General features: G+C 55.6%; 3 protein-coding genes across 4 annotated transcripts; 1 reads left to right on the forward strand and 2 right to left on the reverse strand.

Moving 5' to 3' along the window:
- Positions 1-27,348: 27,348 nt before the first annotated feature.
- Positions 27,349-34,561, reverse strand: RWDD3 (RWD domain containing 3). Its single transcript, XM_037051366.1, has 4 exons — positions 34,468-34,561; positions 29,558-30,036; positions 27,897-28,012; positions 27,349-27,804 (listed from the first exon to the last, which is right to left on the reverse strand). Exons 1-4 carry the CDS (start codon positions 34,550-34,552, stop codon positions 27,690-27,692), a joined length of 795 nt encoding a protein of 264 aa, XP_036907261.1. The 5' UTR covers positions 34,553-34,561; the 3' UTR covers positions 27,349-27,689.
- On the reverse strand, positions 28,621-73,521 carry TLCD4 (TLC domain containing 4). 2 transcript variants are annotated; one of them, XM_037051369.1, is made up of 9 exons: positions 73,079-73,521; positions 62,727-62,904; positions 61,200-61,365; positions 57,749-57,838; positions 56,066-56,124; positions 53,985-54,079; positions 52,577-52,650; positions 48,474-48,800; positions 28,621-28,665 (listed from the first exon to the last, which is right to left on the reverse strand). In XM_037051369.1, the coding sequence occupies exons 3-8, from the start codon at positions 61,352-61,354 to the stop codon at positions 48,482-48,484; spliced, it is 792 nt and encodes a 263-aa protein (XP_036907264.1). In that variant the 5' UTR covers positions 61,355-61,365; positions 62,727-62,904; positions 73,079-73,521; the 3' UTR covers positions 28,621-28,665; positions 48,474-48,481. The 2 variants fall into 2 exon arrangements, with proteins under 2 accessions (XP_036907264.1, XP_036907262.1); XM_037051367.1 differs by lacking the exon at positions 28,621-28,665 and having other exon boundaries at positions 48,464-48,800.
- Positions 73,522-96,997: 23,476 nt separating this feature from the next.
- ALG14 (ALG14 UDP-N-acetylglucosaminyltransferase subunit) lies at positions 96,998-121,122 on the forward strand. The gene is made up of 4 exons (XM_037051370.1): positions 96,998-97,241; positions 98,797-98,948; positions 106,701-106,832; positions 120,662-121,122. The coding sequence occupies exons 1-4, from the start codon at positions 97,106-97,108 to the stop codon at positions 120,890-120,892; spliced, it is 651 nt and encodes a 216-aa protein (XP_036907265.1). The 5' UTR covers positions 96,998-97,105; the 3' UTR covers positions 120,893-121,122.
- Positions 121,123-121,896: the final 774 nt, after the last annotated feature.

Consider the following 121,896-nt stretch of genomic DNA (forward strand, 5'->3'; position numbering starts at 1 on the left):
ACCTGACCCCACACAGGTGGCTCACGGGGCCGGTTCTTACACTTTGCGGAAAAGAGTCAGCTCAGGAGCATCGACCGGCCCGAAGTCTGTTCCCTGGGAAACACGTTTCAAAACAAGGTTATATAATTAGCACTTGCAGTTAAACACCATCTTTCTAAAATAAGAAAGATACTTCTAATCCTAAGGAAGTCTCCTTATATCAAAAGTAACCAAGCACCCTGACTTAGAAAGTCCAGACATCACACGGCTAACGGGTTTTTCTAACCAACACAAAACCCCGGGAAACGTGAGTCCAAGTCACCATCCAGTTTCTTTCAAGTTCAAGGTTGTCCTTAGAGCAGCAGCCACCAGGTGAGAAGCCACTGAATCCCCTGCAGTTAAGAGCCACTCGTTCTGAAAAGCCCGCGCCACTCGGCGGCGGTCGAAATTTGTGCTGCGGTTCTCCGAGCACACTCCTGCCCCCCGCCTGGATGCACTGCAGGCAGGTGGGCCTGGGTCCCCGAGGTGGCCAGCGAGGGGGAGTCAGGTGTCAGCCGAGGGGCTGCGGGGCTGGAGCTCGGGACCAGTGAAAAGAGGGTCCTTCGCCACTCGGCGCGTTTTAAAAGTATTACTTAAATTACATCGAAGCCATCAGGTAATTATGAGCTCTCTTCTCTTTTGTATTTATACGGCCTATTTATTGAATCGCACAGTGTGCTTTCGCAATAAAGTGCTTTTTGCGTTGCCGCCTTTGTTCATCCAAAATAAAACTGACAGTTATCCTTTTAGAAGCTATTCCGAGAACATTTTCTCTTCTTTGAAGCTGATTGATGGCCCACTTTAAATGCTCCTGCAGACATCTTTGCAATTCGAGTTTTTGCATAATGTAATAAGACGATAAAAGAGTTCTATACTTCAACAAGAGACATTACAAAGCAAGTGGAGACGTAATCGAGGGCATTAACATGCTCCTAATAGCAACGAAATCTTTTAACTGTCTGGGGCAGAGCAAACTCCTAGAGACCACCACGTCTCATGGAAATGGGCCCCAGTTTCTGAATCTGCCGCGGTCAAGGTCCGCGGTGGAGGCAGATTTGGGAAGCAAGTCCAGAACCCCCGCTTGTCCATGTCACCCCTGAAAGGGCCCCTTCAACCTCGGAGAGGTGCTGGTCGGCTCCGTCACCCACGCTCTCCGCACCATGTCACTTTTATTCCTACTGACTGCTATGAATACATATCTTTTCTCCAAATAACTTTTTTCTATCTCTAAAATGTCCCAGTAGCACAAACAGCCTTCCCCCCCCCCGAATTCCCATGGTGCACACGGGACCCCTGTGCACACCCAGGGCATGTGTCCCTTGCTGTCCGTGTTGCCTCTCCCCGGGAAGCTACCATGGGGACAAACGTCCAGGAAAATGCTCTGATTTACAACGGGGCCAACAGGAAATGTGATCTCAAGCCGAAGTCCAGCCTGGATTGCAGTCAGTTAAATGGCAGCGGTGCCACGGAGCCACAGGGTGCAGGGCACAGGGCGCAGCTGTCCTGCCCAGACCACGCATCACCATGCCACGCACACCCTGATCCCAGGACTGGGCGCAGCCTGTCTCCTTCCAGAAAAGCTCACCCTATCAGGACCGGGAGTCGGGCTCCAAGAAAACTGTCATTTCACGTCTCTGAAACAGCCTCTGATGTCATGTACAAGATGTCAAGAAGTAAAGGACAATAAAATAAAAGCCAGAAAGGAGAACGGTTTCAATTAAGACCCGTGTCTGTGCCAATGCTGAGAAATCACGGGAAATAAAAACTGTCAGAACCCATCTGGGCTTAAAAGGGTGATCTTTGTGGCGCTTACATGCAACCTCAAAGACAGACGAACAGGACACACAAATGACTAGCAGAGCAACTGAACCTTCAACACTCCCTCCTCACGGGATGGGTATTTGGTACAAAACTCTCCTCTCGGGCCTGGGGCAAAAGGCATAGGAGTGGGGGGGTGCAGAGTTGGGAGAAAAAACAGAAGACAGAAACCCTCACACAGGGGGGTGGGGGGGGAAGTCACAGATGTCAGCTCCAGTCCTGCAAGAAGACAGAGTTTTGTGTGTTTCCAAGACTGTCGTATTTGGTTGCCCATAATTAAAAGCCTCCTGCAAGATGCTAAGAATTTGCCTCTTATCGCCACAACTTTCAAGTGGTGTTTGCACAGCCTTCCCAGAGAAAGGTAAATATTTCTTCCGTGATGGCCCTATCACCCCCGTGATCAAGTATTTTAAAGGTGAATTGGGAAAAGACATCTTTATGAAATTTGAGGGAGCTTTTTAGCTAAGGGTAATAATAATACCAAATAAAAGCCTAAGCACAGCCTAAAATAAATAAAATCCCTCCAAATGTGACTTCTTACGATGGGAGACACAGCTTTCCTTGTTATGCTGTTTGAAAACCAGACGTTGTAACCACAACTTACTCCTGTCTTGGACTTCTTACGAGGCTCTGCTTTTAGTCCCAACACTCTCTATTAAGAGAGAGGTCAGACAGGGAAAGAAGAGACCAACTCCCCCACTGTCCCCAACTGGTCTGTATATTTCAGGGAAGTGCCCCTCCTTTCTTCCTTATCAGAAGAACAAAAATGGAGTTTATCAGATGGGGATACTTCAGAGAAGGAAACTCACTTCCTCGTCGCCAAAACCGGAGAGAAACAGACAAGGAACTGCCTCCGGTCGGGAGAAAGCAAAAACAAGATCAGCTCGCTCCGGATTTCCTTACTAGACTTACAAGGGGCAAAATCCCTCTGACCCCGACGGGTGTGTCGCTTATCGGTGACCCTGAACACCATCAGGGCCTTCCGTGACTTTCAACCAAACGCCTGCCTCTGAACGGAGGTTTAAATCATCCTATTACTATATTAGGGGGGAAATTATCATGGGAGACACTTGGAAATTAATTAAACACCCTGCACTCGGTTTGTTTGTGAGGGAAGATAAATATCGCATGTGGGGAAAGACGCCCTGGGTTTCAGATCCAAAATCAGACCCTGACAGCCGTGCCCCGGTTGGGGCGACTCCCCCCCGGGGTGGGGAGTGCAGAGACGCAGAATCTGAAGATTTCCGATACGAGTCTTTATTCCTGATGTTCCGTGCGTGGCAACAGCAATAGCATGCTCCACCTCAGACAGAAATGTCAGGTTTTCTTCCAAGACGTTTTTTTTCCCTATTCCTCTTCCCCCTTTCCCAACCCTCCCTCCCCGTCCACCCCCTTCTCCTCCAAAATATTATTTTTTTAGAAGATCAACAGCAGCCNTCCGTGCGTGGCAACAGCAATAGCATGCTCCACCTCAGACAGAAATGTCAGGTTTTCTTCCAAGACGTTTTTTTTTCCCTATTCCTCTTCCCCCTTTCCCATCCCTCCCTCCCCGTCCACCCCCTTCTCCTCCAAAATATTATTTTTTTAGAAGATCAACAGCAGCCCCTGGTGGAACTCCGCAGTTGCTTCAGCCTGAGCACTACCGTTGGAGAAACTCCACCCAGCCCAGCAATAAAAAGAAAATTGACTATGGCCAGGTGGGTTAGCGCACCTGCTGGCTCTTCCCACAGGTCAGAGGGCAGAAGGCAACCCGCACGGACAAAGGCTGGGCTTTGGGGTGGGAACTCAGGCCAGTCCCAGTGGCTGGAGTTTTGAAAAATACACATACATTATGTATGTCACAAACAATGAACACCTGTCTCAAATGTCACATTCGCTTTATGCATGAAGACCGTTCATTAACTGTTTTCAAAAGATGCTGGCCACAGAGTGTGTCCAAGTACACACACGCCGGCCACCCCCATTTTGTTTGACTCCTGTTGTGATGGATTCAACTGTGTCACTTCACAAAATGAGCTCTGCAGAGTGACAATTCTATGCAAAAATGCCCCTGTCTGGCCCCATCGAGATGGCAAGTGTGGCCTCCCAAGAAAGCCCACCACGTGTCCCCTGGCGGAGTGGGGCTCGTCCCCGTCCTGCTCAGCGGGCAGCGCCAGTGAGCGTCGGGGGGGCGAGAGGTCCCCGTGTGGCTCTGCACCAGGCAGGGTAGGTCTGCTTCTCCAAGGTGCCCCACAGAAAGGCCCCAGCCCAGCTCCCCGTCCTGTGAGGCTGCCTGCCTAGGGACGGTCCCCTTTCCCTTAGCACAGGGGCGCGTCTCCGCAGCCAAGCCCCGGGCCTTCAGGCCACCTCACCGCAGACAGCGTGCTCTCCTGTGTGACTCATGGAACTGAGCGGCCACGCTGGCAAGGGGAGGGCGGGAGAACAACCCACGGAAGACGCTTGCTTTCCCGACTGAGGGTCTCAAGGGCGCGGCTCAGGGGACACAGCGGCTCTCGCCCACCCTGAAGCTCATGTTAGGACTAAGGAACGGGCAACAGTTTGCTCAGAAGACCCAAAGGTGGACTTGAGTAAATTTGCCAAACATCCTCGACTTGTGTATTTTAGCTTTTCTCTTCTTAATTGATGCCGTTGATTAAGAGGGAAAGCGGAGAGCGCTGGTAAATACTGGAATCGATGAATATGGATTTACAGTGAAAAAGTGGTTTTCACATTTTGGAAGGGTCGTACTTCTCGTCAGGCCTTCGCTCACCGCCTCGGTCACTGGGATCCCGGGACGGGCGTCACAGGAAGGTGGATGAATAAGTGAGTTCCCGTGTGAAGACCAGAGACGACCCCACAGTGGGTCACTTCCTGAGCCCCTCGTGGGCGCCAAGCACTGTGTGTGACACGGGGGAGGAAGACGAGTGAAAAGAAACAAGGCTCGGTCTCCAAGGCGTTGCGACCTAGTGGGAGAGGCAGATCCATGGATGTAACTCTGACAGAGATGGCGCCGTGCAGAGACTTGGGAGAAGCGGCGGGACACTTGGCTGGCTTTCTACGGGGACGGGAGACAGTAAAGGGTGAGGAATTCGCTACAGAAGACGGGGGAGGGCGGCACAGGACAATCCGGAGGCTCACCCCAAGGAGCTCGTGGGTGCAACGCTGCCCTCGCAGGAAGGGCACGCTGGTGAGCGAGGGGCAGCAGAGAACCTGGGCGTGGGCAGCCTGTGCCGCCTCCTGAGGGGTCCGGGCTTGTCCTACAGGCACAGGGACAGTCAGAAGACTTACATGAAGCAGTGACACAGCCGGGGACGGAAGGGGACTAAAGGTCAGGCTTGTGGGCTTGTCCAAGAGAAAGAGGTGAGGACCTGAATGTGGTGGTGGACGTGGGGCGGGTGAGGAAAGGGTGGGTTCCAGAGTGACAATGAGCTCTGGAGAGCTCTGGCGTCACAGGAAGGTGGATGAATAAGTGAGAGCACCTGAGAGCACCTGGTGACTTCCTGCCGATGGGACTCCCAGGCGCAGGTGTAGGAGACAGCAGGGGCCAGGTAGGCGTGACGGGAGATGACACCCTTAAGAAGTGTCACCTCCCGTCACGCCTACCTTCACTAGATTGTCCGTAGGAATTCAAGAAGTCCGGTTACGAACCCTGATTACGAACCCTGATTACGAACCCTGATTACGGACACTGATTACAAACCCTGCCTGTCCACACATCTGGGACTGTCCCACCCCATGGTCCCTACACGGTGGCGTTTCTAATGTAGGAGACAAGGAAGCACACTAAGAAGTTTTGAAGACCAAGAAAGCCCAATCGGCTGCCTGGGTCCCCCTTTGCCCCAGTGGCCTTCACACTGTACACTGAGCACGTCCATGCTGACTCCGTAGGCACCGGCCTCGGTTACCACTGGTCCCCCGGGCCCCTTGCACTGCCCTCCCCGTCTGCGCAAGTAAAGCTGGAGTTTGTGTTCTTTTGAGGTAGTCATGTTTTGGGGTCGTTTGGCCGAATGTGCTGTATAAAAAAATTGCAGCAATTTCTTTCATTCTTTTTCTCACTTGCATATCTATTCACAACTCAGTTGCCATGAGGTCAGGAGGCAGGAACTGTGTGCCTTCCCTGAGTCCAGTGAGTTGATCAGCTTTTTCAGACAAAGAGGCTCGGGATGGTTTAGACATCCCTCACGCTCATCCTCGGTGTGGCACCAGCGGATTACCTCCTTGTCCCCCCCCTTGGGTGCCATCCTAGCTTCCCTCTTCCTGGGAGCCCCTCTGGCTGCCCTCCGGACTGGACCCTGCAAAGACCCTGAGTCCCAAATTAATGGAATCCCACGTCACCCATGGAGGCTCATGGGGAGCATTCAACAGAGTGAAGTGAGCTCCTGAAACCCCTCGGAGTCCAAGGACGGAAGACAGCAGGGAATGGAGGGCCGGGCGCCACTGGGAAACACGAGGTGGGTGGCCCAGAGCTTGCTGGCAGGTCCTCGGAAGCCTCGGATGAAACGCTGTTAAAAGACCCCAAACCCACCCTGACGGTGGAAATTAGCACAATCCCACATATCTAGGTCTGGAAGAAATTAAGCCGGGCCTACCATACCACTGCTGGTTGCTTTGTGAGAAAGCAAATTGTTAAAGAAGAAAATGGAAAACATGACCAGGCTCCGGCAGGCAATATTCCTAGAGGTTAAGAATATGGCTCATCTAAGGATTCAATAAATATTAGCTATTATTCCTATTTCCCTTCTGAGCATTTCAACTTACGGCTTATTACTATGATTTAAAATATTACACCGTGCCTCCAATAAGTCTGTGAAAATTTGCTTTATAATGTTAGGTATAATTTTCTCTTTGGAAATAATAAAGCACAGTATATAAAAAAAAATTTTAAATCTTGTTCTTGCCTCCGCTGCTTCCCAGCCCTTTCATTACATTCAGTTCATTTGGGGTCAGAAGCCAAAGAAAACCTCGCAGATTGCTCTGAGAGCCGTGGGGACGTCCCCTCCCTGCTGACCCTGCCCTCAGAGCTCCCTGTCCTGCAGACCAGTCTGTGTCCTTCTCCCCCACCCCCACCCCCCAGTGCACCCCACATTTATCCCAGACTCTTCTGAGTGGAGACGAGGAAAACCCAGAATTCTCTGAGCTGCCAGGAACCCTTCCTCGACTGTCTTACACCACAGCGCAAAGAATATATTTTCCTTCACGCGAGTTGAGAGGTGAGGATACGAATCGTTAAATTATTGGGGAAAGTACGCCTGTCATCGAGCACGGGGGGAGCCGCTCAAAATCCCTTCACGCTCTCCGCCAGGGGTAGGCGTGGGCTCCCACGCGGCGTTCTGAGTCCTTCCCCAGCTTTCCGCTGGAATTTTAATTAGTCAGACCCCTCTAAGCAGTTTTAAAGCTGCTTAATTTAAATACAGGAAGCGTTTCCTTGGGCTGTCTAATACGGTGGCAGAGCCAACCCTATTTCCCAAGATTAAATAGAAGAAAATTCGTTCCTCGGGAGACCAAACCGCACACAATACCTTCATTCACTAGATTGTCCGTAGGAATTCAAGACGTCCGGTCGGGGAGAGCGGAGCCCTCCTCCCAGCAGGCAGCGCCCCTGTGGGTGCTGAGCGGGCAGGACCTGTTTACTCTCGAGATTTGGCCTCTGTGGGACACGAGTTCTCCAGGGAGAATTGAGGAAAAAAGTGGTGACTCAAACCCGGTGCGAGGCAACTAAAAAAATAAAAACAAGAATACGTGAACTATATCCTTTTTCTTAAACAAAAAGCATCTGCTTACACTATTTTCTTCTTCCCAGTTTTGCCTCCATTCATGAAAATAAAGCCGTACCTTCTCTAATTTAGTTCTTATCCTCATTGACTTATTTCACTTAAGACCTACCAACAGGAACATCTCGGAAGCCGAGGACCGAGGCTGCTACTCGGACAGATGATGGGTACGGGGGGGTCGAGGAGCAGCTGCCTCCAAAACTATCCCATTGTCCAAGGAAACAGAGGGGGCAGCTTCAATCCCCCGCCACCTCCCGAAGGTTTACATCACCTCGCTCAGTTTGGAGACAGGCATCAGATTCAGCACTGTTGCCGGGCAGGCTTACTTTGACGGCGAGATTCTAGAAACCGATTTCCCTGCTAAACAGATGTATTATGGAGTGATGGATAACGGAGATTCAAAGGATTACAGCGAGAGACCAAGGAGCTCACCTGTAATATCTGTCGCGTTGACAGCCGACTTTATTGAAGTCCCACAATATTAACTGCCTTGCCGGAGGCTGGCTTAGCCAGCGAGGTGATTATCAATTTATCAACAGTCGGAACACAGACCGGGTTGAGTACAGTGTGGCGGCGTGATCACGCGCGCTGAGTCCAGTCGGAGGGACAGGATCCTACTAGGGGGAACCTCGGATGAGCGGGGAAGAAGAGTTCCTTCATCGGGAAGCTCTCTCCTGAAATGGCATCTGACTCAGGGTTTGCTAGAACGTCATTCCGGGAGCCTGGATGCAGGAGGAAGGAGAGATTCAGCCCGAGGAACCCTCCTCCTCCCGAGGCTGGCTTCCTCTGGCCGCTCCTCACTCGGANTATCTGTCGCGTTGACAGCCGACTTTATTGAAGTCCCACAATATTAACTGCCTTGCCAGAGGCTGGCTTAGCCAGCGAGGTGATTATCAATTTATCACCAGTCGGAACACAGACCGGGTTGAGTACAGTGTGGCGGCGTGATCACGCGCGCCGAGTCCAGTCGGAGGGACAGGATCCTACTAGGGGGAACCTCGGATGAGCAGGGAAGAAGCGTTCCTTCATCGGGAAGCTCTCTCCTGAAATGGCATCTGACTCAGGGTTTGCTAGAACGTCATTCCGGGAGCCTGGATGCAGGAGGAAGGAGAGATTCAGCCCGAGGAACCCTCCTCCTCCCGAGGCTGGCTTCCTCTGGCCGCTCCTCACTCGGATCCAGTGGCGGCATATGTGTGGGAAACCGACCTTGAAATCACCTTGGGGCTCCTGCAGGCATTCTGGGAATGGGCCAGATTACGTGGAGGAAAGTATCTGGGGTAACCAGGGGCCAGCACTGGGGCGCTTACCGCCCGCCTTAGACTCATGACCAACACACCAACAGTGGCTGAGCGCAGACAAGCCCGCCCTGTCTCCTGACCCTCAAACAAAGCCTCATCTTTCTCCCCTGGAGCCGCACCAGCAGCCGCTCCAACCAACACGTAGAAACTCAGGAGGGGAGGGAGGACATTCTGGCCCTAGGTTTTGTCTGATCAAGGCAAGAATTAATGGTTAGTTACACGAGCAAATACTTCCTGACCACGTACCTCGTGTCAGGCACTGGTCTACGCACTTCTACGGTAACTCGTTAATCTTGACCACCAGTGAGGGAAGTGGGGTTCTTCTCCATAGGCTCTCAACGGGAAAATGGATGAAGGGGAACATTAACTAACTCGCTGAGGGGGCCCTGCCCGCAAGCCGGACCCCAGAAGGTGACTCCAGAAGCACCCACATCCGGAAAGCAGGCTGCCACCTGTCACGCCCTCGCTGGACCGAGAGGCTCGGCCACACCCAGGCTGCCGCGACCGCAGGAAGTGAACCCTCCCCGGAGAAAAAGAGGGTCACCGAGCCCTACAATTTTCATGCAAAAATGTCTGGCACTCAATTAAAAATGACCAGATACACCAAGAAATCAAACAAAAAATAAGCCATAGAAACAGGGACACGGGTGGCCCGGGGAGTGGAGTTCTCACACATGAACCCGAATGTGCAAGAACAGTCGTCAAGGCAGCTCCACCGGAGAAAAGGAATCCAGAAGAGAGAGAACCGCGTGGAAACTTCATAACCAAAAAATACATTCATTAAAATTAAGAACCCAACAGCTGAGTTTAATAGCAAATTAAACAGGTAAAAAGAGAATTCGTCTTGTAAGATGGTTCAGGAGAAACTATTCAGATAGAAGAACAAAGGAAAAACGGAATGAAAATACAGAAAAGTGTGCAAGAGACAGGGGAGACGTCAAAATTCTAACATACGTGTAACACGGAGCTTCAGACGTGAATCAGAGAGGAAGTGGGCCCAAAGGGCGTGTGAAGAGACACCAGCTGAGAATGTCCCCAAACAGGTGACAGGTAAACTCTGAACAGAATCAGCACGTGACTGGTCACGCCGCAGTAACACCGCCCAGTGCCAAAGACAGCCCAAAGCACAGCCACGTCCAGCAGCACATGACCTGCCAAGGGGCACGGGGACAGCGAGGGTCCCGAGAGAAACCACGGGAACCACAGGAGAAGGGGACGGTGTCACGAGGAAACTGCCGGAGAGGCGATGGTCTCTGCACAGGGTCAACGCCCTGCAGACACAAAGCGGCCAAAAATAAATACTAATAGAGCGGGTGCTGTCTGCAGACCCACACCAACCCTGATACAGAGGGACGGAGTTGCGCCCTCCCTGCGGGTCTCAGCCTAAACTCCACCTCCGTCCCTGCCCTTTGTCATCGCCACACCCTCCACCCGCAACTGCCAATCCCTCCTCAGTTCAACTCGTCAGAGAGTCACCCGGGGCCAAGAGCTGCCTGCTGCTGTCCCCGGTGGTGGGGACCCATCGGGGCACATAACAGACCAAGGTTCCTGGCGCACTGGGCCCGCCCCCCAGTGCGGGAGACCCCACAGGCAGAGCGGCCACAAACACATGCACCGTAATTACCATACCCACCTCCACTTGAACCTGCCCTTCTGATAAGAGAAGACCTCCCAAATCCTCTTTAATTCTATCATTTCTTAGATATAACTAACTTCAATACATTATAACTATTAGACTCGGTTAGCCAATTATACAATAATAGAAATACACAACATGGAAATCTCTAAGTTATGAGAACAGCTTGAAACACTGCCCTCCACTCTGACCCCAATACTCAGTAAAACCAGGGCCTAAGTCATGTACACTTACTATGAGAATCCCAGGCAACGCTGAGTGAAAGACCACCAACCACACACAGTGCCCGCCACAGCGCCAGTCTCCCGCAAAACCTAGTTCACCTACGGGACGTTGAATCCAGACTTGCAGTCGCCGACGAGGGAAAAGTTCCTGCAGCTACCACAGCCGGAGGCGCCAACAGACCCTGTCCCCTGGTGGGGCAAACACCCTCTAGATTCCGTCCTCTTGGCTGGGAAAAGGAAGGGGATTCGGTGAATTTACGGGCAAAACAATGAGAAGGAAGAATACACAGCCATAGAAGGTAAACGGACTACGGTACCAACACCTTCCCTGAGGGGCCCAGCACTTCACACCCCAAGTCACCCCCTGGCGTTTCAAACCACTGGGGTGACTGAGACCCTCCCCCCGAGTCCAAAATCCACAGGGCCACCTGTGCGCTGGGCGGCTGGGCTTTCCTTTAGGCGATTGTTCACGAAATCACTCTTGCTCGATCTATAGCATGCAAATGCCAAATTTATCCTGTTGATCATCAAAATAAAAGGAACCTTGAGAATCAAGTTGCAGTTCTTAATCAAGATGAACTTCCTAATGACTTTCCTCTGACAAGACAGGAATACTGCAAACACTTCACTGACGGAAGAACCTGCCCCCACCCCCCACCCCCCACCCCCCACCCCCGCACCGACACCAGGAGAACACTTCGTTTCCCTGTGATCCTGCCTAGGACTCCTCGGCAGTGTGACCAGTGCGCCTCTTCGGCCGGCTTTCTAAACGATCGAATACTCTCCACCCAGCTGAACGGACGTCTTCCGAGCTGCGCTGTGCATGCGAAACATTCTCTCCACGCAGAAGCCTCGGCTCGAGATCAACGAGGGAAGAGATCGCGGTGACGGTGCGTCCATCGCGTCTTTATAAAGCTGGACTTTTCCACCGGGCGCCACGCGGCCGAAAACGAGGCTTGGTTTAATGGCAAAGCAAGCTTTCCTTGCACAACAAAAAGTACACATTTTTAATGTTTAATCCGTTCCTTAATTACGGAAAACTCTGCAAAGAATAACATCCTTGAAATGCACTATGCAAATGGCCTTAATTTATGACAAATTGCTCCTTAAACACAAGGATTAAATCTCTATTAGATTTGTTGAGGTAATGCACTAATAGGCATCACTAACGCCTTAAAGGTCTGAGCAGCAATGCTGTTTTGTTAGACGCAAATAAGTGTCACCTTAATTAAAGCACACGGTCCCCAGTCTCTCCACAGACTTAGCTCCGTCTTCGTGTCGGACGGGTTCATTATGTACCTCAGGTTAATAAAAGTATGACCTACTGTGGCTCTTTCTTTTACCTTTTAATTTTAATTACTATTTTGTTCATGGAAATAAAGCACTCAACAATTGGGAAGACGGTCCAAAAGCCATTTTGAAAACTTAATTAAAATCCTTCCTGGACGCTTCAAAAGGAGTTTGGCATTTACACGCTTGCGTGGCTGGTGGCCTCGCAAAGATAGATCTTGATACCGACTCTTCGAAAAAAGTCACAGGAGGAAACACGCTGGAACTACAGCGAGTCCCCTGAGTTTCGAGCTAACGGTCCCACTGACCAGGTGTAAACGTAAAACTGATAATTCGAAATTTTAACACTAGACAAAGGTTCTGAACACAGGAATGGAGTGAAGAACCGTTCCACATTGCCTTTGCAACGCATCAGCCTTAAATGCATTCACAGATTTTGCATAAACCGCGGTGGTTTAATCCAGATAATTGCAGATATGTTCAGCTCGGCTTCTGGTCCTTTGGGACCGGAATATGAAATTCAAAGGCTGGTAAGATGCATAAAATTCAGCACCAGAGTGTTAGTAGGCGGCTTCCCCTCCAATCTAAATTTCAAAGGTTTACACATATATTATTGATCTTATCTGTGACAATATTGGTTCAGTAAGAAGCCTTTAAACATAATACAGCCCACAGATTTTACTGAGATTCACTACTCGTGCAAAAGATAAGAATGTGAGAAGCAGGATATAACAAAGCATGTGCTCCGGGCGAGAAATACAGTCCTTCTGATATTAAAATATATTTAGCTCCTCTTCTGTCATAAACCTCGCACGGTTATGGCCGATAAGGGAATGTGCATTTTTGCACCAGACTCCCTTGCTACTCTCAGAAAGGGCGGTCCCGGGGCTCATTAGCAAAAATACATTTTTCTTCTTCTAGGTCTGTTTGATGGAAAAGGCCCTTTGCCAGACATCACCGCTCACCTTGCCCAAGAAAAGAAAATATCCAGTGTGTTATTACATTTAACATAGGGTCATGGGTCTAGTCTTTCAAGCATCGAGACTCTAATTTCAGAAATTAAAGAAATTTGATGAAAAATGAAAAGTAAACAGATGACTACAATAATGAATAACAATTCAGTTGAGGTACCAATAAATTTTCGTTATTCTCTGTTAACCTAGAAATGTAATTTAAATCAGCACCCAGAAATCTGACCTAACGGAACTAACAGGAGAAATTCTGTGAACACCTGAGAGTCTGTCTTTTGTTTCCTGTTTTGCTTTAATTCGCCACACCGGAGGGTACCGATTTATACATGAGTTATTTTCTGAGTGTTTATCTGCAATCAGTGTTTCAAAATTTAAGATGACTATCACCCCAGAAACAATAAATGGGGATTCATTTTGTCTTTTAAAAAATCTATAAAGTCTTAAGCAGCCTTACAATACAGCTGACTTGCAATAAACTGGGGTGGAATGCAAACTGTTCCAATACCAGTAATTAAAGAAAAAGAAAAGTGAGGTTGGATACAGGGTGGTTTCTCATTCGCAAAGGCTCTGGGAAGAATGGGTGGCAGCGGAAGGGAGGCGGGAGTCTCTGTGAGGACACGGAGGACACGGAGGGCCTTCCGAGGGGGCAGAGGGCAGTCCTGTCTCGGGGCTCCCGCCAGGCGAGTATTCACTTAGCACTGGGAGCACCTTCTCTCCCCTTGGGCCAAGTATTCTCTATATTAACCTGGCTTTTACCAACAAGGAAGAGTCATTTTAACCAAGAATGGGAATGGGAAAAGAGCAAAGCTAGAGAACGATTTTTCTGGAGACAACTAAACATCCCCGGAGAGAAAGGGAAGGAGGAAGAAAGAAACAGGGGGAGGGAGGGGCGGGGGCGGGAGGCACCAGCCGGTCAAGAACGTGATGGCTACCTGGAGATTGCAGTTCCTGGAGTTTTTTGTTTGTTTGTTCGGTTGTGTGTGTGCGTGCACATGTATGGTGTAAAACGGAAAAGAAAGGGAAAAAGAGCAATATGATTTCCTGACACCCATCCTTCCATTGAAGTGAGTTTTTAAAATCTCAGTTGTTGCTTTGGAGAGCAAAATGTGTCAACACCGTGGATGAGTCAGACAATCCCTTAAATACAAAATACCGGCTTATGTTTGTACACTCGGAAGCCTGGAGAGGAGGCATAGTAAATAAGCCTCAGAATAATTCAGGGCTTTTGCATAAAACCGCTGTGGTTTAGCTACCGAATTACAAAACATTCTTGCGGTTCAGCCCTGCAGGGGCCGCGCAAATCACCGAGCAGATAATGTACTACATAAAATTCAGCACCCGAGCTGCATTAGGCGAGGACCAAAAGAGACAACCACCTGGGAGCCTGCACACGCTCCTGGGCCTTGGGAATGCAGGGCAGACGCTGCCTCCCCTGGGTGTCTGAACCTTTCTCAAGGGGCGCCTGTGGGTGTCAGCGTAAAATGCACCTGGGAAAGCAGAATCGGCCTAAGGAAAGGACTAAGGTCCCACGAACGCCCCTGTTGCCCAGCAGTTTGGGAAGAGCCAGCCAGTGTAGTCAGTCAGGACAGAGAAATGGGACAGAAAGAAGGAAGTAATAGCCCTGGTTGGTGTAGCTCAGTGGATTGAGTGCTGACCTGCATACCCAAGGGTCATAGGTTCAATTCCTAGTCAGGGCACATGCCTGTGTTGCAGGCCAGATCTCCAGGCGGGGTGTATAAGAGGCAACCACATATTGATGCTTCTCTCCCTCTCTTTTTCCTTCCTTTCCCCTCTCTCTAAAAATAAATAAAATCATTTTTAAAAGAAAGAAAAAGAAAGAGACAAGATAGCTTTGTCATCCTGGGCAGAAAATACTAGAAAATCTGAGACATCAGCTAAGATCTATTAAAACTAACAGAATGGTTCAGAAGAAGAACAAAATATGAAAGCAGTAATTTTCACTTATACTAACCATCTGTTGGAAAATATAAAAGGAAAAAATAGTCCATTCTTAATAGGAATTGAAAAGAGAGAGAAATCACCCAAAAGAAAAATGGGCAAAGAGGATTCACAAGCAATTAAGAGAAAGATGCAAATAGCCAATTAACATATGAACAGATGTTCAAGCTCAGTAATAATCAAAAAAGTATAAATTAAAACAAGACACCATTTTCCCCTTATGGGCAGGGAAAAAGATTAAAAATGTGGACAACACCCTATCTCGGCGTGAAAGGTGGGAAATGGCTCCCATACGACTAGAATTGTAAGCGGGATTTCTCAGGGTCCAGACAGAAAACAAAGAGCACACTCAAAACAGGCCATTTGAAGAGCATTTAACCAAAGGAATATTCATCAGGGTGGGCAAGGTGGAGGGACCCACGTGGGAGAGCCTGCGGCCCACAGACCAGACACCAAGGGGAAGAGCTGAAAGGAGAGGCTCACCTGTCCAAACTGGGACCCTGGGAATGACCCTGGGGAGGCAGCCGGCCCTCAGGGACCCCACTGGGACAGCCAGGAGAAGCAGCCCCTCGACTTAGCCCTTTCCTTCTCACGTCCCACTGGTGCCTCGACCAACTCAGCTTGACCACCAGCCAGAAGGCAAGGGGCCTGTCCTCCAGGCCCGCCCCCCGGAGCACAAGACAGGGTGGGAGAGACTAGGGACACCCACAAGGCCAACAGGAGATACCCAGCAGGTGTTAGGGAAAGTCTAAACTGGTAATATATGCAAGGTCTGTCTGGAAACAGTCCGGCCACTGTTAATATGACAAGAACAGCCTGTGCAACACGGATGTAACCCGGCGGCCAAGGAGAGTAGACTGGAATGCACATGCGTGAGCAATGACGACTTCACTCTACCCGTCCGTGGTGGTGGTAGACACGGTTTAGTGAGCGTGTGCACGGCGTGGCCCCCACATTCAACATGACTGAGTGGGTAGAGCAACGAATCTGCATCGGATTCGGCATTAGCTCGAACGTTCCTCCACCGAAACTGTTCAGATGACTCAGAAGGGTTTCGGGGAGGAGGCAATGAGTGCGGCACAAGTACAAGGACAGCAAAAATGGGGCAAAGACGGCTGAGAATCCGTCGGAAGTGGTCCACGTGCTGGAAGGCCTGCAATGAGCAGAACGCCCGAGAACACTGAACATTCACAGGCTGCCGTCACCGAAGATCGGCCTCCGACAGTGTGAGAACCAGAAGCCGATCTGGGGATTCGGAGAACTGCCGCGTCCAAGATTTCGATGCAGGATCTCGGCATGAAACATGTCGTGGTTAAATCTGTTCCACAGTGTCTACATTTTTGATCAGTGGAAGAGATGGTGGGAGAAGTATATGAGGTCCCAAGGTGCCTACTTTGAAGGGGACTGAGGTGACCTGGTCCTGTGTACCATGGTTCTTGTACCTCTTCTCTTCTTCAGTGGATGTCCCTATACGTCACAGCACAGGGCTGCACGCTTTCTGGACAGACCTCGTATTCTGGCTCTGTATATAAAATACATCAACTATAAATATGATATATCATAACATAGCATAATATAAATTGGCAATCCATGTCACACATTTAGATATTCCCATGTACTGTGGAATTTCTTTAATTATTATTTTAAAAAAGAAAGACAGTGAGAAGATGCCAGCCGTGAGCAGGAGCCCCCTCCGAGAAGGCCTGGGAAGGGGGCCCAAGACTCGGGGGCCAGCTGGGTCCGGGCACCCCCGGGGACAGAGTTGGCCTCGTCACCCCGGGGCTACATCACTACCTTCCGCACAGGAAACTCCCCTCCTCCTTGCTCAAAACTCACTTAAGACGGTACAAGCAGGCGTTCACACAGTCTTTTCTCATAACCCTGACACTGCGCGATGCTTCTGGAACTGAGAAGTTCCAGTGCAGTCGGCACTGAGAATGGTTTTTCACCAGAGGGACGGAGGAGCAAGCCCGTGACCTCCTTCCAGGTCACCCTGCTTCACCGTGTGGCGCAGACAGGCATGGCTCTCATCTAGGCTCCAAGGTCTTTAAGCTGATGTGGGCTGGTTTAAGAATCCGGCTTAGGGCCCCCGCCAGGTCGGGTGTCTCAGTGGGTTGGAGCATCATCACGTACAACAAAAGGTTGCAGGTTCGATTCCCAGTCAGGGCACATGCCTGGGTTGCCTGTTCAGTCCCCAGCCTGGGCCCATACGGGAGGCAACTGATTGATGTTTCTCTCTCACATGGATGTTTCTCTCTCTCTCTCTCTCTTCAACATACTTTTGAGTGAGAAGTAAAGAAAAAAAGAATCGGGCTGAGAAACGCTGTGAATTCCCTATGGTCTCTGGCAATAGTCTGTAATGTTAAGCAAGAAGAAGCCCTGAATCTGGTAGGACCAGATTCTACTCCTCAAAGCTATACTATGAGCCCCCCGAGGGGACCGGAGACGCCACGTAGCACTGGAGCTGCACTAGACTGACAACAGACGCAAGTTCACCCCCACTCGCTCCCACGTAAATTGAGCAATTGATTCACTCTTTCCGCCTGTGTCTTTTCTACGTGCGAGCAGCTGTGTCTACCATGTAGACGAAAACGGCCAAGTACTGTAACAAACGTGAGTCTGGATTATTCTCCTCCAGTGCTGTCCTTAGAACCTCAAAGGTGACTGACTGACTGAGAAACACACTCCTAGACAGAGCCAGTCCCTTCAGGAGCAAGGTTCTGGGGACTACTGCACCCAGAAGCCGCGCACCTGCCGCCCGGGCTGAGTCCCAGTGAGGTCGGTGCAGCCAGGGGCCGGGGGTGGGAGGGAGCGGAGGGTGGGTGCTCCGACTCAGTCACCCTGCTGTCTCCCGGACCCGGAGAAAACCCCTGTGGGATTTGACTGCACACGACCCTTCCACACTATGCGACTGGGGGTCAAATGCTCACGCTGAGACCCCCGTGTGTGGGAGCTCCGCGCTCTGCAGTTCTGCCCCAGGACTGGCTTCTGCAGTGCTGCCTGGTCACCAGCCCCGAGTCCCATCACGGCAGCTGACCCAGGATGAGATCCCTGCGGCCGGCCCACCTGGTCCAGGGTGGGCTCTGAGTGGGCTAGGAGAGGGCTCCTGGCCACTGGGACCCTCCCAGTCCCGGCCGAACAAAAGGCAGATGGCACCGCCCTGCCCAGATCCACCAGAGGAGGCCAGTGCGCACCCCGAACTCAAACGAGAGCGAACGGCCTGGCGCCAGGTGCTCGTGTTACCACCACGGGGCCCTGCCGAATGTCCGAGAGCCCCGGATGCCTTCCTGGGCGGAGAGAGATAAGCACTTGCCCCTGGTGTCTTTCTCCTCGGGTTCGCGGGTTAGGCCACGACAGCAGAGATCAACAACTTCTATTCGGGAGTTAGTTTAGTGCGAGACGAGGATCTGGCTGGCATGTCCAAAACTGGCTCCAGGGAGAGACCTCCTCCATTTCCACGACCTATGAAATTAAATCGAGGAAGCAATTTTTAAAAGAGAAATATTGCTTTTAGCATAAAGCCCGAAATGTTGAGTTTCTGCCTGCAGTGGTCTTTTCTCAATTAAATTACCGACCGTGGGTAATAGAGATTTATCACCGGAGCTCCGACACGATCTGAATGCTGGGAAGCCACCGCCACGTGCTGCGCAGGCGGGGGGATTATCTGCATTAAATTGTCTTTAGGAAATGCAAACAGCGCAAAGAAAAATGTAAAGCTTGTTGCATTATGAGCATAAAATTAAAGCCCTTGAATGCATAATTGTTCCATACCCAAAGCATTAGCGGATTTTTACTCTTAGAGTTCGAAGACCTCCTAATTAATATGCAAAATGGCCTCATTTTATAAGCAAGTTTTTTTTCCCCTCAGTAAAGAGACAGTTCTTTGCTGGAGGAAAATACCATGAAATGTAGAAAACACTAACTAATATTGGTATAAAAGCCGACACATCCATGGAGCCCAAAACATCAACAACTAAGTGCTGTAAGAATATTTATATTTATTCAGTAAACTGCATGTTTAACCAGATAATGCCAAGCTTAGGAATATTAAGTTTATAAAATATTAAGAGAAAGCACAGTCTTTCTCTAGAAAATTTAACCTACTTGTACAGTGATGGTTTTAACTATGAAAGAAAATCCAATAAGAAGAGAAATCCTGGACCTAGTAGTATAAACGTAAATTATGAGACTCCAAATCTAATTTTTTTGTTTTTTTATTTTATTTATTTATCTGTAGAAGGGAAGGGAAGAAGAGAGGGAGAGAAATATCAGTGTATGGTCGCCTCTCCTGTGTCCTTTGCTGGGAACTGGACTGCAACCCAGGCAGGTGCCCTGACTGGGAATCGAACTGCAATCTTTTGGCAAATCTAATTTTTTAAAAGCAGAATCCTTCCAACTTATATGGCCCCAGTCATCAAGACCTGTGACAAGGAAAATGATAACAACATTTAAATTGAACAATTAAAAACAGTGCACCAACAACTGAATGACTCACCAGAATTCTCAAGTTTCTAAATAAATATCAGGATACTCTAATGCTAACACGTAATTTCCTGGGTTATTTTTTTAAAATAAGTTTCTTTTCAGTGTGGACAGCACAGAATGACTGAGTTTTCTTCTGAATATTTATGTATTTTTATATCACCCTCGAGAGTATTTGACACATTGAAATCAAACTGTAACAACCACGTCATCATGTTTTAGAAAGTGTAGTAATTTCTTTTGAGCAAGAAGTAATGCTCCTATTAGAGAGATGAGGTCTTAAAACGCAGTGTAGCCCTGGCCAGGCAGCTCGGTGGGTTGGAACAATGTCCTGTACAGCAGAAATCCCAGGTCTGATTTCCAGTCAGGGCACATACAGAAGACAGCCAATCAATGTTTCTCTCTCCCTCAGATCAATAAACATATTTTTTAAAAATTTAGCTCTGGCTGGTATAGCTCAGTGGATTGAGCACCAGCCTGTACACCAAAGGATCACCAGTTCGAGTCCTAGTCACAGCACATGCCTGGGTTGCAGGTCAGGTCTCCAGTAGGGGGCGCTCAAGAGGCAACTACACACTGATGTTTCTTTCCCTCTCTCCCTCCCTTCTCCTCTCTAAAAGTAAATACATAAAATCTTTAAAAAACAATAAACACACACACGCACAGTACCATCCAAGTACGTGTCAGTCACATGGGCAGCGGCACATCCGCCCTCGAACCTGCCCTCCGTTATAACTCCACGGTCAGTCAGGCCTGCTGAGGAAATACACACACAGCATTCACTCAGCAAACAGTGACGGAGACACTGTCATGCACGGGGAGTGTGTGAAGCTCCCATCATTACAGTCACCCCACCTGGGCCGCATCTTTATATTTCGCATTTATATGGACACATATTTTCACACTCGCCAGCAACAACCTGTTGCAGCCAGTTCTTCGATTGTTCCACCCAGACGGGCCCGGATCCTCGGTCAGAATGTTCAGGGTGTAAACTGAGGCCGAGCACAGAAGATAAAAAGATACTCTTTCAAACACTCTTCTAGAGATCGGAGAAAGAAGATAAACAATGTTAGCGCTCTTCTCAAGGCCCGAACGCGTAATCAGCACTCAACGAGCAATTGAGAACAAATGGTGAGATGACAATACTGAATCATATTCCCGTTCCACTCAAAATTAATTTGAGTCAGAAATGTTTAAAAGTGAGGTTTAAAATGAAAGGAATGCAGATTGCTTTATTTAAAATTCTACTTTGAATGTGCAAATGGTTCTGCTCAGTAAAAATGTCACTAGGAGACCCTGCTATTCTCTTATTGAATAAGTAGGCACAGATAAAATGACACTTATGATAGGCATCCAAAAAAGCACGCTCCCAAAATGACTAGATCGTTTAAAACTTGTTCAGCTCAGGGAGGGCCCAGGACCCCACGATGATGGCTGGGATTTAAGGATGGTTTTTATAGTTTTGCCAAGGAAAACAAGACAAGCCTTTTTGCTCAATCTGAACGGTTTGTTCCCCTAAAGGTTGAAATTGGCATTGTTATTGATAGGAAAAAGAAAAAAGTAATGGTTTTGGATTTGTTTTAATATTTTTAAAGTCTTAAAATGGCATATAACAAAGTATTTCACTCATAAGGTAATTTATGGTTTACCAGGTGTTTTTAAACAAACCACCTTTTAAAAGGGACATCGGAGGCGTCCCTGAGAAAGCGCTCCCCATGGGCCAGCCCCCCGCCCCGGGACATGGCCATTGCACTTCAGTTGAACCCTATTTCCGACACAGAGCTCCGGCCTGGCTGCCCAACTTTACGGGGGACACTGACCAGTCCCGGCTCATGAATGGGGTGAAAGGGAATGCCTAGGTGAGCAGGGGCAGCGGTAATTTTTGATAAATTCCTCAACCAACTAGGGAAATGAAGAGCAGAGACCAGCTACGCGCTGGCACACATCTGCAGGAATGTCACCGAGAGAAGCATGTGGCCCGGTGACAAAAAACTTTGCTCCCGGAGGGCACCAGTCTCTGGGGGTTTCCGGGCGGAAGCAGGAGCCGGTCCGGGCAGTGGGTTGAACTGAGCGTCTCTATGGGGCTCCGTGAGCCCCAGAGCCCACTCTTCTGGACAAAACGAAACGCTCAGAGCGGTGCGAAAAGAGCCTGTATTGGGATGTCCGTGTCTCAGACAGCAAAACATTTCGGTGACTTTCTTGGAGTGCGAGTAAGACTCTGTGACCCACAGGATGCTCAGTCCCAAACACAGGGTCGTCCGCGCTCACGACGCCCAACGGACCTAAAGGAAGGACGGCGACTTTGTGGCCCCAGGCCCCGTGCATTCTTGTCTCTGGGCTGGGGGCCCACAGCGGCTCCAGAGGTGGTGTCTCCAGAACCGGATGGAGAGTGGAGCCTGGGGGTAGGAAAGGGACCGGCAGACAGAAACAGAGGTGGGGTTCAGAGACCCCCCCCCAGTGAGCTCAGGGACACGCCAGCAAGCCGCTGGGAGAATGTGGGACTGGCTGGTACCCTCACACTCTCTGAGTCCCACACGCAGTGTGCCCCCTATGTCACCAGTGCCAACCCCCTGCCAGGCCCCTGTCCCTGCTCTCTGGGGAGGGCCCACTCCGCCAACAGCACAGGGGCCTGTTAGTGCCCCAAGAGAGCCCGTGCCCCTCTGGCCCCAAGACCCACCGTGGTCTGGGAGGGCAGCCTCCCTCACAGTGGACTCGTGCATTCAGAAGGCTGCTGGACCCGCAGCAACGCACTCAGCACCGAGATGGGCCCCGGGACCGTCGGCTCGGTTTGGCTTTGGGTTTTTTACTGGACGTCCTGTATGCACAGCCCAGTCTTTCCCAAAGGCCGAGGAGTGGGAACTTGTCTGGTCCCACCTCCGCGTCCACTTCATGTAACTCGGTATTCACAGGATTCACTGTGGTTCCCACCAGCAAGCCTCCCACCCCCAAACTCCTACGTAGCAGGGGAGGTGGAAGTAATTGGAAACTATAACCGAGTACGGGAGATACAAAGAAAAGGGGGGAAGGAGGAGGGGAGAGGGGAGAACTCACCTCAGCGACGTCCCCGCTGTGACCTCACACTGGCCGGTGGGCCTTCCTGTGTCAGCCATTCGGGTGACAAGTCCCGGAGGAGGTGAGCGGGCGGTGGGACCGTCACCTGACATGCAGGGAATCGGAAGCTGGCAGCACAAACTCGGGCTTGAGCCTAGAGTGGGCATCAAACTGTTGATAGTGGACAATGTTCTGGAAACATAGAAAAAAAATATTGTTGACTTGTTTTTGGTCAACAGAGAGTTGGCCCAACAACAGGCAAGAGGAAAGGCCACTTTAGGAAGAGGGACACACCTGAGTGTGCGGAGGAGAAAACACAAGGAGCGCTCAGCCCGAGAAGCAGGAGGGCGGGCGGAGGACGGTGGGTGGAGGGGAAGACCAGGAAACGGGGGCGCGTGGTCAGATCCAGGAGGCATTTCAAGACAGCGGCGTGGAGAGCTCACCCCAAATCCAGCGGGGAATGGTGGGGGTACGGTTATTTGAGGAAGTTCTCTAGCTCAGGTCTGCCAACCCTTTCCACAATTCTAAAACCCAAAAGTTCTAAAAATCAGAATTGTAGGTGGTTTTTTTGTATCTATATAATTTACTTGGAGACAAAAGGCAACTGATCTGAACTCACTTGGCATGAAAGTTTAACACGAAAAACCGCAATTGGACATCTTTTTTAAAAAAAAGAAAAACTGCGAGGCCGTCTGTACTCTTCCTCTCACTTGGTGGGAGTGTTGCCGCATTTCCATCGTAAAACAGCGACGTGAATTACAGAATGTGCTGCCCCCCCATGGGGGGCGGGTAACGTACAGTGTTTTCTCCTTATTGCCTTCCTAAAACTCCAAGAATTCAACAGAAAAACCTGCATTTTAAAACACATCTGACCCCACGAGTTCTACTCGAGAGATTGTGGACCGTGTGTCCACGTACAAGATAAAATGGGGCGGGGACCAGAGGGGACAAGTTTGGAGACTTCCCATCGTCCTGGCCAGAAAAAAAATAAGAACCTAATGTATAGTGGCAGTCCTGAAAATGGGGAAAAAAGGAAATATAAGAACCACTGGGTCTTGGACTTGGACTTGGCAGCTACTGGATGCAGCAGCGTGAGGAAGAAGTCTGAGCGAGGAGCAGCCCAGGCCGACCCCAGGAGCCCGGGGACAGCTGCAGCAGCAACAGCAACCCCGAGGACGCGGGAGGCGTCATCGCACCTGCTGTGCCCGCACTGGATCCACGGGTGGGCGGGCCAACCCAGCCGTGGTCTCAGGCAGAGAGCGAGCGCGGGTGGTGAGGGCTGGACGGCAGTCAGCACCTGCGCTGTAGAAATGAGGCCCCACCGCACACAGGGGCCCTGAGAGCTATGGAAACGAATGACCTTCCCAAGGGGGAAAGAAGGGGACATGCGAATCTGGGGGAATCAGCAGCCCTGTACCCGGGAACTTTCTTACTTGCACGGAAGCTGGGAGGAGCAGAGGCCAGGAACCCCTCAGTGGAGGGGCAACAGGGCACGGACCCCTCCAAAGGCATCGGTCCGGGGCCCCCCGGGAGGAGGCCGCAGTGGAACTCCCCGATGCCACGTCAGGGTGTCCATTGCCAACAACGAACCAGAAAAAACCATTTAGAGCTCTGGAAAAATGCCCCAAAGCAAGTGGGTTCACTTTTAAAAAGAAAATCAGTACGTACCTGGAGTTCTTATTTTTCACCCTCTAGGCCAGTGGAAGAACAGCTTCCCTGCGTCTCTCCCTGTGGCCGGTTCTGACCCAAGAGACGCCACTCGGGCCAGAGTAAACTCCAGTCAGTCGAGCTGCTAACTTGCTTCGTAAACGGTATCTTTCTTGCCCCGGCTATGGACATTCCTACCGGCAGTGGCTGCTCTGTAGCGGAGAAAGTACAGTGGGAAGAGGCTACGGGGTTCGGAAGGTACGACCTGCAAGGCATGTGCCCCTCCTTCTTCTGACAGGGAACCTACAGGGGCGATGTTCCTTGAGAGGCGTGACGGCGGATTCTACGAGTCGGCCCAGATACGTGGTCACACCTCATTCTGGATGTTCCCGATCTGCAGTGAGTTCACGTCTAAATCAGCCAACGTCGTGGGGATGGCCGGGGTCGGGGGAGTGGTGTGGGGGAAATGGAGACAACCGTACTTGAACAACAATTTTTAAAAAAGTGTAAAATAAATAAATAAATAAAGCAGCCAACTTCCAGGAAAGCAGATTGCCCTCCCTGAGGGGTGGGCCTCGTCCAATCAGGCCAAGCCATGGAGAGGACCAAAGACGGACCTCCCCAAAGAACAGGAATTCTGCCAGCAGACGGCCTGCAGACTGCGGCTGCCACCTCCGCCCATCCCCGTCTCCGGCCCCCCAGGCCTCTGGGAGTCTGGGATTTGCCAGCCTCCATCATCACTAAAGCCAGTTCGTTCAGATAAATAAATACAGGCTCTGGCCCACATAGCGCCCCCTTTTTATTATAAAATCACAAGCAGGTATTTCCGTAACATAACAATGTCCCACTCCAGCAAAGCGCATACCATTTTAGGTGAAACGTTCCAATCACTGCCCATCTCCTGTGAGAGATCCATGTGCCCACGCGTGGCTCATGACCCTGCACACCGGATTCTGTTGGCGGCTGCCCGGAGAGCCCCGTCTAACACCAGAGGGAAGGAAGGAGTACAGCAGCCCGACTTGGGGGGGCCTGAGGAAATCAAAACACATGATCTAGACTGCTTGGAGGGCGGGAGCAATTTGGCCAAAAACCGAACGGTGGAAAGCAACCCGAAGCTTTCAAATCGAAGAGGTGACATGGCAGACTGATCAATAAATAATAGTCCATGCCTCCACCCTTTTCGCTTCTTGGTCATTTTTACTCGCCACTGGCAGTTCTGCGATCTTTAGATAGACACGTCGCTCTGTTACTCACGACAGGAGGAAACTGCTCCTACTTTTAATCCGGGTGTTCCAGATGTGTTCTCTGCTACAAAACTGCACACACAGCTTCTTCCCACAGACCGGCTCCGTCTTACCCACCGTTCCTCTTTACTCGGGCGAGTGTTAATCGTGAGACAAAGAACAAAATTAAGAACACGCGCCTCTGCCCCCGCAAGGCAAAGGCAAAGGGACATTTCCTCCGCAGGCGGGCGCTCAGGGCTCCTCCCCCCTTGCAGGTCCAGCCTGGAAACCCCTGGGATCTTCCCACCCCCCCAAACCCCCGCCGAGCCTGCTAGGAGAGCAGTCTGAGGTTTTGTCTCCAGTTCGGTGACAAGGGGGCCGGCCGCTGCTGAATCGGAAGTCCTAACTGGCTTTGCTGAGTACCTCAAGTTCAAAGGAAAGCGCCAGGTTTGAGGCAAAAATACCCAGGGAAACTGTTATGATTCTTCTGCCCTAACACAAAAATGAAAGAGACCAAAGAGACTCAGCCTTTTGGCCTCCAACCGTAGATTTTCTTTCACCCAGAGGCCAAATTAAATTTAAACTGAACACTCCTGGGGTTTAACTATGCTTTCGGATGTGCATGTCCTCATATTTGTGAAGGACAGATGTCCACCTCCGAGAAAGTGGTAATAATCCATCGTGTTTTAACCCGACTTCAGCAGGTAGAAATGCAATTACGTGGGAGGGTGCCATCCCTGACGCTCTCTTTTACCTGACTTGAGCTCTTCCCTTGGGGTAGAGGGTCCAGCTCGGAGGTAAGACTTGGAGGGGACAGCGGCCCCGTATGGGCGGCCCCTGAGCGGAGAGAGGCGAGGCCGGCAGACAGTCCCAACACCAAGACCCCGCCTCCTGCTCTGACCCCTCCTCCAGTCTGGATGGCGACCACCCCCAATGCTTCCCAACCCCTTGGCCAATCACTATTCTCAACTCTATTCTTCGTCACTGCCAGCTTCCCCAAAACTTCAGTAATTCAAACTAAGGGGTGACGATGAGGCCCTCATTTTCGAGCCTCTGTTCTCGGTGTTGGAAGCTGGTCACAAAGCTTCCCCTTGTCACCTGATCAGCCTGCCGAGCGATCTAACTCCTTCTCTGGGAAACAGTCATAAAGGCCATGGAATAACAATAAACAAGCTGAAAAACCCTTGTGAACAGACCCCCAGAAACGGATCCACAGGTAGGCCCGCCTTTACGAGAAGGGGCTGCAAGTGAGACAATGCGACAGACGGCCATGGTTCCCCCGCAGCGCGGTCTGGGGGCACGGCCCCCGGCAACACAAGGTTTTGCCACCTGTCCCCCCGTCCATTCTGAGTGCACAGGACACCATGGGGCTTCCCGGACCGAGGCAAGCGGACTGCGTGGCCCTTCTGCGTTGCCAGGCCCTGCGCCTGAAAACCAGCAGTGGCCTCCTGGTGCTCCCAGCTCCGCCTGCTCCCAACACAGTGGCTGCTGACTCTCTGACTGTGTCAGCTCGAGCCTGGGTTTCTATGGCGTCTCTGCTCCACAGGCCTTAAATCATAAATGTGATTTAAGGTGACCGCACCGTAACATCTTTCACTAAAAAGGGGGTCTCTCTAGAACTCCCTCCACCCGGCCAGTCATGTTCACTTTGCGGGAAGCGGGTCCCCTCTTCTAAAACCAGAAGGTAAATTTTTCCAAGAAAGTTTCATTTCAGCGACTCTCCGGTCCCATGGTGAGTTAGCAAGTGTGCCGACTCGGGGCCCCCGAAGGAAGCAACTGAAACTTAGACTGCATAGACCTTCTTGGGATGGTATTTAATCTAAGATGTGTGCATTTCTACAAGGGAACCTGTTTTTCTTCACATTCAACTTAAAATGGCAGACCTAATAACGTAAATGGGGAAAATCATGATGAGAGGCTAAAAGTGTAGGTGTGGAAAAAGTAAACATGGAAACGAATCTCTTTTGAAAAAACATTTTATTATAAAAAGACAAATGAGCCAGAAAATTGCACAGCTCCAAGCAAATCCACGGTGTGAACGCCCGAGGGCCTGTTCCCACCGCCCTCTTCTTACCTTTCAGGGAACGCCCGCCCACTGAGCCCGCAGCCAAAAGTCAGGGCCCCCGGCACTTAGCAGCTAAGATTCCACCAACAGAATCGGCGTTTGTTCCTGAAATTGGGTTGGTATCTACCATCTTGCTTCATGAAAACCTCAAAACCATCCCTTTATGAGTCATTTCGGTTATCCAGCCCCAAAATCCAACCCAAACGACAGCAAAAAAGTGAACAGGGCTGTGTCCCAGAAACGCGCCGTCTCCCCGTTCACTTGGCCAGCTCGGGGACAAACCCGGAGAGCAGCCCCTGAAGTCCGGCGGCCTCGAACTCCCTCCGCAGCTCGTCCACGCCCGGGTACTCTCTGACTCCGAACTCCGGGAACCTGCCCAGCACAGAAGGGACGCAGATAAGCCCAGGCGCGCCCAGCGCCACCTCCGACCAGCTGCCCCGCCCCCGCGCGCGGTGCAGCGACACCTTGCGTGTTGCGGCTGCGCCGGGCCCTCGAACAGCACGCTGAGCATCTTCTCGCGGCACTTCTTCCCACTCGCGTCCACGTCCACGCGGCAGGTTTTCTGAAGCACCAGGTACTCCTAAACGACAAAGCAGGACGTTAAGGGCTCGCGGGGCCTACTTCTCAAGGAGCCGCGCATGCGCCTGCAGGCTGAGCCTCCTGCTTCCAGGGCTCTCTCCTTCTGGACCAGGCAGGCGGGGAGTCAGCGTGCTTTTACCCGCTGGGCAGCGGGACGTACCGGGAACGCGGAAGGGAAGGGTGGTGCCATCTGCTGACTCAGGCTTAATCCTGGACGGGCAGCCGGCCAGCCCGGCCCTGGGGCGGCTCGCCTGGCCCTCCGTGCCTGGGAAAGCTGCTTCGAACCTGTGGGCAGGGGACGCCCGGGACTCGGTGCACAGACACACGCAGAGCGCTGCTGGCACTGGCCACTGTCACTGTCACATTCCTTCCTGGGAACGGCACTGACAGGCACGCAGCACCTGCCTTTCTGAGTGGACGGTGCCTGAACACGGGCACCTCTGCCCATTGGTCCTCACCTGCGACCCTACAAAAACGCAGCGGAACCATGTACATGCAATGGCATTTCAGGGACAGCTAATCAAAAAGAAAGCCTTCCCGACAAGTGCAGTCTCTCTGCCTCAGCCGAGTTCCGGCCAGGTGCACAGTGTCTGCGGGGCAGCCCCACCGCGCTGACCCGAACATCAGGACCTGCGGGGCGGTGCGAGCAGGCAGAGCATGTCGCATCCACTTCTCCAGACAGTTATCTCACTCAAAAGGATCCAGGTTATGGATGGTACTATGAGCCACCTTAATGTACAGGGTTCCGAGGTCAGACCCCATGCCAGGACCCCTGCTGAAGCGGAGTTACCCGCTGGGGTGCCTGCTGCAGCCGGCACCCATCCGCCCGGCCAGGCGCAGACGAGCCCTGTGGGGAGCCCCCTTCCTGAAGAAGCTTGGTAGTTATTCCACGAATCTTCACTACGGCAGCCTGTGCAAGCTCCACCTGCTCCAGTAAAGTGCATTGACATGACTCTTGACCCCACCCACCCGAAGGCGTAACGTTTAATAGGTGACTTGCGGTTCTTTTAAGATCTAAGATTTAACAAGCACTTTCCTCATCTGGTCCCACAGAAGACAGGTTAGAGGCGCCAGGACCAGAGCCCCAGACACCGGAAGACGGTGACAGGAAAGCCGTGGCTGAGACAAGTCAGGTGGCCAGTGAACCTTAGGAGGGAGGTGACGGCCCCTAGAACGCCCCACGCTCACACTGCAGGGCAGTTAGGAAGGCTGGCTCCTCTTCCCAGCATGGCATGTGGGGAACTAAAGTATCAGACCACACCTCTCACTGCCACAAAGGAACATTTTTGCAGGCTGCCCACGAAGACAGCCCTTCCTGGGCCCCTCCCAGGGCAAACTCGGAGCCACGTGCATCAGGCTGAGGCTGAGGCCCCTTCCAGAAACAAACAGGCCACAGAGGTTTCTTACGACCTCTCGCCCACGGTAACTGTGTTTTAAAACACAACTTTCTACTCGGTCTTCAAGTTCTTCCAGTCTGCAGCTGTCACTAGAGGTTAAAGTCACTCTGAAAGCGGCGAAGGCACTTGAGCCACTGAGCGCACCTCACCTTGACGTCGTCCCTGCGCCCCTGCAGCAAGAGCAGGATGGCCCTGCCCAGGAACGCCAGCCTTCCCGTCAGCCCCAAGTCGGTGGCCCACTGCCGCACGGCCTTCACGTATCTGGCCCGCGCTCGCATGTGATCCAGGCGCAGAAGAACCATCCACAGCCCCTCGTCCCGGGTCGAGCTCTTGGCGGAAGGACTCGGGCCCGGGCCCGTCCCGGCGAGGATGCGCCCGAGGTGCTGCTGGACCCAGAGCACCAGCTCGTGCACCATCGGCTCCGCAGGGAGGCTCTGTGCCCGCTCCAGCAGCTTCTCCCTCACGGCCGCACGCTGGGCCCGGGTCAGGCGCTCGGAGTGGACGGAGATGCCGGGTGCACACGAGGGGTAGCCGGCTGGTAAGTGGAACACCAACTCCAGGGGCACGGCCGCGTCCTCCGTCAGCCCCTCGGCTTCTGTGAGAATCCTGAACACCACGCCATCGGTCTCTGGAAGGCATCCAAAAACAGCCGTGAGCCGCACATCACTCAACCGGAATCAAGCCCCAACCAGTGGAACCTTTGTTTCTCGTGTCGACTTACTTTTCACATGAAAACTGAGTCAAGTTTGGAGACCCCCACCAGTGGGAAAGCCCCAGGTTACAGGCTACTTTCGTGGACCTACACATGCATTCCTGCATCCGGCCCACCAGCCCGGGGGCTTTGCGGGCCCGTTTTTATCAGGTGACCAGAAAGGACTCCAATGATGATTCCAGAACCCCCTGCTGAACTCACAGGAGCCTGCAAAGGCACCGGAGCGCATGTCTATAAATCGGGACAGGACGGTGCAGAGGGCCCGCGGGGACGCTGACCTGCCTCCCAGCTGCTCGCCAGAGGCCCTCCCCACTCTCCCGGTTCACCCTCCCTCCAAGAGGCAGCCACAGCTTGCTCCTTCCCCCCCGGACTGCTGCCCCACGGCGTCAGCCATGCACACGGCAAGGCCCCCCATGTTTACGAACCTAACAGGACACCATCTGGCTGCTCTCCCCCCACGCACAGGCTACCAACTAAAATGCCACAAATAGTGCCATCCTGTAAGACAACAAAAAGCCCAATTGCACAGCCCATTCTGCTGCTGTTTAGTGTGGTGATAAATGTGCGTATTCTTTTAAAAACTCATTTTTCTCCCTAAAACTCCATGTATGTACATTACCCTTCCATTTCTCATCCGCCTAAGTTTGCAACGCAGTTACAATGCCTTCCTTCCACCCTAGAATTTGTCACATAACCACGTGTGTTTCCCATAAAAAAGGAAAACAAAGTTGCCCTTATTTGCTTTAAGATTATTACCAGCTTAGAAACAGTGATTAACAGGAAAAAAACTGTGCTCCAGACCTAGTGCTAATCCCCGCCCCTACCCGGCTCTCCCGCCTCGTTGGTAAGTTTGACTCAGGAAGTCGTCGCTCTGAGCAGACCTCTACGCCCCGGCACACTCACGCCTGCCCTCAAAGCCCCCCATCTACAGAAGTTCCCGCACAATTTCCATCTATTCTAGCGCCCTCACCAGAGTACGGAGTCCCTGCCTGTGGCTGAAGTTCGAGTGCCAAGTCCCTAGATGTTGGGGGAAGGGGGCTTTTTTAATAAGTCCCCCGGCCTTACACCAGTGCACCTATGAGCCAAACCCCCTTCTTCCCGACAAGGGCAGCAAAGACCCTGCGCTGCTACTGCTACCGTGTGCCGAACAACAGAGATTCAGACGAGAGAAAGGGAAGGAGGTCGCCCCGGATTCCACATGCAGTGTTTTCAAGGGTTCGCTGTGCTTCACAACCAGCCGCAGAAACTCAGTAAATGCCGCCCAGTGGCCAAAAACCCTGGAAAACGCAAGCAAAATCTGAGACAGCGAGGTCTTCCATTCGTTCAGAGCCACGGAGAACTGACTTTCCCAAGACATGTGTGTGTGTGTGTGTTGCCATCTGTCTGTGTCCTCAGATCAGATGGGTTCGGGAAAGCCGGAGAAGCTGGACTGCCCAGGGCACCGCACGGCCCAAACCTCCCGTCCCCCTGCCCCAGGCGGGCGTCCCCAAGTGTTCCCACTCCACTGCCAGTCTTCACGTCGTAGCTGGATTTTTTCCGACATTTAAAATGTGGTCACGGGAAAGGAAAAGCTAAAAGTAAGTGACGCTCAGCCGTCCTTCAGAAGCGGAGTTCACAGTGGAGCTGCTCTCCCAGGGGTGAGCTCGGCGCTACCCGTCCACCAGAGAGAGCGGAGCGGAGTGGGCATGGCCCGTGGGTGACGGTCACCATCTGAGCATCCGTGTCATCAGCACTGATGGGGCGCAAACTCCCTCTGGAGGCACCACGGGGAACCCACCGCATGCTGCCAGGGCTCAGCTGCCTCCCCCCATCACACCTTTTCCTTCTGTAAACTCGTTTGCAGAAATGCAACCCCACGCACAGTGAGCGCCGACTCTGGCCATGGAGTCTCCGCCATGCCCTGTGACATCACCGGGACACAAGCTTCAAAACAGCGCCAGTCCCCGTCTCACGGGTGTGCGCGCACACATGCATGTCAGGGGGCGGCGCCCGCGCCTTTCCCAGGGTGCTCACGCTTGCTCTCCCCACCCCGTCTCTTCAAGAGCATGACTCAGTGCGAGGGTCCCCACACCCTGGAGGCTGGCGGTAGCCTCTCCGGCCTCAGCACCTGTTACCTCCCCTGGAAAATGAAGCTAAGGAACTCTCGCCAAGTGCGATGCATTTCAAGTGTCCTGCACCCAGTAGGTGACCGTGTGAAACCTGGCCCCTGGCCCAACTATGCTGCACAGGCGTTGCAGGGACCCGGGCTGCCCGCAGACTGCCTAGCACGGTGGGGGCTTCTGTAACTTGTAGCCCTAAGAGACTGTGACCATCGGAAAGAGGCCAAAATGCACAGAAGTCCTCAGCGCTAACTGGCCCAGCTAAACTGAACCTGGTGACTCAGCCTCTTCAGTCGCACGACCTTCACAGTTGACCTTGGATGGGAGTCTGGGCCTGCCTGGGCCTCCTTGGGCCACAGGCACCACAGCCCCGGGTTCTCCTGTTGCCTGGGGCAGCAGGAGACGCTTACCTGGAGGAGGCCAGCTTGCATCCTCCAAGCCCGGCAGCCAGCGTTCATGACTGGCACCAGCAGCCCTAAGCAGGTCTGCCAGGGTCGGGTGAAGAAGTCCTGGCATGCCCTGACCCCCAGCCTCAACCAGCACACGGCCCCTCCTCGTCCCGGAATCGCTCTGTTCTCCCGTGAGCCTCTCGGCAACAAAACGTCCTAAGCTGTTATACTGAATTCCTTTATAACTCAATTACTTATTGACGCCAGAACACCGAGTTAAATCAATTAGGAGGCACGGCTTGAAAGTCATGCTTAATTAAACAGCAGATAAAATGTCACTGCTTTCTACAGATGAAGGAACCGCGCTCTCTCCACACTCATTTTTTGGGTTTGATGCTCAGTGGTGGAGCCCTGACCCAGGCTCCTGCCACTCAGCCTCTCTTGGGAAACCATGGCTTCATTGTCCCAGGGCGTTCCCACCTGAGCCAGAGCAAAGGAATTCAGGGGTCTGATGACCTCTGCAGAGGGGCTGCCTTGGGCCCAAGTATTAACAATGACCAACGAGAGAAGGCTGTGGAGACAGTGAGGCAATGGATTAGGGACACCACCCAGCCGGAAGGGCAGTGCCAAGGGCACAGAACGAGGGAGCAGACCCTTCTGTGCGGGTTGTAAACAACCGGAGAAAGACACGGGACAGGTGAGGATCTAAACCAAAAGCCCTAACTGGGCCACAGTGTCGAGATGCCTGGCACAGGGCAGAGCTTCCGGGACCTGCACAGATGGGGGACCAGGGAGCCCATCGGGGAGAAGAACCAGCATCTCCACACGAGACAGGAAATCGTCTGGTCCCCGATGGCCTCCTCACCACACCCAGCATGTAGTTCATGGCCTTTGTGACGGTCAGCGAGCTTGTGGTCAGAAAGCCAACTTTAACAGGGGCCAGTGGACACGTAAGAGCTGGCACACTCCCTTGCCGAAACATTTCCACACCGTAACATTTCCACACCGTAGCCAAAAGCCCAGTGAAAATGCACAATTGGCACCACTGCCCTTTCCCATAAACTGTAGTGTTGGGTTTTTACTTAACAGAAGCCATAGACAGGGACAGAGTGAGTTTTAGGAGTCGCCAAAAACATCCTTGGAAACTGCATATGTTCGCAGGGAATAAGTGTGCGCTCCACAATCCACGCGCCCCCAGGAGCCTGCAGCGGACGCTTTCAGGGGCCTCGAAAAAGTATTAAGAGAAGCAACCAACTCGGAAACACAACCGAGAAAGGGCTCAGACTGAGCGGTGTGCGGATTCCAAACTCGGGCGTTTACTGACCACGTACTGCGCGCCTGGCACTGTCCTTGGGACCGACCCGGAGCTTTGTGACCGCAAGGCAGACCCTGCCCTCCTGCCACCTGACACCACCAAGCTCCCGAGAGAGGACACAAGGCACGGTGCCCACAGGACCGCCGGTAAGGCAACCTGGGGAAGCGGGTCTAGACTAGGGGTCGGGAGAGGCCCCTCTGTAAGGTGAGAAAGGGCACGGGACGGCCGGGAGGGCGCAGGGGGGCGCACACGGGCCGGGCGCTCCGCGAGTTTGGGGGGCAGGACGGGCACGTGGGCCACAGGGGGGCGCGCGGGGAGCCGGCGGGCACGGTGTGTGGGGGAGGGGCGGCCCGGACCCGCCGGACGGGGGCGCCCGAGCCTCGGCCTCAGGATGCGGGCTCCCGGCGGCGGCGCGAGCAGGGGCGTGGCACTGTCGTGCGTAGGGGACCGCCCCCCACTCCCGCCTGCCCCCACGCGGCTCCGGCCGCCGGAGCGCCTCACTCCCTCGTCCCTAGCGAGTCCCCGGCACGCGGGGGACGGTCACCTGAGCGGCTGAGCACCTCCCACTCGCCAGGCCCGCAGAAGATCGCAGCCAGCGCCCCCAGCTCCTCCTCCGCCGGCCCGGCCATCAGCGCCGCCCGGCTCCGCACCGCCCCTTCCGCCGCCGGCCCCGCCCCCGAGCCTGCACCGCCGCCCCGCGGCCACCGGGGGGAGCCCGAGTCCCCGCAGCACGGGGGCAGGCTAGGCCCGGGGGTTGGCCCGGAGAATCTGCTTCCTAGCGCCCCAGGGAGGCTGCGTCTCTGGGGACTTCTCTGGGGGTCAGACGTCGGGGGGCCACCGGGCAGCGTCGCGCCCCTGGCTGTCCTTCCGGAGGGCGTCCCCGCAACAGAGCCTTCCCACTCTCAGCCCTGACCTTGAACACGCGCCCGCCCTGCCCGTGGGTGAAGGGACCCGGATTAGGAAGAAAAGCCAGCGGGGAGGTGGCCAGAGGCGGCGGTGGGCCCTGGTCCGGCTGGGCGAGGCGGTGCAGACTGGGACCTCCTAGTGACCCAGGTCGCGGGCACTCACCGCCCCGGAGGCTGAGTCTACGTGGAGCGGCCCCTGCCCAGGACCCCTTCCCCTTATCCGGTGCAAGAGGAGAGGCCGGACCTCCCGGGCCGGGCATCTCAGGATGTCACCGCCGTGGCCCGGACCTTGCGGGCAGTTCTGCACCAAGGTGCCCATTTGTCCCCCTGCCTTCCCAAGGGACAGCCCTGCTGACTGGCCCAGGGGCACAGTCAAGTGCGAGTAAACGCAGCAGTCGCTAGCTCTTAAATGTTGTTTAATTTGTGAAATTCGGCCCATTTGGGACTCTCAATGCTTAATCAATGAAATGATGGTCCTTGAGCTCAGCAGTCAAGTTGAAGGATTTGAGCAATAGTGACAGGGTGACAATTATCCATTTGGCTGTGAATTCCCTAGCGAAGTCACAGTGAACCTCTGCAGTACTTCTGTTCATCGGCCTGTTGGACTTGACCAGAAATTTTTGTCGTTTCTTTTTAAAAAAATTTTTAGTAACACATTGAAAGTTTTACAGCCCCCTCCCCCTAGAAGTAGGTGGCCTGGCTCAAGGCGGGGCCCCACAGTTTCTGTTTGTATCAGAAATAACAGTTGGAGCCCAAGGGCCAAGGCTCAGTGGGTTGGGCATCTTCCCGAAAATCCAAAGGGCATAGGTTGGATTCCCCACGAAAGCACCTGCCTGGGTTATGGGGGTTCAGGCTCAGTCCAGTCCACACGTGGGAGAGGCACCCGGGCGGTTTGTCTCTCCCTCTCTTTTTCCCTCCCTCCCCTAAGAGAGACAGAGAACGTGTTGAGTGACAAGACAGGGACTTTGGAAGGCTGAGGTGGCTCCCGTCACTGCCCGGCAGAAGTCCGACCCACAGGGCAGGTTGTGAGGCTGAGTCCGCTCCCCCTGTGGCGAAAGAGGGATTTTACACTCGAGGTAACATTGGCTTCCCAGAACAGACAGGCGCCTGGCCAGCTAGGCTGTGAGACAGATGCCCTCAGAGGACCCGAGGGAGTTCAGGGACCCCGAGTTAATGAGAGCACCCCTGTGCTCGCATCTGGGATGACAAAGCTCTGTTTCAACTCAGTCATCTCTGCTGTGGCCAGTTTGTTTAACAGCAAGTTTCGTTTAAACTCCTTTGAGTCATTTCCAAAACAGCAGCCAAGAATCCTCCAAGAGGTTCCTGATTAGCTGCTGAAGAGTTTTGGTGAACACGAGAACACATTTTCTATTTAAAATAGCACCAGGTCGTTTCGCTTGAGTTTGAAGCCCGATGTTAGTATTAAAGTGGTAGGAAAATACAAATTTAGTAACTTGACTGATTTATGAAATGTAGTCTGTAAAGAATTGGGTTGTTCATACCTTAGTTTTAATTCCCCAAGTTCAGCAGACGTGATAGGCGAGAAACAGCACGAACAGGAAGAGCAAGGCTGTCAGCGAGGTGTCCCGGAAAGGGATACAATGCACCCACCTATTTCAGATTTCCCGTCAGGAGGCTGCTTCTCCGAGCTCCCTTTGTCCACGGATTCCCTCCCCTGCTTCTCACACTCCGTGCGGCATGTTCAAGGAAAAGACATCAATGCCCGTGTCTTCTCGGCCGGCACGAGCCCAGGGCCCCGAAGTCCCCGGACCGAGGCTCCCCTCCCTGGCCTGTGGAGGTGTGACCATGTGGCCGGGGCGGAGACAAGCACAGAGTCAGCCTGACGTTTCTCCCCGTGTATTTGACAGTAGCCACATGTCAAAACCCTTCCTGTAATGTACTTTCTTGTATCCACGGGTGACCGGAAACCCTAAGTGTTTAAATGCAGAACGAATGTCTAAACACGGTGAATTCTACACAGAACACGCCCCCTCCGGCTCCCTCCCCGCCCCGTCCGCACGACTCCCCACCGGCAACAGTGTGTGCTCCGCCGGAACAATATTATGGATGCTCACAGCTTTTCCAAACGGCTGCTTCCCCAGGGCCCTAAGGAAGAGACGTCTTTAAATCTCTCCCCCGAGGTTACAACCACTCAGCCCAGAAGACAGCTTTTTTTACACGTCTCCTCGCTTTAGCGAGGGCAGGATGTAGAATTAAACTCTCAATTCTGTTCTGAAATTCGAGGCCCAACCCCCCACCCCTGAGCGAAGCATCGAGAACACAGGACCGACGTCGTAAGAGTGTTAGGAGGTCAAGCGCATCCTGCCAGGAAAAGCCCGGAAGCCCAATACTGAGCAGCGTGGGTGCGGTAGGGACAACGATCATATAGAGACCACAAGAAAAGTGAACACGCCTTCGAGTGCCATTAAGAGCAGAGAACAGAAGAGGCACTGGATGCCAACTTGCTCACTGAACCTGAACTCCAAGAAGCGGGCCGCGGGTCTCGTCTGAAGGGTTTTCGTGTTGACCTTGGCGTGGCTCTGGCAGCTGAGTGGGAGACCCGGGTCTTTGGTCTGCACGGCTGAGAACGCAGACCGCGTGAAGGCGCGGTTCTGGCAGCAGTCNAAAAGCCCGGAAGCCCAATACTGAGCAGCGTGGGTGCGGTAGGGACAATGATCATATAGAGACCACAAGAAAAGTAAACACGCCTTTGAGTGCCATTAAGAGCAGAGAACAGAAGAGGCACTGGATGCCAACTTGCTCACTGAACCTGAACTCCAAGAAGCGGGCCGCGGGTCTCGTCTGAAGGGTTTTCGTGTTGACCTTGGCGTGGCTCTGGCAGCTGAGTGGGAGACCCGGGTCTTTGGTCTGCACGGCTGAGAACGCAGACCGCGTGAAGGCGCGGTTCTGGCAGCAGTCTGTGCTCCCTTTCCCCCGGTTCCCGCCGGCTTTGTGACCCCAGGGCGTGTTGGTGCACGTCAGCATGGAGCAACCAGATTATCCCCTGAAGCACATCCAGGCTGATGAAGACAAAGGTGAATGAGCAAAGGGAACATTGAATCGCTCCCACAGTTTCATCGGGAGAGCCCAAGGGGTGTAATGCACAAATGTACACTGAATAATGTAACCACCATGTAACACATAGTATGTCCTGTCGTCACCTCTACAGGAACCTGTTATGTTGGAGCAATAGCTACCCATTGTTACCACTGTACCCAACTCTATTGCACACAAAGAAAACCGGATTCTAAAATGCAAGAGCTGACACACACAGTCTGTCCAGTGAGGGGCGTAGAGCTCACACAGCCACGTGGGGGTCAGTCCCCACAGCGCTTACGTCCCAAGCTGAAATGGGACCCCACTCAGGGCCTGACCCGGCCTGGTTAGAAGTATATCATGTTTCCGCCGGAATGTGTGACTAGGGTATTATGTTGAATTTACTATTCAGGTCAATATGAATGATTTTAAAAAATGACAAAGTCACCCGAAAGAAGAGTAGTGATATATATCAATGTAGCCACAGCACTTCAAATGAGGAAATTACGACACTTAGATTTTTCCGTGTGACTGTGTGATCCGTGATCACTTAAGAAGTGTTTCTTTCCTTTTTCTCTCATTTTCCTGATACTTCGATGGGTTGGGGACTTGGGACTTACACTAAAAGACCAGACTGTGTTGAGGAGGGCAGGGGTAGTTTCGGGCTGGGGGGTGGGGTCTGGGGCTTGGGTCACAGAGACACTCTTTTTCCTGGCTGGCGTGGCGGCCACATGAGTTGATACTGCTGGACGGATCCGTGAGGACCTGGGCGTGCGCGTCACGCCCAGTCCATCTCGCTGTGTTTCTTAAGGGGAGTTGGGGGAAAAGCAGGTTAGTGCATTCAGCACAACTTTGTATGCGTCCTTCTTCTTCTGAATTTGCGCTGCGTGTGCCCTCAGCTTGGAAGCTGAAGCCAAAAATCTGCTAGCCTTGCTACTGCTGGATTTTTATGTCGTAACAACACATCTTGGCAAGAAAAGGCTGCAGGTTTCAAGTATCGTCAGATGGCACCGACGGCTCTCCGCGAGGGGACATTAATAGGACCAAAGAAAACCGCCCCATCCTTCCCGTAGGTGAGTTGTTTGTGGCCTGGAAGCTCGGCCTACCATTGTCTGCTGCTGCAAAAAATAAAAAGTAAAAGAACGTGGTCCATATAAGTACACCTCGTTGTATGCAGACCAGAGTGGTTATTCAAATATTTTTAACGCACTAAACGAGCTCCCTAAGATAATTTTATGATTGGTTTCCTAAGTGAGGGCCCGATGAAGACCATCCGCCATCCGCAGGTCGGTTCTTAGATGCACGTATTTTTCATGATCTTGCACCTCAGAGGTTGAGACGCTGTCCGCCGTCGGCCGGACACGACTGACGTGGCTTCCCCGGGGCATCGTTGGGGGTTGCAGCGCTTGCGACAGAGAGCAGACCACCGTCGTCACTCAGAGCCTGAGCACACGCGGACTGGTCACGACGATAAAACACTGCTTCTGGCACGGCTGCAGCTCTAGCCGGCTGACTCCCTCGGGGGCACAGGGGCCTCTCGGGGGGGCGAGCAGGGGTCTCTGTCCAAATCTAGGCCCAGAGCCAAAACTGGTGGGAAAGTGTGGGATCCCAGGCACAGACTGTTAAAGCAGGAGACAGAGGGCTGGACAGTGGGGGCCCCCATTAAAACCGTCTTCTCGTCGCAGAAGTGCAGCTGCCCGGCGGGCATCAGGGACCACAGCCGGCACTGCTTCCGAGTCCACCGATTCTCTCCGAACTGCTGCCAGGACGCCCGTCCCAAACGGTCACTGTCTTACGAGCTTAGGCGAGGGCCAAACAACCGCGCAGAAAAAGTTGCTATAGGGAAACATTAAAACACGAACCACGGTCGTTTTTGTGTGGCCAGATCACGGATCATATTTCTGGCTCTTTCATCACAGTCAGCAGGCTCTATTTCTGTGGCAAAAATGAAATTAACACTTAAAAATCTTTTTAATTTTAAGAATCTACGTTAGGCTCACTTCCTTCCTACAGCGTTTCTAGGGAACCCAGGCAGGCCCACCTAGAGGCTCTCCCGGGCGTCTTGGGTCCTAACCTCCTTGTTTCACTGCACCTGGCTTTAATAAACGTGCTCTCGGAATCAGAGAGAGAGGGGGAGGGAAGGGGAGGGAGGGGAAGGAAGGAAAGAAGGAAGGGAGGAAGGAAAAGAGAGAGGGAGAGAAAGAGGTTTCCATATTTGGATGTTTAAATCTTCCAAAGATTAACACTTGGAAGAGTATTTCAAAAATCCACTTGGCCTCAAATATGGTGAGAAAGTACCTGCCAGGGTCCAGCCTCGGCAGGTCTCAGGGTCCCCGAAGGATGGACGGCGCAGGCGACGAATGAAGAGTCAGACACCCGACTGGATGCCAGAGAACAGCCAGCCTCTTGGGTCTGACTGAACTCGCAGAGTTTGATTTAGGCTTTATTTTTATAGAGGTTGTTACATAACATTAAAGAAACAGGTGGATGGCGTGATCAGTTCAGCAGAAAAAACCAATACAGAGGTAACTCGGAAAAGTACAGGAAATTCCATAGTTTCGGTTATGGTAAACAAAGGTGGTTTTGACCAGGAGAGCTATTAATCAGACAATTAGAAATAGCTGTATGGACAAAGTTTTAAATGTCTCATTGGTGAATAGATGTTTATTAAAGTTCTTAGAATTTGGCATGGGAAAAAAGGAAACACTAGACCGAGCAGAGATTATAGGAAGTTCATTACAAGGCCTTTGTGGTGTCTAACTTTGCTATCTATCTTTCTGTCTAAAATGTTTCTTTATGTACTATGGACTCTGACTCCTTGATAATTGTTGCTACGTGCTCAGTTTGTAATAGCGAACCTGCTTTCCTGCTTCTTTGTCTGTCTAATTCTAAGTAACACATATTCCTGTCCAAGGTGGAGGAGGGGCTGTTACTCCATCAACTTTTAGATATTCAGGGGCTACTTCATTAGGGGGGACTTTGTTCTCTGGCCAAGAAATTATTTTATACAACTTCATTGGAACTATGCAGGTCATTGGGCCTGAAATGCAGCTGTCTAACAATCCCACCACCTATGAGTCGCAAAGACAGACATGCAGGGAGAGAGACAGGAAGTCCAGCCAGAGTTGCCTCTGCTGTGCAGATGCATCTCATCCGTCCTGCCTGTGTCCAGGGACAGCTGCTGGTTGGCTCCCAACAAGGACCTCATTAAAACTTATCTCTCTCCCCTAATGATGTGGAAGCAGTCGGCCTTTTTGGCGAGGCTCTGGGTCTGCAGGAGATACCATCTCCCCTTGCAGGGCAGACAGATGGAGACAGAAACAAGAGGCCTTATCCAAGGGCACAGAGTCACAGTCAAAGTCACGCAACTCCAGCCACCTCCCAAAACGCACACAGTTGAGACCAATGTCCCATGTGCTGATTGCAGAGACAGAGGGAGGGAGAGAGTGGAAAGGGGGCGGGGAGAGAAAAACACTGACTTGTTGCTCCACTCATTCATGCTTTCATTGGTTGATTCCTTCATGTGCCCAGACCAGGGATCGAACCCTCGACCTTGGTGCCTCCGGACAATGCTCTAATCAACTGTGCCACCCAGCCAGGGCACAACACCCGGGCTCCAGAATTCTGTCTGGCAGGAATTCAGGGCTGTCTCCCAACCTGGATTCGAATGACCATGGTCATAGAATGTTGGGACTTGAGAGGAAAGGGGCCTTCCAGTCACCCACTTCTCAGATGGAAAAGGGCCAGCAAAAGGACAGCGCTGGCCCAGGCAGGTCACTGGCCCACGGCACAGACAGAATGGGAACCTGGGCTGGCCCCTGTGTGCGTCCCCAGCCTGTGCCATCCTCGCGGTCCCCAAATGCTGAGATGCTGCCACAGAAGTCATTCCAACTGGGGACCAAGCCGCAAGCGCCCCTCGCCCCCCGTGCTCACCTGTTCTTGTTTCAAACCCACGCTCTAGCGAGCAGGGTGGGCGAGTTGGAACCTCGGAGACCTTCACACATCATCTTGTTACAAAGAAGAAATCAGACGCAGACTCGGCGACGCCTCCTCGCAGTCATCACGGGCTCCCCGGAGCCTGGCTCTTCCCGATGCGCGTCGCTCAGCCCGCCTGTCCCTGCAACATCCACTCACTCGTCCTTCCTGCCTGCGTCCCGTGAAACCCCTGAAAACGGCTCATTCCATCCAAGGCCGTTGCGGCCATCCTGCCAAACAGCAGGCGTCGCCCCTAGAAGCGTCATGGTCAGCAGGGTTGGGTTGGGGGTCACTGGCGCAGGCCGAGCCGCTATTCCATGGCCCAGGTGGCCCAGCAGGACCTGGTTGCAACCCAGCGGCCACACTGTCCTGCCTCCAGGAAGGGCCTGGCGTGGGCATCGGGGAAAACACACGCAGCCTGCACACACGCACCACAGCCACAGGCGGATGCGGACACGCAGAGGCCCCCACTGAATGAGGCGCATACTGAATTGTAATACAGAAAAGACGAGCATTCGTGGACCAGGGATAGGAACTGCCCTCCATGGGCACCACGAAAAATGCAAAGCAACGCACACACAGCGTGTTCTTACCTTACTGTTCCTGTTCCCAGAAGTCCCTGATCCTTGCTGATCTGTGTCATCCTTTCCAAACTCCCGTCTCCCCCAGCATTGCATCCGCGAGAGAGCGCAGCCCGCAGCCCCCTTCCGCTGCCCGCCCGGCCACGGCCCCACTGCGCCAGCTCCGCAAGCGTGTGGAGTTTCACGCTGATGTGCTCACACGACCAGATGGCCGGGGCAGGACAGCGTGGCCATAAAGGCTCTTGGAAAGACACAAGCCCGTGCGCCCTGAACGTGGACCACTCACCAGTCGCTGGACCAGACGGGGCGGCGATGCCAGTTTGCCGAGTCCCCGAGAGTGTGCACCTGCCAGGCCCCCCGGAAAGGGTGGGGAGCACCTCCAGGGGAGAGGCCGCACAGAGGCCTCTCTCACCGTGTCCCCTGCTCCCTGGAGCCTGACAGTGAGTGGGGCCTGGTGTTTCAGTGCCGAGTCCCCGCCATTCCTCCCCAGGGCGTGCTCAGCCCTCGGTCTGGTCCCAAATGTGGCCCATGGCCTTGACTCCACCGAGGGTGATGCACTCCAGGCCGCTGGGTGGCTGCTCGGCTTCCCGCAGAGGCGGGTTCGGACACCATGGCCCAGACCCCGGCCATGGTGACCCGAGGGCAGGAGCGGGGCGGAGACGCTGGGTGGAAACCAGCAGAGGCCACCGCAGAGCCCCAGACACAGACAGGAGGAGGTGGAAACTCGGCGTCAGGGTTTTCCTTGATCTCCGAGGGCCGCCTGATCAGACAGCATCGTCCCTTCCACATGTGGGCGCTGCTGGGACATGTGCAGGCCTGTGGTCCAAGGTGGGGGGCCTCAGGGGCAGGAGGGCACGAACCTGGACCGGCCAGAGGGTGGGGGTGGGAGGTCTTGGCCAAACAGGCCCTACGCCTGGTGAACTTCAGGATTGGGGTGCCACGACACATCATTGGATTTGAGGAAAGCAACTTTTATCATCCATCTATCACTAATGACTATTAAAATGTGCACTGGGCAGACTCAAACTTTTGCATTAAATAATTGTGATTTTATTTTATTTATTTTTTTCGCAAAATACAAAGCCTTGCACCATATTCGTGTGGTTGGGCAGAGGGGTGATTTATACATAGGATATTGATTTTATACACATCCTCAGTGTGAATATTAACTTAAACTGCCAGACCTTGTGGAACATGAAGAGTATTGCTTTGAACTTGCATGTGCTTTCAGACGGCACACCCACCAACAAATACAAACATTGCAGAGTGTCACGAGATTAACCTAAATATCTTTATTCACCACATAGAGCACAACCAGACACCAAAGGAAATACCCGAGTTACTGTTTTAACTGCCAATAAGTCTGAGGAACCCTAATTTCTAAGCTCCCAAGTCTCACGTTTTTTGTAAAGGGAGCCAAAATTCTTCAGCCTTCTGGAAATAAGTTAGAAGGCGTGGTCTCAACACTGTTCAATTCATTTTGAGAGACTTCCGACGTCTTTCTCAGGATTACATATTAATGCAACAGGGTCTCGGGAGAAAAAGTCTACCCACCGCTCTAGCTGCTATGTTTACCGCAGTTTCCAAGTGACTTTTTCAAATGAAATCCACGTCTAAAATGATCACGAACCCTAACCATTACCCCAAAATTTCATAACCGAGTCTAGTTACAAGTTAGGACTTTATCTGTGCAAAAATTCCATCAGTGAAAAGTAGACATATCAAACTGGAAGCCATCCAAGCAAGAAATGAAAATATGTCGCACATTTTATTTCGTGATATTTTTAGGCTCCATTAACCAAGACATAGCCAATGCCTTAGTGCACGTTTAATTACAGAATTTACATAAAGACATAAAAAAATTAATGCGCAGGTGACAGGGGTGAGTTTTCAGCCAGAGGTACTGCGTTTGTATCTTTGAGATTAATAAATAGTCCTCGTGGGTTTTGGTCTTAAGTAGAGGGCCTGATGTCGCGAGTATTGCGTCACCGAGGACATCGGTGTAAACGTTTTCCACCCAACCCAGCCGCCCCCAGCAGCAGCCTGCCCACCCTTCCTCACCAGGGTCTGAAATACCCCCCAGTGCGGGGACGGCCCCCATCGAAGCCGGGAGAGGCAGTTTGAGGGCTGGGCCGGAAGGGGCCCGGGCCCAAATCCCTGCACGTCGTACCTGGGAAACCCCGAATTTGCCGGCAAACTTATTTTCAGGAGAAATGTGCCCGTAAGTAGGTCGGATGAGGAGGAGGGCCCTCTCTGATGCTGCCGCCCACCAGCCTGGTCTCCTTGCGCCCTGGTGACGGGCACCCTGCATCCTGGGGGCCCAGGAGGGCTGCCCGGGTAATAACACACCACCTACAGCGGCTCCCCAGCGGAGGTGCGCTGTCTGGCCAAACCGGTTTGAGAAAAAAGAGAAGCCACCGCGGTGTCTCCATAAAACCAGAGCGTTTATTAGTTTTGCTGCCTGCTGGGAACAAGCTTCATGAAATGCTACATGGCTTCCTATAGCCTCTTAATAAATTAGGGGTTGTCTGATCACTGCTTACACTTCCTGCAATTTTTTTTTTCAATGACAGAACAGGCGACCAGGAAGCTTATAGGTAGGCAGAGGTCTCAGAAGTTGACCCAGAAAGGTGTCAGCACCCAGCAGGCAGGGAGGCGCTGATGCCATGGTTGGGGCATTAGCAGGTGTGGGGGGCGGACAGGAGGGCTCAGGGGAGTGACCCCTAGATGGAGGGAGGGGCACCGGAGCTCTCTGTCCCAGGGGCCCCCAGCTGCTTTGTCTCCCACGTCAGGTTTCCTGCTGGGACTTCGTGGCAGCTTTTGAGGGCTGTCGTGGGCTGGGTGTGGTTAAGGCTGGCAAGGTCTGGGCCACAGCCTCTGACACAGGAGGGTGTCCCCACTCTGCTGGCTGGCCCCATGCAGACACTTCGTGCCACAGTCCTGACAGGCCACTCAAGTGCTTCTTCGGATCCAAAACACGTCAACTCACAGCCTTCTGTGAAGCGTGACCGAGGACGTCAGCAGCTGCACGGCCTCTCCCGTGACTTCCAGCACGCAGACCGTTCCCCGTCGACGCGCAGGGACACTCAGCTGTCTGGAGTTCAGAGGGACCCAGACCCTGAAACTCAGGCAAACATTTACTGTCATCACAGCTTCTGGGGCGCGTTTGTGTCCCTTAGAAATGAAACAGCAAACCCAAACATTACAGCACGTTTTCCCTGTGTTTCTCCATGAGAAGACCGTTCCCAAACACATGATACCCAACGGCGTGACTGAGGCCCAAGCCCTCTCATCAGCCGGCGACCACCCGGTCTCCGGGACGGTGCACAACGCAAGGCCCAACCCTGGGAAATGAGGTCAAACCGGAGGCGGACGGACGACTGCGCCTGCGCTTCCTGTGAGGTTTGGAGGCACGGTCTGAGCCGGGTCTCCGTGCGGGTCCGACTCCACCCCGAGTCTTCGGGGGTGATGCAAACATTGATCATTTAAATGATGAAAGATGATTTTTAAATGATTTAAAATGATGTTAGACACAAGAGTGCCAACTCTAGAAACTGGAGCTCATAATTTTTCAATTCTCCCAAACACAATAAGCTACCTAATGCAGAATCCACGGTGTCGCGTGCTGTTTAGTTGATTTGCATTCGTTTTCAACATTTTGTGAGAATTTTTATTTTCTAGACAATGACACATTCAAAGAGCATCTTCATAGTTATAGGTTGTGACTACTCTTTTTCTCCAAAAATAGAGTTGCTTAAAAATTTATATCAACTTGCTTTTATTTTCTATAAATATTTGAACAGAAGTCCTTAAAATCAGAATGCCAAGTAGAATCATTGAAATTAACCCATACAGTCAAAATACTTCATAGGCAATATTCTAGCAAAAAGTTTGTCACGTAACATGTGAAGAACTTGTTTCGCGAACGGAGCGCCCCGGCTGTAACCGCGTGCACCGCGGGCGGCAGGAGCAGGCGGCCACGCCGCTCCGGCCCAGCTGGGACAGGAGCACCGCAGCGGCGTGAAGGTGCCTCTACCGTCCCACGGGGCTGTGGCTGGAGAAATGTGTAGAGTCACTTTGGGCCTCGAATCTGGCTGCCGGGCTGGCTATCACAAAGCCGGCTGAAATAACAATGGCTGCCTAAGGGCATAAGAAACATTCGTGCAAAACATTTGTATCGTAACACTTGTATCATAACATTTGGTTCATGAGCGGCCGTCAGAATCAGAGGGGCTGCCGTGGGGGTAAAAACGAAGTTTTCAGCATGAAACAGCCGGCGCGGGGAAAGCAGCTCAACTTCCTGCGAAGGCAGGTGGGCGTCCGTGTTCAGGGAGCACGGAAATACTCGGAGCCAAAGACACTTCTGTTGAGTTGTCTTCCTTTCTAAAGCAACTCACCTCCAAACTAGTTTTCTAACATAAACCTCTCCCTTCTTAAAAGCCCGTTCTCTTGCCAAAGAGCAGGACAAGAAGGTAAAGCCGCGGCTTTCGCTCCTCCCTCGAAGCCCCCGCCCCCGCTCACCGGTCAGGGCTGGCCGTGGGGGGCAGCCGGCTCGGGAACAAATGAGCAGGGTCGTGTCGGTAGCTTTAAACACACGTACCTGTATTTTTACGTTACTTTAATTAAGCTTTTCAAAAACAGGTGCACCTAGGAGACACCAATCACTCATTTGATTACTGGGTCATTGGCTGAGGTTCCAGCTGCCTTCATTAAACGTTCTCGGACATCAGCGGCTCTGTCTGCCGTGGGCAGCCAATCTAATTCAACGTTTTGAAGTGTCCAGCCAGCCTCCCGTCGCCCTCCCCACGTGAACCGTGAAAACCGGGCAAAGTGAGGGAGGAAAGGGGTCTTTTGGTTGGAGTTCAGTTATATTCAGCACTCACCACCGGTTAAACTAAATGTGTTTTTCTTCGTTAAGGACCATCATTAAGGTCAAGTCCTTGAGGAAAACGCGAAAGCCGTGACTCTATATCTGGGTTGGCAGAACCAAAGCAGAAACAAACACAAGCAGAGCAGAAACCAGAGTCCCCAGCCACCGATCACCACAGAAGGCAATAGTCCAGGTGATCAGAACTCCTGGGTTAAATGAGCGCGCTCTTCCTGTCCTTCGAGATAAACAGAAATCTCAGAGCGCTAACTAAAGCAAGCGTGAGGGTAAACTCGGACTAAAATATGAGTTACTGATTTTTTTGTCATGTTGATCTCGTCAAAACAAGGCCCATCTCAGGAGTATGATAAACACACGCTTCCTAAGACTTTGGTACTGAGGGTGCTGGGTTCTGGACTCGGGGCATGTTTCATGAACAGAAAGAATATATTTTTCATATAAAAACTTCCAGGGGAGCCGAGAGGCAGGGAGTGGTAAGGCTCCCTCCCAGTGACCACCCCCCAAGCCCCAGGAGTCCCCTGCGGCACGCACTCTCCGAAGGAGGAAGGCATCCGCTCGGAGCTCTCCAAGACCTGTCTCAAAGCTCACTGCAGAATAAAAACGCAATAATTCAACAGAATTCTACACACGGGAATAACAAAGTGATGTCTGAAGAACCTGAAAATGCAGGAAGTGTTTTCCATAACGGAACTAATTAAATATGCCCAAGGAAGGAAAAGGCTTCATCATTAACAGATGCTGGCCTGTCTGAATGAAAAACGCGTCGCTGCAACGGCCTCAGCAAAAGAACATTCCAGCGATTTAGAAATTAGGCCCATCGTAGGCCAGGAGCGTGGCGCGGTGCTACGCTGAGGCCTGGCTTCCACTGCAGAGCAGGGCCCCTCTCCCCGCAGCACTGGGAACCGGGGGGCGTGGGCTGCACCGGGCACGCCGCCCCCTCCGGAGAGAGATGCCGGCGCCAGCTGACGGGCTGGTTTACACCCTTTTATTTAAACCTTTAAGATTTTGCCCATGCTTGTAATGCAGAAGGAAATCAGAAGACACATCTTGGGATTGAAGTCAGAGTTTTAGCTTCCCTTTTCCAAAGGTAAGAGTCGACAGAAGAGGCCCGGGGGCCCTGGACGACAGGAGACAGGGGCAGACGCCGAAGGCAGCTGCGGTGCCGGCGGACGCTCAGGCCAGCTTCCCGTTCTGCAGGGCGCCGCGGGCTTTCTCGTCCCTGAGGAGCGACAGCACCTTGAGGCAGCCCCTGGAAATTTTGACCATCCACATGACGTTCATCGAGTCCAGCACGAAGCTCGTGACCACCCAGACGACCTGGGTGACTGGCCCGAGCCTCACGAAGGGCTCGGTGCCGACCGCCGAGCACAGGAAGTGGTACAGGGGTGGGATGGCGGCGATGCGCACGAGGAAGAAGACCGAGGTCATGAGCACGCCGTTGGCCACGTTGGCCCTGGAGAACTTGGGGTACTTCAGGGTCTCCAGGAACCACCTGGAGAAGGGGTGAAGCATCACATTAACTCTGCATTTCGGGGGGCTCGCCCTTTTCAGTCTGGTTCTTAGTCTTTAAAATTCAGCAAGCACCCCCTAAGGTTCGGACGAAGAGGCCAAGCAGCTACAGGGGTGTGCGCGCCGGTGCAAAGCCGCCCAGGCGCAGGGGGACCCCCAGGACCCACGTCTCCGACGCTCCCAGCACAGGAACCTGGGCTCCGAGACAAGCCGCGGACCCCAGCAACCCGGGGGTCAGCAAGAACGCGCTGGGAAGCAACAAAGGCGCACCACCTCCACCTCCCAGCAGCATCGGCAGCCCAGTGAGTGACCACGAAATCCTCGCACCCAGGGCCCACAGCCTGCAGCGCCTCCTCCGCTGGCCCCGGCCCCCTGCTGGCGCCCCCACCTGCCACTGCCCAGCCCCCTCCCCTGCTCCACCCAGTTCCCCAACCACAGGTGGCTCTTCCCCTCCCTTTCCCAAGTGCTCCCTCCTCCGGTCTCCCCGACACTGGAAGACACGCCTGCCATCCTTCCAACCCCGTGCAGTGGGCCACATTCCCCTCCAAGAGAAACCTGCCACCTCTGGGACCACCACAGTGGGTCCATCCCAGCCTCGACCCCAGTGGCCTTTTCAAAGGCAGGTGACTGCCACCCCCAGACTCCCCTCCATCCTCTGTCGCTGCTTCCGGGGCCGTCCCTCACAGACCTGTGCTTCTCGGGGACCAGGGGCCATGGGCCGCTCCACCCTCCCCAGAGCTCTGCCTCTCCTTGGCTCCACCGTGCCCCCCCCCCCCCCGAGGCTCTTTGCCCTCCGATCCTCAGACACAAACTCATGTGACACTCCAAGTCTAACTCCTCCCTCAATGACCACAGCCCCAGGACACCACCTGTCTCCCGTCCCGCCTCCCGACCTCCCCCAGGGGTCCCAATGGACTCCGTCACCCTGGCCAAGTCTTGCCACCTCGTCTCCAGGAACTCTCTGTGGCCCCTCCTGACATTCCATTCCAAGGCCCCCAGGAGAACCAGGCCAGTCCCCAGCCCACCCTGCATGACGGTGGCACCAGCCTGGCAGTTCTCCCTTCTCTAGCCCTGCTCCCTGGGGCCGAGAGCCCGACACTGCACTCAGCCTGTTCCCCACACACTTCCCTCACTCTGAGTTCCTGGCGTCCAGGAAGGCCATGATCTGCACACCCAGACTGCAGGCCGTCCCCACACTGTCTCCCACGCTCACGCCACTCTCTCTTAAAGGGAAAAACACATGGGTTAAGTCCAGGGGAAATCATGTTCATACACTTGGCCTTGTCTTCCTCTCTCAAGTCAGGAGGACCACCGACTTTGTCAGGACCCACGCCTTCTCCCCTAACTGGATGGCTCTCGTGCCAGCAAGGTGGGGCTAACCCTGTGAGGTTCTTCCCAGCAACCGTCCCGGGTGGGGGGAGCGCTTGTCACCCCCAGCCCACATCCTGGAGAGCCAGGTAGGAAAGGACTGACGGCAGAGTCCCCGCACGCCGCCTCCCTCTGGCCCACAGAGGGAAGTGTGCCTTGGGTCTGTCTGCGCCTCTCCCCACCCCCACCCCCCACCGCCCTCCTGAAGGGACCGGAGCTCTGATGAACCTTCCTGGGAGGTCCCTGTGGTGTGGCCCTCACAACCCCATTCACAGACTAAGGAACATCCCGCGGGTGTTTTGTGCTCCCGCCCCCGCCCCCGTCTGGCTTGTCAGTGTCATCTGCCCTGAGGCACATTTGGAAGGGGGTCCGGGCTGACTGGCAGGTGCAGGAAGAGAGGAAGACGTGAGGGAAGAGGACAGGAGGAAGAGACCCCCCCCACCCCGCGGGGCCCCGCTGGTGGGAGCCGAGGGGCTGACACAGCGCCCTGCAAGGCTGCAGGGATGGGGAGGGGGGGCCAGTGCTGGGACTGTGAGCTCCAGAGGAATGAAGAGAATTTTAACAAGCGGCGCTGGGAAAACACACTGGACCTTTGTGGGCAACCCTGGACAAGCTCCCGGCAGAGCTGGGCCACCGGCGCCCGGGCCGCAGCTGACCCATGCGTGGCCGGGCGGCAAATGCGACACCCCCAGCGTGGAAGCACTTCCATCTGACAAACAGTGCTCTGGAGACTCAGGGGCTTGGGACCTCTGGCTCGGAGAAGGTGCCTTCCACCATCCCCCACAGCCTCGTTTGCTGAGATGCAGACACAGGAAGAGAAAGGAGGGAGCCAGGACTCTGCGAGGACACCCATTCGTCACCGCAGTGTGACTACAGGCCACGGCTGGGAAAGTGCAGGGCAGGGGCGCCCACCGGGCCAGGCGGCTTTGCAGGGAGAGGGCACAGAGGCTGGGTGGGGTCCCGAAGAATGGCTGAGGAGTCGGGAGGCCCTTCCAGCCCGTGGCAGGCAGGCGCAAGAAGAGGCGTGTGAGGGGAAGCACAGCAGAAGAGGCTGGACGGACACTTGGAGGGCTCCCTGCGCCACAGGCGGGAAAGGGCCCGGGGTCACCCTGTGGGAGGGGGCCCGTGGGCCGTGGGCGGGGGCCATGGGCGGGGCCACGGGCACCTCTGCAGGCAGCCCCACTCGCTTCTGTCTGTGTGCAGGGCGCCCGCCGTGGAAGGTGGAAGATGACCGAGAAGCGTGATGATTGGGGACAGGACTAGAGACAGGGGGCAGGGACACCCAGAGGTGGGCTGTGGCCACTCCACACTGTCCGTCACAAGGAGTGGGGTCCACGCTGTGGTGTGGGAGTAGCTGTGTAAACACTGAGACTTCTTTATAAAAACAGCCGGGAGTTGGCCGGTGAGCCTGGTTTGCTGCACGCACCCCCGCCGCCCTCCCCTCAACCCCGTCCAGGAGAACTTTCCACAACAATAACAACAGGCTGCGTGGCGCAGACAGAGAGCAGGTGGGACAGACAAGGAGGACCTTGGAGGTGCGATGGTGGCCCCTGCCGATGTGCCACATACAGACGGAGGCAGAGCCCCAGGTGATGCCCGTGTTGGGAGAGCGGCCAGGCCACGGGCTGAGTGGAGAGCAGGACAGTCACAGCAGACACGCGGGGAAGGCGGGGCACTCCGTCCCAGACGGGCTGAGCCCATGGGGCCCCTGGGGGGAGAGGGCTCTGGGCCAGAGCACCGAGGAGCAGGAGCAGGAGCAGGCAACGGGAGCCCCACACACCCCTTTCTTGCGGAAAGCAACCCCAGCCCATCCAAGGTCAGAGTGAGGAAGTGGCCTGCTGGTGCCCCTCGAGTTGCTCGGATTCTAAAATTCCTGCAAAGCCCAGCACCCCGAAGTGAGCGACCAGGTAAGAGCTGAAACTGTGACCAGAGTGTTCGCCCAGGGAGAAGCCGAGAGCAGGGCCCAGGGGACCGCAGGGCCACCAGCCTTCGAGGGGCTGCCTCTGGCAAAGTAGACAGATGGGGCTCCGGGACAGACCGGGCACGTGGCGTCGGGACATACGGGAGCAGGCAGCAGGACACTGGGGTGACCAGCCACAGCGGCCGCACAGAGGCAACTAGGCCCCGGACGGATGTTTCTGCACTTGACCCTGAAAGCCACGGGTGGTGCTCACGGAACAATTCCAGCGAACACCCGAGGAGGAACCTAGCCTGAAAGGGCAGAAGGGCCGAAAGGACAGGCCCGAGTCCAGAGAAGGAAGGGGACCCATGCCCGCCCAGGGCTGCAACGCCACAGCCGGGGACAGCGACGTCCACACTGGCGCTCGGCCTCGCGCAGGGGCCCTGGGGAAACAAACGGTGGGAACGCGAGGGGCCGCGCCCGTGACCTACCGCTGGTTCACGAAGGGGCTGGAGAGCTCCGAGAGCAGGCGGACGTTCCCGATGTACTCCAGCACACGGTCTCTCTGGGCGAGGACAGGAAAGGCACTGTCAGGGCCGCGTCCCGAGCCAGCCTCCCGACGCCCGGAACACGTTCGGCGTTCTCCAGCGCCACACGACCACCAACCCTGGGGCGGGCCCGGTCTGTGGCACAGAGCCTCCTCTAGTCGAGAACTTAGGAACACCACTGGAGTGCCCCAGTGATTTCCAGAGACAAGGGCGCGTCGCACACTCGTGCTCACGCACGCACACACCATGCACTCACAGAGACAGATCCCAGGCTGCTGCCTCACGCTGAATGCGGAGATTCTGCAAACAGCCACTGGTAACAGCACGTGAGGTTCAAGAACACACGAGTGTGGTCCAAGCTGTCTCTGGGGAATCGGACCCAGGAAACGTTTTACTTCCCACCCCTGTGTTTCTGCAGGCTCAGAATTTTGTGTTACAGACATCCGTATTCAGGCCAAAACGTAACAGGCGTTAGTGCAGCCGTCTCTCCACGCCCTGCGTTGCTGCGGAGTCACCCACTTGCCCCGGGCGCTGCCCTGCGGGGCCTTTACCATGGTCCCCCGTGTGTTCTGTGGTGCCCGACCCCTCAGCCCACCTCCTTGGGGCAAAACCCCAGTGCACCACAAGGCGCGCACCACTAAGCTGCCTCCTGCACACGGTGACACGTCACCTGCCCACTCCTCTGCACCTGGGAGGGCAAAGCACTAGGTGTGGCACTTGCTTTCACGGGCGTGGGCAGCCATTCGGGAACCTCCAGGCTCCGTGCAGTCCGCTCCTCCTTACCTCAGCCCCTCTCCAACTCAAGAAAACCCTCTGAAACACCAGTGAGGGAGGTGCTGTTGAAGGGTTACGTTTAAACTGCACTAACATCTTCAGAGAAATAAACTGCAAACCTTGATACTTGACTGTTAGCAAATTCTGGCTAAAGTCACAGTTCCCTCTGGTCAGGGTGGGGTTTCCGTGTCTGCTGCCTGCCTGCCTTTAAGGAGCTTTGCCCAGAGTAACATCCCTTCTCTCCAGGGCAAGCGGCAGAGTTCATCATAAATGCATCCAGGAGGACCGGCAAGTTTCAATAGCTGGACGATCCTACAGGTTTCAGGTGAAAATTTAAAAAATTGGGGCCATCGGCCTTTCCAAAGTCCATGAATGCAAATGAACACCCAACACAGACACCCAAGTGAAGCCCTTGTTTTTGTGAGTGGACAAGAGAACCCGTCAGGTGGGGAACCCCGACTGCGTCTGGGCTTGGTCCCAGGCAGCTAAGACCTGCGTGTTTGCATGTACGTCCCCCCTGCGCCCCCAACCCCTCCCCCGCTGGGAGGGCGGCTACGTGGGCCCGCCTGGCACGCACCAGGACGATGTAGAAGGCCAACAGCGCAGAGCAGTGGTGAATCACAAAGTACTTGTCGCCGATCACTTTCCAATACAGAAGGAGAGCCAGCAAATCTGTGGGGAGAAAAACTCGGTAGGACATCACACCGGAGGAGGCTGCACCGCTTCCGAGTGCGTTTGAGCCTCTGCCAGCACCCCCGCCCCAGGCCACCCAGGGCCCACAGGGCTGCGTCCCTCGGTCAGAGCCGGGGGACCCGCTGCTCCGCCAGGCGCCACTTCCCGATAACCGTGTCCCCCACGCCACATGCAGGGCCTGCAACCCCTGGGCACTGAGCAGGGGCCGCACACTGTTGAAAGCACAAGCGAGTAATGTGTCCCGGGGTCTAAATGAAGTGAAAACTCTATTGCTGAGCAAAAAGCAATTTTGAAATAAGGTTAAAGCAGTGATTTCCAGCCCTGCAATAATTCAAATAGATGAGATGGTCACAGCCAAGGTAGAAAAGGACCAACTCATTTGTAACACAAATTTAACAAGACGTGTTTAAAAATTAACACGGGTGTGATCAAATGTTAATTCAAAATAGCGAAGGGCCACCAGGAGTGATGCCTGTGAAAACGATAAACAAGGGAAGAGGCCAAGGCACCACTGTTTCTTTAAAAAGGTCCTGAATCTAAGCACCACGGCTCCGAACAGCGTTTCCTTGAACAGACGGAAACTCCTGAACATGTTGACCCCAGGATTTTCACTGCCCAGTGGGCAAACGTGCCATCGATATGTGGGGCCGAGTGGCGACCGGGGGACCCAGGCTCTGTGGGGTCGGAGCTTAGAAAACACGGGGGCTTCTTTTACACTTAAAAAAATTACGGATGTAATTATTTAGCGCAAGAAAAAAATCACTGGATTACCAATTTTAAATGAGAAAGTAAATGCCACCAGTGAGGAAATCGGGAAACTAAGGTGCACCGGGCACGGAGGCCGCCGACCCCGCCTGGGTGCGCCTGCCCTGCCCTGGGCGCCGTCTTCATTTCAGTCACCGCGTGGTGACCGTGACCAGCAACGCTCTCCGGGGAGAGAGAGCGCAGAGGGTTCCCCCGTACCTCGGCCTGGTTTAGACAAAAGGGGGCCCATTCCCGCTCTGCCCGGTGAGCGGGCTGGACAGCTGTCTACCCTGGAAAAGCCTCACCGAGGACCCTGCGCCCGAGACCTCCAGGGCGCCGGGGACTCTCTGAGCGGACAGCACCCACGAGCCAGCGCATGCGGCGCGGATTCTGTGTTGTCTTGGTCAAAAACAGCGTTTTGGGCCAAAAGAGCATAATTTTTTTTCACTGCCTTCACGTGACTCACTCTTCTCTGAACTGGGCCACCCAATCATCCCAGAGCCTCTTCCCTCTTCTTCCAAGGCCATCTCTCCCCAAGGGGATTCCCATGCTCCGGATAATCTAACTTTCATCACTTTCGAGGGCAGGAAGTTTCTGAGCCCTCACTCAGTGGTGAGGCTGAAGGCTGTCGCCACTTGGATTTCCTTTCCGCTGTTAGTTAAACAGGGCCCCCAGTCAATGCCCGCGCCACGACTCTGCCTTCTCTCTCGCTGATGGAGCTGGCCTGACCTTCACAAAGCCACTTGGGCTGCCGAGGCCCGGCCACGCCCACCCCCCACCCCCACCTCTGGGATCAAAGGCTCCTCCCACCCCACCCGGCACACAGGAAGATGTGGAATAAAAGATTATGGGACCTGAACTGATCACAGCTAAAATAGCTTACTTTTGCAAATTTTCCCAAAACAGTACACAGTGGACCTGGGGAGACACGTCAGGGGCCTTTGCAAGTGAGAGCCACCACGGCCGAAACTGCGGGAGCGGCTGGGCCTCTCTGGGCCAGGAAGGGGCCGTCGCTAGCCAGACGGGTCCCAGCGGGATGGAACACTCCACGCTCCGATTCTGCCGGGAACGCGCCCTGTTCTGCCGTGGCAGCAGGCATGCTTGCCTCCTCCCGGGACCGACAGCTTCTCGAGCCAGTCACTCAAACGCACAGACTACACATTCCCCGAATGTAACTGCACAAGTAACTTTAAAAGGAACAGTGAGGAACATACCACGTACCCGAAACGAGGTAGCCCGAAGCAATAGCAATATTCACTCTCGAGATGGATGAACTACCCCTATAAATATTTTTGAAAAAAAGGTCCTTTTTAGCACATGAGTTATAGATGACAGCTACTTTTTTCAATTGAGATTTAAATATAACCAAAATGTTTTCCATAGATTCTCAAACAGCGAATTGTCATTTGCACACAGTAATAAGTTGGCTACAGTAACATCTTTAACTGCACGAATAATCATTTCTTGTATTGATTAGCTGAAAGTTTTAGGAAAATCATTTTACCAAAAGACAACTTTTTTTTTAATGATTTTATTTATTTATTTATCTTTAGAGGGGAAGGAGAGAGGGAGAGAAACATCAATGTATGGTTGCCTTTTGTGCATCCCCTGCTGGGAGTTGGCCTGCAAGGAACCGGCCTGCAACCCAGGCATGTGCCCTGACTGGGAATCAAACTGCGATTCTCTGGTTCGCAGGCCTGCGCTCAATCCACTGAGCTACACCAGCCAGGGCTAAAAGACAACTTTTTATAAATGTATTTTCACATGATTTGTTTTAAAAAGGATTTGAATGGAATTTGGAGGCCCATTTTTTTTAAATTTCTTAAAATGAACCAGAGAATCAAGTAACCTCAAGAAATCACCTAGCCTGTCCCTGACATGACGCACTCTACTCCTCTCGTGGTGGCTCACATAAAAACTAAAAAACTTTTCGCCCTGGCTGGTGTAGCTCAGTGGATTGAGCGTGAGCCTGTGAGCCACACGATTGCGGTTCGATTCCCAGTCAGGGCACATGCCTGGGTTGCAGGCCAGTTCCCAGCAGGGGATCCACGAGAGGCAACCATACATTGATATTTCTCTCCTTCTCTCCTTCCCTTCCCCTATAAAGATAAATAAATAAAATCTTCTTTTAAAAAAGACTGAAAATTGTTTTGATTCTGAAAAATCTTCCCAATGAAAACGTATCTTAGCGGCATAACTTTGGCGGACGTAATTTCATGCTCGTGAAGGAGAGGCCAACAGAGGCGGCCTCCAGACAGGGCTCGGTCGTCACACCCTCTGCGGCGCTTTCTCAGCACGCCTCCCCTCCCAGACTATGCTGAACCGAGTCCCCGTCAAAATGCCAGGAGAGGCCGTGTGTGAGATTTCCGCCACAGGGCTGACGTTTCCATCTCCTCTAGAAGAACCACCTTACGGGTTCCCCCACCTTTGCTGAACGCAGCTGTCACTGGTGCTGCCCGTCCGCCCCCCGTGCGCCCGAACTCCGCCCCCATGAGCACCTCTGCCCCTCGGCTTCACACCTTCACCATCGAATGACCGGTCAAAGGTCAGAGTCTTAGGTTGGCCATCTGGTCGCCATAATAACTCCCTGTTGCTCAGGACAGAGGTTACGATGGCTCGGTTTTACTCTCTAGCTCAGTACACAGGTCCCCATTTTTCATACTCCCCTGTGTCTGGATGACAGTGGGGACACTGAGGCACAGTGGTACTCACTGTTTGTACTCAAATCTAAAACACATCCTGTTAATGCGCCTTGTGGAAATAAGGCTGAACACAAGCATTGTAATAAACCGTACACCATCAGTGTGCTGTGTGTGCTGTTCAAAGCACAGTAAGAGACGTCCTGATTAATAATTGACATCAAAGCATAAATCACATTGACTGCATTGGAAAGAAACAGCTTACCAAAATGGGTCTGCAGTGGTCACCTCGTCGAAAAAGAATATGTACAGGCCTAAAATCCCAACCACCAGGGAGTGGAAGGTGGACACCACTCTGAAATGAGAGGAAATGCCCGTGAAGATGTCAGACTCTGCGCAGGAAACTAACTCTGGAGACACGTTGAACGCTCTGGAGCGGTCGAACCCAGAACCATTTAGTGCGCGGATGGAGCTCATCTGAGAGCTCGAAAAACACAGAATCACCACGTGGAGATCCCGGGGCCCCTTCACTCTGGAACTGGTCAGGTCGGGCTGGAAACCTGCTGAGTCGCCTGTTGGTTAAAAGCTCCAAAGCAGAAGGGCATCTGAAGATGCAGCTGACGGGCTGGGCAAACAGACAGTGACTGGCAGGCCCTCCCCTCCCTTCCCCTTCCCCACCCCCTCCCCGCCCACCGACCACCAAACCCCTGCTGCGGTCAGCTAGCAGTGTGCCCTCCAGGTCTACTGGCCTCAACCAACTCCGGACCCTCGAATCAGAAGTCGAACGGCCCGTGAAACACAGATTCACGCCTGTCACTGCCCTTGACTTCCCGCCGTGTCGGCGAGAAAGCTATCATTGACAAGAACGCGCTTCCTGGCAGGAAAACTGAGGACTGACAAAAGAAAACCATGCCTGACAAAGACCTGCTTTTGAAAGAAATGCCAAGTGAAAGCAAAACACTCACAAGACCCAGGTTTTCTCTGATGGAAGGAACAAGGTTTGGATGAAAAACATCTGTCACTATGAGCGTATCTTGCTAATACCTGAATAGTTGGACCAATATCCAAGCTCTGTGATTGGCTAATGAGTGACAAAGTTTTCTTCCTCATCATTAGAATACAGGATGAAAGGAACCAAGGGTGTGCAATGAATCTCTCTCCGCACGACCCCAAGTCTCTAAAAGTAAGTGAAATATATCAACCAACATAAATCTCGATATTACAAAATACGATTCAACCTGAAAAGTCAGTATACTTAATCTAATATATAATGTGGCCCTAACTCGATGTCAAGTTACATATGATCACATTTCAATGTTCAAAGATTCACACCAATTTAAAGATGGTGACAAAGGGCCCTTTGCGGTGCCAAAGGGCCACATGGGCATGTGACTAACTGACCAGGTGTGTTTGGATCACAAGGTGGGATCTTCAGGCCAAGCGCCCCCAGGCGGGAACCCAGCGGGATAACGGTGTGAGGACCCTTGAGGGCACAGGAACGCTCCATCTAAATACTTTCTGTGGCCATTCAAAAGTTCCGGGAGAAGAAAACACATAACCTCTCACAAACCCGTTTCAGGGTTTAGTAACCTCACATCAAAAAGATTCTTTCGGAAAAAGTCTAACTGTGGGTTTCTGGTGCTCGGGCCTCGGGCTCCCCTCTCGGCCGAAAGCTCCCTGGTGAGCGGGAAGCAGTGGAGGCCCCGGCCCGCGGAGGGGCATCGGGCAAGCTCGGCCGGCAGGTCGGCGCCCCCGCGAGGGCCAGCTGCCCCCGTGAAGGACCGCACCTGCGGCGGCCCCGGCTTCTGCATGCACACCACATCAAACGTCTTTTCTCAGGAACTCCCGGGGGTAAAAAGCTCACACTTCTTTCTTTAAAACCAGGTTCCTGGCAAAGCAAAAGGTAGATTCCTTCACGTCTGAAAAAAAACACCAGAATGCTACCCAAGGTAAAATATTTCAATTTCTTCCCAAAGAGGGTTGAAAAGAAATGACTGTGCTTATTCCAAGACAGTGCTTTACTCTTAAGGGAATGATGACCCTCTTAGACCTGCAATTTGAAGTCCTGGGCTTAGCTGTTCACGTGTATGATGAGCGTCACCAAAGAAACGACACAGCTCCGACAAAAGGGTTCAAGTCAGGAGGACGAAGGAAACACGTGGACACAGCTGTGGCAGAAATAAAACCTGTACGTACGTGTGCCCTCCAAAAAAGCAGCGATTGAGCACCGCAATTGCTCACTCACACTTAATTAAACTGCTGTCTCTCAGGTGTGACCGCCAGGGGCCCTTTCCCCTCCTGCCCTCTCCCGAGGGGTGGCCTGGCCACGCCTCTGCACAGACTCTTTCCGATCGCCTGGGACGGGCGTTCGGGCGGTGCTGTCTGCTTCCTGATTGGAAGCTGCATTTCAAGACACGCACGTTTACTTCACTCAAAAGCAGACAAGTTTCTTCCCTCTTTGCATGCCCCACCTGGCAGCCTCAGCACCACGCAGACCCAGCTCCACTGGGGAGTGGGACTAAATGGGTGGGGCGGGGGGCGCATTTGAATAGAGTCACGAGCTGCCTATCATCCCAGATGCCTTTTTCGGGTGGGCAAGAGGTTTCCCTGATGGTGGCCCCAGACAGAGACGGGCCGGCCAGACCGAATCAGGAGAAGCGCTTTTCCAGTTCCTCCTTTCAGTGCGTCATCCTCCCCACCGCTCCCCACCGCACCCCCACCCCTGCGCCTTCCCCGTCTGAGAGCAGCTCTCCGAGATTCCAAGGCCTTCACCACCTCTAACCATGAGAACAGGAGTTGAAGGCAGTTCAGGACTCAGCCCCGGACAGTGCACGGCCCCTGCCCTTCCTGACCCTTCCCACGGTCCTGCCTCCGTGTGAGAAAGGCTCTGAAAAAGCAGTGACGAGCATCTTGCGCGCCCTACATCTGAGCACTCTCTTCGCGCTATTCTGCAGACAAGTCACAGCCCTTCCGTTTCAGACAAAATTCTACCTGCCACAGCTCTTTTCATCCAAAAAGTGAGAATTCTCCCTCCTCGTAGTTTGGGTGACAATTATGGCAATTTTAGAGGCCTGCTGAATTCGTTTTACAGTTAGCCCTCACTCCCACTAAACAAAAACAACGAAAAGTGTTGCCCCGTAGCACACGCAAAATTTGCAACTAAAACGAACACAACTTTCTACATCCTTACATGCCTTACTCCCCTTCCACTTATTTTTGTTTAAAGTGAAAGTCCATTTTTACTTGAGAATCCTGGAGCACAAGAATTCTGGAAGGCTCCAGACTGTGCTACAAAGTTCATTGAGAGAGAGACACGCTGTTCCCCTGGTGTGGCGTCACCTTCCCTGCCCAGGCTCAGCCGGCCAACGCTATATATAGGCTGCTGGCCCCGCTTATGTTTATTTCTGCGTCCTGTCCACCGGACACGTGCTGGTCACCGAAGGTGTTCCAGAGGAGAAGGCGCAGGGCAGGCGCGCTCCAGCAGCTGCAGTAGGCTTCCCTGCCTCGCACCCCACCGCCTGGGAAGCTGAACCGAGGTGTCCTGCTGTCTTTCAATATAAGAAATTTTTAAATTCTTCCTGTATGAGATCTGCCTCATACTTTTCTTGTATTCCTAAGGTCAACTGAGCTTAGATTTTCTTAGATCCTAAATGAAACACTTTTTGGAAATATTTTAAAGAATTTTTAAAAACCCATTCCGTTTTCATAAGCTTTACCTGGAGTTCCACTCAATCTTCTTTTCGAAGCTGAGGCTGTTGAAACCTGGAGACACGGCTGCTGAAAACCAGGAACTCAGGAAGTGGAAAAGCAGCTGGAAGACGAAGAAGCTGGCCAGCAGGGTGCCAATGGGGAGCCCGCTGAGGGCGTCCATAGCCCTCCTGCCTGCAGAGGGGAGCAAGGGCGGGAAACCACTTTCAATGGCTCCTGAGAAATCTAAATTCACTTTTCTCACTTTAAAAAAGTACATGATTGGGCTTTTAGTACTTCATAATTTAGCACAAATGTAAGCATACTAAGAAACCACAAGAATTGTAAGCCTTTGCCAGCAATTTGGCATATATCTTTAATTTGTATTTAAAATAAAAGAAGGGAAACCTGTTATCTTAAAGATCTCAATATTATAAATTTCAAGAGATCAATTTATCATCATGATACTCAAAATTATTTCAGTCTTAGGGTTTAACATTGAGAAGGAATTTCAAATGCCCTAACTGAAATGTTTGCTTAGTAATATTTTTAACTAGACTTAGGACAAATCACCTGATTTCTCTACATCTCAATTTCTTCATTTATAAAACGACAGTGGATTAGGTAATTTCTAAGAAGCAATTACGCCAAAAATCACAATGGAATTAACATTATTCACAATAGCTAAACAAAAAAATAATTGCATAATAAAAACTAATTTACAACCGGACAACCAACATTTAAAACAAAATTTAAACCCTAAGAAGAATAACGCCACCTGGGAAAATAACCATACCACTCTTACTGCTTAAATTAGTTTTTAACTTTTTAAAAATTCGGCAGGCCCCCATATCCCTGGCCCGAAAGTCTCCCTCAGCCTTCATCTCTAAGGTCAAAGATTTTCACAAAGGAGCTTCGGGTTTTAAGGACACGGTCAGTGAGGAGAATGGCAATGTGAACGCAGGCGCATTCAAAGGGTGTGGTGGTTGCTTTCTGTGCCATGGGGCTGACTCCGTCTGGCTCCTAGAAATCTCAGGGACATTGGGACCAAAACGGGGCCTGGAAGCCTTCGCTGCTGCCACACGGCAGCCTTCCAGCCCCTCCCGGGACAGAGCTGAGCTCAAAGGGAAAGGAACTGGGTCGTCAGAGGCCGCCCCCGCCGCCTGCAGCCCCTGGCAGCCCCTCACAGGCGCCTCCGACAGCGCTGATGCTGTGGGAAGGAACTGTCCTCCTTCACCCAGGGCACACGCTTGGCAAGATGCTGACGCTGCCCTTCTTCTCTCCAAGATCCACTAACCTTATTGCTCATTTACCTTTTTAAAATTGTGTTTATTGGGTATTAAAGGTTTTACCTTGTGGTCTTTTAGCTTCATATTAACCAACAATACATAAAAGGACGTTTTGTCCACGAATTACACATCCTTAGGGTTTTCTAGGTGAGACAGAACAGGGACCATGTTTTTCTGAGAGCGAAGCAGACAGGGGTCTGGAGACCGACCACGGGGGCAGACAGACGGAGACGATGAATCGGGACCGGAGAGCGCGGGGCGTCTGACCTGAGATAGGACTCGACGGAGAGGACGAACGACCCTGAGCAGGAGGAAGCCTTGGCCCGGCAGTCTGCGCGTCCCAGTGGTCCTGGAGGGTGGCCGGGCCCTGGCTGCTCACTTACTTCTGTGAAAATTCAGCGTCGGCAATGGGCATCTCCTTCCCGACTGGCTGCTATAAGTTACGCTGTAAAACACAGCAGGAATCACACGTTACCGTTCTGTGAGCTGGTAACTTCACCAGTACATTTTTCAGAAGTACACCCTCAAGAAATTCATTATTCCTTAAAAAGCTAGCTTTTACTGAGCCTTTGTTCTCCTGGACACTCGGTCTTTTCCGCACTTGCTCTCAGTTCACGGGGTCTGTGGGGTGTCTGTTGAGCCCCACTCTGCAAAAACAGCCCCGGTGGGAGCTGAAGGGCCCCTCGTAATCAAGTTGTGCCTTCCACTAAAGGCCTATGAGACACAGGTTAATGGAATCATGCTCCCAGCTTGGCTTCTCAGTGAACAGCCGCTCGCTCCATCAGTCACGCCGAATCGAGGACGGAGCCAGGATTTTTACAAATTGCCCCAGAAAGCCCAGGCTTCTGGCAGGAAGCAGTGGTCCTTGTCCCCACTGAATGGGGCAAGAAAACGGCGGAAACTGATAAAACCAAGCAGTGCTCATGACTCGGCGAGGTTCAGGCACGCACAGCAAAAGTGGGAAAGGGTGGGACCTCCTCACTCACGTCCACGTGCGACTGGTGGCCGGCACTTGGCCAGGATGCACATGGGCGTGTCTGACACCCACCTCACACCAGAACTGCCCTCCTCGTTCACAGGGGCAGGGACACCAAAGAAACTCTTCCCGCGCCCCCAAACCTGCAGCCCTCCACCACCCCCGCCCCCGCCCGCCCCCCCACAGCCAACCTGAAACTCTCCTCGTTCACCTGCACCTCAAGGCCCCTGCTCTCCGGCTCCAGCACCCTCCACCCTGCGGCTGCACCTCCTTCCTTTTCGGGCCCCCTGAAACCTTCTGCTCCGCGTTACTCTCCCCTCACCTAGGCCTCTCTATCGGCTTTCAGACTGGCTGGAGCTCCCTGGAGGCACAAACTCCCAGTTCAGTCCTTGGCTCCTGTTTCTCTTGCCTTCTCTCCCTGCCCCCCCCCCCCAAGGACAAAGTTTTAGAAAGGCTTGCTCACACCGTCACCACCTGTCCCCCCTCCCACCTGACCTCCCTCCGTCTTCAGCCCGCTCCGTGGGCACTCCTGCGACAGCGACAGCTGAGGTTGCCATGACTTCCAGGGCGCAGGTCCTGCTAGCTGACCACGTCTCCCCGGAACACTGCACCCCTGTGCTGGCAGGACGCCACCCCCTTCCTCGGCCCAGCCGCCCCCTGAGGGAAGCCCTGGAAACTCAGAACCCAAGAGGCCTTCCCCCCTCCACGCTGCCACCCCACTGAGCCCCTGGGGGCACCCAGCCCCGTGGCCGAGGGAGGGCTGTGCTGGCCTGCCTCTCTCTCTCTCACTACCTGCTCCCCGAGCGAAACAAGAGACTGTGTTCGATGGGACTGAGGAAAACCAGGCGAGTCTCTCCCTCCTGTCGTGCGGCTGGAGAGAGACCGAGAACCAAATCCTTATCCAGCCTCATCCCTCAGCCCCGGGCAAGAGCGCGGGGCCTCTCGGAGTGGGAGCCGGGTGCAGAGGTGTCCACGCCAGACGGCTCACCACACACGAGTTAGCGGCACCGGCACCCTGGCCACCATCCTCAATCATGGAACGGCCGTTTGTTGCTTTGCAAGTAGGACACGGCCACTACTATTGTCCCCAGGTGCGGTCCGGGTCTCCGCCCCCAGGGTCCTGGGCTGGCCTTGCCCCTGCTGACCAGTACACAGGAGAAGACCAGCCAGGAGGGCCCTGGAGCCCAGGTAGGCCTTAAAGACCTTTGGCACCTGCCCGTCGCTCTCTCTCGGGGGCTGTCTGGGAGGCTGCCATCGGCCCGGTCTCCAGCAGGACGAGAGGCCACACAGACAGCTGAGGCTGCCCCGCTGACCGGCGGCACTCAACACTGACGGCCAGCCCTGCTGCAGCCCACTGACCCTCCAGCAGGAGGCAGCCCGTGCATGAGCCCCCCCACCAGCTGAGTGACTGCCCAGCCACCCACAGAACCATGGAGATAACAGGTCATTGTTTTCAACCACCAGATTTGGGGGCGGGGTGCACACTGGTTACTGGGCAGTAGAATAAAACACAGTCCACAAAGGACAGTGCTTTTTGTGACAGCCTTTCCTGACCACGAAGCCCCACGCTGCCTTCCTGACAGTGCCACCTCTCAGAGGGACAGGCCAGTCTGACCCGAAGCAGTGTGCCCACCGCTCACCACAGCTCACCCCCACCTGTGGCCCCAGAGAGGCACCTGGTGGCCTCTCTTCTGACCTCCTCTCCCCACACAACTTCCAACCGCCCTGCTTCCCCATGAACTTGGTGCCTCTGCACCTGACTCGGGATCAGGTTTGACACTGTCCCGTAGCCAGAAAATCTAACCGCATGGACGTGCTTCCTTGAACCATTTCACAGGCTGTGGGGTGATGTGGCTTCAGGTGACCCCTGGTTTAGTATTTGCTGCCCACCTCGTGTTTCAATTCAGGGAGTGTTCTATAAGAGCACCTAAGCATGGACCTTGGACTTGGCCATACAGACTGACCAAGGAGGTGTCCCCAAGGCCAGAGGGTAACAAATGCGGTTGCGAAGCTCAGCTCTGAGAGTGCTCCACGCTACCCGACCTGCAGGCCGGGGCGTCCGGCTAACACTCTCATGGGCCGAGGCTGGCTGACAGACTGGGGCTTGGAGGTGCTCCCAAGACGTCTCAGAAAGGGGGCCCCGACCCTTTCGAACTTGTGGCACCCCCCCCCCCCGTGAACAAGCCCCATGTCTTCTGCGTGGACCATGTGCAGAGCTGTTGCTGCTGTTGTGTTTAAGGAAAATGTTTTGCCCGGTTCCTGTCACACCCCAATACACGAGTGGCATCTCGGACACCCCCACTGCTCGGCGTGTTCTCTGTATCTATGAGTCTGTTTCTGTTCTGTTTGTTTATTTTACTTTTTAGATTCAACTGTTGATGGATAGATATTAATTGCTGTTTGATTGTTCATGTTTTTATTTCTTCTTTTTCAAGAAGTCCCTTTAACATTCCATATAACAACAGTTTGCTGATGATAAACTACTTTAGTGTTTTTCTTGTCTGGGAAACTCTTGATCTGTCCTTGGATTCTAAATGACAGCTTTGCTGGGTCGAGTAATCTTGGTTGTAGGTCCTTGCTTCTCATCACTTTGAATATTGCTTGTCAGTTCCCTCTGGCCCGCAAAGTTTCTGTTGAGAAGGCAGCTGGCAATCTCATGGGAACTCCATTACAGGTAACCGCCTTTCTCTTGCTGCTGTTAAGGTTCTCTCTTTGTCACTCTGGCTGAGTGGCTCGTTTGGTTCCAGTGCCATCCTGGGAACCAAAAGGCTATGGGTTCAAGTCCCAATCAGGGCATGTACCTAAGTTGTGCATTCGGTCTCCTGTTGGGGCGTGTATAGGAGGCAACTGATCGATGTTTCTCTTTCTCTCCTCCCCACCCCCACAAAATCAATAATAATATGCCCTCAGGCAAGGATTTAGAAAAAGAGACTCTTTGTCTTTAACCTTTTGCATTTTAATTATGTGTCTCTGTGTGGGTCTCTTTGGTTTCATCTTATTTGGGACTCTCTGTACTTCCTGGACTTATACGTCTATTACCTTCACCAAGCTAGGGAAGTTTTCAGTCATTATTTTTTCCAATAGGTTTTCAATTTCTTTTTCTCATCTCCTTCTTGGCACCCCGATGATGCAAATGTTAGTACACTTGGCATTATCCCAGAGGCTCCTTCCACTGTCCTGACTGATTTCGGATTTTCTCTTTATGCTGTTCTGATCGGGTTTTTGTTTCCTTCTAGTCCAAGTCGCTGACTAGATTCTTGGCTTCACCTACTCTATTGCTAATTCTCCATAATAAATTCTCCATTTCAGTTTCATGTGTTCTTCATTTCTGACTGGTTCCTTTTTGTTTTCTATCTCTGTTTTTATGTTTCCTCTCTCTTTGCTGACGTTCTCTCTGAGTTCATCTGCTCTTCTCCGAGGTCCATCGATCATCCTTGTAACCGGCTTTGAACTCTGCCTCCAGTAGATCACTTGTCTCCACTTTGTTCTGTTCTTTTTCTGGAGCTCTGCTCTGTTCTTTCCTTTGGGACGCTTGTCTCCTCATTCTGGCAGCATCCCTGGGTTTGTTTCTGTGTATTAGGTATGTCTCCCGGGCTTGGAAGTGCAGCCTGATACAGTAGGTCCCCCAGAGGGTCCAGTGGCAGAGCCTCCCCTATCACCCAGACTGGGCACTCCAGATGTGTCCCCTGTGCGGGCTGAGTACGCTCTCCCCTTGGTTGCTGCTGACAGGTCAACGGGAGGGATTTACTCAGGCCAGTCTGTTGCAAGGACTGGCTGTGACCACCGACCACCATGCGGATCAGCAGTGTAGGGACCTCCCCACAGAGCTGGACTGACTTCAGCAGGGATGGGGTGAGTATGTCACTTGAGTGTGTCACTTGTGGAGGAGGTGGGGTGGTGCTTCAACGGGGTCTGAAGCTGTCCACCAGATGCTCTGACTCTGGGGCCTCCTGGGAGGTGCAGGCCAAGGTCAGCCACCACCTGCATTCTGCCCGGGAGCCAGCCAGCATGAGCTACAGAGCAATCTGCAGGTGGCTTCTATGTGTGCTGGGCTTGGAGGGGCCAGCGCAGGCCAGGCCAAGCTGTGAGCCAAGGTGGCTGCCGCTGGTGGCACGCTGAGGCCAAGTGCTGCTTGTGTGACACATTTGAGGAAAACGTGAAGCGTGAGCCAAGACAGGCCATTATTATGGAAAAGCCCCTGAAAACAGCCTGAATGGGCCCACCAGTCGAGTAGGGCAGGGCCTCAGGGAATCACCAGGGTGGGGAGAACAGTGTGAGGCAGGTTGGTGGAACCTCAGATATGTGCCCGCCTGCTGGCTCTGTGGGGGGAGGGCTCAGAAAAGGAGCAGCGGCCTCGGCCAGCTCTTCCATCTGGAAGACAGCCGCCCCCCAGCTCAATCAGGAATTGTCCTGATGCCAGACAATCCCGTTCCTCCTCGTCTGTCCCTTCCAAGCTGCTGCCCCAGCACTGGAGCTCAGAGGGAGGGAGTCAGGGCAAGTCTGCGTGGGGGCCCTTTAGGAGCAGCTGCCTGGAATTCCAGGGGCCCTGTCTCTCTCCGCCACAGTCCCCACAGGTTTTCACAGCCCAAAGTCACGGGGGCTTCTCTGCACTGGGACGCCGGGCTGGCGAGCCTATTGTGGGGCTGTGGCCCTTCACTCCTCAGAGCAGACCTCCACAGCCCAGGCATGGCTCCCAAATCCTACGCGCCACGCGTGGGAGTGGGGCCAGCACCCCATTTCACATCTCCGCCCCTCCACCCAGTTTCAGTGTGGCTTCCTCTTTAACTCTGTAGTTGTAGGACTTCCGCTCAGTCGGATTCCAGGTGGTTCGGAACGCGATTGTTCTGCAGTTTGGGCTGTAATGCTGAGGTGGTTGTGGGAGGGTGCGAATCCTGCTTTTGCCTACGCCTCCATCTTGACCGGAAGTTCTGGTTATGAGGACATCTGAATGCACACGATGATACAGAAGAATGCCCATCACACAGGACAGAGTGGAAAAGAAAACCACACAGGCAGCAAAATGCTAAATTTTTCATGAAGACCTGACTAGGCACACGTGGGCACTTGCAGACAGAACGGCCAGAAGGGCTCTGTCCCCACGAGTGGCCTCTTTCTGGCCGTGTCCGGGGCTGGAGCAGAGGCCGTGGGAGCCAGGGAGAGGAGAGCAGTGGGCTCTCATTCTCCAGACCCCAGCCGTTGGCATGTTCTTGTCCCGAGCGAGCCTCATTCTGGAAACTTAAAAATAAAAAACATCAAAGGGAACAGTTACAGACTGGAGGCCATAAAGCACCGTCAAGTCCCTAAGATGCCCAGAGCCTCGCAGGTGTAGCCCCGAGACACAAAGCCTTCGCTCCCAACACGCTGCCTTCGCTCCGGGCACTAACCTGGCCTTCCCACCGGATGGAGGCCTCGGCCGCTGCCCTCGGTTCTCTCTCTTTCCTGGACCCTCCCACAGGGTGTGTGAGAAACGTCCATTCAGTAAAAAAACACTGGGGCGGGTCTTTTTAAATCCAAAAGGCCAAGGATATTTCTCAACCGGAGCACAGCTGTCATCTTCGTAAGTCCTTAAAATAGCACATGACAGATCACAGAGCATTTCAATTCATAATTGCGTCACTATTTTTACACGTCTTCGAGCAGAACACGCTCACTGAGGCAAGTCTGGGGGGTCAGGGTCCCCCCAGAAACGCAGCGCTGCGTAAGGGGGGTTCATTGATGTGTTCTAAACCCGTCACCGGGTGACAAGTGCTTCCTCCTCCCAGTCCCCCGAGTGAGTGTCGGCCGGACGGGGAGGTGTTTTCTGTGCCTTCCGGTGGCACCCTTTAAACGGTTTTAAAGCCTATTCGGAGAAAGCTCATTAAACTAACTTGACAAAACAGTTTCTTTGGGGACAAAACTGGGGCACACAGTTGTTCCAGAGCAGACACCGAGACGCAGTGACGCCAACCAAGCAAGAGCCAGGACCCCAGTGAGGGCGCCTAGGACTGGACAGGTGGACACCGTTGAGTCCGGGGCTGGAGAAGACCTCAGAGAAACCAGGGTTGAAAGGATTAGATGGATTCCAGACAGCTTAGGAGGGCGAACCTTAAGACAAGAGTGGAAACAGAGCCACTCGGCTGAGAAAAGCGGACCAGGCAGGGGGCGGACCAGGCAGGGGGCGGGCCAGGGGAGGAGCACGAGGCTGCCTGTGGTGGAGAACAGCCGGCAGCCACCAGGCAACCAGGTGAGCTCGGCCACCTGCACATCTTCCTGCAGGGCAGGCAGGTCCTTCTGGCCACCAGCGAGCACACCGGTGTGGGGTCCACCTGGGCTGCTGCAGAGAGGAAGTCAGAGGCCCGCAGAGAGACCCGGCCACCAAAAGGCGCAGCACACGGACGCCGGGACTCGGGGCTGCCAGGGGCTGCCTCACTCACCGCCCCCGCAAGCTCCGCTGGCAATCCCAAAGGCTGTGAGCGAAGGGTCCAGCTGGACTGTCAGCTTGAAATAGACGTCTGAGGGAGTCTTGACCGCCCAACCCTTTTATAAGAGGTAATAAGAATCCTTTCCAATACTCTGTGAGGCAAGCAGCCAACTTCCTAATGAGTCTGATCAGCAAATGGGCTTTGGAAACCACACCCACTTCGGTGCTATCCACACAACCTTCTCAAAGATGCCGGGGAGATGAGGGCCATCCACCACCGCTCTGCTCCTGGTCCTGGTCCCACTGGTGACAGTGCCTGGGGCCTGGGGTCACTGGCCACCGGCCACCAGCCACCTCCCTCTGCAGCCTTTGCATCTTCTGTCATGGACACGAAGTCTCTGCCGCTCTGAAGACCCAGCTCCCCAGTCCTTCTGGGGCTGCGTGCACCCCTCCCACACTCCCTCTTCCCGCAGAGCTGGTGGCTTTGTTCCCAAGTGCAGAGGGTGGGCAGGAAGTCCCCTTTCTGCGTCTGCCCCGCCAGCTGTCTTTCCCGAGTGTGGGTCCCGCACCCCCAGACAAGACCCACCCACAGGTGCAGGTACCTCCGGATCAATCCGTGCCCCCACCCCTCAGTCCCCGCATCCAGCCTGCTCCCCGCAACCCATGGTTCCGTCCACTGGACACACAGTTTCCAGAGGGGGCTGTGACCCCTGGACAGCGGGCGAGCTCCTCAGGACACAGAGCAGACACAGAGAGGAAGCAGAAATGGGAGGAAAGGCACCAGGGCACGAGCTGGTTTCAGACAAGCGTGCGTCGCTGTGGCCCGGGCCCACACACGGTGCACGGGGTGCCGTGTGCTCCTCCGGAACGTCCCAGGGCAGCCTTGTCGGCTGCCTGCCCCCAACCTGCCTGCCCCCAGCCGCTGGCCCCCCTGCTCAGACTCCCCTCCTCGTGGGGCCGGGGCTCTGGCCAGGCGTCCCCATCAAGGGCCTTGGCCTTTCCCCAGGACCCTCCAGCTAACCCTCCCATAGCCGCAGGACGCCTCCTCCCCGAACAGACCAATGTCCTCGGAACAAAAACAAAAACAACAAAACAGAACCTGTGTTCCTCCCGCCCTTCCCAGATCCGGGAGCTGTTTGGAGCGCACCAACTCTCTCCACGACAAATGTCGTTGGAGCAGGAGGACTCGCTCTCTGGGAGCCACCTTCTGGCTCAACCAGAAAAACCGCCCAAGGGGGTGAGTTGTCGGAGTGACACCCCCGGTGCCCCCTACCCTGCCAGCCAACACAGCCTGCCCCAGCCGGGGAGGCAGAGCCGGTGCCTCAGCCTTGAGAACAGGGGCCCTCACCTCCATGCACAGGGCTCTCTGCCGGCTCCTCTCACAGGGCACACTGGGGGAGAGGCTGGGACGGCGGCCGCTCTGGCCCTCCTGGTCCTGTCACCCACTTCTCATCCGGACAATTAACTCATTATCTTCCTCCACAGAAAATCCTGTTTTCTGTATCTCCTTGTAGACGGTTCAGGTGACTTTTCCCAGCCACGCTGCAATACCGGAGTGAAACGAATCCTCCTCCGTCTGCAGGGCAGGGGACAGTCATCTGAGAAGAGGGTGCCGGAGACGCTGAGGCCCGGAGGCTTCTCGGGAAGTCAGCGGCACCCTTTCCTCCCCTGCGGGGAAGGCCCTTTGGTGGGGCGGGGGTGGGGGCGGGCCTGGGTCTCCAGCACGCCTGTGGCAGGCTCTGAAGGGCAGGTCATAGCCAGGCCCCAGCGCCACACGGCTCAGAGCTCCTCCAGCATCTCTGGTCCCCTCCCAAGTCTCACGCACTCCTCCCCACGCTCCCGACCAGCTACCAGCCTGGCTCCCTGCTCCGAGGCCTCCGTTCACCTCGGTAATCGAAGGAATCTCTCCGGGGAGAGTCCGGAAACAGAGGGAGAAGCAGGTCGACTCCTGCATCCACGCGCCAGGGTGACTCAGAAACCCTCGCTTCTTGGACTTGGCTGTCAAGTCCCCACCCCGTGACCACGCCGTTCCCAGGCACCTGCACGTGGACGGCTTCCGTTGGGAATGAGCTGTCATCCTCCCCAACACAGTGAAGAAGGCTTAGAGGGACAGGAATGCCTCAGAGTCCAAACCATTGAGCCGGGCTGAGCCGCTGGGGTGGGATTGCCCCCCCCTGTGCCGGCTCACACGGCACAAGTGCAAGGGAGGGAGGTGGTGTGGCAGAAGAGTCGCAGGGGGTGGGGTGAAGCACCCCCGACACAGAGCACCCTCTGGACCCCCGAGGGCAAACACCCCAGATCGGAGGCTGCTCCAGGAGCTGTCTCCAGTTTTCCAGCGCCGCCGAAACACACATCACTTGGTTTCATCCACACAATTTTAGGAAAAGAAAAACGAAGGGGGAAAGTCTCTACTTCCCACGTAGCACCCTTAACAGACAAACGGAGTTCCCCACCCACCACCTGGGGCAGCTACTGGAGGAGGGAGCCGTTCTGGTCCATCGACACCACGTGCCCACGGCCACCACATGTCACTCACACCCGCAGCCCCAGATCCTTCCTCCCCCGCGCGTGTGGCTGAGTGAAGAGCTCACTAAAGTGACAGCCTCTCCTGCTCTGCGCATCGACTCCCAACGTCCGCAGAAACTTTTCTGTCTTGTCCCCCAAGGAGGACGGGTTCATCCAGACCCCCTCCCGGGGGCCTCTGGGGCATCAACGCTCCAACCCGCGCAGCTGACACAACACCGGCCGGCAAAGCGCCCCTTTCCCGAGCTCAGACAGCAGCTCCGGGAGCGTTTCACGGCTGGGTAAACCGAGGCGGGCACTCGGCTTCAGCAGCCTGCCCGGCGCGGTGGCAGCGGGGCAGCAGACCCCGGCGTCCCCGCGCCCATTCCCTCTGCACTAGACGCTTCCGACTGGAGGCTGGAGACGGGACCCTCCGGGCGCCGCGAGCGTGAACAGCAGCCCCTTGTTTCGTTCAGGGGCCGGAATCGGGCACTTACCCACTTGATGCGCCCGCGGGCCGGGCTCCGGCAAGGCTCTCCCCTGCATCTGAGACCTAGGGGCATCCAGACAGCCCGGGGAGCAGGAGCGGGACGCCCGGAGACCCGGAGCCGTGGGCCGGGACCCCGCCTGCGCGACCCGCGGGCCGGGATGCTGCGCCGCGCACGCACCTGCTGGAGCCACGCGCCCCGCGCGGCCGCCCTCTCCCCGCGCCCCCAACCCGGGCCCTGCAAACCGCGTCACCTGTGCCGTGTCCGGAGTCCCTCGCGTGCGCGCGGCGGCTGCGCGCGGCCGGTTCCGGGCTCCCGGCGCTCCGGCCCGGCAGAGGGCTGGCGCCGGCCACAGAGGCCGCGGGATGCTCGGCGGGCGGGAGCTGTCCCGAGTGCAGCTGCCGCCGCCACCCGCCGGGACTGCGGGCTCGGGTTACCGCAGCGCCGCTCCTTAAAGGGGCCGCGGCCAAGCGCCGCGCTGCGCTCCCGGAGGCTCCGACCCGGGCCAGAGTGGGCGGGGCCGACCCTCGGGGGCCGGAGCCCAGGTCCGGGAAGGGCGGAGAAGCGAGAACCGCCACGCCGGGCCGTCGCTGTCACCCGGCCAGGGCCGGCGCGGGCGGCGCCTGGCTGTCCCAAGCGAGTAACCGAGCCCGCCGGTGGGGACTGGCCGAGCCCGCTTCCGCAGCGGGCAGCGCCTGGGCTCGCCACGTCACCGCAACCCGGTCCAGGTGATGAGTTTACACTGCCTCACACGCCCAGAAGCGCCTCCGAGGAGGCGCGAGGCTTCGTCATCAGAAAGCAGAGCGATTGATTTTCCGGCCACGTCCGACTCGGGGCTCCGGCCTGGGGCTGCAAGGCCGGGCGCGCGTGCCTCGGGCTCGGTCTCTCCCGCCGGAAACCACCCTCGGAGCGCACTCCGCCCACGCGAGTCCCTGGGCTGGCCGAGGGGAAGGCCGGGCGGGGGTCCGCGGTCGCTGGCTCGGGATTCCGAGTTGCCCGGCGCATAAAGTCTGCCCGAAAGGAGCTCCCGGACCTGCTGGATAAATCCGCCCTCGAAGACTTCCCAACAACAGACAGAGTTGCTCTGAGTGAAACAAATCGGCCAGAGGCACATTCCGGCCGTGATAAATCGCGAAAACAACAACAAACCCTCCTCTGAAGGAGGCGGCCTTCTAAAGCAACTACTTAGTGAACACCATTAGCGTCGTACAGTTAGTTCTGTTACAGAAACATCTGCAGATAAAGCTAGTGTGTGCTACCTAACACACAGACACACACAGACACACCACTCCGGCTAACTGAACCTCACCGGGCTCGGTTTCTCCGTCTGTAAAATGGGGGTGCTAGTGCATAGTTAGAAGACCCCCTCCTGGCAGAGGGACCTGAGTGAAGCAGGAAAGGCAGTGCCCACGGGGGCAGAAAGCAGCCCACCCCAAGCAGGGAGGGGGGACCCGAAGGCCCCAAGGGCGTGCCTGCTTGCTGCCAGCTTGCTCCCCACGGTTCCCAGACACAGCAGGGCCACGGGCTGCCCCATCAGAGCTGCCCGACAATGGGCACAGGACCTTGACAACCCCCGCTCACCCTGCCTCTGCCTTGCCCACTGGGGCAGCTGCTTCTGAACTCTCCGTGGGCGGCTGTGAGGGCACAGCTCCAGGCTTGGCCCCGCGAGGACACACCTCGTCCGTGACCTCGGGCCTCCGAGTCAGGTCTGCCTCCTCCAGACCCGCTCCACGCAGCCCCGGGGCTGACCACTGCTCTGTTCCGTCCTGCTGGCCCCATGCTTATCTCTGATTTGCATGTTCTCTGGCACCCACGGACGAGGCCAAGGGCAACTCCACCCACAGCAGCCCTCCTCACTGGACCTCACGCTCTCACCCTTCCTGCCAGGCCTCTAGAAAGGCAGCCTCCATCGTCAGGTGACGCGGGGCCTGGGACTGAGGGCCTCAGGGGCCAGGCCTGGGAGGCAGGAAAGGGACTCAAGAAATATTAGCTGCATTTTGAAACTTTAGGGTAATTGAAACTCAATCACCTTAGGAGGTAGGAGAATGCATCAACTGTACATTTTCCCTCAATATTTTAATGCAGCTTACTTGGTTTAAAATATCCATTTCAGCCCTGGCTGGTGTGGCTCAGTGTATTGAACACTGACCAGTGAACCAAAGTGTCGCAGGTCTAATTCCCAGTGGGAATTAGGGTCACCGGCCTGAGCTGCAGGCCAGGTCCCCAGTAGGGGGCGCACTGTGGGAAGCAACCACACACTGACGTTTCCCTCTCTCCCTGCTCCTCTCTCTAAAAATAAACAAATATCTTAAAAATAATAAGACGTCCATTGATTGCTCACATTTTAAATCTCTCGTTCTCACTAACTTGCCCTCTGCCGACACCCCCTCCGCGGGAAGGCTCCTCCAGGGGCTGCGTCTGCCGTCTGGGCTCCTCGCCCCTCACAGGGGAGGCGGCGAAGGAAGCTGCTTTGGGGGATTGTAGTTTTTTTTGGTTTGGTTTGTTTTTTCCATAAAAGCAGGTCAAAGGAACAGGTCGCTGAAAAATGATTCATACACACTTAAACAGAGAAAAAATACAAAAATTCTGTTGAGGCAAATTCTTCTGATAAATTTGTTTCCAGAAATTCCTGAACTTCTAAACAGGGGCAGTCACTGGGAAAACTGAGACCAAATGCTGCTTCTTGCTGAAACAAAATAATTAAGGCGAAAGGATTCCAGGAAGCTGCCTCCACCCCCCACTGCTCTCCGTGAGTGAGGAGATGATCCAAGGGTTACCACACGTTTGGGTAAGAAAGGCTGATTTAGTCAAAAATGAATAACCCCCAGCACGACTTTTTTCTCTCTTGGTGGTCTCAGTGCATTAATAATTTTTGTAAGGCCTCTGAGTATTTAAAAGCACTATCATTTGTCAGCACTATCACTATCACTATCAAAAGCACTATTATTTGTCACATGCCTGGGTTGCAGGCCAGTTCCCAGCAGAGGACAAACGAGAGGCAACCACACATTGATGTTTCCCTCCCTCTCTCCTTCCCTTCCCCTCTAAAGAGATAAATAAATAAAATCTTTTTAAAAAGCATGTATCTATCATTTAAAATAATAATAATAAAAAATAAAAGTACTATCATTTGTTTTTCAGAAACTTTTAAGGAGAAACTAGTTCAGGACAGGGACAGTGGTTATTTCTGAGCAGGTGAGACTCTGTCTTTTGTGTCCTTGCTCATCTGGTTTTATGTATTTTTCCCTATAGTTTATTATAAGTTATAAGTTACTTATAATAATACAGGTTATTATAAATTAATGTAAATTATTGCAGATATAAACTACTAAAATATAAATTATTTTTAGCGACACTAATGCATATAAGTGAAGATTCAAATGGGCATATGAACTATCCTGAAAACAACTAAAAAGGAAAACCAAGAGGAACGTTTCCCAGCCATTTCTCACAGGCAAACGTGCCGTGTCCCTCCTGTGTCCCCGCCAAGTGGCTCTCCTGCTGTCGTCCCGACCGCTGTCTGCCCTGGCAGCCCGCACCCAGCCCACCCGCCCACCCACGGCCCCACCCCCCGCACTCGCGGAAGTGCCTGTTCCGGACGCCAACAGGGCCGTCGGGCGCATGGAGAACGACTGTTAGGTGTTGTTTATTCCAAAAACACGTGTGCCGTTCTCAGACCGCCCACGTAAGGCCTGTATTCCTTGTCTTTTAGTAAAACCAAAACACTTTTGCCCTCCTACAAGTAACAGTTTTGAAAAATTACCCATTGACGTCTCTTTTCAAAATACTTTTGTTACATTTTGAAATAGACTAAGAAGGTTTTGTAATGTCTAAAACAAAGACAATCTAGCTTTAATTTTTAAAACATAATCTGGTGGGGATTTATTTTCCACAAGAAAACGTATCATATTACTCTAAGATGTTAACATTTTTCCTTGTAGAAAATACCAGGTAAAAAATAATTTTTAAAATATTGTCACAATTAAATGTCTTCCAACAAATAAGTATATTACATAATAAACTGTGAAGTATCTCAAAATGCTAACATAATGTTTAATAGTCAAAAAAAACTAGGGAGACATGGATTTGAGATACGGAGAATTTTAACTATTAATGCTCTATATGCATAACATTAAAAACTATAATATCAACAATGAAAAGACCATCAAGATAAGAAAATGTAACTTAATCTATGAACCCTCCCCCAATCAAATACAAATACAGAATTTCACACCACAAAATATATGTGTATTAAATTAAGACAAAACATCAGTGCGTTTTAGCACAGGGAGACTCGCTTGTCCCCTTACCACTCAGAGACAGGCCCTTGGAGTCTGGGCCGCTGGCTGTCCCCTTGTGCCAGTGACACAGCCCCACAGTGGCTCTCCACTGCTCCCTGAGAGGGGACCCGGTCCCCTAGGCACTCAGAGTCCCTGCCGACCCTGCCTCCAACCAGCTCCCTGTTCCCGCCCCTTCTAATTGGCCTCTCTCACTGTCCGTGAAAACGGTGACTATTTTCTGGACTCAGAAATAAATGAGACCACATGCTAACTATCCAAGCCCATCGCCAGGAGCAGAGGCAACATCACAGTCCTTCAGAGACGCGCGGCGGAGTGTCCCCCAGCCGTGTCCTGGGAGCCCCATGACCCACCACGCTGGACTTTCAGCCGCTCGGGACAAGGCTCCTGTCTGCACACTCTGCCCCTTGTATGGCCCCCCGCAAAGTGGGCACTTGCGTGTGCTCTCCCACACCTTCCCCCGCTCCCTGCGTTGTCGGGGAGCTGAGGCAGGAGTTTGAGGCGCCCCGGCCAGGAGGGTCTCACCTGATAACCGACTTTCTAAGGCGGAAACGATCTCCCCCTACTTTTCATCCTGGGCTGTTACTGAGCGGAGTGAGTGGAAGAGCTCCTCGGCCTGCCTCTGGGAGCTCCCGCAGGGCTGCGCTCTGGGCGGCACAGAGGGCGGCGCCCCAGGGCCTCCCACCCGGGACTGACCGCACCAGTGGAGAAAGGGGGCGAGGTCCCCCTGAGGTAGCAACGGGGAGCTCACCCGCACTCGGTTTCACTCACTTCCTCTCAATCCAGATTATTATTTCTTTCCACAAAGAATGCAGAGTGGAAGGGCGCGGCGGGAACGTCTAAAACCACCGAGTGAGTTCCGACCCACGGTCACACAGAAGTCTCAGGAGAACAAGCAGCTATGACCCGGCAGCCGCAAGCACCAGCTGCCCAGAACTGGTGTTAGATCTATTGATGTAACGGGAACGGACAAACCCGTGCAATAGTTCCCCACATCCGCGGCCTCGGTCTCAGTTACCCGCCGTCGCCAGGGGTCCAAAATGGTTAAAAGAAAAATTCCAGAAAGAGACAATCTAGAAGCCATAAATCACCTGCCATTCTGAGCAGCCTGAGGCGATCTGGTGACACCCTGCTCTGTCCCGCCCGGGGCGAAGGTCATCTTTCCCAGAGTCCCCGTAGTGGATACACTCCCCGCCCACTAGCCGCTTGGTCTCGGTGAGCAGACCCACTGTGGGGGTGTCCCTGTGCTTGCATCCAAGTGACCCTTACGTCACTGAGTCGGGTCTCATTCCGCTCCCTTCAGGATGGCCCCGCATCGTTCATCACAAGAAGGAGGGTAGGCGGGTCCGGGAGAGTCAAATATTTTGAGAGAGAAATCACATTCCCATAACCTTTACTACATACAGTATGTTGTTGTAACTGGTCTATTTTATTAGTTTTTATTGTGGTTAATCTCTTACTGTGCTGAACTTATGAGTTACATTTTATCATAGGTGTGTACATATAAAAAACATAGCATTTATAGGTCTGGTGCTCTCTGGTTTCAGACATCCACTGGAGGGTCTTAAAACATTGCCCTGTGGGCGAAGTGGGGGCTGCTGCAGAGCTCAAGTTCAAAATCACCTGTCCCCCAAACAGCGCAGATGGTTTTCCATAGACCTGCCCTCCTTCGGTGTGTGATGACTGATACGACAACAAGAACTCGTCTTTGACTTTGGAAACCCACATGAAAACGCAGCTCACTGACGCCCCTGCTGCTGCCCCCTGGGCCCAGAACTCGCCCCTTCTACTGGTTCCCACAGAAAAACCGACTTCCAAGAGTTCCATGCTTTTCCCCAACTCGACCTGAGAGTGCAGGGTTCCTGAGGAGTCGCCGGCCTCCCCCAGCTCTGTGCCTCCCTCTCCACCCTGCAGAGGGACTGAGCCAGCGCCTTCTGCTGCTGACACTCCCCGGAGTCTCACTGCTGGCCTGCACTGCACCCCCCCCCCAAGCAGGTGGACTCAGCGCTACCTGCACACAGCCGCTGGGCGAGCAGACCTCCCTTCACTCAGGTCCTCTGCTCGCCTTCCTTCCTGCACTCTGGCACTCTCCGAGCTCCTGATCTTGTGGCCTCTGAGTCTGGACGGCTCCTTGCCCTGATGGCCCAGGGGATGTTCTGCTTTTACAATGAGCCCACCCTCCAGCACTGCGGGTGGCAGCCTCCCCCAGCCACACCTCAGCCTGGGCTCACCTCTGTGCTCCCTGCCTCTCATTTCCCTGGAGGTGCGGCCAACTCCAATCCCACCTACATACACTGCACTCGTCCAAAACTCTCTCTCCTCTCTCTCTCTCGCTTTCTCTCGGGCTCCAGAACTATGTCCTGAATGTCCTATCACATGTTCCCAGGTCCTTTGAATGCAACTAGTACAACTACCACCTCCATCCTCTTCCTCCCCACTCTTCTCCATTCCGGGAGCCCCCCCCTGCCACCAGCGCTGCACCTGGAATCCCCCATTTTCCCAGACACCTGCCCTGGGTGTCGCCCTCTGCACGCAGGCAGACACCAAATTCCATTCCTCCTCCTCTCCCCTCCCCTTCACCCACCAAGGTCAGGCCCACACGCCTTCTCCACCTCTGATGTCGCTCTGCCCCCTCCCCTCCTCCATCTTCACACACAGTCCCACACCGTCCGCAGGTAGTAATTCCCTCCCCATCCCTCCTGCACTCAGTCCCTGTCTCACACCCAACCCTCCCTCGATGAACGCTTGGTGATCACAGAAGGGGCTTCGAGCTCCACTGGTCTCTCGTGTTTCCCTACCGCGCCCCCACAGACGCTCTGGGCAGCCACGCGCTTCTCACCCTGGAGGCCTGCTGCCCTCCTGCAATCCGCTTGCCCTTCCGCCTCCAGACAGCACTGGCTGCGTTCCTAACCGCCCATCGAACCCGGCCGGGGCTGGATCCTGCCTCCCAGCCACCTCCAGGAGGCTGGACCGACCTCTTGGGTCTCTCTGTTCACTCTCCCCCTCGCACGTTCTTGCTCCCTCCGGCCAGTGCAACCACTGAGTCATTCCCTGGAAGTGCCCTGCCCCCTCCAGCCTCCTTGCTTTGGCTCCCGCTGCTTCTGAGGCTCAGGCTGTCTGTCCTCCCTCCACACGCCGCAGGCCAAAGCTCCTCCAGGTCAAGGCCCAGATCGGACGCCCGGTCCGTCTTCGTACAAGTCGCAAATCCTGTGGACGGAATGTCTCGGGTCCTCTTCTCTCCCTCTTCGAAACTGAGTCTATACCTTGCTTTCTACGAGTATTTTCTTTCTCCTACTAAAGACATAGTATCATAGAGGAGTGGTTTTCAGACCGTCTGCAATGGGGTAACTGGAGTCTTGTTAAAAACAAGACAAAACACACCCCTGCGGGAGCAGTTTCCTGAGGTGGAACTCGGGACTCCGCATTTGGAAAGCGAGCCCCAGGAGAGCGCCCTGTGTGGCCCCAGGGCTCTGCGGTGCACGGAGGGGCCTGGGCGTTGGCTTCCGGTGTATCTCCGCTCAAAGACGCTTTTCAGGAAAAGCTAAAGGCATGACTGCGATTCAAAGGGAGAAGAAGAGAAAGTCAAAGATTTCATTGAACTCTTTCAATGAGGGGAATCGGCTGCTGTTACAACCCATTCAAAAGAGAATCTGAAAAGACACATTGACATCGAGTTGTACAGAGCCTCCAAGACGGTGAGAGGTGACACGTAATCCAGAGGATGTAAGTGGCTTGAAGACAGTGAAAGGCAGGAGCCAGGGGACCTGGACAGTGCCCTCCAGGCAACGTGGAGTTTCTACTGAGACACGAATGTTTTTCTACACCTCCTACCAGCTGTGTGACTTGGAGCTTGTTACTTAACTTCTCTGAGCCTCGGTTCCCTTACCTGTAACACGGTCACAAAATTTCACAATTTTTAAAAAGTTTGCAGTGGGACGACGCCCACCGAACAGAGCAACCGTGAGAAGTCAACGCCGTCACAAGAGCCAAGAGCTCAGGACAGCACTGAGCCCCTGTCCCCGAGGAGCGTCCCCCACAGCAGTGGCACCGCGGTAGTAAGCGTGCTGACCACAGGCTCCTGAGGTTCGTTCTTGCTCACTAGCGAGTGTGCTCACTCGATCATTGGGGCTAAAGGCTGACTGGCGCTGGGTCCGGGCAGGTGATGAAGCCGCCCCCTCCTCAAAGCGTCCACCTGGCAGAGGGGGCGAGGATTCGGTTCCACTCTGCTCTCCCGGGGTGAGCCCGGCTGGCTTGGTGTCCCGTACACGAAAAGGCCGCAGGCTCCATCCCTGGTCAGGGGTGCACACGGGGGGCAACTGATCAACGTCTCTCTCCCACATCGACGTCTCTCTCTCTTCCCTCCTCCCCAAATCAATGAACACATCCTTGGGTGAGGATTCAAAAAAGTCGAGTACTTGACTTCTTTGCCAAGGGAAAAAATGAACATCACTGCAGTGCTGGGGCAGCGAGAACAGTCACCACACACAACACGATCAGGGCGGACAGAGGCGTGCGAGCACAGCGGGCAGGCTGGCCCACGGTGCGGAACGCGCCGGCTGCACACAGCGCGGCGCCGCACGGGCAAGCTCAGGCCGGGTCTTCGAGGGGCAGTGGGGAGCCACTAAGGGAGCGGAGTGGACCATGCTGCCAGCTCATTCCATGTGTCGATCTCACTGAATTCGTGCGAGAGTTGTACAATAAATAAGAGCTCACTCTGAGTGCTCGCTGCACTGGGCGCTGTTTTAAATAACCACAGTCCTACTCTGCGCAGGAGAGAACACACGAGGCTTACAGAACTGAAGCGACCACCGCAGGGTGAGCCTGTGAGTGGCAATGTCACCGTCCCTCCCAGTTAACCTCCTTCCAGAGGGCAGGAAATACCACCTCCATCTACTGGCAGGAGAACCCAAACCCGGGAGGCTATGAGCGCTCCCAGCAAACAAGTCTGAAATGGGCTCCGGTTCAGAAGCCCAGGTGGACGGGGAGGAAGGCGAGGAAGAGGGGGAACTCGCCAGACCTGGAGCGTGGGGGGTGCGGCGTGCCCCAGGCACCGGAACATTCGGAACTCCGTGAGAGTTTACAGGAGCAGAAGCGTGGCCACTAAAGGAGGCGGGAACCGTGAGACGTGAGTGGTGCCGAACTGAACGCTGCGCGGGAGCAGACGGGGAAAGCTGGAGGCCCAAGGGTGGGAACTGGCCGGAGGGCGGCCAGGTGAGAGCAGCCGAGGCTGGTGTTGCCGAGACCGAGAGTGTCCAAGCCAACCTGCCTCTTATCTTGACGGAGGAGAGAGGAGGTCCTTGAGCGGGTCTTCTCGTCTAGAGATGAGCACGACGCGAGGGCCACAGGAAGGTGGACCCAGAAGGACACAGGGCGGCACCTGCCATGGTTTTTTGGCCGCAGCGGGCCCCCAGTGCCCGACGGTGGCGCCCCGGCTGCGTGACTCGGGTTGTGATGCAAAGACACTGGGACCCAGTTTAGGGCTTTCTGGGGGAAGAACATGTCCAGCGCACTCCCCCGGGGCCTTTCTGCCAAGGCCGGTTAGAAGCCAGCAGCGCGGCTTGACGTGCTCGGACCCAGCGGCAGAAGCACCTGCGGCAGCAGCCGCACCCTCGGCCCACCAAGGGAAGGTTTCGGGAATGGAGCAAGACTGAGCATCCGCCGTAGCACACACGTCTCTCGTCCCCACTGTGTGTCCAGCCCTGTGTCACCCAGCACAGCCACAGAAATAGCAAAGACGCGACCTCCCCTCATGGGGCATCGCGTTCTGGCTGGTCTTCCTTGTTCTGGACCCCTGGCCTCCTCTCCACAACCTCCCACTTACCCTCAGTCACACTGCTCCATGGGCGTGACCTTGGTTTCCCTTTATCACCCGCCCCAAGCCCCCTCCCAGTGGACTAGGTCCTTTCCTGGCCACTCCTGCTGGATGAGTCAGGGGACGTCGCCTTGTCTGACTCAAACCTACCCACGGGCGCCTCCCCTGGTTCCAACACACCTTGCTCCCCTTGCGAGGTGGAACCAACCCTCTCAACAGCTGCTTCTAGAATTCTTCCCAGAGGACCACGCCTTCAGTGGTTATGAGTGGACGGTGTGCGTACGAACTCGGGTGAGTGAGAAACAGGATGATGAGAGACAGACTCTTCCACACGAGCAGCTCTCCTGGGGGTATGGAAGGAGGCAGTGGGGAAGAGGACAGAGAGAAACCAGAGGGCCGAGCACCCTCGCAGCACAGCTACAGGCTTTGTTACGGGTGTAACTCTCTCAGTTCCTTGCAATTTCTTCACCTCCCCTCCCGTCTTCCGAATCTGCAGGAAGCCCCCACTACCCCACCGCTCCCCACAACACGCACTCAGGGCAAGGGGACATGGCAAGGGGAATGTGAACTCAGGCCACTAAGTCCCGCGGTGAGCACATGACACAGCACGCCCAGAACCTCGAGACCATCCAGAAACCGAGTCCATGGGCCAGAGCAGGTGCAGGCAAGGCCCAGGCCGGGGCGTCTGGGAAACTGGCAGCACTCTCTGGACACACTGAACTATGTTTCAGTTGGGTAATGGGGCCTAGATTTAAAACAACAACAACCTTATCTAGATAAAAACAAAGCTCAGGATGTCAGCCACATCGGGGTCATGATTTCTTCAGAGGTTTGGGATGGGGCCCAAGCTCCACCCTCGGGGCTGCTGTCTCACCCCAGGTCATTGCAACAGTCTCCCCGGGGTCAGTCAACGTGACCCCACAGGCCAGAGAGGAAGCCCTGCAGGCCTCGTGGGCCAGCTGGTTGGTCACCCAGCCCTGCACTTAAGGCCTAGCAGCAGCTGAAACCACACGAAAGTGAGTGGGTATGGCTGTGTTGCAATAAAACTTTATTTACAAACGCAGGTGCTGGGCTGTGCTCTGCCCCTTCTGTTGTCCACGTTGCAGTCAGAGTCCCCTGTCTAAATGCCACTCCTCTGTTTGAACTGTAACAGTTCCACTGCTCCAAGGACAAAGTCCAAATCCCCTACCAGGTCAAAAAGGCCGTGCCCCGTAGCCTTCTCTCCAGCCATTTCGGCCGCCGACTCGACTTTTCCACGCTAGTTTAACCGCCCAGGCTCCGGGTCCTCTCCCCCTCCTGCGCATTGGCCTGAGCTGCTGGAATAGCCCCCTCTCCCCGCAGCCGGCCCAGCTGATGCCTACTCAGCTACGTCTCGAGTATCCCAGGAAATGCCACCTCCTCCAGGAAGCGTCCCCGACCCCTAAGCTCTCACAGAGTGTTGACGATGATAGTTTGACGACTGAATCTGCTGGTCAGTCTGACCAGCTCTGTGAGGAGGGGAAGCCCGTCTGTCCTCACCACTGTATTCCAAGGTTCTCGACAAAGAATTGGTGATAAAACAGAGTCTTGACCAACGAGGAAGGAAAAGACAGAAACTGACCCCCAAACTGGAGGGGGCCCTCAAAGGCTAACAGGCAGAGAACGGGCTGAGATTTGTTCGTCCTGCCCCCTTATCCCAAATCCGCTGCTGGGGGCCCTGCGGAGGGGTTTACGGCCGCACCACGCCCAGGCTGTCCGCCTCGGCTGCCCAAGCCCAGAGCGGTTTCCCCCCGCCTGGCTCCCGACACCCCGCGTCTTCCCCTCTTTGGCTCCTGCTCCCTTAGCTCGGGCTCTGTTTACAGTCCTGTCCGTGGTGTCCTTTACACTCGGTGACGCTCTCCAAGTGAGCTTGGCTCACCTTCCCGGCCCTCACTCGCCCGCCTGTGTCACGTGGTGGGCACACCCTAAGTGCCAGGCATCCAGGACTCCCTCTGCAAGCCAGGCCTGCGGGGCTTCATCACTGAGTCCTCATGGGCGCCTCACAGTAACGCCACGAGAAACCTCCTTCCATTAGTCCCACTTAGCGACAAAACCAAGACCTAAAGAGGTGCAGCCAGTCACCGAAGCAGAGCACGGGGCAGAGCCAAGACGCCAGGAGAGTGAGCCTGGCTCCAGAGCTCAGGCGGCTGAGCACAGCGCCTTACAGTCTCTCCTGTCTCCACCTCTCTGAACGCTGTCCCTGTGGGGCCCAGAGTCCCCGGCAGCGCCCCCAAGAGGCTGAGCCCCCAGGGCAGTCTGGGAACTGAGGCTCCTGGGGCGCCGTCTCTGTGCTGCCCACACGTTCCCTCAAGGAGCCATCACAGGCCCTGCTGAGAAAGGGGGGGCTCTGTCGTTCGAGGCGGCGACAGGGCCACCAGGGGTACGTGGGGAGTCGTGGGCGGGTCTGGCACTTCGATCTGGGCCGCCGCCCACCAGGTTCCCCTGGAGGGGAGAGGACGGCCTGGGAGGGTCCGGTGGGAGCCGTTGTCCTGGTCCAGACAGGAAGGCCGCCCGGGCCCCAGAAGGACCCCCGCAGCCCGCGGGCCCCGCCTGCTCTCCCGAGGCCCTTCCACGTCCGCTGCCCTCCAGGCCCAGGACAGAAGCAGGTGCTGGGGGGCACGCTTTCCTGGAAGCCGCCCGAGGACAGTGGCGGGCTTTTGTGGGTCAGATGTAGTTTCTTTAGCAGCACGATTTCCCCACCGGCCCAGGCGGCCATCCCTGCTGGCCCTCTCCGGACTTCCTCTCTGGGACCAACTGAGACGTGCTCACCTTCCAGGTTCCATGCGCTCCTCTTTCCTAGTTCCCTTGTTCCAATGGTGGCTGCTTGGAGGTGACCTTAAACAGTGCCAGCGACACCCTGACCTCGTCTTTGCCGCAAAGCTGAACCTCGCCGCTTGGCTGAGGAATCTCAACAGCAGGCCGGCCTTCCAGAACGCCTCTGAAGAGCGGTCTTCTCCTCACCTGCTCGGGCTACAGAAATAGCTGGGTTTCCGACCCCACGAGGCCCCAGTTTCCCTCACACTCTGTTTCCTTCCCCTTGTAAATTCGTCATTTCTTCTGTGAGCTCATTTCTGTCTTGAAAAACATTGCTAAATTCAGCAGGGGGCCACCATCAGGCATTTACGTTCTGGTTGTTCCCATGTGCTTCCTCTCACGTTCAGCCACGGAGGGAACGTGGCCCGCCTTCCACGCGGTTCGCCAGATTTCTACCCACCGTGTTGCAAGGGCATGGCACCGCCCCCAAGGGCTGCCCAGCACTGCCCGACTGCGCAGGGAGGGCCGTGCGCCCTGGGACCTCCTTAGGAGCCCCTCGCTCCCAGGCACCCGCTTCTCGTGATAAAGGCTAAACCGCTCTAGCAAAGAGGCCCAGGAAACAGTGCCGGAAAGGAGATGCGGTCCCTCTTCCTCTCCCCCCTCTCAGCAGAGGGGGACCGAGACGGGCAGGGCATGCGCTGCTGTGAGGTCACTCAGGACCCAGACTCCACCCGTCCTGGGGCTCCACCCTGTCATGGGCACCTTCCTCTTCCCACGGTCGTGCTGGGAGCAGACGGGTCCACGGAGAGGACAGAATGCTGTCCAAGGCCAGCCATCTTCCTTTAAAGGGTAAAGCAAGAGCTGTACCCCCATTCCCAGCTGCCTTCCATCGGCAGGAACGCACCCGAAAACTCAGAGCTCGCTGCACAGCAGGACAAGACACGCAGTCTCCGTGGAGTGAGCACGCGACCAGAGAGAAGAGAATAGGTTTTACGGTGGCCCCCTTAGTCTGCCACAAAAAGTTAGAGGAAAAGATACCCTAGGTGAAGAATCCTCAGAAATACAAAAACCAAAAAGGGGTAGATATGGATTCGGTTTCTTAGAGGAAAAGAAAATGACAAAAAAAAAAGAAAGAATGAAAAAAAAGCAAAATCTAGGTAGTGGGTACCCAAGTGTCTATTTTATTTCCACTACTTTAGTGAATAAATTTTATGAAGAAAATGGTTTTTCTTTCATTTTGAGGGAATCAAATGAGAAAGACCCAAGAATATTGAGACAGAACGATAGTGATGCAAAGAGAATCAGAAGAAAACGTAGAAATGAAGGTCGGAGGAAGAAAAGACACTTTCTGTCCTGAGAGAGGACTGGTCAGACCAAGAAGGCTGATGCTCTCTGGACCCAGGGTGACGGGAGAGAGTGACTACGGGATTCTCTCCCATCACCGATGGGATTTCTGTGAACTGGGGCCTGGAAATGGGCAGAGGACGGTGAAGCAGTGAGCAGCGGAAGTCTTCTTTAGGGCAGCGACTTTGGGGGAGGAAGACGAAGGTGGGAACTGGTCACGACTGGTTCCGCGTGCACGTGGACTGAGGGACCACCAGCCCAGGGCTGAGTCAGGGCGCCGGGTCCCAGAGACGGCTGTGGTGGGGGGTCCAGTTCTGGCTGCCCAGCATCTGTGTCCTGTGCATCTGGAAGCACAGAGCCCTCTGGCCCTCAGGCTGGTGAAGGCCCTCCAAAGCTGGGAATACCCCTGGACGTGGTGGCTGAACAGTACAGTACTGGGGCCCTGGGGCCCCCAAGACTGGGTTCCCATCTGCACACACACTGTCGGTGTCGCCACTTCTGCGTGGGACAGGCGGCCAGCCCCCTAGACAGGCAGGGAGGCCAGGCTGGGGGCAGAAGGAGGGAAGACGAAAGCACCTTGGCCACAATGAGAGCCTGGACAAAACCCTCCAGGGCAGTGAAAAGGAATGGAGACGGATCAACAACAGTAAAACACAAATTTGGGGCATCTCTGTTTGGCAGACCGTCAGCTGGAAATATGACCCCTTCCGTCTCCAATCCCCGGAGGGCGAGGCCCAGAGCCAACATACTCCAACTGAGCTGGGGCCGTTCCCTTCAGGCCTCGGAGAGGCAGGGACCCCTCATCCTCAGACGGCTCAGCCCAGAACCCTGCGAGAAGCATCACCCCAGGAGCCAGGATCCCATCGGGTCTGTGGGAAACCAGTGCTTCTCGTTGTCACGTGTGCTGGTGCCCCGGCTGACAGGAGGACACAGGGATGGGTGCCTGAACGACTCTTGGGAGCGTCCCCTCCAAGCCTGTCCATGACACTGGAACCCATTCCCCCCTGGAGTCCCCCACCCCAAACAGCCTGCCCACTCCCTCCGCTGAGGCCTGGGAAGAGGAGGTCAGAGAGGGCACTGGCCTGGGTGAGAAGTGGTTGAATGACTTCTGAGGACGGGGCGGGGCCCCCTGACGCAGAGGCTTGGGGAGGGGGCGCTGAGGAGCGAGGAGCGAGGGGCTCTCCTCCTTGGGAGGCCTCAGTATCGAAGGCCCCTCTCGGGTGCTCGTCCGGCCCCTTGAGATGGATTCCTGGGGGCAGTAGGGTGGTGGCTGACGGGGAAGGTTCCTAGAGCAGGCCAGACCTAAGAGCCCATTCTCGGCAAGCTTCCTCGGAGAAAGGCCCGTTTGTGTCTGCAGGAGCGCCGGGTCAGCTCGAAGGCCACCGAGCAGTGACACCCTGGCGCTCTTCGGGTCAGTGGAGTGCAGCGGTGCCCAGTACGCACAGGACAGTGTCGTCCCCGGGCAAGGCCCGTGTCCACCCTCCCTGACCTGTGTAGCTCCGGGAAGGCCGTGCCCCCTCCACACGCAGAGGCCTGAGCTCCACCCAGAGCAGGCTGCCTGGCCCCACGGGCTGGGTGACCACTGCCCAACATCTGAACTGTCACTTTGCCCTGCGCTCACCAGAAGTCTTCAGTCCCGTGAAACAGCCCAATGGCACCGAAACAGGCCAGGAGTGGAAAAACACCCTGGCACGGAGGCGAAGGCGTGGCCCGGGGCTGCGGTGCACCTCGGTGCCTGGCTGGGCGTCCGAAGGCGTTGCGCTGAGCCAGACCCGCGGAAAGAGGCTTTATTGATCTGCCTTCGTTTTTAATGGGGAGGCTGGAGCTTCAGAGGCTAAGGGGAAAGACTCGAGGGGGGTCGGCGGCTAAAGGCTCAGGGCAGCGGGGCCACGTAGGTGAGGGGGGACACCGACCACGAAGGGTTTCGTTGAGTTTACAGCACCTTCTCAGAAAGGAAAATGTCGAGGCTGTTCCACAATGCTCAGTTAGAAACACAAGGAAGCATTTCACAGCTCCCTGGGTAAATGCCAGTCGGGGCCTCCAAGCGCTGCCCTTCTCGGGTTCTCTCCAGCCGTCTTTACCTTCCTGCCAAGTAATAATTCCTGACCCAACAACCAGCAAAGCCCCACCGGTGCCCTGAGGTGGGGAACGCATTCCAGTCTGGCTCCGTCTCTGCCTGAGACTCCTCGCAGAAAAGAGTGTCAGGAAGCTAACGAGCCCCGCCGCGTCAGACCGAGGGGGGGGGGGACTGGCGATGAGCAGAGGGCACGTGCTGCTGACGGAAAGTGAGCCGGGGGGCCAGTAAATTACGGAGACGCTGAGAAGAAACCAGGGTAAAGGACGCAGCCAGAGCTGCTGGGATGTGTGGTCACCAGGCGTGGACGCAGGACCTCCCAGAGAAATTGGCACTGACCTTGAAGCAGCGCCTCTTTGAGTTGCATTTGTTTTATTCCTTTCTTCCTCACGGGGGCTCCGCATCAGGGGCCTTCTTCCCTGCGTGACATCGCCAGAGCCTGGAAGCCACCAGAGGACCACAGCGTAGCCGCGGGACGTCAAATCAGAGCACCAGCCACGTGCAGACAGCACGAGGACGCCTCAGTTTCCTCACCTGTAAAATGGGGACAACAGCCGCGCGTCAGATCATCGGAGGGTCCTGAGTGGCGGCTGAGCAAGTGGGCGACGGCCAGATTTGACAGAGGTGCTGGGCGGAGGCTTTGGCAGTGGCGGGAGGGGCCCAGGTCCGACGCAAAGGAAACTGATCCTCGGCCAGCTCTGCAAGACAGGCAGTCCCCGCGCAGAAGGAGAATTGTTTCCCACTCGGCTTCCAGGTCCAGCACTGAAAATACAGCCGCCTTAGAGCTGAAGGAGCTCCGATTGCTGCAGCCACCATTCACAGCGCAGCAAGGGGGGACGCTCGCCACTGCGACTGTGAGTGGGCTTTACAATTAGGTTGTGACTTCGCCTTCACTCGGAAACCAAGAAGGCGCCTGCGGAGTACAGGTCCGGGCAAGGGGTCCGCCAACATCGGGAAAGGTGCAGGCGGGGCGCACGGACGCACGGTGAGGACCGATCAGCGCCTGGCACTGTCACGGTGGATCTGCCTTAAACAAAGTGATGTGTGTGTGTGCACAGAGACACACACGCATGTGCCTGTCTTTGCCTCTCATCTGGCAGCCTTCTCCAACACGCTTGGAGAGAGAGCTGGAAAACAGAGAAGAGGTTTTCGACCGGCATGGGAGAAAGCCACTTTTCCAGACCCCTTCCCACCTATTTAGTTTCCGTTTTAGAACTACAAACGCAGGCACAGCACACGTCCAAAGTCTGTCCCACTTTCTTCCTGCCGTAGCCTGGCAGCTGCCGCAAACACCCGACAGAGGCTGTGGGGCCCAGAGGAAGGTTCTTGGAATCCCGGCCTCCACTTCCAGGCCTCCTGGCCCTGAACAAACCCGCTCTGCTCCGTAATGTCTTCGGGTATTGGCTGTGGGCCACGACCGCGCTGCCCCGTGAGGCACTGGTCGGGGCTGAGGGACTGAATGCGTGTTCCAGGTGCCTGGCCTACAGCAGGCCAACCACTGGCTTCAGCCGTCAGGGCCAGCGTCCCAGGAGCCCCAGGAAGGGACTGCAGGAAGCAAGAGGTAGGCACATGTGACAAGGGAAGAAACAGCCTTGCCGGTAACCGTGACGAGCTCCGTTACTGCCCCACCCCCCACCCCCGCCAGCCTCGCTGAGACCCGGAAGGTGAGGTGCACAGCCAGCAGCCCCAGGGGCCCCAACCTGGGGCACCCTTCCGGCTCCCCCTACCGTGTCCTGGGAGGACATAGCAGGACCCAAGGGGCCTCCCTGGCTCTTGCAGAAAAGCTTTGGTCTTCTGTTTCTACTCTGACTGCCCTCATCAGACTGAGGGCTGCTGGACCCTGGTGCGAAGAGGCCTGGTGGGAAGGGGGCTGGTGGGGGCACAGACAGCCCTTGCCCAAGCAGCCCCCGGGGTGTGGGTGGGGCTATCTCCAAGAGGCCCTGGGAGGAGGTGACGCTCACCCAACAGGTCATTGTTGAGTCACTGCCGGGTGTCACGGCGACTGCCTGGCCCCTGCACCCCGGGGCCCAGCCAGAGAGCAGCACAGGAGGCACTGGGACTGAAGGGAAGTAACTGGGGACAGTCCCCAAAAGCCTCCAGATATGCCGGCATCACCCTGATTCTTCTCTCTGCAGTTACATCTCTGCCAACCACCACCACCCCCCGCCCCCCAGCTAGCCCACCCCCTTCCCCTCCGGGCCTCCTGGGCGGGGGCCTGCAATGCCCCCTGGACGTCCAGGTCCTTCCTAAATGCCTGTCCCTGCCCCCGCACAGGTGGAAGCCTCCTGACCCCCATCACGGCTTCCAGACCGGCTCTATTCCTTACAGAGGGCAGCTGGAGGGAGTCCTCGCCCTGCGGCCGGACCCCCCAGAGTCCTCGGCAGGATGCAGACGGCACACTCACGTTAGGTCAGTCCTGGGGACCAGTTACAGAGGTGAGAACAGCATAGGAAAGGCAGGGGGGCAGTGTGGGAACTCGGGGCTGGGAAGAGCGGACCAGCCACCACAAAGGCCTGAAGGGATCGGGACACAGGAAGGAGGAGACCCGGAGACAAGGCCACGAGGAAGAGCAGGGACCTTCACTTCAGGGGTGCAGCCTAGCCTCCCTCCCCAGGATCTGCGGGGGCTCCCCAGGGCCCATACCAACCAGAACCCAGAGGGCAGGGAAACCTGCTGGTCTCATCCAGTGTCCGCTCCCATGGCCCCGAGTGGACGGGGACAAAGGGAAGAGCAGGGTGCCGATGCAGTGGCTCCCTTTCGGGTTCCTGTCATCCCCGCACCCATCACCTTCCTCCACACCTGCGCACCTTCAGCTCCCAGCGGCGGCCTTTTCCTCCGTTCCTGTCACACCCCAGATGCCACCAGGAACACGCCGCAAGGGCGGCTTCCAGCACCCGCACTGCACATGGCCCTCATCTCCACAGTCCCTGACCAGTTTTTCCTCCACATTGTTTCAGCCTCCTTCGGGCCTCTCGTCCACCGACCCCGCCTATACCCTCCCTGTGTCCACCCCGTCCCACCTCCTGTCTCCCACCTTCTCATGGCGTCCGGAGGAAACGCTGCGCCTCGCTCCCTGGAGAAAAACCTTCTCTAATGTATCCACCTGTCAAAAACCTAGCTCTGCATAAAGCTGGTCACCTGCCTCTCCAGTGGGGGAAAGACGTCCAGTTCCCTGACTGCTTCCTCTCCGTATCTGTCAGCCCAAGCGCCCGTGGGCATCGCAGTCTGCGCCGCTCCTGGGGCAGCCGCCCACCACTCTCCAGGAGGACCGTCTCCCGCCTTCCTCCTCCTCGGGCCCCTCACCCTCGGTCCCGTCCCGCACACCGCGGCCTCCGCTCACCAGCAATCCTGCAGCCCTCCCGGGACCTGCGCCCAGATCCCTGCCCTCCATTTCTACCCCGGGACTGAGGGTCCCTTCCCCCATCACAGCCTAACCCCTCCCCCCCGGGGCCCCAGCCCGGTCCAGTTGTCAAAGAAACCTGTTCTGCTCTCGTTCCCTTTCTCTCCTGCGCCCATGCTCCTCTGTCAATCACTTATAACGCCAAACGGACATCACAAGTGACTTAGTAACCCTCCTTCCCCTGGCTGGCATGGCTCAGTTAGATAGAGCATCCTACCGAAAGGTCTCAGGTTCAATTCCCGGTCAGGGCACGTGCCTAGATTTCGGGTTTGGTACCCAGTCGGCGCGTATCAGAGGCAGCCAATCAATGTTTCTCTCTCATAGCGATGTCTCTCTCTTTCTCTCCCCCTCCCTTTTCCTCTCTCCAAAATCAATAAGTATGTCTTCAGGTGAGGATGAAAAACATAAGTTTCCTTGATTCCAAATTCCCATTTCCCATCTAATCCATCCACTCCCGGGCGAAGGAAAACCTCAAATGATTGCCCACACAGACTGCTCTTCTTTACCTCCTGTTCTCTCCTTGCCTGTTTCCTTCTGACACCCACCCACCAAAGAGCTGTTGCTTTTCATTAGCTCCCCAGGGACATATGTGTTCCCCAATCCCACCCGTCGGCTGCACAGGGCGCAGCTGCCTGCATCCCTGTTCCTGAGCCATTTTCCGCTTGGTGTGGATGCTGTGCCCTCCTGGTGCCCCCCAGCCCCCCGACTTTCCCTGCTCCATCTTCTTTGCTGGCTCAGTCCCCAGGTGTTGACGGCCCGGCCTCTCCTCTCTCCTGAGCCGTCCAGCGCGGTAGCCACTGGCTGCCGTCTAAATTGAGTCCAGTTTAAGCGAAGTCCAATTGAAATTCAGTTCCTCACTCTCACCAGCCCAGTTCAAGCGCTCAGTAGGCACAGGGGGAGGGGGGACCACATCGACCTAAAGCAGGTCCCTCCCCATGGAAAGTTCTAGTGGCTGACTTAGACTCCCTCTTTCGGGGACCTCTCCCAGCCCCACCCCACCCCACCCCACCCCGCTGGGAACACCCTCTACAAGCTGAGTGCTAAATTTACTCCTCCAGCTCTGCCCCGGCTTCAGATGTGGACGTGAAACTGCCTATTTGAGGTAACCACTTGGATGTCTAACAGGCTATTCAGACTAAACACTTCATTTTCATTCTCTCCTCCCCCGGCCCTACTGACAAAAGCTTCTCTTCCTGGCTGTCTATTCTCAGCGAATGACACCATCCAACTTTTGAAGCCAAAATTCTAGGAGCCATCCTGAATCCCAACATCTAATCCATCAGCCAGCCTTACGGACGCTCTCTGTACAAGGCAGCTCAAATCCACCCCCTTCCACCTCCACTATGACCTTCCTCATCTACGGTCCGTGTCTAGGTGGCTGTCCTGCTCACGGGAGACCCCCCGCACCTAAATCCGGCACACAGAAGGTGTGCATTCAATACTGACCAAATCAACAAACACAGTCCTACCGAAGAGCGCAGAATAATCTGAACTTTGAATGTATTCACGAAAAACTTCCTCAGACGCCTGACGTGCGTAGACTTCCTGTGGCAGCTTGCAAAGCCACCTCAGACACACTACCTCCACAGCAGCCCCAAAGCTACTATTTTCCTACCCTACAATCATCTCTCCCCACCTCCCTCCAACTTCCTCCTGCCACAGAAACTTCGGGAGATAGACTTAAAAGAAAAAACTCACTGTCCAGACAGACTTCCCTTATGATTGGTTACGGCTCAATACCACTATGCACTTTGTCAACTGCTCATTCATTTCTCACGCCTTTCGCAGCACTACGAACCACCCCCACGCGTCTGTTATCTGCAATTGTCATGCAACTTGCCCCCGCAAAGGAAAGTTTATTATTGTTTCTTCCCACTCAGCCCTCCTTGCCTTTCCAGTGCACCTCCTTTTTGAAAGGAGTATTTGTTTTTTTAGAGAGAAGGGGAGAGAGACAGAAACATCGACGTGGGAGAAAAACACCCGTCAGTTGCCTCCCGCACGCACCCAATGGGGTCAGAACCCACAACCTAGGCACATTGCCCGATGGGAAATCAGTTTGATTCCCACTTGACCTTTCACTTGGTGGGAAAACGCTGAACTCACTGAGCCACCCCAGCCAGGGCCAGCGCAGGTTCATGACCGCTTGGTTATCTACACACGCCAAGCCTGACAGAGCCCAGGCCTCAGCTCGCCCAGCAGAAGTTTATTTTGTTCCGGAGTTCCCAGCTTTGTCCCTGTCCCTGCCTGCCACCTCCCTCCTCCCCGCAGTCCTCGGCTCCCTCGTCAGGGACCCTGAACCGTTTGCCCCTAGCCTTGATCCCAAACAGCTCGACCCGAAACTGCACGCCATGCCTGCTACTCCACCCACTCTGACTCTCTGCATTAACTGGCAGCCTCGAAGTGCTTGCTCACCCCCACTCACACCAGCCGCAAGCCAAGTCTGGTTAAACCGACTCTCCCTACATACAGGCAGTAGCAGTAGCAGGAGGATGGGGCAACCGGGAACGCGAGGACGTCTTCCGGGGCCTGGAGCCTAATACTTCCTCAGACGCCTGACGTGCGTAGACTTCCTGTGGCAGCTTGCAAAGCCACCTCAGACACACTACCTCCACAGCAGCCCCAAAGCTACTATTTTCCTACCCTACAATCATCTCTCCCCACCTCCCTCCAACTTCTTCCTCCCCAAGACAAGGCCCATTTCGTTCAGGGCCCACCCTCCATCCAAGGACCAAGACACAGCAGGAGAGCTGCATGTCTTCCTCCACCCCAGCCGGCCCTGAGGTCTCCTTCCTTCGGGAATGAGCAGGTGACATCGACGTGGTCAGAGGACCGAGAGTCTGCCATGAGGACTTCCTGAAAAAAGTCTTATTCTCCCTTGAAAAAAAAAAGATCTAGTGACAAGATGACTTCTCTGGCTCTGGAACTGGCCTTGTCTGGATGTAATTTCTGAGACCACCAACGTCTTCCTTTAAGTAGGAGGGGAGAGAGTCTTGGGTGGAAGCCAATGCCGGGAACGGCAGATGAAAGGAAGCCACATCCCATGTAATATTCTTGTTTTTCATACTGCGCCCAAGGCCCTGCCTCGGAACTTCCAACCCTGCGTTAGTAAGCCCAGGGGATTCCGAGTCCATCAAAACCTCACCTGAAAAGAGAGGGATAATATGTGCCTAATGGCCTTATTGTGGGGATGTCAGGTTAAGAGGATTAATGATGGAAGACTGAATACAGATGCACTGGACGCGCCCTCTAACCTACAGGCCGACGGGACTGAAGGCAAACCACACCTGGGGCGAAGGGGGCTCGCCGATCTCAGCATTTTTATATTGCCGCAGTGTAGATCAACTAGACGAAAACGTAATTAAAGTAGGACAGGGGAGGTGTTGGCTTTGTGGCAAGATTAAGTGACTATTAATTGTAAGTCTCCTCGCTCCGGCTACCTCGAGCCACTGGGCTCCCACGCTGCCCAGTTGCTCACCCTCGGCTACCCTGGTCACGAGGTTGGTGAGCTTTGAAACCACCTGGAACAAAGCACGAGTATTAGGAAAGAGATCAGGGTGGTTGACTCTGATAAGGAATACTCCTGCTAAGGACTCCTTGTGGTTAACTGGACCCAAATCCATAACCAGAGTCTAGCGGCCATTGTCTGCAGAGGCGTCGCAGGCAGGACGCATTTCAGGCAAAAGCCACAGCCCGAGAGCGGGCAAACTCCCGCACAGCGTTCCCCACCGCTGAGCCCAACCTTAGGCGGGAGTTCATGAACTGCCACCTCCACCAATGGGCGGAGACCTACCCCATCCAATCTGCGCTGCACGGCTGTATCCTCTACCCACCCAGGACCAATCAGAGCAGCTCCATTACCGAGACTCGTGGTCCCAACCAATCAAAAGAGTGCTGTTTTGACCAGCCACCGGGTGCGAATTTGAGTTCATTTGCATAAAAAGGGGCGAATCAGGAACCATGGCAAGTACTTCCTGTATAAAAGGTCACCTCCCCTTTGCCTTCGGGAAAGAACTTAAGATTTTCATCTGAGGCGGTTTCCCAAGGTTTGCAAACTGGTCACCTGCCTAAAGTCTCTCCCTTGGCCGCACCCCGCACTGGGGACTCCTACGGGCACTGAGTTGGTGACAGTGACGTTTATTGTCAGATGCGTGCCCTGAATTCAATTCTTTGTACCAGGGTACCTTTTCCTGGCAAACACTTTCAGTCGACGTCTGCACGTGCAGCAGAAACACTCCCCTTGGTACTTTAAAAAGAAAGAAAACAACAACACTGTGTGCCACTGGGCCGCAGGTGGAACTCACAAAGTTGTTAGGGCCGGTACCTGCTACCTTGAAAGTTGCCAGGCCCTCGGACCTCATCACGGCCGGAAATCCAACCTAACCAGACCTTAACTTCCGTAACTTGAGCTTCCCTCAGAGACCGGACTTCCGCCTCCGGGCCTGAACCCCGCCCAGCTCAAGTAAGCCCCGCCCAGCAAGGCGTTGGACGCGTCGAGTTTGAGTCTCCCCAGCGCCCGTAGTTCCAGAACTGCGACCGTTCCTCGGGGCCGGACTGAGGCCATCACGCATGCGTCCCGTTGAATGGGGGCCCTCCTCATCCTGACAGCGGGCGCAGTGGCGTTGGCCGTGGTCCTGGCCCTGCGGCTATGGCTCGTGCTTCATTCACAGGTCATTGTACCCCGGAAGTCTGTCAGCCTCATGGTGGTGGCCGGGTCCGGTACGTATGGGGCGGGGACCGTCAGGCTGCGGTGGGACTACAAACCCCAGAGTGCACCGCGACTCCTTCCCCGGTCTCCTCTGCGCTTTGTGCGCATTGCACGCCGAGAGTTGTAGTTTCGCCAGAACCGACCCCGAGCCTGGCCCAGGGCCGGTGGGCTGCTGCTGCCGGGCCGGGGCTTTAATGACAAACGAGTGCCTTGCACAAGTCTGTAATTACGCCTGTCTTCAGCGTATAGTCGTCTGATACACTAGTAGTGACCCGAGAGGACGCAGATGCCTCTTGATGCTAACGTGCTATTTCCCTGAATAAGCTGCTGATTTGCATGATCAATCCAGGCATTTTGTACCTAGTTTAGGAATCGCGATCAGTGGGGCGAGATGAGTTGTCACATTTAAATGTGATGCGCGCTCTGGGCTGGGTCTGTGTCTGGTTCCTCCTGGAACCCAGTCCGCCGTGAGCCCCCTGCTCCGTGCGCCCCCTGCTCCGGCGAGACGACAGCCCCTGGGTCGCGAGGGCGCAGCCTGCGCCCCATTGGTTCGACGTTCCCTCTGCTTCGCTCACTGTCCCCGCGGAGAGCGCTTCCTTGAAGCCGTGGGGAAGTGATGGGGGGCGGGGGGACAAAGAAGGCGAGCGCGGAGGCAGGTAAGGGCCTCGTCCGCCCGAGGCCCGAGGCTGGAAGGAAGGCCGGCAGGTGTGGCCCGGCCGGTTGGCAGGGCGCTCGCTCTGCTCACCTGGCCTGTGGCTACCGTGACGGGCGGCTGTCCTCTGGGGGCGTCCGTCCATGAAGGACACTCAGTGAGCACAGTTGATTTCTTTTTAACTCGTGGTTCCGGAGCCCGCACGCTGTCAGCGGCAGCACTGCAGGTGTTGGGGGGACCGTTGTGGGGGGCCAGTAACTGCCGAGGCCACCGCCACCGTCGGTGGGGCAGAGGGGTGGGGCAGAGGGGTGGCGCCCACGCCCCCCCCCTTGCGACTTCTCGGCGCGGAAGCCCCCAGCGACTGTCCCCCGACTCCGGCCTGCGCCCTGACCCTGCTGCGCCCTAGTCCCCGCCACCCCTCGGACGCGCACGCACCTCCCATCCGTCCTTCACCGGCTCCCGCCCTGACACTCCCACCCCCGCCCAGGGGCCTCCCCGCTCTGATTGGCTTCACCTCTGAGTCGCCTCCGCCTTTCCCGGGGGGTCTCCCCGCTCACCCCAGGCTTGGCTTTCCCTAACTGCTTGCTTTCCCCGCCCCCCTTGTAATTCCCTGCCGGGGCACACCTCTGCCTCTGTGTGTGTGTGTGTCCCACCCCGCCCCCTTCTCCAGAGTATGAAGTGTGCCTTGCACTGCCCACGACCTTCCCCAGCACCTTCAGTGAGCGCTGGTTTTATGTTTATACATTGGTTACTCTCTTCCCCGCGTAAAAGTAGTGTTCGCACAAGGGCACAGATTCCTGTTCCCAGTGGTTCCTCCTGCCTCTGAGAAATGCGCAGACATCAGCACGGGCAAAACAGGTCAAGCAGTTCTGCTTGCCTGGCCTCCCAGACTGAGGCTTCCTCTCCTCTTGCAGGCGGGCACACCACCGAGATGCTGAGGCTGCTGGGTCACTTGTCCAGTGCCTACTGCCCCAGGCATTATGTCGTTGCTGACACGGATGAGTTCAGTGCCCAGAAGATACATTCTTTTGAACAAAACCGAGCTGACAGAGACCCCAGTACCACAGTAAGTCACCATTTCAGTTTCTGAGAAGGTTTCACATTGTGCACTGGGTTTCACCTTCTGGGGAAGTGATCTCATGGCACTTGGGTTAGGATGTGGGTGTGGGGGGCAGGTGAGGAGCAGAGGGTGACTTCCAGGCTTCTGGCCGGAGCCACCAGAAAATGGAGCTGTCCTGTAAGAACGTGAGCGAGATCCCAGAGGCAGCAAGAGGACTCCATGCGAGACGTCTGTGCCCAGCAAGCCACGGGCTCTGTGGTTGGATCCACGAGTGACGTTTAGAGGGAAGCCCAGTCTGGGATATAAACTTGGCAGTCATGTGTCTGCGTGATGATGCGGACTTACAGTAAGAAAGTGGGTGAGGTCACCCAGGGACTGGGTGTAGTTAGAAAGCAGAACAGGACGAGACCTGAGCCCCAAGGCACTCTGACCTTCCAGGACAGGGAGTGTCACTGTCCCTGAAATGTCAGCTGTCACCTCGACTCACAACCCAGCAGGGCAGTCTGGCCCCAGGTCTCCGACACATCCCCCTCCCTCACCTTGTGCCGGGCACCGTCTGCTTCCTGCCTGTTTTCTTCTTATTTCTGGCAGGGAAGGAATTCCCTTCCTCCTGGTGCAAAAAGACATATTGAAGGTGTGTAGTTACATTTCTTACAGTATTTTAATCTATTTGTGGGAGGAGGGTTTTCAGGTTCATTCACATCACCTGCCAGAACCAGTCAAATCCGTACTGTGACTGCAGGCAGTTTTAGTGTGTCCTCTGCATGGAAGTCCATTCTGGACTATTTGTAGAAACAGCCCCCACCCAGCCCCTCTCCCCCCACACATTTTCCCCAACGTAGCTGTACCCGCAGCTGTTTCCTGGCCCTACACAACGCTCCTGCAGTTCGAGGCTTTGTGTAGCTCTGCATGGCTGAATTTCCCAGCCTCTTCAAGTAAGCCAGCACATCCGTGCCGCTGACGAACCCAGGCTGTGGCGGCGCCCTGTGCCTGGCGAGGGGTCGATTTCTTGCCACTCAGAGCACAACTCACACCCAGTCCTGGGGAGATGCCGGCCCGCAGTGTGACCACGGGCTCGCCCTTCCCAGAACCTCGAGACCCTCTTAGAAATTAGAGGATATGAATGAACAGCCCACATAGCAGAGGGACTTTCTCTTGTTTGGTTTACAACTTAAATGGACATGCAGTTATTCAGTGAACTTCTAAGTGCTTTTGTCAGCTTGTAGGAAATGTAGTTAGACGCTGGCATTCACCTGGTCATGCAGGTGTAAGCATGCAGCAAATTGGAAACTGGATTTTAGCTTGATAATGCTGTGTTGTTAATTCCAAGGTAGAGATCGCCTCCTGTGTTGCAGAGACTTCACTTGGGTCACTCTGGGTTCCTTTGCTCCACTGTAGGTTTTTTAACGGTGTTTAAAGTCTTTAGGTACGAGATTAACCTTATTTATATGTACACAAGGATGAAAATAAATCATTGTTTCTGTGCTTTATTTATCTAGTTTTAGGAAGGGAGGGAGGGAGACATCATTCTGGGACCCGGCCTGCAACCCAGGCATGTGCCCTAACTGGAATTGAACTTTCCCTTTGCAAGAGGATGCCCAACCCACTGAGCCACACTGGTCAGGCCTCTGCTCACTTTTAAACTCTACTGTTAGCCCTCATTTCTCTGAGTAGTTTCGCTTCTTAAGAGAAACAGGCTTCTCTTGGGAGAAATCTCTCACCCCCAATGGAATAAGCTATTGGAAAGGCAAGTAGTGGAAAGCTAAGCAAAATTTTAAAACCCTGAACAGTAGCTGTGAAATTACTTATACGAAAACATGTCTTGCAAAGCTTTCTAAAGAAAGTGTCATTTCCTCGGGGGTGAGCTCCAAGCAGAGAGAGCTGAAGCCACGCTTCAGAAAGATTGGGTGGGAACCTCTCCAAGCGGAACCTGTCACCAGAGTGGCGTCTGTGAGGCTGCGGGGGAAGCTCAGCCCCACCTTCCCCGCGGAGCGCTGGGACCCTGGCTGGCTGTGACTCAGCGGGACGTCCCCCACCCCACCCCAGGAGACAGGAGGCAGGGGCCCCGGTGCAGGGAACCCTTTGGTACTAGACACATTGAGCAATATTTTTACAAGTTTCCAAATGTCCTACCGTAAGTGGGGGGTCTTACTTTGATTAGATAAAAGGTAAAAAAAAAAAGGAAAGAAAGCCCAGCCCGAGCAACCTGCTGACAGGACAGGGCAGGGGGCCAGCCGTGCCCTTGAGTGCTCCCGCTGGGGGGCGGGGTGCTGGCTGTGAGCGCAGGTCACACATGCACAGCCAGGATCAGTGGCCCAAGGGCCCACTGAAACATTTGCTAGCTTGGGGGCCAGGGTGTGCTTTCCGCTTTGAAAGGACTTCGAGCTGGGGAGGGGGGATGACAAGGAATCAGGGAGAGGGGCAGCAGGCTGAGGGAGCAAGACCACCAGCAGGGGTGGGAAGCTGGGGGTGGCAGGGTCCTGGCCTTTGCTGAAAGCTGGGCTAATAGGGTTTCTGGTTGGGGAGGGGGTGGGGGGCAGGGCAGTGAAAACAAGACAAGTAAGCAGAAGGTGACAGCCTGTGGCCAGAGCAGTTGTGAGAATGGGGCGGCCACCACGGACCCAGGGAGGCCCTGCCGTCTCTCTCCCTTTCTTCTCTCCCCCTCCTACCCCAGAAGGGCCCCTCAGCTTCAGAAGCCGCAGCCTGGGCCAGTGGGAATGAAGGACTGCCCTCAACTGTGGGCTTCTGTGCCTCCCCTCCCCCAGTCGTTGTCATCCCCACAGGCTGCCACCAGGTGGCAGTGCACAGCAGAGCATTGGGGCCGATGGGCAGACCCGTGGCTCTCGTGTCCGGAGAGTCCTGAAGCAGACCCCACTGACAACCCCACTTACCCACTCTCACAGGGACTCCAGGGAGCCAGGCCAAGCCCAGGAGGAATCGGGGATTCTCAGCAGAGCAGTGAAGGGAATCGTGGGTGACGGTCACTGCACAGAACCAGCTGGGAGAGAGCAAGACAGTGACTTCAAAGTGGGTGGGGGTGGTCAGTGCCCTCAGGTGTCTCACTGAACTGAGGGCACAGGAGTGGGTGGCAAGACCACAGCTACCTGTGGGTTCGAATGTGGGGTGGGAAGAAGGGCAGAGTCCCCAGGCCGGGGTGTTGGGGCGGCTTCCCAAGAAAGATCGGGGGTCCAACCGGGAAGACAGAATGAGGAGAGGGAGGGAGTGGGACATGCGGGCCCCGAGGGGACCAGAGGAGGCCGTTGACCAGAGTGACGGCGGGAAAGTGGGGACACAGTCAGGAGATTACAAGACAGTTACACCAGCTTTGGAAGCCAGAGGTCACCTTGGAACGCTTCCAGTTGCAGGAAGGACTTCGTAGGTGATCTGAGCCATTTAAAGGCTGTTCAAAGGGGAGGGATCGTCCGCTCTGTGGATGGTGCTTGATTTTTGGTCTTTGAACATTTTCTAAGATGACAATTAGAAAACAGGTGGTTTTCTAGAAGTAAAGCTGAGAAGAGATAAAAGCCCCAGTGGAAGTAATAACCTACTGACATGAAATAGTTATTTTCGAAATAACCCAAACACGCATCGTGAGCACTGGTATTTGGGGGACGGGTCTCCTGCGTGTTGGGAGCAGGCTGGTTTTCCTGCTGCTTGAGGCCCGGGTGGTGTTGGGTTGGCGTCTCCCAGCCTGTGTGTCTGCGGCGTTTGGCCGACTGCAGGGCTCATCAGCGGTGGGTGTGGAGCTACCCGGACGGCCTCCCTCCCACAGCCCCACGGCCACCACCAGGGGGGGCGCTGGCTCCACGCAGCGCTGCCCGGCGAGGACTGCTCGCACTAGCACTCTGGGAGTCTGTTCTCAACTCCCGAGCGATTGTGAAAGAAACGCGTTTGCACACCACGTAACTGCAGTTGTGGGGCTTCCCTGCAGTTTGTAGTAAGTTATGTGATACAGCCCTGGTTTAACGTGCATACATGTCTGGAGTGTGGCTGGTGTATGTATGCACTTTTCCTCTTTCCAACGAACCGTAGCTGAGTTAAGACAAACACCTCTGACTCGGAAGCCCGTACTGACTGAGTGGGCATCTGGAGAAGAAAACCTTCGTGGTTTGTTGCAGAGCCAGATCCTGATGTGGCCATTTCAGTGACTAAATGATCGTTTTCAAAACAGTGTGTCCCGTAGATGTGTACACATCTCTGAAGTGTTCTAAGCGATTTAATGTCTGAAATTCCTTCCCAAATCTTAATGGTCCCCTCCCCCACATGGCCAGGAAAGGCAAGCTGGGCGAGGCTTTGCTTGAATCAGAGCTGGACCGATGGAGTCCCAGTAACTGTGAACCACACACCGCACTCACTCCGGCTGCTGATGCCTGGCCACCTCCCTGTGCCGGGTGGATGGCCCGGGGTCCCTACCACATGCCAAGCTGCAGCAGCCCCTTGCCGTTGCCCCAGCTCGAGGACAGACAAGGCAGCCTGCACCGGCGTCTGAGAGACACGAAGCTTCTCTTCCCAGGAGCAAACACCTGCCTCATGGCCTCAGTTGGGTGACGTTCCCAGGCGTGGTGGCCGGGCTCATGGTTGTCCCATGTCGGTTAGGCCCTTCTGGGCCCACCCAGAAGTGGGAGCTAGAGGTAGGGGGTGAAGGAGGCGGGGTGAAGCCCCACCCAAACCGTCAGGCCGAGGCTGTGACTCGCCCAAGGGAGACCGGGTGACTGTGGGCCTCGGACTGGGACTGGGAGCAGGCCACCAGGGTGCCTCGTGTGGGGCGTCAGACTGTGCACCAGGGCTGTGATCCTTCCAAGAACAGACGGCTTCTCTCTCTTCCTGAGCCCAGCATCTCCAGCCAAGGAATGTCTCCGCTGCCGCATGGGTGCCTGGGAGCCAGACCTGCTGCCACATGGCTGGTTGAGGGTCCCTGGTCTCGCTAGACCCCCCTTCCTCCACAGCAAGAGACCGAGGTCTGGGGAGCCAGGCGCCCCCAGCCTGACAGGCGCTTGTCCGCAGGGCCCTGTGTACAGCTGCCACACACGCATGGAGACGTGTCCCCGGCGTGGCGAGTGCTGGCGTCTCCATTTCAGAGTGATGGTGGGGCCGTCCAATGTCCTGTTAGCGTGTATTATCCTTTGCGTTATTAAGAAACCGCTATGAAAGAAAGCTGAAACCATTTTGGGTTGAATGAACTTTACCACTTCAGTTTTGACTGGTTTTTGAGAGTCCACAATGATGTGGCAGTCATTAAATAATCAACGTGCTGTACGTTTCAGCGCGCGGTGACAGCGGAGAATGACTTCACAGACCGCTGCGTCTGCCCGCTGTGGTTTGTGAAGCCGTGGGGACTGCTGGGAGGAGTCATTGCCATCGAAGTCACTGCAGCCGTCTACTTGGTCTGTCACAGCCTCGGGCCAGATCTGTCTGTGGTTTCTAGCAGTGAGGTAGTTTCTAGCAGTGAGGTAATTCTGGAAGACGCTTTGGAAGTTACAAGGTGTCACCTACTGTTAGCTTCTAACTCAGGGTTTCACTTCGTTTCACAGAAAGTAGAGGCCCGAAAAATCCATCTGCCCTCTGCATTTTTTCTGCTTCAGCATTCTTTCTCGTCGGCTTTGCCTCCGCATGTTTGCTTGTGTCGGTCGAGGCCGTGTGGGAGCCCTGGGAGGCCGTGGGCGTGCGCGGTGCCGTGGGGCATGGCCCTGCCCTTCTGTGTCAGGAAGCTCGGGTGGGTGCACAGACAAATGACAGACAGGGTGTTTCTCTATTTGGTAGAGCGAGAATGGGAGAGAGTCTCGTGGTTACGTTCCTCTTTCCTCCTCTTTTCTGCTCCTGCCCACTGTGGGAAAGAGGCGGGGCCGCGTCGCTGGAGGGGGCTCTGGACTTACTTCCCAGAACCGTGTCGCTGCTCAGCTGCCAGGCCTGAGGGCGAGAGCAGCAAGAGCAGCACGGCAGCACCTGGGGAGGGGGGGGGGCAGGGTCTGAGGTTCAGCAGGAACGTCGGAGTGTCCCCAAGGCCCCGGTTTTACTCCGTGTTTCCCCAGAAAGGGCTGGTGCACAAACCTCCAGTGGGGAGCCAGGCACAGGGCCGGGGGAGAGGGGGTGGGAGTGCGGATGCCCTACAGCGGGAGACGGGGACAGGGACAGGGGCGCCCGCTGGTGGCTGCAGGCTGCAGGCTGCAGGTGGGGGGCGCCATCGAGCCGCAAACAGGGGCTCGTGCACACCTTCCCGCCACACAGCAGACCCTCCCAGACACAGCTGCAGACACGGCCCGCAGCGCACGAGAGCAGGCAGGCTCCCTGCCCTCAAGGGGCAGCTGCTCCTGAGGCCTGAGGGGGGTGGGTGGGGAGTGTGCAAAGTACATACCCTTGTGCTCCCCAACCTAGCGGTCTCCCGGTAGGTCACCCAGCCCCAGGAAGGCCCAGTCAGTCTCCTCTCCTCCTTAAGCCCATGGGTGACCCTTCCACAGGAAACAAGGTAACCTGTGGACCAGTGGGACCATGTGGAAATGACAAAGTGCAGCTTTTGAGGGTGGGACCGACCTCCCTCTTGTTGCTCCCTGGTGTCTGGGAGGCTGCTGTGTAAGGAGACGGGCTGGGCAGCCGGTTGAACCCAGCCCCTCCTCCGGTTTCACAGGAAAGCCCACCCAGGGCCACCCTGTTCCCAGCCCTGGACACTGAGCGCTCTGCGCTGGGAGTGTTGGTTGGGTGATGGTTACTCGGCAGAGAACAAAGCCCTCAGGACTTGGGTTCCAGGCAGCAGCGCCGGTTCCTCGGATGATGGAAGTAGTGATGCCCGTTTGTTGCGGGTTTCCGACGTGGACCTGCGTGACCTGGGAAACGAGCCCATCCTGAATATCACCGCCTGTGCCGCTTGTGGCAAGTGGGTCCCGATTTTCTCCATGTGAACGCTAGCGTATGTACACGTGTGTGCCCAGGCACACGTGTGTGTGATGTGTTAATACACACTGGACCATATTAAACAAACTGACCCGAAACTTGCTGCTCACCTTAGCCACGCGTGTCAGCCCGTCTTTCATACACGTTCACTCCATCCACGTCATCTGTCACGGCAGCTCCGGGCCCTTCACCGTAGGGACGCCTCCACTCCCCAGTGGATGAGACGCAGGCCGTGTCCAGTGCCCACAAAGGGTGACTCACTGCACAGCCTGGGCAAATGCTGTCTGGTCGCAAAAGCGCTGGGTCAGAAGCAGGCACACTTAAAATGCTGGTAGATGTTTCCAGAAGACCCCCCGAGAGAGCTTGCCATACGCCAGCCCCGGAAGGTCAGCGTCTGTTTCGCAGCGACAGTGGGGGTCGATGCTGGCTGGGCAGGTGGGGCAGGGACTGGCCACCACCTCCCGTGTCGAGCTGTGAGCCAGCGCTCAGCAGGCGCCTCGCTGTGCGTGCTAGCCTGTTGTTGGGGGGGGGGTCGGTCCGTCCGTTCCACTGTCGCGGCTCTGGGTACGTGTCTCACGTACTCATCTGTAAGAGCTCTTTGTACCTCACCATGTTACGCTCTTTGCCTAAAACATATCTTACAGAAAACTGTCCCCGACGTGTTGTCAAAATGGACTGTGACATTTCTGAAACCTGTTTAGAAAATCTTCAGTCATAAGCCCAAGACGCGTGCTGTGTAAAGCACAAAAAAGCGTTTTAACTCAATTCACAACCAGCTGGGGTGGACCTTAGGAACAATCCAGAAAGCCTCGCATGCGAGTCCGCCCAGGTGCCAGCAGCCCGCTGACTCAGGTTTCTGCTCTTCCCTTCCAGCGCCCCGCATACCACATCCACCGCATCCCCCGGAGCCGCGAGGTCCAGCAGTCCTGGCTGTCCACAGTGTTCACCACCTTGCACTCCGCCTGGCTCTCCTTTCCGCTGACCTACCGCGTGAAGCCGGACCTGGTGCGTAGCGGCTTCCCCGGCAGCTCCCGTGGCAGTGCGCCAGGCAGACCCCGCCCGGCCGGCCTGCGCTGAGGGCGAGCACTGGTGTGCTCTGCTGGCAACGGGCGTAGTGACCTGGCGGCTGAGGTCAGCGGGGCATGCGGGGTTCTGGGGATGGCCTGGCCTCCGCCTTTGACTCCTCAAGTGGAAAGAGGGGTGCGGGGGCCACTGGGCTTTTATCTCACATTAGTCCATCCCCCTCTGGGCCTCCTTCTTTGCCTTAAAGCGAAAGGGTTGAATCGGACATCTCTCAGTTTCCTTCTAACCAAATGTACCATTTTACAAGAGCTATAAACTGGCTTGTAAACCTGGGAGGATGTTTCTAAAGGGAGAAGGGGGAAGAGAGTGTGGGGCACGTATTTCCACTTTGCACTGGACCCGTTTAAACGTGGACATCGCCCGGTCGGCTGCCCTGCCACGGCCGGCTTCCCAGGCGGAGGCCCTACTGTGCTGAGGCCCCTCTGGTGGGGAGTGAGGGTCTATGGGCCTTTCTGCTCCACTGGGAGCTGGTCCGCCCCACGCAGGCCTCCAGTGTCCGCCCTGGGTCCCCTGTTTGTCCTGTGACCTGTCACAGAGCGCTGTCTCTTTCCTGCCTCTGTGGCCACTGCAAAGGAGACCTCTCTCCTTTCGGATGGCAACACTGGCCGGCGTGCGCCGAGCCGAGGGGTCTGCCTCTCACTTAGGCCCCAGAGCGTGTGTGAGGAGCAGAGCAGGTCACGCTTTTCCACTGGAGGCCCCGTCTGGGACTCAGCGCTCACATTTGCTGAGCGCCATGCTCGTGAGGCTGGCGAGGCCGTCCCTTGAGTTTCCTGGCTCACAGATGGGGCTCCACGACGCAGTTGCTTGCTCAGCACCAGTGCTGGGGATGAAGCAGGGGGCTGGGACCTGGCCTTGACCTCTGCGCCACCTCTCCGGGCAGAAACTGTGAGGGACGTGCTTGTCCGGCTGGCCGGTTAAGACCCAGCGCAAAAGCCCTCTGAAACCCGTGCCACACCTCTCTCTCTCCCTGCTCCACCCCCCCCAGGAGGTGGTGGCTCCCGCCTCTGCCGGAGCCCGGGCCGTACCCTGAAAGGGCGCGCTGCGCTGCAGGTGAATGGCCCCTCAGCCTCCTAGGAAAGGTGCACTGGGTGGAAACATGTACGACCCGAAAGCACCACAGCACCGGGCTGGCTGGGGGCTCGCTGCCCTCTCCGTCTCTGCCGGTTTCCCACCCAGCGGGCCTGCTGAGCGGCAGGGACCCTTCGTCTGCCCTTCAGGGCCCAGCCAAGGGCTCCCACCAGTCTTGGTCCCGCGGAACCCTTCTTGTGCGTTCTCCGCCCACCCCACCCCCCGGGTGACACACACACATCGAGCCCCCGTAGTCTGGATTTTGAACACTCAGTGGTTCACCGCCTTGCACGGAGAGCCCAAGGGTTCACCCACCGCCGTGTCTTCTTTAGTCCCTCCCCGCAGCGGGCGTCTTTGAGGCGTCTCGGGAGAGGGGCTGCCTTCCCACCGTCCTGAAAACGCGCTCCCGCAGAGCAGCGTGTCTGTCCCGGGGGAGGAAGAGAAGGTTTAATTGGTGAGGCCGCTGACGGTCAGACTCAGGTTCGGGGTCTGCACGTGCAGGTGGGAAGGATCTTCGAAGCTCCCGGGGCACAGGCGTGTGACCGTGTTTCCCGCGGCCCTGCCTAGAAAGGGGCCGTCCGCGTGTCCGAGGGATGACCTAGAAGGGAGTCAGCGCAGAGAACGCTCCCCGAGTGGGCCCCCCGGGGCTCCTTCCTGGGCCTGCTGCCCCCTGCTGGCGCCCCCGGCTGGCTGCTGCCGCGGGGACCTGGGGCGAGGAGCTCTGCACACAAACAGGAACGCTGGCTTAATTTTTAATCGAGTGAAAAGCACATTTCAGATTCCCCCCGTGTAACAAACTGGGAGAAACTCTCCATCCCAGCCTAACACCCGGCCTCTTTGCCCAACGCTGAGGCCGGCGCTGACCACCGAGACGAGTCTTCGTGTGTCCGTTACACGCACACTCTCACTTCACATGAAAGAAGGCCATTCTTGCCCTGAGTCACTTTTTCCCGTGTTTCTTACCCAGTGTGAGCTGTGAAATGTCTAAGGTCATGGCGGCCAGTGGTCAGCATGGATAGTGGCTTGTTGTCCGCAAGTAGGACGCTGCGATTTTTTTCACTGGGCGTTTTCGGCGGTGAGACACAACCTGGGTGGCCCTGCTCGCCGCTCTTTGCCTAATCTGTCACACTTTCATTGGCCTGTTGATCGACACGCATTTGAAACATTGACGAGAGTCCATTAACTTCTTGACGACAAGCCAGGACCCGTGCAGAGGGAAGGTCCACTGGCCCGAGGTGACTGTCTATAAGTGGAGTGAAGGGAGAGTGAGATTTTCAAGTCAAACAGGAAACAACCGGCCACGGTCGTCTGCTGTGTCGTGTTTTCCGAGATGAACCAGATCAGACTGGGGGCCGCTTGGTGACATCAGGGGCTGCCCCTGCAGAGCAGTCAGGGTGCTCGGCACAGAGACCAGGCCGGGGGTCCTTTTCCTGGTGCAGCCCCCCGACTCTCCCCACCCATTCAGCAGCCCCTGTGGGGACTCAAGGGGGCTGGCCCTGTGGGGAGCGGGCACGGGGCCGGCCTGACAATAGTCCAGGCCCTGGGGCAGGAGACGCGATGTGTGTGAAAATCGTGTCTCTGGTTTCTTCAGGCTGACGAACCACTTCCCCAGCCATGTGGGGGACCGCCAGCTGTGCCCCAACACACTGGCTCAGTGACAGCCTGGCACTGCTTCCTTCCAGAAATGACGTCTGTACTCGAAACGGCGTGGCCTCTGGTTCACCTTCTGAACGACCTCAGCTCAAAGTCTGTCTGAGTTGGGCGTCATCAGCCGGAGACTGCTCCACTGTCTTTGGTCTCCCCTCTGGGGGCTCTCCCCACCCAAGTCCGGGCTTCCTCTCCTTTCAGAGGGGGCCCTTTTCCCCGGGGCGCACAGGGCCAGTTTCCTCCTGCAGAAGCCCGTGCACCTCTGCCTCACCAGTGCTCGGTCCTTTCACTTTGCCTGCGTGGTCCCCAAGTTGTCAGGGCTCCAGCTGGTCGGTCCCAGGGGCCTCTTCCTGCCCAGGTGGAAGCCGGCAGGGTGTCCCGGGTGGCTGGGCGGCCCAGAACCCCACTGCGAGTGCAGTGGAAGGAGAAGGGGAGCTTTTCCTGGTGGAAGTGGGGCTGCTTTCAGAGGGGTCTGCTGTGCGGGCCAGAGGAGGCCGTGAACCTGGAGAGACTGGGCCCGGGGGGGGGCGGGGGGCAGCTGGGCAGAGCGGAGGGGTGAGAGCAGGGCAGGCTTTGGGATGGCCTGCAGTTCAAAGTCACAGCGTCGGGGGCTCTCGGCTGTCCTGCGGGTCAGTGGAGCTCTGTTGGCAGTCTCTGAGAATCTCCGAAGTGACCTTTCGTTGAGCATGTTTCCAGTGTGCCTTCCTCTGGTCTGAGGGCGGAGGGGAGAAGGGAGCACCAGGGCACAGGGTGACGTGTTACGGGTGGGGCTGCGGCCCTAGCAGCGGGAGGCGTCCGCGGGAGGCAGCCTGGGCAGTGGGGCAGTGGGTGCCGACTGCGAGCTCCTTGAGGCCTGACCTGCACCCTGGCCCCTACACAAGCGCCAGAGCCCGCGGGGGTTCAGTCTGTGTTGAAGGGGAGGGGCCAGGTCAGGGGGTTCGGGGAAGCAGAGGTGGCCGCTCGAGGCTTTGAGGTGGGGGAGGTGGAGCAGGAAAAACGCCTGCGCAAGGGCGCCTTGGCCGACTGTGCACCCTCCAGCCTAATACTGGAGCTCCCCGGAGGGTGTTTTTGACGGCTCCCGAAGTGTCGGACACCGCCTCTGTCCCAGTGGTCCGGGGGAAGTGACGACGTCGCTCACTCATCGTCAGCACCCTGTGGCTGTTTCTTTTCTACGTTGAGAAGACCCCCGTGAAGTGAGGCGGACCCCTCCGAAGTGCCCGCCCGGTGGCCGTGGGTGCATTCGCCTGCTGTGCGGCCTGCCCCCGAATCGGGCCCAAAGCATCCTCGTCCAGAGTTGCTGTATTTTAACGCCCACATGTCAAGGAGCCACTTAATTTTTTTTCACTTTATTTAAAAAAAGAAAAGATTCCAACTTAGTGTTTCCTAACAGCCTCTGGCTGGGGACACGACGCCCTGGCCTTCTTGCCCCACACACGGGTCAGCAGGTGGAAGGTTTCTGTTTAGGCCAGCGCTTCCTCTGGGGGGTTTGCTGTCCAGCCATCTCTGTCTCTCCCGCTATAATTCCTGCCTGTGCGGCGCGACACCTCCTGGCCAGGGCCTTCCCTTCCCGGTGTCCAACAAGGCGAGGCTCCGTCAGCCGCAGAGAGAGCTGTCCTCCCTGTGAGACTCTAGCTGCACCGGGACAGCGTCTCGGAGGGGACCCTCCCCATCCCCCGCGCTGCCAGCAGGGCCAGCTCTAACCTCCTCCCAGCCCAGGAGCGAGGCCTGCACACCTGTCGGACAGGACCTGCAGGTGGAGCCAGGGAAACGGTGACCGCTGTGATTTACTAAGGACCGGGCGGGCACCTTACAGACTCCACTGTGTGGCTCACCACCAGGGAGACGTGTCAGCTGCTGCTGGGAACGGTGAGGGTCTCGGTCAGAAACGGCGAGAGCACCAGCAGGTGCCGCACGCCCTTCAAACAGCGAGGAGCCCCCTGCTGACCAGGCTCGGCCTGGAGGAGAGAGCGGGTTGTGGCAGGCCTGTCGGGTGCGTGGGCGTGACGTCAGAACTGACGTGGTTTGGACTTCTGCCGCGGAGGATGAAGCCTGCCGCGGGGCCGGCTGTGTTTGCAAAGGGCAGCACATTCCACTCGTTAGCACGATACCGTGTCGCCTGCTTGGTCTTCCCGGTTCCCCGAAGCCGTTTGTTCAGACCTTGGACAAAGCGTTTTCTAACACGCGTGTGCAGCCGACAGCTGTGGAAGCAGTTTGCCCTTAGGGCTGAATGGCTGCCTTTCCTCCCGCAGGCCCCTCCTGGACGTGCAGGTCGTCCTGCCATCTTCCTTCTGTGGGTTTCCTCCTTCTCCAGTCACACTGTGAGCGCAGCAGGCCCAGAACCGAGTCTCCTGGCTTCATTATTCCTGCCCACGCGGCCGAGCTCTGGGCAGGCGCTCAGATGGGCCTTCGATTAGCGACTGGGCTGTGTCTGCCTCTCCCTCCTCCTAGACCCCACGGACAGGCGAGCCGCCCCCGCCCCTGGGTCAGCTCGTCAGCACGGCCCCTCCCCCTGTCAAGCAGGGCAGGGAGGGTGTCCTCCTGGGGACTGGGAGCCCCGCCCTCAAGACTGCCACCGCAGCCGTACACGGCCCTCTTCGGGCTGACGGGGACTAAGCAGCACAAGGTGGCTTGGGGGACTCAGGTGTCCCTCTGAGGCCGTCCCCCCGAAGTGCCGCTGCGTTCTCACGGAAAGTGGTGGATTGAAGTGTTTTCACTTTTTCAGAGGACCTGCACCTGTCACCGTAGAATGACTTTCTGGTGCCATTCCCCAGAATCACGCAACCCTGATATCAGAGCAAGAATTTGGCCTCTAAGTCTCTAGAGTTTGAAATGACTTGTTTTTGGATTTGTTATTATTTTGTAAACCTGATGACAAATAGCCCTGACCAGCACGGCTCGGTGAGTTGAGCATCGCCCCGCAAAGTGAGAGATCAAAGGGTGGCCAGGTGGATTCTCCCTCAGGGCACGTGCCTGGGTTCCAGACCAGGTCCCTGCTCGCGTGTGTTTCTTCTCTCTCCTGTGCATGTTTCTCTCCCTCTTTCTCCCTCCCTTCCCCTCTCTAAAAATTTAAAAAAAAACAAAGACCTTAAAACCTTACTGACCAGAAATTATTTTTTGTTTATAAATCAATCAGTCATAAGTATGCCATTATTCTACACCGACTGACTGCTGTGCCCCGAGACCTGAGCCGGCAGAGGGCTGAGGACACTGGGGGGCTCTGGTGGCATCCCACCCGCAGCACCTGCGCGGTGGTGGGCACAGCCCCAAGGCCAGGAAGGAGGGAGCATGTGGCCAGGAAACTGGAGGGGCCCCCCTCGGGGCCGAGGGCAGACAGCAACAGCAGTGTGGGGATCTGGGGGTGATTCCCACCCCAGGCCTCACCAGAGGTGAGCGCAGGTGGACGGGTCCTGGTCCCTGGGGCCCACTCGGACCACAGGTGAGGGGCGTGTCTGATGGAGCAGCGCCAGAGACAGGAGTGGGACACGGACTCGCAGGCCCAGGCGAGGAGTCCCAAGGGCCCGCCAAGATCGGAAGCAGACCGGGCACTGCCAGAAGAGGCCCGTCTTCCAGCCACGCGGGGGCAGGTCGGAAAGGCCGGCCCCCTCGGGCTCCGGGGCGCTCCCCAGACCGGCTCAGGCATCCACCAGGCCGGGTTTCTGAGGATCCTGGGCCCAGAATGGTGCGATTCCGGCAGCATCAGCGACACCCTGTCCCCGTAATCGAGTTGCGTGATTCGGTCGGAGAGTCCCGAGGTCCGAGATGCTGGGGCTTCCTCTTCATTTTCGTGTGACCCCTAAGGGAGGACGACTTAAAGGCCTGCTGTCGGAGTTAAGATGACTCGTGGGAAAGTAAGTGCCGCCCGTCGGACCGCGCTGGGGACCCGAGGGTGCTGAGACACTCCAGCCGGGCTGGGCCCCTCGGACCAGGGAGCCGGCTTGCTCTCTTCCATCCGCACAGCCAGCACAGACTCGGGGGTGGGTGTTCTCGGTGCTGGCAAAGCCCAGAGCAGGTGGGGCGACAGCAGAGGGCCCGCCCCGCTCCTGCCGCGGTGGGGAGCCCCGGCCCCTGCACAGCGGGTGCGGCCCCTGCACAGCGGGTGCGGCGGCAGCTGCAGGGCTTTCCTGGGTGTCCTCCCAGGCCTCCCACCCAGGGCACCAGGCCACGTCCTGAGTGGCTGTTGGACCCGCCCACTGCTTCTCCCCGCCCGCTGATAGGCTCTTGTGACTGTCATCTTCAGCTGGTGGGCGTGGCGGACCACGTCAACTGACTTCTGCGCGCAGGGCCAGCAGGGCATCCGTGGGGCCAGTCACCTGATGACTGCGCAGGTGGCCCCGGTTAGGTGTTCGATTGCCTGTGAATTGGCCTGTGCTGGTCGCCTCGCATCCCTGGTGTCACGCGATGTTTTTCCCTTTCAACTGGCTTATTTTGTTTAGCATGAAGTTTTCGGGAGATATAGACGGCGTGTTGTGTGTGAGGGTTTCATTCCTGTTGAAGGCGGAGCCAGTCTGGTCCCGGCAGGGCTGCGGTCTCGGCACAGCGGGGCGCGCATGGGGCGCCTGGTGGGCACCAGCCTGGAGAGACTCAGTCGTTCTGGGGCCTGCTAGGTCTGGCCTCTCCCCCTCCTCTTCCTGAACCCAATTTGGTCCTTTTCTCCGCTTCACCCCTCCCCTACTTAAAAAAGTGGGCACCCTGGTCCCAAAGCTCCCCATTCCCAGCTAGCACAGGTTGAGCTCCCCCACACCAGCCTGGCGCCCACCTGTCCCCTTGCAGGTGTGGAGCCCAGGACGTCATTTCCCACCACGTAGTCCCCATTGTCTGGGTCGGAGAGCTGGGGCATAGGGGAAAACTGGCTTGGCCGAAGGCCAATGGCAGCCAAGTGGCAGAAACAGGACCCCAAGCCAAGGGGCCTGGGGTGACACCGCCCACACCAAGCACAGCCCTGCGCTGCCTTCTGAGTACTGGGCTGCAGGTCTCAACGGAGACATGTTCCAGCGAGTCACACGGACGGACACCCAGGGCAGATGCCTGAGTCGCAACACGGCTGTGCGGGCTTGACTGTCCTCAGCAACACACTCAGAGTCCGCGCCTGTCCCTGGTTGGTGCCACACCTGGTTCCCTGCAGGGCCTCACCGTCCCCGTCTCCCTGGCCGGCAGAAGCCCCAGGTGGTGGGGCCAGTTCTCTGTCTCAGACTCAGGCCTAGGGATGCAGTGAGGCCCACTGGGCAACAGCCGTGCGGGCCCATGGCCCGGCGAGCAGATTCCAGGCTGCCGGCCATCGGGCGCAGGAAGGGGAGCTGACCCTGGTTCGGGGAACCCCACTTTCCGCCCTGGGCTGAGCTGCAGGGTGCAGGGGTCTGTCCCGCTGCCAACACACCCCCTCCCCTGGAGGTTCTCAGACGAGGGCCTGCGCACCTGCTGCCCAGCGGTGCCCTCAGCAGGGCTGGGAGGGGGGCTGCTCTGGCTCTGAGAGCCCCAGCCCCTAGCAACTGGGCGGAGGTGCCCTGCTGCTGCTGCTGCCGGAGGAGCCCCCTGCCCCCACTCCCTGCCACGTCTGGCTGCCCTCCCCGGAGGCCAGGCGGGCCAGCGAGAGCAGGGTGCCCGTCACAGAGCTGAGATGACCCGTGGCAGAGGAGAAGCTGCTTTGCCACCAGCCACCTCCCCAGGACGTCCCTGCCCCGTTCCCAGCCCTGCGGACCCTCCTCCAGCCTGGGCCTTGTTCTCAGGTGCCGTCAGCTGAGTCCTCCAAAAGCCTGTGGCTCGGGCCCAACTTCTGGTCCTCACGCGCACTCCTTCTGGGGTCCCTCGCTTCCTTAGAGAGGACCCAAGGTGCAGCCAGGGAGGGACAGGTGTCTGCAGGCCCCCCCAGTTCCGGGCAGCTCCCCTGCCTTAGGGAGCTTCAGGGTCCCTGAAAGCCCCTCCGGGAAGTTCTGCTGGCCCACGTGTCCTCATGTGGGCCCTTGAGGGAGCACGGGCCCCCACATCTCTCGCTGCTGTCTCCCCGCACACACAGCCCCCTTTGCAGGAGCAAGTGGGGGCAGCTCCTCCTGTGTGCAAGGCAGGGCGTTCGGGCTCTGGGGGGCACCAGAGCCTCCGGGGGCCTGTTCAACAGGTTCCCAGCCCCAGACTGGACAGTCTAGTTGGGAAAGAGCCAGCTCAGCGTGTCGTGGGGCCTGAGGACAGCAGCACAGAGGCACAGGGTCTCTTGCCAGCGTGAAGGACTCCATCCCTGACTGGACCCGGGAGAGCTCTGCCTCTGGAGGTGCTCCAGGAGGGAGTCACCGGCGCGGCCACACGCACTGAAAGCTCTGCTGAGCCCGAAGGCCAGAGAATCCTTGAAAAACACCTTGGCTCAGACCAGCCGGGCCGTTCAGCTCTGCAAGTTGCTAACAGGGCTGGGCACAGCCTTGGTGGGCTCCACGAACATGTGGGGCCCTAGACGGACAGGAAACAGCTGGGAAGGCCGGTTCGCGCTCGGGGGGCGTGTGTCCCCCGCAGTCAAGGCTGGGAGCCAGGCGGGGCTCCAGGGGACCATATCCTTCAACCACAAGGTCCAGGGCTCCTTAGTCCCCACCTGGGGGTTCTGTCGCTGTGTTTCTCTCTCTCACACACACACAACCAGAGTCTTTTAAAGATTTATTTATTTTTAGAGAGAGGGGAAGAGAGGGAAAAAGATGGAGAGAAACATCAATTGTTGCCTGTCACACATGTCCAGACCTGACCCGGGACCGAGCCCGCATCCCAGACCTAGGCCCTGACCGGGAATCCAACTGGTAACCTTTCGCTTGGCGGGATGATGCCCAGCCCACTGAGCCGCCCCAGCGAGGGCCACAGCCAGAATCTTCCAAGTGTCCTCACACATCCTTGTGGCTGAGAACCGAGGAATCCGAGGACCCTCCGTGGATGGTGCGGGAGAGGCATCTGCGAGTGGGCGGCTAAGGAGAGCCACTGGCCACTGTCGGCTCGGCCGGGCAGGGACTTGGTGCACAGGTGCCTGTGCCAGAGAGGAAGGACCTAGAGCACATGTTGCCTGTGGGCAGAGTCCTGTCCTTGCTTTGACTTCAACCAGTCCTTCCTATTCCGGAAGGATATTTATTCCTTGCTTTTCCGTGGTAACCATTCCCCCGTTTTATCTGCTGAGCTTTCTCCTCCACCTCAGCCCAGTGGCAGGTTCTCTGCAGAACCTGATTCGCTGCAGAAGCATAAACTTCAGAACCATTGCCAGAATTGCGCCTTCCACTCCCTCCCGGCGTCCCGTCTGCCCCAGCCAGCACAGGGCCTGGTGCCGGGTGCGGACGGCCCCACACAGACGCTGGGCACGGAGCTCCGCCGTCCCCTGGGAGCTGGCTTGAGTCTCCACTGGGCAGTCTTTCCTCGTCACCTAACGTCCTGCGCCCTTGTCTCCTTGTCCAAACTCAACGGTGATGACGCCCACCTGGAGGGCTGCCATCAGGTTCCAGGGGGTCACTCTGCAGAACGCCACACCAAGGTGCTGTGCCTACGGAGGTCAAGGGCTGCCCTTCGCCTCCAGGGACAAGCACTGGGGGCTCTCAGGCTGCGCTCACCCTGGCACCCCCACCCCCAGGCGAGCCCCCACGCCGGCCTGCCCAGGGTGGGAAACTCAGGCTACAGGAAGCAGACATCCCTCTGAACGCGCTACAGAGCGCCAGGATGCAACGGGAACAGGGAATGACCCGGATGGCAGGAAGCTGGCACCTTGGCCGTGTGTCCAGAGGACAGGAAAGCACCGAGGTTCCGTTTCCTCAGCAGAGCGCAGCAGCGGCCAGGAAGCCATGGAAACAGCGAGGGCTGGCCTGGCCCTGATCTCCGACCGTGACGCACAGCAGCCCTGGCTTTGCCATCCAGAAACCTCAGGTCTTAGCTGGGCCTCACAGCACCTTCTGTGCTGGAACCTCAGGGCAAGCACCTGAAAAGCCCGTCCAGCATGGCCCCCGACCAGCTCAGCTGTGTGCCAACCCTCCACTGTCGAGGAGGAGCCAGACCATGGGGCCTGTGGTGCGTAGGGTCTTCCTCACATGCCTTGAGACTGCAGCTGGGCGTCACTGAGGTGGGAGGGGACACAGGAACCTGACGCCGACGTGTCTCTGCCCTCGGCCTGCCAGCCCTGGAGCTCAGGCCCTGCGTGGCTGGCTCCCCAGAAGGTGGGCGCCCAGGCTCCCCAGAAGGTGGGCGCCCGGGCGCCCAGCGGGGCAACACAGCCAGTCTCGTGTCCTCGTCCCACCATCAGGCCTGTGTGCCACCCTGCGGCCACGGACTGCCAGGGCCACTCAGGGCAGGGCTGGGAGGCTGGAGCCCCCTGGAAGGAAAGCGCTCTTAGCAGTATCGTTTGGGACATGTCCCCTCAAGCAAAGAAAACAAATGAATAAATAAGTAAATAAACAAATGGGACTACATCAAACTGAAAGGTTTGACACAGCAAAGGCAATGAAACCCTCCACCAAATGGCCAACAAGTGTGAAGAGATTCTCAACATCACTCATCAGGGAAATGCAAAATCAACAGGATACCACCGCACACCTGTCACCACAGCTGTCGTCAATACATCCACGAGCAACGAGCGCTGGGGAGGATTCGGGGAAGAGGGAACCCTCCGGCACTAGGTGGGGATGCAGACTGGTGCAGCCACTGTGGAGAGCAGGGTGGGATTTTCTCAAAAAGGTAAAAGTAGAACTGCCTTTTCACCCGCTAATTCCACTCCTGGGATTATATCTGAAAAACACAAACACACCGATCTGAAAAGACACCTGCACCCTCGTGTTCGCTGCAGCGTTACTTACAACAGCCAGGTGATGGCAACCACCCAGGTCTCCCTCAGTACACGGTCAGACGGCAAGCGGTGGCACATGCGCACGATGGAATATTACTCGGCCGTGAAGAAGAATGGGAGCAATAGAGAAGAGCAGCACAAGGCTGGCCAAGCGGCAGGCCTCACGGCACAGGACAGGCACCCGGGCACAGAGCTGGTGAGCGAGAGAGCGCAGCCCAGACCCACAGGCTGGAAAGTGCGTGGCTGGCTACACATCACATCTTGTCGAGGTATTATTCAAGACTTAGAAAAACTTAAAAAATCTGTTCCGGCCAAGATGGAGGCGTAAGTAGACACACTGTGCCTCCTCACACAACCAAAAGGACAACAAATTTAAAAACCAAAAACAACCAGAACCACCAGAAAACTGAACTGTGTGGAAGCCCGACAACCAAGGAGTTAAAGAAGAAACACTCACCCAGACCAGTAGGAGGGGCGGAGACGGGCAGCTGGGCAGGGAGAACATGTGGCAAGGCGGCAGATAGCTGGCAGAGCGGGCGGTCCCACATTCGAGTGCGGATAAACCGAGAGGAACAACTGGGGAGCGAGACAGACCGCAAAACCCAAGTCCCAGCGCAGGGAAATAAAGCCTCAAACCTCTGACACAAAACACCTGTGGGGGCTGCAGTGGCAGGAGAAACTCCCAGCCTCACAGGAGAGTCCGTTGGAGAGACCCACAGGGTCCTAGAACATACACAAACTCACCCACCAGAATCAGCACCAAAAGGGCCCAATTTGCTTGTGGGAAGCGGGGGAAGTGACTGAAAGCCCACGGAGAGCCCAGCAAGCAGCTCTGTTCCCTCCCAGACCCCTCCCCCCACACAGCGTGGCAACGCAGGGCCCTGGGCTGCCCCTCCCTGAGGAACACCTAAGGCTCCGCCCCTTACAACGTGACAGGCTCACCGAGACAAAGAAATAGGGCCCAAATGAAAGAACAGATCAAAGCCCCAGAAAAAGTACATCTAAGCAATGAGGAGATAGCCAACGTATCAGATGCAGAGTTCAAAACACTGGTGATCAGGAAGCTCACAGAATTGGTTGAGTATGGTCACAGAACAGAAAAAAGTGAAGGCTATAAAAAGTGACCTAAAGAAAAATGCACAGGGAATCAACAGTGACAGGAAGGAAACTGGGACTCAGATCAATGGTTTGGACCAGAAGGAAGAAATAAGCATTCAACCAGAACAGAACAAAGAAACAAGAATTCAAAACAGTGAGGAGAGGCTTAGGAACCTCCAGGACAACTTTAAACATTCCAACATCTGAATCACAGGGGTGCCAGCAGGAGAAGAGGAAGAGCAAGAAATGGAAAACTTATTTGAAAACATAATGAAGGAGAACTTTCCCAATCTGGCAAAGGAAATAGACTTCCAGGAAGCTCAGAGGGTCCCAAAGAAGTTGGACCCTAGGAAGCACACACCAAGGCACATCATAATTACACTGCCCAAGATTAAAGAGGAGAGAATCTCAAAAGGAGCAAGAGATCAGGGGACAGTCACCTACAAAGGAGTTCCCATCAGACTGTCAGCTGATTTCTCAAAAGAGACCTTGCAGGCAAGAAGGGGCTGGAAAGAAGTATTCCAAGTCATGAAAGGCAAAGACCTACAACCAAGATTGCTCTATCCAGCAAAGCTTTCATTTAGAATGGAAGGGCAGATAAAGTGCTTCCCAGATAAGGTCAAGTTCAAGGAGTACATCATCACCAAGCCCTTATTATATGAAATGTTAAAGGGACTTATCTAAGAAAAAGAAGATCAAAATATGAACAGTAAAATGACAACAAACTCGGTTAATCACAACCACATCTAAAACAAAAACTAAGCAAACAACTAGAACAGGAGCAGAATCACAGAAATGGAGAGCATACGGAGGGTTATCAGTGGGGAAGGGGAGGGGGAGAATGGGGGCAAGTACAGGAAATAAGAAGTGTAAATGGTAGGTGGAAGACGGGGAGGTTAAGAATGGTAAGGGGAATGGAGAAGCTAAAGAACTCACACATACGACCCATGGACGTGAACTAAAGGGAGGGAATGCGGGTGGGAGGGGTGTGCAGGGCGGAGGGGAGTAAAGGGGGGACAACTGTGACAGCATAATCGATAAAATATATTTTTAGAAAAACTTAAAAATCCCTTCTAACATGTGACTATGTTTAATGCAAAACGCCTCACTGAGGTAAGTGTTCTGTATTTTAACTTGCCCTTCAACTTCTCAGGTGCTGTGCAACGGACCGGGGACGTGCGTGCCCATCTGCGCCTCCGCGCTGCTCCTGGGGCTGCTGGGGGTGAAGAGGGTGCTCCTGGTCTACGTGGAGAGCGTCTGCCGCGTGGAGCGCCTGTCCCTGTCCGGCACCCTCCTCCGTCCCTTCTGCGACTACTTCCTGGTGCAGTGGCCCGCCCTGAAGGCCAAGCACCCCGGCTCTGTGTTCCTGGGGCGGCTCGTCTGACGGGCAGTGGCGGGCCCCCCCCAACCCCGCAGCCCCCACTGCCGGCCACAGGTGGGAGAGGACGACGCGTGTGTCATGACGCCTTCCGAGCGCCCGGAGGACTGTTGTCGTCAGGAGTAGAATGTGGAACCCAGGGAGGCAGCTGGGTGCTCTCACAAAACACACGTTGAGCCCTGGCTGGTGTGGCTTAGTGGACTGAGTGCTGGACTGTGAACCAAAGGGTCGCTGGTTCGATTCCCAGTCAGGCACATGCCTGGGTTGCGGGCCAGGTCCCAGTGGGGGACACACAAGAGGCAACCATACACTGACGTCCCTCTCCCTCTCTTCCTCCCTCCCTTCCTCTATAAAAATAAATAAAATCTTTAAAAAAGACAAACATTAATAAACCAGTATTCACACCTCTGTGCACCAGACTTCTTTCTACATCGAAGAATCTCTCACTGCCTACAAGTTACCTTCTGACTAGTTTTAGTCATGTTTTTCCCAGAACTAAATGCAGACTATGATTAGCAATCTTTTTTTAAACCAGTATTCTGCATTGTGGAAGGAAGGCATTTCTTTGTGTTCGGTCAGGTGGGCTGTATTTCCTGTGTGGACCACGTGCCCCCCCCCCGGGAGCCCCCACCCCCCGCAGAAAGGGCTCCGGGTGGGAGACGGGGACAGGCCTCCAACCCAGGACATTCAGCTGAGAGCTGCAGGCTGTCACCTTGAATATTGCCCTCCTCCACCCACTTCTCCTTCCCGGGTACCGTTCAGCTCCCCCCCAAACTCCCTCTGGCCCCAGCCGCTTCTTCTGGAAGCACCCGCGTGGCAGGACCCCCGAGACCCAGGCTGGTGCTGACGCGCATGCTGTCCCTCTCGATGTCCTCTACGTAGCAACACCAGAGGAAGAAGACACGGTGGCTGCCTCTTCCTTTGCCGCTGCCTCCCTCCCACTCTCGGTGCCCCCTCGGCTCCGGACGCAGGCGGCCACTAACTGGGCGTCACTTCTTCCGCCTGCCGAC

This window comes from Sturnira hondurensis, unplaced genomic scaffold, assembly GCF_014824575.4.
Source record: "Sturnira hondurensis isolate 20B ecotype Veracruz unplaced genomic scaffold, ASM1482457v3 Scaffold0007217, whole genome shotgun sequence".
In the NCBI taxonomy this organism is placed as follows: Eukaryota; Metazoa; Chordata; class Mammalia; order Chiroptera; family Phyllostomidae; genus Sturnira; species Sturnira hondurensis.

What these genes read in the sequence shown, in the direction of transcription:
- RWDD3 (XM_037051366.1), bottom strand. Translation starts at nt 34,552, where the DNA reads ATGGCCGGGCCGGCGGAGGAGGAGCTGGGGGCGCTGGCTGCGATCTTC. An exon ending in GGCGCAGGGACGACGTCAAG is followed by an intron (nt 28,013 to 29,557) that starts GTGAGGTGCGCT and finishes TTTGTCGTTTAG; the next exon opens with GAGTACCTGGTGCTTCAGAA. An exon ending in GCGCAGCCGCAACACGCAAG is followed by an intron (nt 27,805 to 27,896) that starts GTGTCGCTGCAC and finishes TGTGCTGGGCAG; the next exon opens with GTTCCCGGAGTTCGGAGTCA.
- ALG14 (XM_037051370.1), top strand. Translation starts at nt 97,106, where the DNA reads ATGGGGGCCCTCCTCATCCTGACAGCGGGCGCAGTGGCGTTGGCCGTG. An exon ending in CATGGTGGTGGCCGGGTCCG is followed by an intron (nt 97,242 to 98,796) that starts GTACGTATGGGG and finishes CTCCTCTTGCAG; the next exon opens with GCGGGCACACCACCGAGATG. An exon ending in ACAGAGACCCCAGTACCACA is followed by an intron (nt 98,949 to 106,700) that starts GTAAGTCACCAT and finishes CTTCCCTTCCAG; the next exon opens with CGCCCCGCATACCACATCCA.
- TLCD4 (XM_037051369.1), bottom strand. Translation starts at nt 61,354, where the DNA reads ATGGACGCCCTCAGCGGGCTCCCCATTGGCACCCTGCTGGCCAGCTTC. An exon ending in AAGATTGAGTGGAACTCCAG is followed by an intron (nt 57,839 to 61,199) that starts GTAAAGCTTATG and finishes CTCTCATTTCAG; the next exon opens with AGTGGTGTCCACCTTCCACT. An exon ending in TGGCCTTCTACATCGTCCTG is followed by an intron (nt 52,651 to 53,984) that starts GTGCGTGCCAGG and finishes GTCCTCGCCCAG; the next exon opens with AGAGACCGTGTGCTGGAGTA.